This window comes from Macrotis lagotis, chromosome 8 (genome assembly GCF_037893015.1).
Source record: "Macrotis lagotis isolate mMagLag1 chromosome 8, bilby.v1.9.chrom.fasta, whole genome shotgun sequence".
Taxonomy (NCBI): domain Eukaryota; kingdom Metazoa; phylum Chordata; class Mammalia; order Peramelemorphia; family Peramelidae; genus Macrotis; species Macrotis lagotis.
This window is the reverse complement of record NC_133665.1, coordinates 88,707,000-88,851,178: the sequence shown is the minus strand read 5'-3', so window position 1 is coordinate 88,851,178 and position 144,179 is coordinate 88,707,000. Positions and strand designations below refer to the sequence as shown.

Here is a 144,179-nt window from a genome sequence, read left to right as displayed (position 1 = left end):
ATGGAAGCAGTCCAAGATGGCAGCCATGCCCTGCCAACACTGGCAAAAGGTATCTGCTGTCACTAGTGAGGAGAGGAGGTGCCAAAGAATGAATGAAGCTGCTTTGGTTGGGTCCTTCTCCACCTCTTCCAGGTGATGGATGGAGTGAGGTCCATGGAACCTCATTGTTGTTGTTGATTTGTTTTTGTTGTTTGGAGGGAGTGGGAAAGAGAGCTACTGTGGGAGAGAAAGAGGGGGTGGCTTAGGGTGGGAGTGGAGGTGGGGGATTTGCAACTGAGAAGTTCCTGTAAGGGTAGGAGTCAAAATCAAAGGACAAAAGAGCCAAGATCAAGAGCCAGCAGGCAGATGAATCCTGGAGCTGAAAGGCATCAGAGGTAGGAGGTATTGTATGAAATGGAAATTGGGTGCAAACCAGGAATCAACACTAAGAGAGAGAAAGACTAGTGAGAAATGGAAGACTAGGTGGGAGTGGGATGGGTGGAGTAGGGGACAGGCTGTAGTAGTTCTATAGATACCAGACAAGCAGTATTTGACATGTTGGACTAGAATGATTACCAGCAATTTTAACACTCAAGGCAAGAATGAAGGGTATCATTAAAACATTTTTTTTTAATTTCAAACCAACTTTTTAAAATAAATTCAGTCAAGGAGTGGTGAAAAACCTGGAGAAAAATCCAATTTCAGAACTTTGAACCCAATATTCTGTGGGGAAGGAGGGGTGAATGCCAGCATCTGGCAAAGGTAGCTTTCATACAAGTCTCTGATTCATGCATACTTATGCATATCACATTTTAATACATTGTGATAATTCAAGGTGCCCTCACTCCTTCTTCTTCAAAGGTATGGTATAGGTCCTTAGATCCAACACAAAAAGTGTTGCTGGATATAAATTAGAAAATGTCCCCATAGGCAAATGATAATCCCCTAGAAGAAGTAGGGTGATGGATAGACACTCTGGTGCTAGGAGATATGGTGAGGCAAGAATACACAAATGGTAAGTGGGACAGTCTTAATGGTATATCACTGGAGCCCAGGAAAGGAGAAGGAAGGCAATGGAATCATCGGGAGTGGCAGCCTGCAGGCCTAGGTATAGTAGATGTGGGAAGAACTACTACCCAGAGGACCAATAGCTCACAATCATAACTAATTATCATCATCACTCTAATCACCCCACCTCACCTTATGGCCTTAAGCTATGCAAAGATATATCTTTACCTTACTAAATCATAAATTTCTTGAGGGCAGGGACCATGTCTTATCTAAACTTTACTTTCCTCCTAGTACTCAGTGGACAGTAGCTTTGGACACAGTCAATGCTCAATAAATATTTGTTAAATTTATTATATTTGTTGTTGTGCAATAATTTGCCATACTCACTATCTTTTCATGGTTATTCAGCTGCCTATAGGTTAGTCCTTCCCTTCAGTCACTTCTACAGTCCCAATATCTTCATAGGTCTTGTCCAACAGATTACATCACAGAGATTTAGAGCTTAAATATTCCTTAAGTTTCATCTAGTCCCATGAGGCAACTGAGGCCTAGAAAGTTCAAATGGCTTGTAGACAGTTATTGTATAAACTGTTACAAAAGGTAAGAAGCATGGAATTTCTCCAAATAGTTTTTGGGGAGAGCATGAAATAATTTGTGAATTGCTTAGCAAACTTCAGGACACTGTATGGACAACAATTACTGTTATTATTATCTAGAATTCATAAGGCAGAAAGATTCCTTTACCCCACATAGATTAACTTTATCTCCTTTTTATTATTATTATATTTATTTTATATAAAAATATATTATTATTATAATCATCAATATCTCCTTTAAGAAGTCTAAGACTCATGTCTCAGAGAAATTTCCACTGGCAGAAGAAGGTAAAAAGGATCTGTATCACAAAATATCTTAGTAAGTGTAACAATTCACAAAAGTAGCCCTCTGACAGAAGAAAAGAGAAAGTTGAATAATTCCCAGGGATTAAATGGAATATAGCCCCAGAGTCAATGGAGATTAGACAGAAAAGACAGATACTCAGAATAGAGAATAGACATATAGGAAGGTGGACACAAAAAGGGGAGAGGGGAATTATCCTTCTGAGGGGGTAACTCAAATCACTTCAGAAATAACTTCTGAGATAGCTTCCTTCCTCACCCAAGGGGGTATAATGTTCTCAAAAAAGGGAAAAAAAACTATGGCAGAGTCAAGTGAACCAATTTGCCTATTGAATAAATGAAATAATTCATACTCCAACATCACAGCTGACAGTCCCCAAATTCACAACCCTGGAAGAAGGTGACAGGTAGGAGGTACTTTGGGGTAGGCAGGTGTGGAAAGAAGGGACAAAGGGTGCTAGGAATCACAATTTTCCTACCATCTATAAATACTGATTTTAGCTATTGGTCCTCTAAATGTGAGATCCTTGTTCTGTTCAATAGACAATGAGTATACATGCTCATCAAGGAGGAAATGAATCATATCAGGCCCTTCATTCTCAATGTAAACAAAACCAGAAGAAATGAGGAAGTGAGAGCTAAATGGAAAAATGGATCAGAGGTTCTCTGAGCAAATAGAAGATATGGCAGCATTGTCTTTATTGTGTACCTCAAAGTAGCAAGAAGTATTTGCATTATATTGCATTTTGTAGGTGCTTAATAAATGCTGATTGATTGATTGATAAACAATTGGTCTAGTTCATTTCTCTTTAGCCTTTATACCCAGGGTGCTCTAATCTTCCATATTCATAGCACTTTCCATGTGATTTGAATTCCCCTAAAAAGAAAGAAAGAGTGAGTGAGAGAGAAAAAAAGATGAAAGAAAAGGAGGGAGGAAGGAAAAAGGGAAGAAAAGGAGGAAGAGAGGAAGGAAACAAGGTAGGAAGGGAGGGAGGAAAAGAGGGAAGAAAGAAGAAAGACAAAGACAAAGAAAGGAAGGAAAGAGAATGAGAAGGAAGGAAGGAAGAGAAAGAAAAATACAATAAAGAAAATAAAATAAAAGAGGAGAGGAGAGAAAAAAGGAAGGATAAAAGGAAGGAAAAGACGAAAGGAGGGAAGGAGGAAGAAAGGGAAGAAAGGAAAAAGAAAATAAAAAAGAAAACAGAACAATGGCCTAGTGACCTGCCAACATCCCATGTGAGATATAGTATCTGTTCATACCCACGTGAGGTATGAAAACTCATTCTCTCCATTGCCTCTAGATGAATTCTAGGTTGATACTGATAGCCCAGTCTCTAGGCAGTCCCTTTTCTTACTAGCAGGATGAAACTTGCAGAATAGAAAGTGGTAGTGCCTATGTCTCTCCCCTTACCTAATAATGTAGTGTCGGTTACATTGGGAGTGTGGACTACTATCCTGGCAGCTCAGAGGATTCATCACAAGGTTGCATAGGAAGACACAGACAAGGAAACTATTTCACAGTTTGTTGAGAAAAGCTACAGAAAGGTTAACAGTAAATCTGCAAAATTAAGACTCCGTGGATGACTGAAATTCAAGTTAGCCAACTCAGTCCTTTCCAGAAGGAATCTTAAAAAGAAACTTCTTCTTTCATTTAGGTGAAACAAAGGGAGATATTGGGGATGGTGGAAGCAACCTTTCAATTAGTGATCAATGATCCAACCCATATAGAATGCTTGAAGGGTCTTTCCCCTGCCAAACTTCTAAGAAGCTCTGGGTACTGAACAGTTCCAATCATTCCACTCTTGGTCTTTATTCAAGCAATAGAACAGGATTGGTTCTCATTCTCCCAGATCACTAATTTACACATTTCTCAAAAATAGCCTTCTTTTGTTAACATGAAGAATACAGAGAAGTGTGGAAAGTTTTATCAGAATAGCCTTCTTGAACTTTTTCATTGCTCCTCATTGCAATCATTTTTCCCAAATAAGGGAGAACAAATGTGCCTAACACAAGGCAAGGAAAAGACAACTCAAGTAGGGAATCCTGGTCTGGGAGGAATGAAGTCTGAGTTTCTGCTATTAACTACCTGTGGGGTCTTGGATATGTCGCTTTCTTCTGGATTTTAACTTCCTCAGCTGTAAATAGTCAATAAATCAATGTCTTCTAGGTTCTAGGGATACAAAGAGAAAAAAATGAAGTAGTCTTTGCCCTCAAGGAACTTACAATAATAAATTTATATAACCTTGTGTTTCTGAGTATTTTATTGTATTACGTCATTTGATCTTGTGAAGGTAGGTTTTTATTACCCCCATTTTACAGGAAATAGTCTTGGGGAGAGAAGTTAACTTTTTTCAGAATCAAACAGCAGTAAGAGTCTGAGAATAAATTGAAACAGGTCTTCCTGACTCATGTCCAGAATTCTATTCACTTCTCTATGCTGACTCTCACTCATTATTTTTTTTTAATTTTTAAAATTTTTTAAGTTTTTTTTTTTTGCAAGGCCAATGGGGTTAAGTGGCTTGCCCAAGGCCACACAGGAAGGTAATTACTAAGTGTCTGAGACCAGATTTGAACTCAGGTACTCCTGACTCCAGGGCCATTGCTCTATCCACTGGACCACCTAGCCACCCCACTCCTTGTTATTCTTATTTGGGGAATGGAGGGGAAAGAGAGGAGGGAGGCAATCAGTGTTGAGTGACTTACTCAGGGTCTCATAGCTAGCCAGTATCTGAGACCAGTTTTTAAGGTTTCTTCCAATTATGAAAAGTCTATGGTTATACTTATATGCTATTCAAAATTTATGTGTGTTTTACTATGCAAAAGTGACCAATTCCATCTTTCAGGTTGTCAATTGGTTAAAAAAACAAATGAGAACTTTTGGAATGACTAATTATTAATTAATAATCTCTTTTTCATTCATTTTTCTTCATATATATATATTTCTTATATATTTCTTCATATCTTATCTAAGATAAGAGGAGCATGGCATAGTGGATAGAAAGCCTGTAAGACCTGGACTCAAGTTCTATTTCTGACTCAATAATATTTGTGTGACCTTGGATGAGTCAGGGAGACTCTATGCCAGAAATTCCCACGTTCATTATATCACAGATCTGTATTAACAGCTCTGCTCACTCCCCTAATTAAATGCTCTTATTAATATACTGGAATACCTTTACTTGCCAGTGAAGTAAAAAAATAAAATTTCTATTTAAAATAATAATGTTTAATATAGTGATAGGAAGTAGTTCTCTGGCAAAACAATTTTTAATACTATTTTTTTTTCAACTTACAGATACCCACACACAAGCACATATTTTAACCACAATTTGGGAGGCTACGAGGCTGCTTTAGACAAATCCCTCATCATTCAGGACAGAGATAAGGAAACAATAAAATAAGGGAATATGTAGGCTGCAAATTTCCTACACACAGTGACAAAGGAAGGAACTCTGGAAGATGTCACAGCTGACTTCCATGTGGCAACATCTTGCATTAGGCCCTCCTCAAAGTTGGAGAAGAACAATAGCAAATGCGATGTAATAATGTCTGAGGCTATGACCTTCCAAGAGAAGTCCAGTCCCTATCCCCATTCACTAGAGAGGATTTAAATGAGATTAAGGTCCATTTACCAGAGATTGATATAGGGTTTATACCTATGATAGCCAAAAATGGGGTGGATGATTTTTAGAGTCTTTTCCATCATGATTCTCTTCCCCTGCTTCACTGTTAAAAAGGAAAGTCTATAAATTTTCCTCGTATCTGAGATGGATTAGCTCATCTTGAACTTTTAAGATTTCCATTTGAATATTTTTTCAATGATAAACACATTTTTATCTTTTTAAATGTAGGCATATGGTTTGGAAAGACACTGTACCTTATAATACAATGTGTTTGTGAGTGGTCTTTCTTAATCTTTTATTATTTTAGTTTAGTCAAGGAATTTCTAGGGAGTGGAAAGGGTGGAGGGGCTGAAGGAAATCACAAGCTGATAGAAGTAGCTAACATATTAGCTGAAAGTCAGTGTCCAAATGATTTTATTTGGCTAGAATGGTGAGCCAAGTCTAAGAAGATGAAATTTAATAAACATAAAAATAAAATTTTTCAGTTGAGTTTCCCCTCCCCACCAAAAAATAAATAAATTATATAAGTAAGCAAAGGATGAGTGTTGGAGATGTGATCTAAAGGCTTTGGCATGAAATGGTGAATCCATTGGGGCAACTGTGTGGCTAGAGTGCCAGACCTGGAATCAGAAAGACCTGAGTTCAAATGTGACCTCAAGCACGAAGAGGCTGTTTAACCCAGGGGAAAGTCATTTAATCTTGTCTACCTCAGTTTCCTCATTTGTAAAATGAGCTGAAGAAGGAAATGACAAACCATTCCAATATCTTTGCCAAGAAAAACCCCAAGGGGTCACAAAGAATCAGTTGAACAACAGCAACAAAAAGTGAATTCCACAAGAATCTGTAGTGTAATGTACAATCAAAAAAGCTAATTCGGACTTATGCAGGTATACATTTCTTTCAGGAGAAGGACCAATGCTTGTCCCAAGATGTGATCTTTACCCAGTCTATGCTCCATCCTTGGCTATGGTCTTTAATGATAGTCTTGCTGTTTTCTGGGCTGGTCAGGCCATATATGAAGTGATGTGCTAAGCTCTGATGCATTTAATGAAAGAAGTCAACCAACTGAAACATATCCATAGGAGACAAGGCAAGAAGAATTTATAAAATGTTGATGTGTTGTTGTTTAAAAAAAATTTCCTGAATTCAAGGAACTGATATTTTAAAAGAAGAAGATGGCATATAAAAAGGGAATTGAAAAGTAAAGGGAAGAATAATTGTGGCAAAGTCTGGAAAATGGTGGGAAAGTCTACAGAATCCAAAACACAGATGAAGTATTGCTGGTCTGGACCTTTGATCCTCAAAATTGAGGAAGAAAAGGAATTCACCAAAGGGATAAAGGGATTGGCAGAATAGAGAATATTGCAGGTGTTGATGCAGGTGAAAATGCTGAAGGTGTTGAGAGAAGTATGAAGATGAGAGGGCAATTTTGGGATGAGAGAGCAGCTGAATCATGGCAACAGTCTCTAGAGCTGGAAACATGGCAGACTTGGGCCTGTCAATCTCCAAAATGGAAGCCTCAAAGGAGCTTCCCAATGGGAGAAAGGGACTGGCAATCAAGGTAGGGATGAATACTTGGAAGAGAAGATTTAGGGAAGTAGGGGTATGATATTTGTTTTTAAGTATTTGAAAGGCTATCATATAGAAGAAAAATAAAATTTGCTCTGCTTGACTCCATAGAGTAGAGATAGAAGTAAAGAGTATAATTTGCAGTATGAAGAATTTTGACTTGAAGTAAGTAATAAGATCTTAACAATTAGAGCTGTTCAAAAGTAGAATGTGATGCCTTCTGATGTAGTGAGTTACTCATTACTGAAGGCTTTAAACTAACAGGTTAGATGACCACTTATTCATAATATAAAAGGGATTTCTTTAAAGGAATAGATTACACCTAATGACCTCAAGACTTTCTTTAAACTCTGAAAGTCTATCATGTCATTACAGTCTAATCATGCTCTACACCATGAATACTTTTACCCAAAGAAAATCAAATTAAACTGAGTATCCAGTCTTGAAAGGGGATGAGAAATAGCATCATAGGATCATAGCTCTGAAGAAAGAAGGGAACTCAGAAGCCACCTAATCCAACCTCTCATTTTACGAATGAGAAAAGTGAGGCATGTAAGGTAATTTGCCCAAGGCCACACTAGCAGTACACTCAAAGGGAGAATCTGAAACCAGACCCTTTTGACTTTAGAACCATCAAGTTGCTTCTCTTAAATGGATCCTACAAAAATCAAGGGTAGTGGTGGAAGAGAGATCAATATCAAAGTCAGTGGCAGAGGAGAGACCAAAATCAAGGGTGGTGGTGGAGGAGAGACTAAAATCAAGGGTGATGGTGGAGAAGAGACCAAAATCAAGGGTGGTGGTGGAGAAGAGACAAAAATCAAGAGTGGTGGTAGAGAAGAGACAAAAATCAAGAGTGGTGGTAGAGGAGAGACCAAAATCAAGGGTGATGGTGGAGAAGAGACCAAAATCAAGGGTGATGGTGGATGACAGACCAAAATCAAGGATGGTGGTGGAGAGACCAAAATCAAAGATAGTGCTGGAGGAGAGACCGAAATCAAGGCGGGTGGTGGAGGAGAGGCCAAAATCAAAGGTGGTGGTGGAAGAGAGGCAAAAATCAAGGGTAGTGGTGGAAGAGAGGCCATTTGTAATGTGATAGACAGGACCACCTCCTTTGCCTTGGTGACAGTGAATGAAGGGACAGATAGACAATTCTCTTTTCAGCATCTTTTCAACTCCAACCAACCATTTTTCTCTGGGGGTTTCTTCCGTGAGTCACTGTTCAACTTGTGGTTGACTAGTTCAGATAGCACCAGTGTCCCCCAAAGGGTCCGGGGCCAGCAAGGCTAGCAGTAGCTCTATCTCTGCCAGATTTTTACTTATCCTATATCTCATATCGAATTCCCTTTGCAAATGTGCAAAGTTATTCTTCACTTCACCACAAGGTGGCGCTTCTGTATATGGTAAGGCCCCTTAGAGGGAACTTTTCAGTCTGGTAACTTTTTATTCTAGATCCTCTTCCCTCACAGCTTCTGTTTCACTATTTGAGAATTTTTTATCCTCAGTCTATCACAACTATTCCACAGATAATTTTTAAGTTAATGATTATAAAAAGATACAACCATTTTCTACCATTCAGCCCTAAGTTTATTTGCTGAAAAAAATATATTGCATTATTAAATTTGATAATTCATCATTAAATGTGGATTGCTGCCTTCCCTGGGTCAAAGAAGACAACAATAAGTTTGCTTTAGTTTAGTTCACTGGCGCCCAAAGAAATCAAATTGACTAGAAATCCAAATTAAAGGGTGGTGCAGTGAAAAGTCAGAAGGACCTGAATTAAAATCCAGCCTCAGACATGAGCTTTGTGACCTTAGGCATTATCTCTCGCCAAAACTGAGACCAAAACCAAAACCAAAATTTAAGCTATCTAATTCATTCTGCACTTAATAAGTAATAATGCCTAACATTTAGGTAACATTTTGAGGTTTGCAAAATGCTTTTCAAATGACAACCCTAGTAAGTGGGTGCAATTATATTTTGCAATTCTGCAGTAGATACTAGAGATACAAAAACTAAAACAAAATCACTCCTTCCCATTAAAGAAATTACAGCTTGGTGGTGGAGAATAACATGGTCAATGGCTGCAAAATTTGGTATCTGGGTATGTAGACTTACAAACTGGGGATGAGGGAATGATGAACAAGAAAGGTTACGTGAAGAAGGTAGTACCTGAAATGAATGCTTGCTTCAGCAGCACATATACTAAAATTGGAATGATACAGAGAAAATTGGAACGGTAGTACCTGAGATGAGCCTGGAGAGAAGCAAGGAATTCTTATGTTTAAATAAATAAAAGGTTATCAATAGCTTTTGTTTTTCCATGTCTATGTTTCCCTTTCTATTCCTCTCTCTCCCCCTGTCTCAGAGAGATGTCCCTTAAAGAACAAGATTTTTTAAAAAAATGAAAATAAAAAAAAGTCAGCTAAATTGATCAATACGTAGAAAAAAGTCTAATATTAGGTGAAACAGCAGAAGATCCCTCCCCATCCCATTCCACTTGGCAAAACCTGGGGAGGGAGTCTTCTCATATCTCTGAGCCCTTAGAATTCTTTATAATTTTCCAGCTTCGCTTTTGATTGTTTTGAGGTTGCTGCTCTTTCTATTTACATTATTGTAGTCATTGTATATGATGCTGTCTTGGTTCTTATTTCATTCTGCATGAGCTCATGGAAGTCTTCTAATGCTTCTCTGTTTTTATCATATTTGTCATTTCTCAATCAATCAAATCAAAAAGCATTTATTAAATACTTAGTCTTTTCAGGCATTGGCAGCTGGGTGGTACAATGGATAGTGAAGCTGGGTCTGGAGTCAGGAAGACCTAAATGTGTGACACTGCACAGCTCACTTCACCCCTGTTTACCTCAGTTTCCTCATCTGTAAAATGAGCTTCAGAAGGAAATGGTGAACAACTCCATTATCTTTGCCAATGAAATCTCAAAGGGGCTTGCAAGGAGTGGGGCACGCCTGAACCAAATGAATGACAACATTAGGAATTTAATGAAAGAAAAAAATTGATCCCTGGCCACAAGAAGCTCACCTTCTAATGGATGAGACAACACGCAAAGAATTATGTAATACCATATGTTTATATATAATATATGTACATGTCTGAATACACATATATAGGTGTATATATATATGCACACATGCAAATATATACTTATATTTACACAGTGGGCAGGGGTCATGTAAATATGTGTGTAAATATATATGTGCACATATATAAAACATTCCATTTATTCTGTGAATATATGCATATATGTGTGTCTATACAAATAAATATATAGACACCTATACTGTATATGTGTTTGTCTATGTGCATATTGAATAAATTGAATGTAATATCAGAGGGAAGATACTCTGTCATTGAGGGAGACCAAGAAAGGTCTAGGAAAAAAAAAGTAGGATTTGAACTGAGATGAGTTTTACATCTCAGTAATATTATATTACATTCATAAACCAATAAAAGAGTATCTCTCATTTTTTTCTTATTGTTTGCTAAACACACACACACATACATTGACATTAATAGTTTGGTATGTTTGGAACTTTTTTTAATCAATGACCTTCTTTGGGGATATATATGCTTAACAGGTCAATCTCTGGGTCAAAGAACAGGGGCATTTCAGCCACTTTATTTGCATAATTCCAAATTAAAACTCTAGGGATTGTCAAAGGTGGAGGTGAGAAACAATTGTTTTCCAAGCATGAGAGACAGGTTGTACAAAATCATGGAGATAAGATATAAAAAGTTTTTTTCAGGGAATAGGAGGTAGGCAGATTTGGCTGGAATACACACCATTTATGAAATAACATGCAGTAAGCCAAAAGTAGGGGGGTTTAAACACCAAATATTGGAATTTTATTTCATCATGAAACAAACCATGAAAAAAATGGAGCCATTGTTGCTTTTTCAGCAGGGAATAAGATGGTCAGGTCTGTGTGTTCAAAATATCATTTTGATAGTAGTGTGGAGGAGGATTGTAAAGAGGAGAGACAGGAGGGAGATTAATCCTTCCTTATACTTAATCTATTGGATGTAACTGTTGGAGGATAACAGCCGTTCAAATTTAGTTCCCATAGATATGGGGCCCCTCAAAATACACAGTAAAAATATTTTTATAAGTTTGTGTGTATTCTTCATTTTTGTTAAGAATACATAAACAAATCAAAACCCCAAACAAATTTTATTCTCTGAATCAATATAGTACTTTGTACTGCTTTTTCAAATTCTATCTTGTATCCTAATGGATTAGAAGCATGCTAATCACTTTCCCATTTTGTTTTCAGTTTCTTCATCTGCAAAGTGAGGGAACTGGACTAGATGATCACAAAAATACATTCAAACTATAATTATTTCTCCCCCCATATTAAATATTTAATTTTTTCCAATTACATGTAAGAACAATTTTTAACATTCTTTTTTTAAATTTTGAGTTTCAAATTCTCTCCCTTCCTCCCTCTTTTCCTCCCTCCTTGAGAAGACTTGAAAATTGATATAGGTTATACATGTACAGTCATACAAAACATACTTTCATGTTAATCACATTCTGAAAGAAAACACAGACAAAAATACAGGAAAAACAAAATTTGAAAAGTATAAAGCTAAAATATTTCTAAGATTATTTTATGCCACCTAGAAGGATCATGTCTCTTTAGAGAACTCCCATAAGAGGAACCCACTGCCTTTACACTAAGATGCTAAATGTAACTGAATGATGTACAACACCTTTGGGTTTGCACTACAGGGAAGGCTATGTTGCCATAGTTTTCTACTGGTTATTTTATTGAGTCGAGTTCCTCAGTGAATGAGGACAGTGTGGTGCCCTTGGTCCCCATGGGCCCAATTAGCTCTTTATGGTGAGAAAAATTTTATGTTTCTATGTCTGCATGGTCTGTCAAATGTTTGAAAGATATTAATCAGAACTTCCCAGTGATTTCACTTTAGTCACATCATGAACCAGTGGTCCAACTGGGCTTAGAACTTACCCCTATATCTCCTAGTCCTCAAACACCTCTCCCTGCTATCAGTGATGTTAGTTTTTAGTTGCAGTGAGAATGGGGATGGTTGCCAGTAATATATGGAAAAAGATCATCCATAATTCATCAATATTAGCCTTGGACTAAGAGTCTTGCTAGCTCCAATCTCCTGCTGATATGCAGTGACCACTAAATTGTTTCCATCTCTCTAGAACTCTCTTTTTCCTTCTGTAAAATGTATTCTTCCCTGTTCCTGACCTGCTTCCTCAGGATTCTGAGAAATAATTATAATCGTGGACCTTGAGCTCAAGAGATATATACTCTTACCTGGTGGTCCCATTCTTCTGTCATATTTCAAAGGAACAACTTCTTTGATATTGGTGGTCTCTTCACTGAAGCATGTCAAAATTCCTCCCTGCCTTAGTAAATTTTGCTATGATCACAACCAACTTCAACACCCACACATAGGGCAGTGAGTGGATGATCCATAAAAACAAATAGAAAAGAAAAGATCATATAGATAGACAAAATATATCTTTCTCTTCTGCTTTAATTATTTAAGACTGCTTTTACATTTGCAATAATAATAACTGGCATTCACATAATATATCAAAGTTTGTGAAGCCCTTAACATTCATATGAACTTCAAAACAACTTGTGAAGTGAAGGCTATATGTATATATATATATATATATATATATATGATAACCCTTAAGAGGATAAGTGATTTGTCTGGTCATGCAGCTAACAAATCACAGAACTGGGACATGGACTTGGGTCTTATTGAGTTCTGCAAACATTATACCCCACTACTTCTGCCAAGATATGGCTCCTATCAATACATGTTTTAGTAATGGTATTTTGAACTGATGTTGTCTATGGAAAAATGGAACTCTAAGTTACAAATAGTTTGCCAATCTACTTCTGTAAAGAGAGTTTTAATATTGGAAGTTTGCCCCCATAAATGATTCTACCCTCAAATAAAATGGGATATATATATATATATATATATATTATATGTTCATATACACATAAATAGGCATATATGAGTGTGTATTATAGTATTATATAATTATTGTTTATGTACATATATAAAAAAGCATTTTATTTGGTTTTTCATATATTTATATATATATAGATATATATATATATAGAGAGAGAGAGAGAGAGAGAGACGAGACAGAGAGAGACAGAGATGGTTTTGTAGAGATGTAGATATAGGTAAGTAGGTAGACAGACAGACAGAAGACAGACAGAAGACAGACAGCAGACAGATAGAGACAGACAGACAGACAGATAGATAAAAGGATGGATGGATAGGTAGGTTTACCTGTACTTGTCATGTTTTATATGACAGAATGAAGAAATGGAATGATCAGCAACCAACTTCAATCAATCAACAAATATTTATTAAGCACAATTAGAATGTTCTGTGCAGGCACTATGTAGGTACTGGGATTACCAGGATAAAGGGGTATGCTGGAGCCAGATCAGATCTAGGGAGAGCCGATTGTTATTTCAGCTGATTATTATATTTTCAGGATGATAATTTACACCACAGATATCCTCAAACCCTAAAAATCAGGGTTTTGTTTATTTTTTTATTGATTATTGATTTATTGATTTTATTGACATAAAGAAGTGATGGAGAAAATGTTAAAAATATAGATTAAATTTAAATGTTTTTCATGAGTACATGCTCCCCACCCAGTTAACAAGCACTCCACTGAAACAATCCCTGTGAATCTTACAGAAGGACCAGTGACAAAAACTCAATGGTCCATAGCAAAGGATGTAAAAGACCCCTGGTTACTAGTACCTAAATAATCCTCGGCAAACAATTATTTGCTAAAACAAATTGTAAGAAACTATTGGTGAAAATAAGATCATGAGATTATAGGAAATTAATATTTGAACCTAGAAAGAACTTTAGAGGTCATTTGTCCAATCTCCTTATTTTTCATTTGTGAAAATTGAGACTTATAGAAATCCAGTTGTACCCAGTCACACAGCTTTGCAAATAGCAGAGTGGGAACTTGAATCCAAGGTCTCTGATTCTGAAATCACTACTCTTCCCTTTATATGACATTCTGTTCCCATTCTAATACTTTATCACATTACAGAATTAAGCAACTGCCAATAAAATGAAATACAATAATTATATGCACTAATATAGTATATAAATTATATTAAGAAACACTAATAGGCCTGGCAGCAATATTGAGGTTATATATTCTTAACAATTAGAGCCATTTATTTAAGTTCATAAATCATTCCTGTTTTATTGAATCCTAGGCTGATGATATAGATCAATAAATACCATAAATAGTGTTGAATTGCTTCCCTTTTTCTCAATGAAGTGGAATAAGATACAATAGTGATTAGTACTGGAAGAAATTAGCAGACTCCAGCAAAATTTTGGGAAATCATCTCTAGAAGCTGCTTAGGTAAAACATAAAATGTCAACACTGGAATGAACCTGTGAGGTCAACCTGAACAAGAGTATTCTCTAAAACATGCCCAACAAGGGATCATCCAGCTATTGTCTGAGGATTTTAAATAAGAGGGAAGTTCAGTAAAGCCCGTTAACCCATTCCAGTTTCAGATAACTTAAATTATAAGGAAACTTTTCTGTATATAAAATCTAAAGCTGCCTCTCTTTAACTTCTACTTACTGCTCCTAAAACCTTTCAGAAGCAGTTTTCCTTATGATGGCCCTTCCAAATATCTCATTTATATCTTATACATTCTCAGTTATTTTCTCCCACATTAGACTAGGTACCTGAGGATAGGAATTGTGTCTTTGCCTTTCTCTATATCCCAAGGGTACAAGCTATTTCCCATAAAATTTTAGCTTATCTTGTGCATTTTTAATGTTTTTATTATTTTATCAATTTCTACAAAAATATCCTTTTTTAATTTGATTGGTATAGAATAAAAATATAAATTAATTTTGACAATATTGTCATGTTGATTATATTGGCAGAGTCTAACAATGAGCAACAAATATTCTAAAGTTGTTCTTAATTTCTTTAAGGAGCATTTGTGGTTGAACAAATGAGCTTCATAACTGGTAAATAAATAATGAACTTAATATTAAAGTTTGAGGCCCATTATAAAAGCCATTATAAGAACTTATCTATCCCTATGTGATTTCTATAAAATATCAAATTTATTGATTCAGAATGGAATAAAGTAGGGATCCAAATGAATCATATCTCATAAGGTTTGAATTGAGAGGGAGAAAAATAACTTGTTGATATTTTGGACTTTTTGAATTTTCTATATTTGGCTTTAGTGGTTTCCAGGATGTCATTTTGCTCAGATAATCATTAAAGCCTTAGAGTTTAATTATACTGCTGACCTGCTTGGCCCTGTGGAAACAATAGTTTGACTTAGGAAACCAAGATAATAGAAGAACTTGGATAGAGAAAAGAACCCCTGACTTGTAATTAAAAAAAAAAAAACTGGGCTCAAGTCCCTCCTTTCAGATTTCCAAATGGTGAAATTTGGGAAAACTATTTAATTATTCTCATCCTCAATTTCCTCATTTCAAAATGTTAGTACTTTAAATGATATCAATGATACTTCTTATCTTCTTAATGGATGGAAGGGGGGAGAATCCACAAAAATTTTAAATGCTTGTTAAAAATAAATAATAATTTAAAATTTTTTTAAAGGAAAACAAATGACAATACTTGTACTACCTACTTCACAGAGTTTTTAGGAAAGTGTTTTGTAAATGGTAAAGCACTACATAAATATGATATCATCATCATCATAATTTTCTCCATTAATGACTGACTAAATCCCTTCACTTGTTATATTATACTGGAACTAATTCCTTGTATGTCAAATTCTTTGATGTCTCTTTGGCTAAGAATCAGTTACTCTATTAAACACAACATATATTTGAGTTGAATTGAATATGTTGCATTGAAAGCATGAAAGAAAAGGATTATTTTCACTCTTTTGGACTCTGGTTAGTACAATGAGGAGCAATGGATTGAAATTTGAAGATGGTAGAGATCAGCTCACTATAAAATAAAGTTTTCTAACAATTATAGCTGCCCCCCAAATAAAATAGGATACCATTCATGTGAAGGTCAAATAACCACTTTTTTTTGTTTACTTGTTTTTGTGGGGTAAAGGGGTTAAATGATTTTCCCAAGATCACACAATGAGCAAGTATCAAGTATCTGGATTCAGATTTGAACTCAGTTCCTTCTGACTTTAGAGTCAGTGCTCTCTCTATCCATTGTGCTACCTAACTGTCCTCACAGCCCAGGTAGAAATCACATGGAGGTGACATATGCAGTCTTTCCCAGACTTTTTTTTTGCAAGAATTAGCAAATGAGCTCAACTTGTCCGTGATTAGAAAGTTCCAGCAAGAGCTAAGTTGTAGCTCAATTCTTTCTTTTTTTCTTTTTTAGGTTTTTTACAAGGCAAATGGGGTTAAGTGACTTGCCCAAGGCCACACAGCTAGGTAATTATGAAGTGTCTGAGGCTGGATTTGAACTCAGGTACTTTTGACTCCAGGGCTGTTGCACCTGCACCACCTAGCCGCCCCCTCCCTTTCCCAGACTTTTAAAGCTTCTATGATTGCTAGTCAATAAAAGTAGGAAGTAAACATTTATTAAATTTCTATTCTATGCCAAGCAAAAGAGCTAGGGAAACAAGAAGAGGCAAAGGGGACTCTGCCCTAAGGAGTTTGCAGTCTCATGGAGGAGATCAGTAGAAATCACTGTGTCTTGGAAAAGAAATGAGATGGCCAGGACACTGCTAACAGTTTTACTACTGCTGCCCATCCTATACAGGTTCTTCAGAAGAGGAAGGCATATTTGGGAAAGAAAATGATCATTTAAGAATACAGTGTCTTTAAAATAGATTTGGCTTTTTGTACCACTGAACACACAATATTTAAGCCCTTGGTCACAGGGCATATTTAATAAGGGTTAGAAAAAAATTCCTTTACTTCCCCTGAAATCTTGACTTTAAAATGGAAGAGAGTGAGAGTAAATTACTTAGATGTGCATACTAAGATAGACACCACATATAGAGCAGCTAAAATATAAATTTCATAGAAATACCTAGAAACAATAAACTACAATAAAGGAGATAATAAAATTCATCCTTTCAGATGCCTATACTCCAAATTGAAATATGGGTGACAAATAAAATAGAGATTTTGATGCAAGGAGACAAATTTGAGCCCATAAACATGACTGAGACTGGATGGAATGATACCCATATTTTATTCAAAATGAACATGATAGGTGAAAAATGAAGAAGGGTAAAGGATGGCATATTAAGATGTATTCATATAAGGAAGTTCAGGAACTCACTATCTTTTACTTTTCTGAGTATCTCCCAAAATCAGTACATAGTAAGTGCTTAATAACTGTTTGTTGGCTGACTGACTGAAGTAAAGAAAAAAGAATTTGGGTGAACTACAGATCACCTGGACAAAAAGAAAAAATAGATGAAGAATTCAGGAAATGCCCCATGTGCCTGGCATGGACTTCACTTATTAATGACAAGGGACTTCACTTATTTATATATCCCCTAGAACTCTCTCTCTGATTGATAGGGAAAAAATGAAGAGCTAATTATTTCTTGAATTATTTTAGTGATAATTTCTTCATACAGAAGGTGAAAGAAGAAACTAGGGAAACCAGTATTCAGAATCTGAGTTTAATCAACAAGGAGGAGCTAGTTGATGGATAGAAATTCTGGGAAACATTTTTATCTCTCCTTTAATGGAGCTTAATAAGATGCTTTCAATAAAAATTTCTTTGGTTCATTTGAGGCCCTAGCTGGACACCCACCAATTTATAAAAGTTATTTCTTATTTTGTGCAGTTGACTATAACCTCCCTCTCAACTGCCTTTGAGCAAATGAAATATGTTTTTGAGTTAGCTGTAGTTTCATCTTCATATTGGATAGACAAATTGTATTGAAAAGAAATAAATTTAAGGAAATAGAAATAAACTTTAGAATGTATATAATAGAACTATATGCTTCCATCTATGGAAGAGAGAGAGAGAGAGAGAGAGAGAGAGAGAGAGAGAGAGAGAGAGAGAGAGAGAGAGAGAGAGAGAGAGTAGAGACAGAAGAGTCAATTCTGAATTTACAAATCTGGGGGCTGAAAATGATGTTAGTGTCTTCTAAAGAAAGAGGGAAGTTTAGGAGAGGTATATGAAAGATGAATTCTTTTTTGGAAATGTTGAATTTGAAAAACTGATAGGACATTCAGTTGAGCTGTTTCAGGAGCATTAGACCAAGAAAAATATTAAGACTGGATATATAGAATTGGGAGTCACCTAGCATAAAGATAATAATTGAACCCAAGAGAGTTGATGGTGTCACTTGGAGTATAAAGAAAGTGGCTAAAAGAGATCATGTAAAGGGTAAAAAAAAAAGCCACATGTACAAAAACTATTTCTAGTAGCTCTTTTTGTAGTGGCAAAGAATTGGAAATTGAGGGGATGCCCATCAATTAGGGAATGACTGAATAATTTATAGTATATGAATGTGATGGAATATATTATTCTCCAAGAAATCACGAACCATATGTTTTTTTGTTCCCTTTTGCTCTAGTTCATCTTTCACAACATGACTCATATGTCTAATACAGTGGTACATGTATAATCTACATCAGATTACTTGCTGTCTACAGAGGGGAGAAGGAAAAGAGGGAAGGAGAAAAATGTGGAACTCAAAATTTTACCAAAAAAATGAAGATTGAAAACTATCTTTGCAAATAGTTGGAATAATAAATAAATTAAAAATTTTAAAGAAAAAATTATGAGTGAGGGGACTTCAGAAAAAAGCCTGGAAAGACTTGCATGAACTGATACTGAGTGAAGTGAGCAGAACCAGGAGAACATTGTACACATTAACAGCAACATTGTGAGATGATCAACTATGAGAGTCTTAGTTCCTCTCAGCAGTTCAGTGATCAAGGAGAGTTCTAAAAGACTTGTGATGGAAAATGCCATTCATCCAGAGTAAAAAACTGTAGAGTCTGAATGCAGAACAAAGCATACTATTTTTACTTTTTAGAATTTATTTTTTTCTTTCTCACATTTTTTTCTCTTTAGTTCTTATTCTTCTTTCACAACATGACTAATATGGAAATATGTTAACTATGACTGTATATATTATACCTGCTGTGATGGGAAGGAAGGTAGAAAAATGTGGAAATCAAAAACATAAAAATATGAATGTTGAAAACTAGCTTTGCATGTAATTGGAAAAATACGGTAAAATAACATTTATTAAAATAACAACAACAAAAACAAGTAGAGTGGAAAGTCTATAACACAACCTAACAACATAACTACACTTAGTGGATCAAGAAAATAATAGACCAGCAAAGGAGATTAAGGAGTAACCACTCCTCAATTAACAGATAGGATCTGGGAAAAGAGGGGATCAGAGATGCCAAAGCATCTGGTCAATGCTGAGTGGTAGACCTTAGAGACAAGTAAGGAGCAAGAGTAGTTAAAACTGCATGATAACATCTGAAGTTAATGTTGATCCTATAATACCAGAAGGTATAAGATGCCTTTCCAAATGTTTTCCCCACGTGTATGGCCATCCAATGTCTATACTAGTTATTTATGTTGTTGTTCACTCATGGATACATTAGCCATACATGATCCTATATGTGTTCATTCTGTCTGCTGATTCTGCATATATTTGGGGCTCATGTACCCTAAATTTTGGGGTGAAATGTTTCTACTGCTATTTTTCACACTATTTCATTAAATGTTTTAAAGTGCAGTAGATAGAGTACTGGTCCTGGAGTCAGAAAAACAAGTTCAAATTCCACCTCAGATGCTTACTAGTTCTATGATCCTGGGCAAGTCACTCTCCTCAATTTCTCACACTCCTCACCCCTTCCCCAAAGTCTTCAATTTGAATTAGTCAGTCCCCTTGACTAATAAAAGAAATCCCATTAGTGGAGGGCTTATGAGCTATAGTTTTGAATGAATGAAGACTTACAGGTTGTTCTGAATGTTAGATAGTTTGGTCTAGGGGAAACACAATGTAAGTTAGGAGTATGTGTGTATGTACAGTACTTTGTAAACTTTAAAGGACATTGGAAATATCAGAAATTATTGCAATTATCATAATTTTTGGTTATGAGATCTAAAACAAGACTATCCCTCAGTTTGCATTTGAGATGGAGTGAAGATGTAGATAACAGGAGTTGAGGTAGATGATGGAAAGTCAGGGTATTTTGATCAATGTGTAGAACACTAGTTAGGAACAGAACGCCTTAAGAAAGGAGATAGAATGACTTAGAGGCTAGCTATACAATACAGATCTCAACAAGATGATATAGACAGACCAAAGGAGTTGAGTAGTTCTGGTGGCAGAAAGAGGCTGTGGAAATGGGAGTGAGGAGTAAGTGCTCTTCACACTCCTCACTGCCATCTTCATTCCCTTTTTTTTTGGTTTAGTCTCTTGGGAAGCAAGGAAGATACACACTTTACTGGATAAGTTGATCAAGGATGAAATGTCTTCTAATGAGAGCTGGGTTTATAGAAGATGAAAAGATTCCGAAATAAAGTGATGTAGGTTGAAGGGAAGTTTGGGATCAAGATAGAAGGGAAGGGTAGAGTTTAGTAGGGTAAAGCAGAATGAATGAGAAAACAGAATAAGCAATCAAAGCAAGGAAAAGGGGTTTTCACCTTCAGCAAATGATGACTAAATCGCATAAGGGGAGGAAGAGAGTTCTTTATTCTCTAGGATCTTGTGATGCTAGAGGATAGAATCAGTCTGAAACACCAAGAAAGAATTTAGGTTATCAAATGTTCAGGTGCCTAACTGACCTCACACACAATGCCTTATTCCAAGATGGCAGCATTTTCAGTTCAAATTCAATAAATATTGATTAAGAATCCAAGTGTGAGGTACTGTATTAGAAGAGTAAAAGCTGTTCCACAAGTGTTGGGAGGAGTTGTCTAAGAAGGCTTCTATGGATACAAAGGAAACTTGTATAACAAATTGAGTCATTAAAATATATTTTATATACAAATATTTATATATGTATATATATACAGATTAATTAAAGTGAGAGGTATGTAAAAATGAAGACAGAAATATAACATTTCTATGAATGAATAGTGTAAGAAGAGCTAAAGTTCAAAATAAGTTGTTAGTCAGTCGATCAGCACACATTACCAGGAACTATGCTAAACACCGTGGTTACAAAGAAAGGCAAGGGGCAGCTAGGTGGTACAGTGAATAGAGCACTGGCCCTGGAGTCAGGAGGACCTGAGTTCAAATTCAGGCTCAATCACTTAATAAGCACCTAATAATTATCTTGCAGAAAGAAAGGAAGAAAGAAAGAAAGGAAGGAAGAAAGAAAGAAAGAAAGAAAGAAAGAAAGAAAGAAAGAAAGAAAGAAAGGAAGGAAGGAAGGAAGGAAGGAAGGAAGAAAGGAAGGAAGGAAGAAAGAAAGAAAGAAAGAAAGCAGGCAAAAGAGCCCTGCCCTCAAGATGTTTGCAATCTAATGGCATTGTTCATTCTTCATTCTGAAAGAAGACCATGATATCAGGGAGATTATGCCATGACAAGCACATGAATTGGATTTTGAGTGAGGAGAGGCTGTGGGCTAAGTCACCAACCTCACTTTCTCCTCCAGAGCCATCTGTGTCCAGTGACTAGATAAGAATCAGGATAACTGGAGATGGTCCTGGATGTGAGACAATTAAGTTTAATTGACTTGCCCAAGGTCAATGTCTGAGGTTAAATTCGAACTCCCACCCTCATGACTCCAAAGTCATTGGGTTATGAGACTCTAGAAGAAGGCTAAGAAAAGCAAAAATATAGTTTATAGCTAGCTATACTAAAGAAAGAAGAGGTCACAGAAGGGAGCAACTTAGGAAGAAAAGGCAGAACTACTGCTCTATAATTTAGCTTCTGTTTTCTCTGTCATATAGTAAAACCTTTAGAGTGTGTGTGTGTGTGTGTGTGGGGGTGTTGCAATGGTTAACAGAGACTTTGATGAGTTCAATCTACCAGGTCCAGACAAACCACATTCCAGACTATCTGAAGAACTGATGAATGTGGTTGCTGAGCCACTGTTAATGATCATGGAGAATGGGAGGATACTGCCAGATATGAGAAGTCTACAACTGCAGGGATGCAAACTAAGCATCTCCCTCTACCCCTGACCCTTAACTATAAGTCTGGAAGATTGAACAGGTGCACAAGGAAAGTTAAGGGTTGACTACCTAGTAACCTCAAATAAAAAATACCTTTTGGGAGAGATCTCACACCTTAGGGTAGCACTACAAATAACAAAGGATTATATGGGTTCCTAAGGGAGGATGGTGCTTACTAGAAGAGGTCTCCCTATCAACCTCAAGTCCAGTGACTCCCAGGCCCTCTCAATTATAGGGCAGTACTATCAGTACCATATTAAAGATTGTACAGGTTCTTAAATGGAGGTAGACTCTACTAGAGAAAAGACAGTTGTCTTAACTGTTACATGCTCTTATGAGTCCTGCTTTTTATATTTTTTATATAAATGGATAAATACATGCGTGTGTGTGTGTGTGTGTGTGTGTGTGTGTGTGTGTAGTGTGCTTTAACACTTGAACAGGACCTACGGTCCTCACATAATTAGAAACTGAGACACAAGCTATATTTTGCAGTTAAGAGGGAAAACCCTCTACTGGGGCATAAACAAAAAAATGATTTGTGAAGATTAAATCTCAGTTATGTAAATCCAGAACTGTGTCTTGAGAATAAATACATCAACAGTGAGATAGTTTGATAAATCTGTGATTCAATGAATATTGGCATTTCTTTCAACAATGCAAATTATATGCCTTTTTATCAACTCTGTCCATGTCCTCCTGCAAATTTTCTACAGCAGATTCAACCAACAGAAACCTATCCTCTAGAATCTTTCAAGAAAGCTTATGTGATTTTAGCATATGCTTAGGGGGTCTACTGTTGGAAGACATTTGCCTTGAAGAGACATTTTGCTATACAAAGTCAATTCTTCTTTAAACAGTTAGTCAAAAAGCTCTTATATTTTGAGAACACCAGCCAACTGTGTGACTATAAAGATGTGGTCTACCATAGAATCTCATATGTGAGGGGGCATTCTGGGAAGATAGTGAAGTAGGTTAGAAATTTCCAGGTAATCCAGATTGCTGACTATTTTGCCATGAATTGGATGTAGAGAAAAAAAATAAAGGGGGTATACCAGTTGTCCTCCTAAGATAACTTTAGAGGACCTCAGAAAAGATGGCACCTCCAAGGGTTGATTTGGTTTGAATGAAGTGTAAACAGCTACAGGTGGACTCCATTGAATCAACAAATAACTGGCCCTGGAGCAACTCTGTCAGGAGGCAGAGAAGGCCTTGAGAGATTTTATCTCACCTTTCACCACACTCATGGCCTCAGAAAATCTTGCCTCACAAAGCAGATGTTTGGATGAAGTTTAGAGGACCCCCATTATTTTTGGAAGCCAGGTCTACTGGTGCCAACCAGATGTATCCCTGGGCTATGGTTGTGGATGAGGAAAAGTGAGCACACATCTGGTGAGTGTGGTATCACAGGGAGTAGGAACATTTTTCAGGACAGTATGACTAGGGACTGAAATCAAGGCTTATAGGAGGAGAGGAGTCCCTTATGTTGAGCTCATGGTCAGAATTCAAAACATAATTGTAAGAACAGACCAATGGCAACATTGCCCATAACATGGGATTAAAACCTGATAATAACTAAAAACTGCTAAAAGTAAAATACGACAAAATAAAAATAAAAAACGAGTAAACAAAGGAAAAAGAACCATGGATAGCTACTTTGATGTTAAAGAAGACCTATAATATTATATTTCCAGTAGCAAAAGAGCTGGGATTGTGTTCAAGAATAATTTATCCTGTATAATCCTGAATGAAGAAAAATGAATATTTGATAAACTGAATGACTTTCAGCATTTGTAACAAAAATACCTGAATTCAATGGAAAATTTGATGTAAAAGAGCCAGAAGAAATATAAAGAAAACATTAAAGACTAATCATGAGGCACTCATTAAAGTCAAACTGCTTACTTATTTTATATGTAAAAATGTTATCAGTGTTTTTAAAACTACCATCATTACTAAGATGGTTTGAAGCTGAGCTGCATATGATGGGGTAATTCTAAAAAACAAGATTGGATTGGAAAAGGTAAAAGAGGGCAATTATATTCTAAAACTTGGGTATGAAAGGAAGAACTAATATAAAGAAAGCAGGAAGTGGTGGAGGGAGGTAATATTGGAATCTTACCTTCACCTGGATTGAAAAGGAAATAATGTGTACATCTGGAAGGGGGTTGAAGTTTTCTTAACATGCAGTGAGGTGAGAAAACTGAGGAAGAGTGGAGGGGAGGGACTTTTGAGAGGTATGTGGATTGAGATTGGGGGAAGGGAAAGGGATAGGGGGACTCTTGGAGTGGTGATTGAAATAGAGGGTGGGGGGGTGGAAGGAGAAGATAAAGCAATAGGTAGGTTGAAAAGAGACAAAAAATAGTGAGTAAAATAAAATGGAGCGCAATTAACAAATAATAATAATAACTTTGAATGTGAATAGAATGTTTATAACAGTTCTTTTGTGGTGATAAGGAACTGGAAATTACAAGGATCTTCAGTTGAAAAAGTTGTGTTGCATGATTGTGAAGGAATACTGTGCTATAGGAAAAGGTGAGCTCAGTGATCTTAGAAAGGCATGGAAAGACTTGCAGGAAATGATGAAAAGTAAAGTGAGCAGTACCAAGAGAATATTGAATACCATAACAGAAATATTGCTTTAAGAACAATTTTGAGGATTAAGTTATTTTGACTATTGTAAATACACAAATCAAAAATAAAGGACATATAAAGGACACTATCTTCATCCAGAGAAAGAACTGATAAATGTATAGAAAAATTTTACATATGTGTACATGTACATATACATATGTACCCATTTGAATTTAATGCTAGCCATCTTTAGAGAAGAGGGGAAGGGAAGAAAAAGGGGGGGGAAAGAAATTTATATGATAATTTTGTGGTATATTTGGAGGGAACAACAAGTTGTATTAGTAGATTTTCAGTTTCATGTAATCATCTTTTTATTATTCTATTATGGAAATGCTTATTTTGTTCCATGAATTGAAAATAAAAATAAATTTATAATACAACAAAAAGAATGTCGTATCTGAAAGTTTGACTGTTCCCTTTTAATACTTGAATCAAAGATATTTTTTTAGTTGTTTTTTTTTGCAAGGCAATGGGGTTAAGTAGCTTGCCCAAGGCCACACAGCTAGGTAATTATTAAATGTCTGAGATCAGATTTGAACCCAGGTACTCCTGACTCCAGGGCAGGTGCTTTATCCACTGTGCCACCTAGCCACCCCCATCAAAGATATTTTTAATCAAAAATGTAGCTATTCTCATAAAGATTTTGAAGAGATCAAAGTTTCTGAACAGGCAGTTTTCAGATGAAGAAATTAAAGCTATCTATGTTCTAAATCATTATTGATGAAAGAAATGCAAATTAAAACAACTCTGAAGTATCACTTCACATCTATCAGATTGGCTAAAATGGCATCAAAGGAAAATGATCAATGTTGGAGAGGCTGTGGGAAAACTGGTACACTAAGGGTAGAGTTGTGAACTGATCCAACCTTTCTGGAGAGCAGTTTGGAATTATGCCCAAAGGGCAATAAAACTGTGCATATCCTTTGATCCAGCAAAATCTTTATTCCAGAGGCCTTTATCCCCAAAAGATCATAAAGAAAAGCAAAAAAGTCCCACATGTACAAAATATTCATAGCAAGTCTTTTTGTAGTGGCAAAGAATTGGAAATTGGGGGGATGCCCATCAATTGGGGAATGACTGAATAAGTTATGGTACATGAATATTATGGAATACTATTGCTCTATAAGAAATCGTGACTGATGGGAGTGACCAACCTTGATGGATTTGCTCATTCCATCAGTGCAACAATCAGGGACAATTTTGGGGTATCTGTGATGGAGAATACCATCTGTATCCCGAAAAAGAATCATGGAGTTTGAACAAAGACCAAAGACTATAACCTTTAATTTAGGGGGAAAAAAACCCCGTTATCTTATGTAATTCTGTTATCTCTTTCCATAAGGATATGATTTCTCTCTCATCACATTCAACTTAGATCAATGTATACCATGGAAACAATGTGACTGCTTTCTGTGTGTGGGGGGGGAGAAGGAAGATTAGGGGAAAAATTGTAAAACTCAAAATAAATAAAATCTTAAAACAAAAAAGAAAGAAATCATGGCTGGTTGAACTTTCCAGAAGCCTGGAAAGGATATGAACTGAGGCTGAGTAAAGGGAGTAGAACCAAGAGAACACATTAACAAAATTGTGAGATGATCAACTATGATGGATACGGCTCCTCTCGGTCATTCATAGAACAAGGACAATCCTGAGAGACCTGCTATGGACAATGTCATCCACTTCCAGAGGGGGAAAAACACAGAATTTAAATGCATACCACATTTGCCTCTTAAAAATTTTTTCCTATGTTTTTCTGTCCTATCTCATGGTTTTCTTCCTTTCCTCTTAGTTGTAATTCCTTTTGTTCAAAAAGACTAATATGTAAATATGTTAAACACAAATGTACATGTACAGCTTTTACCAGACTGTTGCTGCCATGGGGAAATGGAAGGGAAGGGAAGGTGGTAGAAAAATGGGTAACTCATAAATTTGCAAATGCTTGAATGTTGAAAAACTACCATAGTATGTAATTGGAAAAATAAAATAAAATGACAATAAAAAAAGAAATGATGAGCAGTTTGACTTCAGAAAATCATGAAAAGATTTGTATCAATGACTGCTGAGTGAGGTGAGCAGATCCAAGAAAATATTGTACACACCAACATTGAAAGATGATCAACTATGAGAATATTGTATACATTAATAGCTATTATGGACTCATCTCTTAGCAGTTCAATGATCAAGGACAATTCTAAAAGACTTGGTATGGAAAATGTCATTCATAGCCTCCAAAAAATCCCCAAACTATGGAATTTGGAAGACCAAAACATACAATATTCACTTTTTAAAACGTGTTTTATATTTTTTCTTTCTGTCTCATGGTTTTCTTTTCCCTTTAGTTCTGATTCTTCTTTTCACAACATGATTAATATGGAAATGTGGTAAACATGATTATACTTGTACAACCCATATTAGATTGCTCATTGTCATGGGGAGGAGGGAGGGAAGGGAGGGTGGTAGAAAAATGTGGAATCAAAGGGTTACAAAAAAGATGAATGTTGAAACCTATCTTTGCATATAATTGGAAGAAATTAAAATTATAAAAGAAAGATTTTGAAGACAAAGGAAAGCAATATATGGGTATCAGGATCTCCTTGCCAAGAACACCTTTATCTTTTTTACTCCTCTCTTTTTTTTTAAGATAAATTGTTCTCCAGAGCTAAAGTCCAGCAAGCAAGCTGTGCCCTGAGTTCAGCCTATCAACAATCCTTTGAGCTCATTCTTTTAATGAACACTAATGCAACTAAATCACAGAACTGATGGTCCCTGAGCTTGGGCAACCACCAAAAGGCCCATACATGAATCTCAATGATGGACACTAAGCAACTTTTCTGTTATATCTCACCACTGTTGTAACATCGCCCCATTTGATTCCTTATCTAGTCATAAATATATAAATCAAGGTTTAGCCCTACTGTCTTGGGTCTCCTACTAGAGGAGGCCCCAGCACATGTCTAATTTCCCTCCTCCAGTGGAATAAAAAAAAACAACCTTTTTTTGTTCTTTGGTATTTTTGAAGTTTACAATGATTGCCAAAATCTTTGTGATTCTTTAGTCATTTGTTGACATGGATCAGTACCTAGTGATATTTTTGATTATCTTTGTCTCATATTAATAATGGTCCTGATTTTTTCCAAGCCTTTTATATTTCCCCTCCTTCAAATATATTGTGACATGATTGTCCTCAAAACTTATTTCCTCTTTGATAAATTCCATAACTATACAATGGTTTACCAGGTCCTCTTGACTTTGTTTTCCTCAATATGTTCTCTATTTTGCTACATAGCATATTAGGGATTATAATATTTAAGTTCAAATATCATTTGAACCCAAATATAATAGCTCAAGGGAAAAAATTTGCTATGTTAATCTTGATAGATCTTTTCCATTATTTATTTGATGTCCTTCTTGGAGTTACACCCTTCAAAGCTTTTGGGTGAATCTGACTTAATTGGGTTTCCCTCCAAGCTTTCTAAAAGTTGTTTTTCTTTTACTTCTTCCTACAGTTTTACAAATGAATGACTTAAAATATATTTATGAAGTGTCTACAATGCACTTATATTAGGTTCTAGATATGGAAACACAAGTGTGTGAGATAGTGCTAGCCTGTGATAATTATAAACTTTATATAGTTAATATCATAGTTATTGTATGATATTGTGTTTATTCAGTTCAATTCAATAAATATTTTAAAAGTACTTACTATTGCCAGGCACTCTTCTAAGAGCTGGAAATACAGCTTTAAAAAAAAGTCCCTCTTCTCAAGGAGTTAATGTAATAAGGGAAGACAATATACAAAAGAAGATAATATACAAGAGGGCACTTGGTATAACATCATTTTCTTCTACAGAGTCGAAATGAGAGAGAGCAGCAGGTACAAAGCAGAATGAACTAAATCCAATTTCTTCCCTCAATAAAGGAAAGTTTTAGGAGGATTCTGGTGCTCTGCCTTTCAGTCTTCTAATCAGATGGAAGAATAAGGCTGAGAGAATTGGTGTCAAGGTACGGTGATGAAAAGAGAATTTATACTGGGAAAGGTATCTTATTGAAACCAGGAAGATGTTAATAGAAACATAGGACTTTGTATTTTTTTCACCATTAATTATATGTCAGGTGGATATGGTTTATATTTTTTGATTGGATGAACTCTACCCGCTGAAGGAGCTTTGAGTTATTCTCTTACTGTTTGTTTAATGATAGATCTTCCTAGCAATTTATAGTCTACTATTTATGGAAACTCCCCCTACTTGACTGAGACTCAGGTCTAATATTGATAAAAGACCTCAAGATCTTTTCCATCTGGGTTTGATTAGGAATGTTCTAATACATGTGACACTAATTATCTGTTCTCAACTAACCCATCCCTAGAGTATTAATCTTGCCAGCTGAGGTCCAACTTGAAGCATGTTCCCAGACCTAGTCTACACCCTTAGGTTGGAGTGAGTTTTTGATGTGTAGGGACATGTTTATATTATCTGTTTATATTGCTATAGTGTGAATATGCTTTGTTTGCCTGTTTGCTGTGGTACATAACAAATCTCATGACTGTATCATTTTCCTGATTACCAATTTTCTAGAAATTTAGATATTGCCGGATATCACCCAGCCTACGAGGTCAAAGAGGAGACCAGGGTGTAGATGGCATGACTCGAGATAGTCAGGAAGCAACAGTACTTTTTTTTTTTTGCAAGGCAATGGGGTTAAGTAGCTTGCCCAAGGCCACACAGCTAGGTAATTATTAAATGTCTGAGGCCAGATTTGAATCCAGGTACTCCTGACTCCAGGGCTGGTGCTTTATCCACTATGCCACTTCTAATGCACTTATCCATAAGATTTTATAAATTTACATTCTAAATTGATATCTCCCTTTCTTCCCATATCTCTGCTTGTTGAAGGAAATTAATCTGGCTAAGATGGTTTCCAAGAACTTCTTGTTGTGAAAATTTATTTATAATGATGTTGTTCTAATTCAATGCTTATTCTTTTAACCATTTCTCCTTGTGTTAATAGCTTGTTTAAATAGTTCAGGCTGGAGTTATTATAATCATATGTCACATCTTCTCTTTCAAAAATATTTTCTTCTAACTTAGTATTGATTTTTATTTTTGCCATAATAACTCATGGTCTAACTTTAATGTTGTCAGCCTGTCTTGTAGTACATTAGAAACTTGCCTGCTTGGTCATACTGTCTTGGGCAAGATAATAGATAGGAAAAACCTACCAATGAAGGGCTTATTTTTAAGACTTCTTAAGCTCAGCCATCCTTGGCAGTATCACAATTAACAACTGACATCTAGGTCACAGATAGGACTGAAGCACATTGCATAATAAATTGAACAGATGACTTTCTATCATGAATGGAGCAAAGTCCCTTGATCAAAAACTGTGATCTTTGAAGAGTCATTTGGTTGGTACTGAGGAGTCACGTTTGTGTTTGTATTAATGGAGTAGAGCTCTTTTACTTCAAAACTCATTCCTTTCTTGGAAAAGGGTCCAATCCTCCACTGATTTAATAGAACTTAGGGCAAGGGGAAATAAGATATTGTTTCAAGCTTCAGATTCAATGGAAGAGCAAAGGGGTAGACTTGAATTCTAGCTAATAGGAACATGATTTGAAAAGTGACCTCTCAACTCAACTTTGTGTGTGTGTGTGTGTGTGTGTGACAAATAGGGAGGACTTCAATATCAAGGTTTTTCAGTCCTTCTCTTGACTTTTTCTTTCTTTTTTTTTTTTTTTGATGAGCTGGCTGGTTTGTCTCTCTGTCTCTATCTCTCTCAGAACTTTTGCTATTTTAGTATCTTAATTATCTTAATAGTAGTCTGGAAAGATCACTAGTTTTATAGTCAGAAAACCTGGGCTTGAATCCTAGCTCTGATATTTATTGCAAAACAACCCTAGAAGGTAGTGTAGAACCAAAGAAATTTAGTCAGAAGGGACTTTGGTGGCCACCAAACTTTGCTCAAAAGTTCTCAATACAAAATACATAAGTGATCATTTAGGTTTTGCTTAAAACTCTCCAATGATGGGAAACTCACCTTCTCCTAAGACAACTGTTATATTTTTGAATTGCTCAAATTATTAGGAAGTTTTTGTTTTGTTTCTTTTTCCACCAAGGTAGAGAGAAAGAATATCATTAACTTATTTTACAGTTGAGAACAGCGAAGCTCTGACAATTTAAGTAACTTGTCCTTAATTCAATAGTAAAATTAGTCTCAAAAACTCAGATCTTTTGACCCCAGTTCCATCATTACTCACTATATTACACTGCCTTTTTGTTCCTACATCCTCCCTGACACATTTCTGGGGACACAGGAAGGTCTAATAATTGTTTATTTGACTTCACAGAGTTGTTCTGAAAGTAAAATCACTCATTCATCTTAGAACTGGAACCTACATAATTTTTTCCCCTTCAAATTGACTTTAACTTACTTTTCATTACAAATTCTCTGCCTTCCCCTTCTTCTTCTTCTGTACCCATTAAGAAAGTAAGAAAAACAAAGCAAAACATTGCGAATATTTATAGTCATATCTAAAAAAAAAAAGGAAAAGAATATTTGCTTCCATCTGAACTCTAGGTCTACCAGGTAGCATATTTCAAGTCCTCTGGAATAGAGGTTGTTCATTATGTTGATCAGAATTCCAAGTTTTTCACAGCTGATTGTCCTTAAAATACTACTTTTATCTTATAAATTGATCTCCTGGTCCTACTCTCTTTGTTCTGCATCAGTTTATACCTGATTTCCTAGGTTTCTCTGAAATCATCCCTTTCATTATGTCTTACCAGCACCAAGTGATGAGCATTCTCCTTGTTTCCAGTTCTTTGCCACCATGAAAAGAGCTTCTATAAATGTTTTTATACATATTATCATTTTCCTTTTCCTTTGCTCTCTTTGGGGTATATAGATCTAATAGCAGTATTACAGCTGGAATGCCCAGTTTAATAACTTTTGGGGGCATAGTTACAAGTTGTTTTTAAGAATTACTGGACTGGGGGCAGCTAGGTAGCACAGTGAATAGAGAACTGATCTTGGAGGAGGATCCTATTGGATTTATCCCATCATTCTAACCTACAGAATATATTTTTGAATGTTTACTTTGCCATCCAATATGGTAGCTATTCCTCCCGGTTCAGAATCATCCGCAAATTTGACAACTACACTGTCATATAAGCCATTGATAAAAAAAAAAAGCTGATACATGGGACTTATGACAGATCCCAAGATAGTCCTATGGAGATCCTATTCTAAGCTTACATCTTTTCAAAAAAACATTATTTTGTGTATCCAGTTATACAATCAGTTTTGAATCTACTTAATTGTATTACCATGTATCACAATCTCTAATATTTTGTTCACAAGGATACCATATGAAACCTTGTCCAATAGATTCATAACTAGAAGGCTCAAAAAAAGGTCAGAGTCCAACTCCCTTACAGATAAAGAAACTGAGACTAAGTGCCTTGCCAAGGTTAAATAGCTAGCAATTGTCAAGTCCAAGGAACTATCTCTACTGCACCACGCTGCTGGTGATTTGTGGAGATCTATCAATACCCAAGTGGGGGAGAAAAATGGTCAAAATAATTAATAACCAGAGAAAATGCAACATAAAGCAACCCTGAGGTATTTTTACTGCATACACATTAAATTAGCCAAGATGGCAAAAATCAATATTGTAGAACTCACAGGGAGATCAGCATGCTAATTCACTGCTGGTGGAGCTGTGAATTAGTCCACCTGGTCTGAATAACAACTTGGAATTATGCAAGAAATGTTACTAAATTTCATATCTTTCGATCCAGAGAACCTACTGCTGATTTTTTAGGAGATGAATGGCAGCAAGACAAGACTTGCATATAATAAAACTATTTATAGAAGTGCTATTTGTGATAATACAAAGCTAGAAACAAAATAGATGTAGGATGACTGTGGAGTGGCTGAACAAAATGTGGCACAAGAATTCAATGGAATATTACTAGGCTGTAAAGAATACAGATATGAACAGATATGAAGAATGCATAAAAACATGGAAGGAGTTGTATGAAATGATGGAGAATGTATAAAGCAGAGGTAGAAAAGAACCAACCCCCCAAATCAGGAAACATAAAGACATCAGAAGCCAGGTCAAGTGCAGTGAACAATGTTGGTGTTGGACTGTTAAAATTGAAGACACAGCCCTCTGTTTTGTGAACAACCAGTAAACTCAATGTCATTCAATCCAAAAAACATTTTCCAAGTGCCAGTTTTGTGCAATGGACTACTAGATGCTTAGCAATAGCTAGTAGTATTCCTAGATTCCAGGAAAAAAGTAAAAAAAAAATGAGGTAGTCTCTACACGTAATAAATTTACATTCTGAAGGGGGTGGGAATGGGGAACATAACATGTAAAAAATAAATGTCATTAGTACAAAGGAGAAAGCAATATAAACCAGAGAATTCAGGGAACACTTCAGAGAGAAAGCAATCATTTGACCTGAGGCTTAAAGGAAGAAGTAAAGATTTGTGAGACGCAGATACAAGGAGAGAGTACATTCCAAGACATGGGGAATGATTTGTGCATATGCAGAGAGGAAAGAAGTTTAGAGAAATTTAGAGAAGAGATCAGTTTGGCTGAAAACTCATATTGGGGAGTAGTATAAAATAAGGTTGGAAAGGCATATGAAGATCAAATGATGGAGACAAGTTAGAGAGTTTGTATTTTACCCTTGGACAATGGGGGGCCACTGAAGGTTTTCCCAAGACATGGCCACACTTATGGCTTAGGAAGATTATTAGTAAGATTGAAGAAGGGAAAAACTATTAAGTAAAGAAACCAATTAGAAGGTTATTAGAATAATCAGGTAATAGGTAATGAGGGCCTATTTGAATAATGGCAGTGGGTATTTGAATGAAAAGAAGGGGATGGATTTGAGAAAGATTTTGAAAGAAGGACTAACAAGACTTGAAAACTGACTGGATACAGAGAGTAAAGACTAGGGAAGAGTCAATAATTACTTCTTGATCCTAGGTGATAGGGAAGATGGTCATTCATTCAGCTAAAGCCAGATATGGGTACATTGCAAAAGGGAGTTGTCATTTTTGAAGGCGAACATTTATTTATTGAATACTTAATCATAAAGGGCATTTTTTACTTCAAAGTAAATTTTATTTTTAAAAAATAATTGGACTTTACTTAAAAACATAAAAATAGGGTGGCTAGGTGGCACAGTGGATAAAGCACCGGCCCTGGAGTCAGGAGTACCTGGGTTCAAATCCGGTCTCAGACACTTAATGATTACTTAGCTGTGTGGCCTTGGGCAAGCCACTTAACCCCATTTGCCTTGTAAAAAAAAAAACCTAAAAAAAATTTATACCTGGAAAAGGAAATGGATTGTGGTTATAGCAATGTGGGCAGCACAAAAACTATCCTGCCACTGATGAAATGTAAAAATGCCAGGAGACATTCAATATGATGGTAGATCCTTTTTGGAGAATTTACTGGAGGACAAGAAGGATTGGACAGGATGAGGAAGAATGTGGGGGTAGCTAGGTGGTACAGTGGATAGAACTGTGGACCTAGAATTAGGGAAAACCATGTTCAAATGAATGCCCTACTCTGCAGGGTCAGGGAAGAATTGAAGAAAATTGAATAGAGCTTGAATTCTTGGCTAATCCCTTTAGGAATCTTCAAGTTTTAGTTCCAAAGAATTCAGAAGAGGACTGGTGGAGATTCCAAGCTCTTTCTACCTCCTCTGTCCTTCAAACAAGGCAAGGTAATTATCTCCATCAATGAGGAGTTTGCTTTGTAGCCCCATTTGGAGTCTGCTTAGCAGTGGTTTGTCATTTCCTTCTCCAGTTCATTTTATAGATGAAAAAACTGAGGCAAACAGAAATAAATTACTTTCCCAGAAAGTGTCTGAGGTGGGGTTTGAATTCAGAAGAATGAATCTCCCTGATTCCAAGATCAGTACGTTATTCAGTTCATCACCTAGCTACTCCTTACATTCACTTACCCAATAAGAATCATCAGCTATGAGTAATGTCTCTTAAAGTACAACTTAAATACAACCTCCTCTATGAAGTCTTCTTGTTCCCCAGTCTGTAATGGCCAACATTACTCCAATACTTCATAATAGCACTTTGCCTTGCACGTCTCTTAGTACATTTATCATGTGTTCTGCATTCTAGTTATGTTTACCTAGGAGACTCTGAGATCATGAGTGCAGGGACTGGGTCTTGTTGGTAAACATTGTATTTTCAGGATTCTTTGCATAATAACTTTTAAAATGCACAATTAAGGCATAATTTGATTTATGCAAATTAAATGCATATTTTTTTCCAAGAGAAAAATGTATTTTTTTTCAAAGGAACCCAATAGTTCATAGTATCATAGATATAGAGAGGAAGGAAACTTCAGGGTCATCTAATGCAATTCCTTTATTTGGTAGATGAGGACATGGGTGACCCAAGAGATTGAATGACTTAATGTCACATAGGTAGGAAAAAGTAAAGGTTAAAATATGAACACAGGTTTATTTTGACTCATAATCAAGTGGGAGGGGAGAGGCAGCTTGGGGGCAGTTAGAGCAGGAAGACTTGAGTTCAAATACAGCCCCAGACACTTAATACTTAACTGTGTGAACTTGGGCAAGGCATTTAACCCCATTGTCTTGCAAAAACCAAAAAAGAAAAAAAAAGTAAAAAAATCAAGTCCTGTGGCCATTTGCCCTTCAACCTTGCCAGGCTAAAAGTCTCACATGGAGATAAGTATCTGATATCATAATACCTCATGTATTTATCCTATTCCATTAGGTTACATTTAGGTCACAGCCCAGATGGTGCTCTCCTCTGTTGCTAAATGAAGATAAGTTTTTGGAAAACATCAGGGGTCACACACACACACACACACACACACACGACAAATTGGTCTCATTCCTACACAATTCAAAATCCTATAATAAAACCCATGAGCAGAGGCGGATGCTTTAGTATCATGACTGCTTTGACACTAGTGTAGGTGTCAATTATCAATAGCCTTGCTTGTTGATCATATACTTATGTTTCATTCTCCAAAGCTGCCCTCACATCCACCTTACTGCTTTGGCCAGAAATAACCAACCAAAAAAAGTAAACAAACCAAAAAACACACTATAAAACATGATTAATAGGTTTTAGTCAATAGGACACCCACCTGACCTCCTCAAATGAAGATTACAACTGGGCCTTTTAGTTCCACAATAGCTATAAATGTAACAAAGTTCTATGAACATGTCAAATATCTCTGGCCTTGGGCTAAGCCCCATCAGTTTAGTTTGAAAGACTAAGTCATGGTAGGCACATTAAACGTAATAGAAATCATCATCTGACATCTAAAAGGCCAAGAATCCTAGTCTCAAGCAAAAAGTTTACAATTCCCAGCTAAAGATGAAAGTTTCCAGGTCATATGTCCATCCATTTATAAAATTAAATTCCATTTCAACTTGGCACTTCAGATGCTACTGTTGAATTAAATGTCTTCCCTAAATCTCTAATGGGATACTGATGGTTTTCAAGTTTATTTCTTCATCAACATGATGAAGAGATTGTCTTAAGTACTTTCTGGCTTTACTATTCTCAAGCCTATAGACCTCATAGGATTTTAGAGCTGGAAGGGACCAATCATCTTGCCCCAAACTCTATCTTTCCTCTTAAGCTCTCCCCTCCCCACCATCTTATCTTCCCAACCCCTCAAGCTCACAACCTAGGGATCATTCTGGACTTCTCATCACCTTTCATATGCCATATCCAAATTGTTGCCTGATTTCTAGATTTCACCTTTGCAATCTCTTTCAAATATATTCCTCTCTGATCTTGTCACCCCTCTGGTATAGACCCTCACAACCTCTCACCTGGTATACTGAAATAGCCAACTAGTGGGTCTGCATGCTTCAAATCTCATCCCACTCCAGTCCATCCTCCATACATCCACTAATGCAATTCTTCTTCCCAACTCCAATTGTATTTAGGATCAAATACAAAATTCTCTCTTTGATGCTCAAAACCCTTCATAATGTAGCCCTCTTCCCTTTCCACTATTTTTGCACCTTCCTGTCATATATTCTTAAATCCAAGAACAGTGGCTTCTATGTTCCTGGAACAAGATATTCTATCTTTACTTCAGGTGTTTTCTTTAGCTGTCTTCTCTGCCTGGAATGTTCTTTATTCATCTCTCCCTGCAGGCTTCCTTTAAGACTCACTTAAATTCCCACCTGACTGACAACCCTAGGAGGAAGTTGCTATCATTATACTCATTTGGCAGATGAAGAAACTGAGGTTGAGATATGTTAAGGGATTTACCCAGGGTCACACAGCTAGTAAGCCTTAAGTAGGATTTAAATTAAAACCTAATTCTGAAGTCCAGCTTTCTGTGCACTCAACCACCTGCAGTAACGACATCTATTTAAGGTTTATTAAGTGCTTTTACATACATTGCTTCATTTGATTCCCACATTTCCAAGAGAAATAGCTCAGTACATGTTATTTACTAGTCTCTAAGTCAGGATTCAAAATCAGGTCTTCCTGGGGTGCCATGATACAATAGAATACAGGGTTTGGAGTTGGTATAAATCCTAATCCTACCCTTTATGACCAAGATGCCCTTAGTCATTTTATCTTATCTCAGCTCCTTAATTTGTAAAATGAGGAATTGGAATCAGGTGACTTCTAAGATTGTTTTCAAGATCTAAATCTGTGAATTGTGATTTCAAATAAAGCAAAATCACCCTTCCAAAACTTGATGACCATCATCTCTAGAAGTCTTCGTCAGACTCAACATTCCCAGTCTTTTCAATCTTCATGTGACATCATTTGGGTCCACCCAAAGCTTGTTTTGGTTTCCCCAAATTAAACTGAGTTACCTGCTGACATATATCTCAAACTGCCCGAGGTTCAGTTGACTCTTTGCAACTCCAAGTGATGTTTTATTGGCAAAGATATTGGAATACTTTGCCATTTCCTTCTCCGGGTCATTTGAAAGATAAACTGGTTAAATTACTTGCCCAGTGTCACACAGTAAGTCTGAGACCAGAATTGAACTAATGTCCTCTTTCCAGATCTGGTGCTCTATTTTTTGGGTCACCTGGCTGTTCCTACCTACTACTGCCTTTGTGAAATATTCTTATGTCATTCTTTGAACTCTATATAACCTCACAAAGACTCATGGAGGGACTCACACCTTTTTTCCTAGTTCTCTCCCTACCAAATGACCTAATAATTTTTCTAAAACTATTTCAATTTTTGAGGATTGTTCTCATGACTAGAAGACACTGTTCAGCTTATCCACCCTTTTCTTAAAATGTATACAGAATTGTACACAATATAGATACCAGACCGAGAGAGTGCTCACTGGTCTCTATTAGCAAACTCTACAATGTCTTGGGCCTTAACGCAATCAACACAATGGTATCTATAAATGCAAGCATCTGAAACACTTCATGGTTTACAAGAAATACTTTCTCAACCTGGACTCTGCATTGGTTCTCCTCCATCACAGTTTTAAATGCTTTTGTTGAACATTAATATCCCTGTTTTAGGTCTAGGTTGATGATTATTATCAAAGGATTTTTGAACAGGGTTAGTTTTAGTGCTATACTTGCAAAGGAATCCTTAATATTCTTGACAAAAGAATAGAAGAAACCTTGTTTATGCAATCATAAAAACAAGGAGGAACTCTAAAGAGAATCAGGAACAAATAGTATCAAAGAACTGTATAAAATAAAAGAGAAGATTAACTCATCCCACAGCAAGATCAATGAGATGAAAATGGAGGGACAATGAATAGTTCATGTGTCCCACTGATAGTCTTGGGAGATTGGGAAAAAGAAAAGAAATCTCTATCATGTTGAACTTAAGGGGGAGGACATGAACAAAAGATACACAGGATGGGAAGAGAAAGATTGGGGTTTGATCTTAGTTATTTAAGAGTAAACTTTCAAATCTAAGCTCTATTTAAGAGTAGGAATAAATTACCTGTCCTATAGCTGATTCTAATTATACACTGAGTACTTCTTTACTTCCTCACGTTTGGGAAAATAGCCTTTAACTATGCCTAAGTTAAAAGTACATTTCAGGGCAGCTAGGTGACACAGCATTTAGAGCCTGGCCCTGGAGTCAGGTACAAATCTGGCCTCAGACACTTAATGATTGCCTAGCTGTGTGATCTTGGACAACCCTATTACCTTAAATAAATTTTAAAGTACATTTATGATGGGAATTAAGATGGGAATTTGATGAATTTCAGTGTGAGAACAAGAAGCCCATAGCTCCCTCCCCGTTTCCTTAAAGGTTAAGACCTCCAGACTACATTTATCCAGACCTTGTTTGGGGGACAGAATAGATAGAGATTAGTCTTGATAGCCTACACCCCATGAGCCTAATAGTGGTTCTCAGTGTTAGTATATTACATGATGAAGGACCTATTATAGTAGAGGTTAAGGCAGAGTATAAATACGGAGTGTAAAAACTGAGCAAATCATACTCTCAACAGATTTGGCTCAAAGAGAGAATGATACATTCCCAATTGAGTTTAGAAAAGTTATCCTATCCTACAAGGAAGTAGGTGAAGAGGAATTAGGGGAAAGGAGTAAGTTAAGGAAAGTACAAATGGGAGAAGATAGGAGGGAAAGAAAAAATTTTTGCACAAATAAAACCAATGCAACAAAGATAAGAAGGAATGCAGAAAATTGAGAAACAATTTTCAGAGCTAGTGTTTTCATAATAAATAATTAGCAGATTGACTTTGGAAAAACCTAGAAAGACTTGCGTAATATGCTGAGTGAAGTGAGTAAAACCAAGAGTATATTGTATGAAGTACAGCAACATTGTGAGATGATCACTATGATGGACTCAACTCCTCACAGAAGTTCAATGATCAAGGACAATTCTAAGACTTGTGATGGAAAATGCCATCCATGTCCAGACAAAAAAATTAGGGAGGTTGAATACAGAATAAAGCATACTATGTTCACCTTTTATGTTGTCTATATTTATACTTTTGTGTTTCTCTCTCATGATCTTTTTTCCCTTTAGTTCTAATCTTTCTTTCACAACAGGCCTAATAAGAAAATGCTAAATATGATTGTACATGTACTATCTATATCAGATTGTTTGCTACCATGGGGAGGGAGGAGGGAAGAAAGGGTGGTAGGAAATGTGGAACTCAAAAGCTTGCAAAAAGATGAATACTGAAAACTATCATTGCATGAAATAGGAAAAAAGTAAAAGTTTTGTTTAAAAAAAAAACTATTATATGAGACTGCATTAGAGAATGGATTTATCTAGTGTGAATAGTTAATGAACCTAAGAAAGCCAGACATTGGTCTAGGCCATGAGGGCCATAGCTGCATGTGGAGGTAGAAAAAATGATTAGATCATTTAGAGCAAAATCAAAAACTATTTTCATTTCTTATTAGCTCATGATGAAGAATCAAAAGAATAGAAAACTGAATCGTCTTTAATGTCACATGAATGCCAACCATATATTCAGAAATAATAATATAATAAACTTTGGAAGAGATACATAGTAATGCAAATGGCAAGCTGTCTTTCAGTGTCAATACTTACAGACACCCTGTTTTCTAGAGCTAAGGTCCAGCAAGCAGCTCTAACTTTAACTTGCCAACACAATAATCCTTTGGCTAACCCTCTGGATGATCTCAGTGAAATCCTGGATTTGGGATTTATGATTTCCCTATTTCCCAGGGGGATCCTGATCTGAGAGCTGGAGTAGCAGCTGACATGCTGCAGTAGAATGTGATCAAATCTCCTCATGCCAGGGCAATCCATGCACTTGTAATTATTGGATGGACCAAATTAGGTTCTGCACTCCTGTTTCTACCACACTAACTGTGGTCATGCATCCCCCACTGAACAATCCCTGCACTTGTAATTACTGACTGAACCAAACAAGTTATTACACTCCTATTTCCACCACACTAGTCAACTTTTCTAGTAACTTCAATATTGTTCCCACAGGACTTAAGAACACTTGTCATGTCCCCCAAATGCCTGTATGAATAGGCTTGCTGTGGGAACTTTATCCAAGACCCAAGAACGACTGCATTGGATCCTACCTATTTGTAGTCTAGCCTACATTGGTTGGTTTTAGCCACCCACGTCTAAGAGACAGGTTCCAATCTGGTTAACAAGAGTTAATTTGAATAAATGATTGAAAGAATTTGTGTGTATGTACATTTATTTCATTAATTTTGTTGTAGTTTTTTTAAAGGCAAGAGCAGTCAAGTTCTAAGCCTAAATTTCTAGTCAGGGGCCTCCTAATATCTGCCAAAAGTATTAGTAATTTTTACTAGGTGGCACAATGGATAGAGCACCAGTCCTAGGGTCAGGAAAATGCAAGTTCAAATCCTGACTCAGACACTTAATAGCAAGTCACTTAAACCCATTGCCTTGCAAAACCCCAAAACAACCAAAAATAATACAAAAAGCACTAGCAATTTTAAAATAATATTGCAAAGATTTGATCCACGGAGTCAGTTTGGAAAGGCATGTGTAGGCAATTACGTAACTCTTCTCTAAAAAGACATAACTTTGGGGAGGCTAGGTGGCACAGTGGATAGAGCACCAGCCATGGAGTCAGGAGTATCTGAGTTCAAATCTAGCCTCAGACACTTAATAATTACCTAGTTGTGTGGCCTTGGGCAAGCCACTTAACCCCACTGCCTTGCAAAAACTTAGTTATCACATTCCATCCTGTCTTTTCTAGCAGACTTTTCCTTTTATCATGCCTACTCTCACTATTCAGTTGCTTATCTCCTGGCTACTTCCCTACTGCCCAAATGCTTCTGTATTTCCTTTACTTGATTTTCATCCAGATCATACTTGCTAATTGTAGGGTTCCCCAAGCTTCTATCCTGAGGGAAGGCCCCAGTATTCTCCACTCATATGGTGATCTTAACTCCAAGGTTTCTTTGATAATTCTTAGGCAGATAACTCTCAGAAACCCATCTCCAACTTCCTAGCAACCATTTCAAATAGTCTCTCCTCTAGATACCTTAAACTCAATATGCCAAATTCATTTTTTACTTTTGTTAACTTATATACCTGCTATTTAGGTACAATCACCTTCCAGTCACTCAGGCTTCAAATCACTTTCACACATACCTCCATCCCCCAATTATCCATCAATTTCTCCCTTAATATCTTTTCTCAAATACACCTTCTCTCCTCTGACACTACTTACTACTGCTGTCAGAGATCTAATGCAAAGGCCTGACCTTGCTAGCCCCCCAGCTCCCAATTCAATAAACTCTAGAGGCTCCCTATTATATCCAGTATCAAATATAAAACCCTGTAACTTTTAATGTGTTTTATAATTTGGCCTCTTTCATTTTAAATGGAACCATTTTTATTTTTGCTTTTCTTTCCATTTACAGAGGAACTCGTACATAATAGGCACATAATAAAGGCATTGCAAACTTATGTAACACTACGTGAATATTAGCCATCACTGTGAGTGAGCCTTGAAGCAGAGTTGACCAACCCAAGAATGGAAATTGCCAATTTTAAAACAGTACTCACACATCTATGACTAGTCAAATCTCCAGGGCTCCTTAGTCATCAGGTGCATATGCCTTACCTCCTTTCCTCTACCAACTCAGGGACTGATAAAGCAAATCAATTTTATCAGAGAACTTATGGCCCCATCACAGGCATTTAAGTTGCTCCCTGACCACCAATCCCCATCCTCATGTCAGTCCCTAATTTCACTGTCTTGCTTAGTTTCCATTCTTTTATCCAAACTGACCTTCCTAATAGACATATACCTGACCTCTGAAAATTATTTTGTATACACTTTATTGTCCATGATTGCTACTTTTAGTGAATAAATGCCTTACCTTGCCAAGGCCAGCTTTTCTGTATGCACTGTGCCCTTGATCTCAAACTCTGCCATAGTTTCCAATACAGTCACATTTCTTAATTTTCACTTTCATTATCTACAAACATGTCCTTGATGGATGATGTCCTAACATAAAAAAAAAGAACTCACTAGATTCTACCAGACCCAGCTTTAGTGACATGATCTCTCCTTGGCTAAACTTGGAAAAAGTTATCTGTCTTCATTAGGTGCTGTTCCTTCCCCTTCTCTTTTATAAACCTTTTAAAAACCTAGCTTTAAACCTCATTCAACTGAAACTACCTTCCAAAATTACCACTGATGATCTAGGTGGCACAGTGGATACAATGATGGAGCTAGAGTTAAGCAGATTTAATTCAAATGTGACCTCAGATACTAGCTGTGTGACCCTGGGCAAGTCCCTTAATCCCACTAGCTCCATTTTCCTCACCTGTAGAATGAGCTGGAGAATTGTCAAGAAAATTCCAACCCAGTTCACTAACAGTGGACACAAATCAAATAACCCCAAAACAAAAATGTAAACAGCCAAATCTGTCTAATATCAATACTCATTTCGACCTCTCTGCAGCACTTAACAGTTCTGATCTTATGGATATTCCCCCTCTGAATTTTCATGACACTGTTTTTCCTGCTTCTCCTGTCTCATTAACTCCCCAGCATCCCTTGTGGGCACTTTATCCAGGTCATCCCCACTCTAACTATTCCAGTATTCATCTCTCTTCTAGGCAGTTTTAAATCATAAGTCCTGAAAAAGGAAATATAACCCAAAAGGCATCTCAAACTCAGTGTATGTCCAAAACAGAATTATCTTCCTAAACCACCCCCTTCAGAACTTTCCAAGTACTGCCTGATACCATGCTAATAGATATCCAGATTCCCAATTGATTTTCCACGCAACATATTCAACATTACCAAATCTTTTTCTCATGTCTTCATTTTACTGCTTTTATTTTTAAAAATACTCTACACATTTTTACATGGGCTCAACCCAGCAACATAAGAATACTTATTGGTCCTCACACAAACACATGACACTTCATCTCCTATACTGATCCCCAAACTTATAAGGCTCTCTCTCTTCACTTCACCTCATTTCCCTTTCTACAATTCCCTTGGAAAAGGTCACTTTCAGCCAGATATCCTCCTTTCTGAGATGACCTTATTTATTCTGTATGTATTTAATATCCATTTACATCTCTTCCATTAGAATTTAATCTCTCTGATAGTAGGGACAGGCTTCTTTCATTTGCATCATCAGTGCTTAACCTTGAGGAAGTAAGCATCAAAATGCTTTTCAATTCCTTCCAATAAAATGCAAGTTCACAGAAGGCAAAGAATGCGCTTTTGACTAGTACTTAGTTCCTGGCATCATCTTCACAGCATGAATGAAAAAGTAATTTAAATATTAATTATGTGACAAGGCATAAAACAGTTAAATGCTGGTCTCAGATCAGGAAGGCAAGGCTAGTGAGAAGCTGGTTGGAGAACTGGGAGGGTCATTTAAAAAATGCGTGTTGGATTAGACTATTAGTTAAAAACATGCATGTTCAATCTAACTTAAATTTGAAACCCATCTAAATGGCTTATGTCCTTCATTATAAAGTGAATTTAAAACAGCAGGAAGTATCTTTTCTATTATTGGAGTTTCAGAAAATGCTTTTTTTTATCCACTGAGATCAGCTATATCGTACAAAAGGGTTAATTTAAAAAAATGAAGTCAAAATATTTTCTGCTCCTAGTAGCTACCCATTCCACAACTTCAGGCATACGGTTTCTTTTTATTCATCCCAGAGTTCAGGGAATGTGTGTGGGGTCTACATTGATCTACCTTCTGTACCCACACACATTCCCCCTCTTCCATCTCAGTATCTATGTACAAGCTGCCCTACATACTCAGAAATGCACTTGTATCCATCCTCATTTCATCATTGTAGAATTAATGCCTCTACTTCAAAATTGAAGTTAAAGTGAACTTTGAAAATAAGAGTATACAAGGGTATACATGTCTTTGTGGTCTTCATTGACCCTCTGTCAGAAAACAGAAAAAGTATATGTGTATGTATGTGTGTGTGTGTGTGTATATATATATAAGTTAAGCGGGAAGACAAAATGCATTAAATAGTTTGGTGCTGTGCTTTTGATTTCATTGAGACCATTTCCAGCTTTTGCAGGCTGATGATTAAGCCTTTGTCAAATATTTCAACCTTTGGGAATAAGAGAAAAGGGATTTTAGAGAACTGACAAAAAGTAGTCTGGTTTGTTCTACTAGGAATTATAAACTTGCTTAATAATTCATTTTATTTTTTTGAGAAACTATGCATATAAGTCATAGAAATTTGAACACAGAAAGCTCAAGGAATAATAGATTTTTGGTTTGTTTTTAAATCAGAATAACAGAATTATTAAAGGATTTTAGAGGTGATTTAGTCTAGCTTTAAACTGAATACTATTCAACAAGTAGTCTCTAAAGTCTTTCCTGAAAATGGAATCTTCTGCTACAGGAAGCAGCCTCTATTATTTCACTTTGGCATAGGTGGGATCTCAAAGGCACTTCAAAGTTGATATTGATTCATTAATGAATACTCAGTTATTCAACCAGTTCTTAATCCATCTAATACTATAAATTTATCCCACCTCTCTCTACATTTCACAAGACTATCATAAGATATTTTATCAGTTAAGTACTTGTATGTGCATAGTTGTTAAAGCTCCTTTATCATTAACAATTAATTTGCTTGGAGAGAACTATTCGTTAATCATGACTATATCTAATGGAGTTTCCAAACTTAACTATTAGTAGTGATTATGAAGTTAAAAACCCATCTTAATTCTTTGAAGCTCTTAACTCAAGTAATTATAGAACATTAAAACTAAAGGAATTTTTCCATTTCAATTCCAATTCATAGCTTAAAATCATTTTCTATTATCTTTCTGATGTGGTTAACATTATGATGAAAAGAACAATACCGGGAATAAATAGAACAATGACGATTTGCTCCCATTCTATCCTTCTTCATCAGGTAATCTATTCCAAATATAGTTTTATTCACCTATGTAATAAAACACAAATTCTTAATGACAATGGACCTGAATTTCAGTTTTCTTCATTCTTTTAAACATATTAAGATGAGTATGGTTGGGATAGGATTAGACCAACTTTGATTAATACACTCGCCAGTTTGTTATACTAGGAAACCATCATGATAAATATTTACATTTTCAAATAGACATTTAAAAATTAAATTACATAGCATTGTGGGAAAAAAATCATAGTTCGTTTATTTTCATAGGAGACAGAAGGTAACGAGTGCATGACATAGAAGCTCAAAAAAGCATCATCATCAAGCTGTGCTAAGGATATTGCAAGAGATTACTTCAGGGAAAAATCTGTGCAAACTTCATCTTCCTACTCAGCATCACAGAGTCAAAATAAATTCAAAATTAGTTCTTTAAATAGTTAAGCTCATGTTAGGTCAAAATATCTTTGAGAAACAAGAGTGTAGATGCCTGCCCTCTCTTAGGATCAATTACCAAGATTTACAAAGGGAAACAAAAAAGTGTAAAACAAAACAAAAGAAAGCCAACACTGCTATCAAGATTTTTCTTTTAATATGCCATGAGTTACCTTGATTGTTTGTCTATTTTCCAAAGTTTTATATCTTACCAGCTTCCATTTTCCAACCCTCCCAATAGGTTTTGTCCTTTTTGTTCTAATGGAAGAAAAGTTGCTGGAGACAGTTCTATGCACTTTTGTTTTAAAAGAAAGCAATACAATGCCAGTGGCATGAATTGGCCATATAATCCCATATGAGAAGGGGGGGGGTGAGTATACAAGCATCAGAAAACTAGTTTTGAAATATTTCCTTCAATGTATATTGGATCAGCTTTTTAATCAGTAAAAAAAAAGGTAGTAGTTGGAACTCAAAACATTTCTGCTGAGGGGAGGGGAGAGAGAAGGGAGAGTGAATGCTACATTTCTCCATTGGCCCCAAAAGTGCTCAGTTCACAATGGGATACATCAAAAGCAAACATGCAATGGTTATTTTAAAACTTTTACTACAATATAACATTGAAGTAAACAGTAATTAGGTTCCTACCATTTTTTTCACCAAAAGAAAAAAAAAATCATCAACAGGAAAATAACTTTGCCTGTATGTGTACAGCTTCTTAAATCATGTTAGAAGGGGTCTCACATTCAATGATCAAGGAATTTTAAAATAGCAGTAATGATTTTCATCAGAAAGGATTTCTCCCTGCCCCCAGCAATTAACATGAAAGAATGGGCTTTCTTACACTAATTCCATACATATTTGAAGCAGCAAAAATAACCACCTATAATTTGGCATTTATGTTTACAGTTGCTCCAAAAAATCTTTTGAATTTCACAAAGCCATTATCCAGTGTTGCCATGAAATAGAGATTGTAGATTCTAGGTAGCAAAGGCTCTCTCCAAAACCAATGTTAAGTCAAAAGAAACAAGAAGCAGGGCATTACACTAAATTTCTGGATCTAGTACACTAAAAAGAGTGAAAACCTAGGAAAAGTTACCTACAGTTTTATAGAAGGAACTAAATACCTGCAAAAGCTGATTTTTGGTTGTATAGTATTTTACACTGTGTGGATTTTTTTTGCATCTGCCAATTTAAAGCAGACATGCACTGTATTTATTCCTGCCCTATTTCCTATATCCCCTCCCACCCCACCCCCAACCACCTACTACCTTATACCAAGTATTATGGATATGAGCCCAAATCATCCCAGACAATCCAGTGAACAAAGTTAGTGTAATGCACTGGTGTGAAGTATGAGATTAAAAAAAAAAAAGTTCCTTTCAATCTTCATCAAAGTTCTGCTGTAGAAGAAAATTGGCCGCCAAATTTTCATTCTTCTCACAAGCAAAATAAGCCTGTATCACAAGTCCTTCAGGGAATCCTAATGCCTTTAACTGGAAAGAGAAAAAATATACTTAGAAATGAAGCACATGAATAAAAGTATAAATTGCAATTGCACAAATTCAACTGCAATGGATCTTATCATTACCAAATCATCATCCATCAATAAATAATGTGCTTGACGAACAACACCTGAAACATTTTAAGCCTTAATAATTCAATACAATGATTAATCACCTGAACTAGAAGCTACCTACCCAGGGCAGCCCTAAGAACAGATATTGTGAATCAGGACACTGGGTGAAGTAAATAGGTGTGTGAATTAATCTCCACATCTCCACAACATTAACCAGGTTTGCAGTAAGCAACAAGTTTTAGGTACAGACCCAGAGCAGTTTGGTTTAACTTTTATCCCATTGATTTCAGACCCAGTTCAAGGAACTTTAGGCAAGAAGAGTATAACAATATGGAGCTCATGAGACCTGAGGGATATGTTTCATGATTGCTTTGTAACTTTCTTGCCAGTGGACAATATTCAGATCCCCCCCCAGGCCTATTTTTATTAAATCGTTTAGAGAACTGCTTATACCTGAGAGTAGTAGAATATAAAAATCACTGTTTGTATGAATATTAGTGCTGAGTTATCCATTATTTAAGACATGAATAGCAAAAATGGCAATAAATTACCTGGTTTTTTAATACTCCCTCAAAAACAAATAAGGGCAGAAGAACACACCTGTAACTTTTATGAATCTTTGAAAGAATCAGATTGCAGAAAACCAAATTAGGTCCTTTTTGTTGAACTGCTATCATGAGAACAATTTTGAACAAAGAATATTTTCCTCAAAAAAAAAGCTTGCAGCATGAATTAATCATTTTTAATGAAAATAAATCTTTCATGTTTCACAGCTGATGACATAAGCTTTACAAAATAGCCTGAAAAATATACCTTTAATACCAAAAATAGTTACAAAGTTATTAGATTCATCACTGACAATACAGAACTACAAACAAAGCTGGTATAGGATGGTATGGCAGAATGAACACTGATTTGAAATTAGAACATATGGGTTCACATCATAGTTCTACTAATGACTATCTGTGTGGTCTTGTCTTGGAAGCAATCAATTAGTCAGTTAGTGGATAAGAACTGAAGTGATATTTAAATGTTTATTTTGTGCCAGGCACTATGCTAATGAAGAGATACAAAGAAAGGAGGAAGCATAGTTCCTTCTCTCAAAGAGTTCAAATTCTAACCAGGGATATAATATACAAAGAACTATGCACACACAGGACACAGAAGTGGAAGGGAAGAGGTGGGGAATCACAGATTTGAAGCATTTAATGTATTGTCAGTCTAGGATGAAGTTATTTAAGACCAAAGCTTCAGAAATGGAAAGGAGCTCAGAGGTATTCAGTCCAACCCCTTGTTTTAAAGAGGAACAAGCAAATTCATTTGTTACGAGGACAGCTTGTTGGGGGGGGGTGGGGTAGAGATATACTCAGGAATGAAGTGAAATAAACATTAAAGCATATCAATAAAAACAAAATGTGTTAAACATCTCCCTTTGAATGTCTATGCCATTAATGTTTAGTAACCCCCCCCCTTTAAAATTCTGCATTATCCAAATAAAACTTTCAAATTAATTGGATCTATTTTCACACTAGGCAACTGCCTAATATAGGTGGCACAGTGGATTGGATAGACTGCTGGGACCAAAGTCAGGAAGACTCATCTTCTGAGTTCAAATCTGGCTTCAGACACCAGCTGTGTAACCCTGAGCAAATCAATTAACCCTTTTTGCCTCAGTTTCCTCATCTATAAAATGAACTAGAGAAGAAAATGGCAAACTATTCCAGTATCCCTGCAAAGAAAACCTCAAAAGGAATCATACGCAATTGAAACAATTAACATTTTTCATATTGCTTTAAACAATGAAAATAAAGCTGATTCCAATGTGAGTAAACATTTACAAAGGGTTCTTAAAGAAGCAAAAGTTGGTTAATCTTAAATATGAAGCAAATTTACTTTCATAGTATTTTGCATATTTTATCTACATATTGTTCTACTTTATAATAAAACAAAATCAAATATATTATTTACCAAACTAGGAAAGTTTGGAGTATTAGTATAACACTCAATGGGCAACTTACCCTTTCTATAGCTTCTTTTTCCTGAGGTGTTACTTGAATGTAGTTCATGTGACCACTTCCAGCTTCAGCTATTCCTCCACTGCCACCCCCACCTCCTCCTTGACCACCAGATTCTTGAACTGGTTCATTCAGCATTTGAATAAAATGCTCTTGATGTTGGCTGATTTGCTGTGGTGCATTGGAGGACAGAAGGAAACAATACACTGAAATAAAGCATTGTTGGTCTTTCTGATTGGTAGTTAAGAACTATAAATAGTAATAGGAAGAAATGTTGAATCATTAATTTTATTGGGCCTATTTTACATACTTCAGCAAATCTCTGGGTAGTTATGGTTTCTTCATCACTGCCTAAACACAGTGCTTAGCCCTATGTTTACATGTATTCATTATACTAAGAGCTCAAAGACAGAGAGAGACCCGGTCTTCTATTACTCAATATTGAATGCTTGTTAACTCATTAATGACAGTGTAAGAGTTTTAGCTTTCTGGGGGAGGGGAGAAATGGTTTCAGTTTCTGGGGAAAGTCTTCTGCAAAGCAGAGTAAATACCCTAAAGCTAATGAGGACTGAAAGCACTGCTTAAAAAGTCACCTGCAGTAACTGTGGATTTTCTCGTCCTATTTGCTGTAACAAGGCTGGCAGAAGGGAAGGATTCTGTTGAATAATTTGTCTCATCTGCTGAAACTGAGGCTGATTCCGTAAAAATTCAAGTGGATGTCCTGAAATTCACATAAAATTTTCCCATAAAAGAGAAGTCATAAATTAGAAAGACTGGTAACATAAGGTAAATAGATATCCAACAATAAAAACTGAAAGTAGAGACTTAACTTCTTAAATAAACTTAAAGGTAAAAATGAATTAAGTAGCTTTTAAGTCTACAAGTCCTAAAAAAGCTACAATTTTTTTTTATCAAATGGCTGCTATTCAAATAACATATCTCCCAATTAATTAAAATAATGGAATAAAGAATTTCTATTAGTTCATGATTCATGAGAACATGTTATTTAAGCCTCCCAATTACTAAAATGGTACATACAGCTAAATGCAATATAAATATCCTTCTGAATAATGCAGGACTTCAAAAAAAAGTTAAGATCATAAGTCTTAGGAAAACTTTTTTAATGAAAGCAGTATAAAGGGATGTTTAAAATTTCCTGAACAGAGAAATGCTGCAAAGATTTTTCCTCCCAATTTCTTGCTTTTCTTATTTTAGTTGCATTGAATTTGTATGCAAATTCAAAAAAATTTTTTTAATGAATCAAAATTTCCCATTTTATCTCCTTTGAGTCCTTCTATTTCTTATTTCATTAAGAATTCTATTCTCCATAGATCTGATTGGCAATTTCTTCTACATTTCACTAATTTACTTACAATGTCATCTTTTCTGTCAAATTCATATACCCATCTGAAGCAAATCTTGGTATAGAATGAGTTGTTGATCTATATCTAGTTTTTAACAAACCATTTCCCAGTTGTACCAACAGCTTTTATTGAATAGTGAGTTCTTACTCTAAGAGTTGGGATTTTGGATTCTCAAACACTAGGCTACTGTGCTTATTTGTTTCTGTAAATTGTGTATCTAGTGAACTCCATTAACCAACCTCTTTAATTCTTACAAAGAACCAAATTATTCTAACAGCTTATCATAGACTGAGATGGTACTGCTAGATCCTCTTCCTTCCCATTAAAAATTTTTTTTCCTTGATAATTCTCAACCCTTTTATTCTTCACCACATGAATGTTATTTTTTTCAGTTTTATAAAGAGCAATTCTTTTTTTAGCTTAGCTGTTAAGTATTGAATGAGTGAATTAATTTAGATAGTGTAGCAATGTTTATTATTTTGGCTTGGCTTACCCATGAACAAATTAATATTTCTCTAATTTAAGTCCATTTTTGTGAGAAGAGTGTTTTATAATTGTATTCATATAGTTCTATTTAAGTCTTGGAAGATAGAATCCCAAGTATTTTATACTCTCTATAGTTATTTTAAATGTAATTTCTATTTATCTCTTCCTTCTGGAATTTGTTGATAATATACAGATATTTTAATGACTTGTGTGGGTATATTTCATATTTTGGAACTTTTGTTCAAGTTAACTGCCTCTTTAGGGTTTCCCAAAACCAACATATCACTGGGGAATGATTATTTTTTTTTTTATTTATTCATGTTCCTTCAACTTCTTTTTCTTGTCTTACTGTTGAATCTAACATTTACAGTACATGGTAATGGCAATAACAGATACCCTTGCTTCACCTCTGATCTCACTGAAAAAAATATTTAGCGTATTGCCATTAAAGGTATGCTTTCTCTTGATTTTACAGATACTATATATTTTAAAGAAACCTTCATTTATTCTTGTGCTTTCTAGGGTTTTAACAGAAATGAGTGTTGTATTCTGTCTAAAGGTTTTTCTCTATCTATACAATTTTGTGGTTCTGATATTAATATGATCAATTATGCTTATCATGTTTTTATATTGAATCTTTGAAGTGTTTCTGACAAAGAACTAATTTCTAAGAAATATAGGGATCTAAGTAAAATATACAGGAAAGAATCATTCTCTGATTGATAAGTGGTCAAAGTATATGAATGTTGTTCATCCTTCATTTTCAAAGAGGACCAATGGACATTAGAAATGAATGATGTCTTGATCTGCCCAGGAATTAAATTTAAGTGCGGTGGAGTTAAGATATGAAAAGGCAGTTTTTAGAAGAAATCTAAGCTATCAAAGGCAATTAAAAAAATAAGCTCTAAATCATTAATAATTAATTACTCTGTGCCCTTTGGCAAGTCACTTAACCCCATTACCGCACAAAAACAAAAATCAAACAAACAAAAACAAAATGGTGAAAGGGAGTTTCACAAAAACCTAGAAAGACTTGAATGAACTGATACAAATTGAAGTGAGCAGAACCAGAATAATTTATAAAATAAATTTGCAAAAACAATTAATTTTGACTTAATAACTTATCAATAATACATCAATGAATTACAATTTCAAAGGATTCATGATGAAATTTTATCTATCTATATAAAGACCTGAGATCTCAACATTTGATGTTTTTTTCTTTCCCTCCTCTTCTTTCTTTGGTCTTGGTTGAAGCAGGGATTCTTTTTTGCATGTCTGTATTTATTTAAAATTATTTTTCTTTTTCTTGCTTTCTCAATGGATAAGAAGAGAGAAAAAAAAGAGTATTCAGAACAGAAAATAAAAGTGAATTGTAAAAAATATCAAGTTTTTGGGATAAAAAACTCTCTCTTCGATAAAAACTGTTGGAAAAATTGGAAGTTAATATGGGAAAAAGATTAGACCAACACCTCATACCCTATACCAAGATAAGATCAAAATGTATACAGGATTTAGACATAAAAAACATTATAAGCAAACCAGTTTATCTATCAGATCTATGGAAAGGGAAACAGTTTATGATCAAGGAAGAGATGGAGAACATCATTCAAAACACACTAGATAATTTTGACTACATTAAATTTAAAAGCAATTCTACACAAAACCACTGTAACCAAGATCAAAAGAAATGTAGTAAATTGGGAAACAATTTTTACAACTAGTATTTCTGACAAAGGACTCATTTCTAAAATATACATAGAACTGAGTCAAATTTTCAAAAAAAACCAAAGCATTCCCCAATTGACAAATGGTCAAAGGATATGCAAAGGCAATTTACAGCTGAGGAAATCAAAGCAATCCATAGTCATATGAAAAATTGCTCCAAATAATTACTTATTACAGAAATGCAAACTAAAGCATCTCTGACTGGCCACCTCTCAGTCTGGCCAATATGACCATAAAAGATCAATGCTGGAAGGGATACAGGATGTGGGACACTAATATGTTGTTGGTGGAGCTGTGAACTCATCCAATCTTTCTGGAGAGAAATTTGGGATTATGTCCATAAGGCAACAAAAATGTGCATACCCTTTGACCCAGCAATACCACTACTGGGTCTATACCCAGAAGAAAAACATCACTTGTACAAAAATATTCACAACAACCCTGTTTGTGGTGGCAAAAAAAGTGGAAATTAAGTGAATGTCCTTCAATTAGGGAATGGCTTAACAAACTGGTGTATTTCATGGAACACTATTTATTGTTCTATTAGAAACCAGAAAGGATGGAAATTCAGGGAAGCCTGAAAGATTTGCATGAACTGATGCTGAGTGACATGAGCAGAACCAGAAAATCACTGTACACCCTAAAAGCAACATGGGAGTGATGATCAATCTTGATGGGCTTGCTCATCCCTTCAGTGCAACAACCAGGGACAATTTTGGGCTATCTGCAATGGAGAATACCATCTATATCCAGAGAAAGAATTATGGACTTTGAAAAAAGACCAAAGACTATTACTGTCAAATGAAGGGGAAAAATGTTATATTAATATGAAATTTTACTAACTCATACTTTATTTTTCTTCTGATTTCTCTGTCATCACACTCAACTGAGATCAATGTATAACATGGAACCAATGTAAAGAATGCCTTCTGTGTGGGGTGGGAAGCAAGAATGGGGGGTGGGGGGGGGGATTGTAAAACTCAAAATCTTTCTTAAAATAAATTAGAATTATAAGATAGGTTTTTAATCACTGTAGCAAAATCTCTCTGTGTATGTATAAAAAAGACATTAAAGTCACTGAGATTAAAGTTAATTCAACAATACAAAATTTATAAATTAATACAACTTTTAAATATTGGAGGATGAGGAACTAAATTAGTTAAATCTAAATTTTAAAGCCCGTTCAAGAAAATATTCAGGCAAATTTGACAAAAGCAGATTACATTAATATTCATATTTCTCTATAACATTCCTCAAAGAAAAAATAAACTACTAAAACACAAGTATTGGTATGAAGTTCAAGTTATTTCAACACTTAAAACTCTATCACAAAATTAATAGGCTATGTTTCTTTCTTAGTAGAGTGAAATTCACCAAATTTCTTATTTCTATGAATGATTGCTCATTCAACAAACACTATGTAAATAATGATGAAATATTATATGTACACTCATCTGATAGGATTCTTTTAGGGCAGGGTTTGCAAGGCAATGGGGTTTAATGACTTGCTCAAAGTTACACAGCTAGAAAGCATCAAGTATTTGAGACTGCATTTGGTCCTCCTGACTCCAGGACTGTCCCTGATAGGAATTCTTGACAGCTTTAACATTTTGAGACAAAATGTATGAGGACTTTAAGTGCTTTCTGGAATGACTCTCCAAAATCTTTTCACTGAAGTAAAAAGAAATTCAATAGCATTCCCTCTCAACCCAAAGACTTTCATTTTACCTCCAGAAGTAGTAGTAGTAGTAGTTGTTGCTGTTGTTGTGGCTGCAGCTGCTGCCACTGCTGAAGACTGAGCAGCCCCTGTGCTGGCGGCTGGGGGGGGATCCACCACAGCCTGACTCTCTCTGTCTCCTGGGATACCCTAAAACACACAATGTCTAAATTTTAAAATGTCTTGACATTAAATTAGGCAATACTAAATAGAATGAAAAATTTTAGAGATAACTAGAATATTCACCAAATCGTTCTACCCCCCCCCTTAACAGGTTCAAAAAGTCAGTCCAAGTTCTGTATGTGAACTGTCACTTAAGATCACTATAATGAACTACAAAATCAAACAATGGAATGTACAAAACTGGAAAGCAGTCCTGGGAAATTACATTTATAGATGCTGGCAAAGGACCCTGCTTCTTAACATCCAAAATGCTCTCATTGTATAAGATAAAGGCATCTGTTCATTTTCTTTTTGTGAAAAAAAAAAAACAAAAAAAAAACACTGGACCTCATTAAATTCTAAACATATAAAAATGAGGCAAACTGCAGCTTCTCTATTAAATGTAACCCTGAAGTCAAGGGAGTCAATTCAAACAGTTCACAGTATATAAAACAATCATAGGGGAGAAAAGTGTCATAACTTGCAAATCTTTAACAAAATTGTCAAGTCAAATGAAGGGGGAAGGCACAGCTCTCAACTATTTAGGAAACTCTGGTGTGGAAATTTCCTCTATTCTTGCAGGTATAGCAATTCATTTATAAAATCATACTTTTGGTTATGGGGAACAGTGAGAGGGTTTTTTTTTTGCAAGGCAATGGGGTTAAGTGACTTGTCCAAGATCACACAGCTATGTAATTATTAAGTGTCAGGCCATATTTGAACTCTGGTTCTCCTGACTTCAGGACCTGTTCCCTAACCACTGTGCCACCTGGTTGCCTAGGACACACCTTTTAAGATAAATCTGAATTAGTACATTCACCACTAACTTAAGTCTAAATAGCCAATAAAATAATCAATCATGCCCTAATTTGTAATGTTTGCATTTCTGGCTAGCTTACAGTCATGAACTCTCAAAACATTCCTGAAGGAAAACCATTTCATATAACAAAGATTTTCTTTAGAAAAAAAAATGAGTACACTTAACAAACATTGGAAATCTGAAAACATTTGCAATGTTCCACCCTACTACCACCACCACAGCTTCCTCCTCCCTCTGCTTTTTTTTTGCAATTTTGTAACATCCAGTTTTGATTATTTTGTGGTGACTGTACTTTCTGTTTTCACTAATATAACCACTGTGTGTATTTTACTCTATCAGCTCATGTAAACCTTTCCTTTTTTTTCTGTAGTCATGTTTCTTAGAAGTCTATTATATTCATATGCACAATCTGTTTAGCCGCTCTGCAACTGGTAGACACTCATTTTTTCCTCTCTGTTCAGTGCAACCACAAAAATCAATACCATAAATATTCTGATACTTTTTAAAATCAATGACCTCCTTGAGGCATATGCCTAGTAGTGGACTCTAGTTAAAAGGCATGGACATCTTATCTTGGGCACTTTTTTTGCATAATTTCAAACCTGCATTTCAAAATAGTACTAATTCATGGTTCCACTAACAATGCACTAGAGGTATGGTACCTATCTACCAACACCAATTATTTCCATCTTTTGACATCACTGCCAATTTAAACATAGATTTTTTTTTTCAATGAGAATGCGGACCCTTTCCTTAAAAAAAAGTTCAACAAACATTTATATAGTAGAGGAAGGGAGGGAGAAAATGAAGACCAGTCTGAGTCTCAACAAAATGAAAGCTCCTGGAGGAATTCACTCATGAGAGAAGGGGGTGAGCTTTACAGAGAGATGTTTCAGGGCATGGAGGCCCTAGACAAGGAGGGCATGTTCTAGGATGACTATATACTACTTTAATTATGGTGGTCTCTTGTAAGTCTATACCTGAACCATTTCTTTCCAAAACATAAAGCCAGTTTCAAAGCATTTATTTTCCAACAGATCAAACTATTTATAACATTCATTGTATTTTTAAAATAAAAATTGTAATATCTTTAATATTTACATTTTTATTATTTTCATGTCTATTTATATTTTAAGGTTTTTTGCAAGGCAATGGGGTTAAGTGGCTTGCCCAAGGCCATGCAGTTAGGTAATCATTAAGTGTCTAAGGCGAGATTTGAACTCAGGTCTTCCTGACTCCAGGACCAATGCTCTCTATCCACTGCACCACCTAGCCAACCCCATTCACTGTATTTTTAAAAAGCTTTGGATCAGTAGTTAAAACCATCTGATGATTGGAAAACCAACAGTATTTTAGACCACATTGTCTAAGGCCCAAGTAAGTTGTCATACAATCTATAAAACTGACCTGGTACACAAAAGACTGAATGAAAAGACTGACAATTTTTAACAGATCCCAGTCAAAAGATTCTGAACATTTTTACAGGTTAAGGAATGACAAATCCATACGATTTGCTATTAAGGATGGGTGAATTTCATATATTGGGTAAATTAGCAAATATTAAGTTTTGCACATATCAGTTATTTATCTACTTAATTAGCAAATGGATATAGTGAAAAAGGCATTGGATAACTATCCAATTAAGTACACACACACACACAGACACACACAGACACACACACAAACAAAACACTAGTAATACAAGACAAATTTAAAAACCATTCTCATCCTCAGAAGTAATTTCTGGATTCTAGTCTCGGTTTTGTTACTTATTTGTCAAATTAGATTCTACCTTGGGAAAATCACCGAGTCAATATGATCTGATTTTTAAAATCACTTAATTGACTTCATAAAAGCACTTTCTCAATTACAAAACATTATGTGTGAGATTAATGGAAGACTCCCAAAAGCAAAACAGTCTCAAAACAAGAGAAGTGTAAAATTGTGGCAGCATATTTAAGAGAAGATTAGTTTCTACACAAATAACTATAATAATTCTAACCATAGTTAGTCTTACAATTTAAAAATAATATCCTAAATGTACAATCAATTTAAGTTAGTGCTATTTTAACAACTTTTGAAAGTTCATCTCATTTTGTACCAAAAAAATTATGCCTTCTCCTATAGATAGATATTTGCTACCATCAAGTACCAAGAGTCTGGTTAGCAGGTACAGAGAATCCAATAGTAATCAAAGAGGGTCAAATAAAAATAAAGAAAATTCTTCTATCCTTAGTAAAACACAATGCCCCAAAATGTCAGTCTCTAGCCCCCAACTCTTCAAAGTCCTGAGTCACTATAATTGTGGAATAGAACTGTTGGATTAAAAACAGAACACTTGTGAGAGGTGTGTCATTTTGTTAAAATATCTTAATAAAAACCATTTTAATCATTCTGGAAAAAAAACACTTAAATAAAGACCTTCACCAATTGGACATTGTTGTGCCAACAGTGTACATGTGCAGCTAATTGTTGAATTACAGTATTTATGCCACATGGATCACCTGGTCTCATTCTCTTTTCACAAGTGAGATAACTAACATGTAAGACATATTGTGCTTAAATATTTAGCAAATAATCATCATGCACAAGGCTGTGGAGTGAAGGAAGCAGAGCAGGAATCTGAACCCCAATTTTCTGATGTCAACATGATTTCTCATTCTAATAGTGAGGGAAGGCTAGAACACGCTTAGTCACATAATAAAAAAAATTCTCGTTCTTTTTTCATGCTTCACAATCTTTCAGAGATCACTGCCAGCAGCTTATCAAGCACATGAGCCAGTTTCTTCTGGTGAATTTAAACTCATCAAAAGGGCAGTTAGATTCTCTTTTATTATCCCTGCTTATCTTAGATTTTTAATTCCCTAAAAAAGCCAATTTTATTCAGTTCTTTCCAGTCCAAAATTTATCTTGACAACAACGTGTAACATATTTACCAAAACCAAGAATTTCATTTTTCTATGCTTGGTTTAAAAATATTTCTTCAAATTTTTTTTCATTCAGTCATCAAAGAAATTCACAATATATTCTCTTACAATGTCATTTTCTCTCTGAAGATTTTCCCTTTATAATTTCCCACTATACATCTTACTGTACAATACTACTTCAATTCTGCATATACCATACCCCCCTGCCATAACACTTTTAATAAGATATATTATCCCAGAGTCTTAATCTTATTTGGGGTCACAGATTCTCTCTCTATTTTGAACCATGGTTTTAGAAATTCAAATCTTAATTCTTAAATCTCATCTCTTAAACCAGGACAAATAAATGAGTCCACGCCCCTTTAAGCAAGGAGCTAGATGCACTACTATTTGTCTCTATTCTATAACCTTTAACTATCCAGCTAAATTTTTTTTCCTATGGATCTCTTTTTTTATTTTGTTAGGTTTTTTTTCTTTTGAGGGGGTAAGGCAATAAAGTTAAGTGACTTGCCTAAGGTCACATTAGATTTGAACTCAGGTCCTCCTGACTCCAGGGCTGATGCTCTCTAACCACTGTGCTACCCATTCTATGGAGTTCTATCATTTTGTGAAACTAAAATAATTGTTTCCCCCACAGAAGTCAGCTCCCTCTCCCATAGGAAGAATCACACAACTATCATTTAGCATTAAGTGCTGGGTCATCCTGTGCCCCCCTGTCTCATTTCTTGGTACATTTTTTCATACCCTCAACCTGACTCCCTGCAGTTATTCCAGAATCTTTCTTTAATTTGTTTCTACACTGTGTGGAAAGGTTTCTACACCTTTATCTTCCCTTCCATGAGATAGATCAATAAAGACAGCTATTACTTGGTTACTATTGCATATATGGTTGTAGTAATTGCAAAATTCTTCCTGTTCTCTACACATACCACATACAAGATGCTTAAATGACCTCTGCATTTTACAAATAATCAAACTGATCCTAGAGAGGTTAACAAGATTATGTGGTAGAGCCTAGGGGAATGAAGTATGTTTGTTTGGGATTGGGGACAAGATGGAATAGCAAGAGGAAAAACTAGCTTATTTCTAAACAAATGGAATCTTAGAAGTGATCTTAGGCATCATCTATTCCGACAGATATTGCAGTTCTTATACAACATTCCATACTTGATCATTCAGTAACAGGGAGCTTTCTATATTCACTGAGGCACTTTCCATTCTATTTGCAGACAACTTTCATTGTTAAAGGGTTTACAGACTGGCCTATCAAAATATTTCATCTAGATTCTCCTGTTTACCTGCCAAGGGATCTAAGACAATTCTCATTTTTGTTGGTTTGGAGGCAAAAGGGAATGTGATATTTTCCACTAAAAACATTAACTGGGAAGGTATGCAGTCCCAATGTCCTACAAAAGGAACTACAAGTCAATCCCGCCTACCTCCTCTGCCCAAGGTTTCAGCAAGTTCATTCAGAGAGAACCATTTAATTCCACACTGGCAGAGTGAATTGATTATTATTAACAAAGGACAAATATGCAATCAATCTACAGCTTTGTAACAGTGCTGTTCCCCAAAGAGACAATGGAAAGATTTTCTGCCTTTCTGTAAATCTAGGCTTGATAGCTATTTTAAGTATAGAAGCTATTTGAACAGTTCCAATCATTTGCATTAATGAGAAGAGTGGTTAACACAGGTAAACTAAACAACAATTTTTTTTATCTTTGAAAGGAATTGTTTTCAGCAAGCAACTATGATTTCCCAAAATATTCTATTCATAATTACTTTGAATGTGCATTCATTGAGTACTTGACTAATAAAAAGGTAGGTGATAGAAGCTTGATAGAAGGGAAAGTTGGTATAGTTTAATATTTACCAGAGATAATTAACAGAATAACTGATACAGAATTAAAGTTATCTGAATTAGCCAGCCTATTCCATCACAGGGATGAACTGAGAATAATCAAGGTAAATTTCTAGTTCAAAGATAACTAATCACTCACTGGAGATGTTTTTGTTTTTTTTTAGTATTTTAGTTTTTTTGCAAGGCAGTGGGGTTAAGTGGCTTGCCCAAGACCACACAGCTAGGTAATTGTTAAGTGTCTGAAGCTGGACTTGAACCCAGGTACTCCTGGCTCCAGGGCCGGTGCTTGATCCACCGTGCCATCTAGCCACCCCACCAGGGATGTTTTAAAGAGCATTCCTAAACTGCATTGAACTAAAGAAAGCTTGGACTCGGATGAAGTTAGTGACCTTCTCAAAACTACCTGGGTAACGACTGGCAGAGTGGGGCTGGAACCTAATCTGGGGTTTCCCCACTATACAGCAGATTTCCTCCAAAACGAACAATTTATGATTCTATTATTATCAAGTGCCTCTACATTCCTAGAGAAATGGCAAATCAGGAAAACAAAGTTCAATTCCTGATGACATTACAGAAGGCACCTGATACTTCAAACACTCATCATATCCCTTAACTTCAGGTTACAAAACATCATTTATGTCAGGAGGAGTCTATTCCTGACACTGTGGAGAGGTGGACAAAAAGCTTTGCCTTTCCACAAATTGGGTTTCTTCTACTTCTCACAGATTCCGATAAGACCCATTTATCTATAAATGAAGAAGTTAAGTCACAGTGAGACATTTGGAGAACTACTCAAGGGACACACAAGATGCTGAATGGAACCCAATTTACAGGTGAATAATTTGACACTAGACCAGATTTTGACTTCTATATGCTTAAAAAGCTTAGGAATGGTAATGCTATCATTACCTATACATCTAGATTTTTTTTGTAGAAAGATAATGGTGCTTATACAAGGCAAAGGAAGGGGAGGAGGAAAAAAAGAGATTAAAAAAAGTAAGATGAAACAAACAACTCACCATTAAAAGATATTCCACTGCTCTATCAGGGTTGTTGAAACTGGCTCTCAGAGCTGCAATTACTTGCTCTCGCTCATAGCCCATTGACATGATCTCAGTTACCATATTTTCATAGGATTGGCCCGTCACTGAAAATGGGAGAAAAAGAGGATGCATGAATATCACATTAAAGCACATAAGTCTTGTTGCAATAAATAATCCACTGAAAGAATAGTTTTGGCAATTCTTAATAAATTTTGTTTTCTAAGTTTGAAGAATTCTCATATTTATATTAAACTGCATAGTAACAGAACAAGTTAACTAAGTTTTCCCAGTTAAGGGGCTTATATTTCAACTCAAACTTTATTACATTTACTATGACCATGATGTAAGAAAACTAATATTTTGTACTTCAACCACTAAATTCATTTCTGATTTATTTGACTAGCTTTCTAAAGGATTAAAAGTTCATTGGGGGGGGGGGGGCGGCGGCTAGGTGGTGCAGTGGATAAAGCACTGGTCCTGAGTTCAAATCCAGCCTCAGGCACTTAATAATTACCTAGTTGTGTGGTCTTGGGGAAGCCACTTAACCCCATTGCCTTGCAAAAAATAAATTTAAGGGTTACAAAGTAAGTACAAACAGCTCTTTTTTGTACTGGCAAAGAACTGGAAATTGAGGGATATCAATTGGGAAATGGCAAAAAAAGTTCTATTGTTCTGTAAGAAATCAGAAGCAGTCAGACTGACTTGCACGAACTCATTTTTAGTGAAGGGAACAGAACCAAGAGAACATCATACACATTAACAACAGCATTGTGAGATGATCAACGATGATGGATGCAGCTCCTCTCCAGCAGTTCAGAGATCAAGGACGATCCTGAAAGAGCTACCATGAAAAATTCCATACACAGTTCAAAGGGAAAAACTGTGGAGTCTAGGTGCAGCTATGTTCACTTTTTAAAACTTCTCGTGTTTTTTCTTTCCCCTCTGTTCTAATTCCTCTTTCACAACACGACTGACAGAAATACATTAAACACAACTGTACATATAAAACTTTTATCAGACTGTCACTGGGGAAGAGGGGAGGAAAGAGAGGGTGGTAGAAAAATGTGGAACTCACAAATTTGCAAATGGTTGAATACTGAAAAACTATTTTTTGCATATAAACTGAAAAAATTCAACTGAAAATTAGTGCAGCTGGAGATGTACTACTAAAGGGATTTAAACAACCTAAAATAGTTTAAAGTTTTAACTGCTACCTTTTGGACTAAAAAAAAAAAATCAAACCATTGGGTTTGAAGATTTAGAAGAAGATAAGAAGATCTGGTAAGAAGATTTAGCTGAAAACAAAAAAAAAGATAAAAATTTAAGGGAACCCTAAGATTTTGAGGAGAACTAAAAGGAAAAGTACCTTTGCTTTTTTTTGTCACTAGTAGATTAAAAAAAAATAAACTTTGATCGTTTCACATAAATGGGAAAAAAAAGTGAATGTTTTTGAAGAGGGTAGATTTTATTCAAGTATCTAATCTATTTACTATTTAAACTGTTCAAAGAAAAAGACAGAAACATAAGACAAAGTTGCTAACATGTCAATAGATGAAAGGTGATTCTACTACTAGTCTCAGTGATGTACAATGGAGAAGGCGTGTGTTTGGTGTTACCTGCAGATCCTTCAGCTGTAGGAGAAAACTTCCAGTACATATGGGTCTAAATTGGGAAACTTATTTCAATTCTCTTTTGTTGCTCAAGGAAGTGTGGGGGTAGGGCAGGTGATGAGAGAAGAGAGTACAGTAACAGAAAAGCATAGTAAAATGCAGTTGGGGGAATCACGCTCTGGTTCAGCTGGATGGATTCTCACAAATCAAGTCTGGTTTCATTAAGAATTTGTGACATGTCTGCTTCTTTGCTAAGTGCAAGGGCTACAAAAAAGGACAAAAAGTCGGTGCCTTTTCAAATAGTTTATAATTCAATGATTAAATAAAAGCTGTATCTCAGTCACAACAAAATCCACAATATTTGTTCCTTTAAGTCCAATAGAACATAATCTCTTGCAGGAAAACTGTTTCCTTTTTGGTCTTTGTATTCCTAGGATAAAGCACAATTCTTGCTATATCTATTATCTATATCTAATAGATGTTTAAAAGATAAAGAACAGATTTATACATGAGTTACCTGAAAGAATTTTAGTGAACAGAGAGCAAAAAAATAAAGCACACTTGTTTTAAGGTTTATAGAGTAGTCATCCCATTTGTTTTGAGTTGGGTCCTACTGTTATCAACCCTGACAGATGAGGTCACATGATTTGCTCAGAATCACCACACAGCACAAATGTGCACATTATATCTAAGATAGGATTCCTAGTTCCAAGTCCAATGAGTTAACACTAAGTCAGACAGACTCACTTAATCTAAACCAATCTATTATTTTTTGTCTCAGAATTGCTTAGAATAAGAGGGGAAGTGACTTGTACAGGAGGTGGCACTAATCTGTAAGGTCTTCCTGAATTAGAGACCTAGCACTTTCTCTTTCTCTCTCCCTATAAGCCAGGTCACCTCTCAAGCATAATATTTAACAAAACATTATTTTACTCTGGGAGATAGAGAAGCAAGATGAATCAGGGAGTTAAGACAGTCAGGAAATGTTCCTTATTCCCTAACTTCAGGATCAAATATAAAAGTCTCTGGCATGACAACTCCTTCAAACCTACCTCCCTCACAAACACCCTGAGCTATATTTACACTTTCCCTGAAAGTCCCATCATCCAATGACACTGTCTTCTTTGTTGTTCCACAAACAAGAAACTCAATCACCTTATTCTATGCATTTTCCATGGCTGCCCTCCATGCCTCCTGGCCTTCTTCAAAGTCCAACTAAAAGCTCACTTTCTACAGAACTAGCCTTTCTAGATCCCTCTTTATTTTAAACTCTTTCCCTGATGATTATTTCTTTAAAATATTGCACATGGCGTGTTTGTAAATATTTGTTTCCAGGCTGTTTTCCCTTTACATTGTGAACTCCCTTTCTTTGTGTACTGGTGACACTGAAAGCATGTTTAATGACCAACTGATCCACTTGTTTCCTCAATAGTTCTAACACAATCATTGAAAGTACAGAAGTAGGGTGGCTAGGTGGCGTAGTGGATAAAGCACCGGAGTACCTGTGTTCAAATCCGGTCTCAGACACTTAATAATTACCTAATTACCTAGGTGTGTGGTCTTGGGCAAGCCACTTAACCCCATTTGCCTTGCAAAAATCTAAAAAAAAGTACAGAAGTAGAGTACAGTGCAGACTTCTTTCTGCTTAAGAAAAAGTTTGGGGGGGGGCAGCTAGGTGGCGCAGTGGATAAGACACTGGCCCTGGAGTCAGGAGTACCTGAGTTCAAATACGGCCTCAGACACCTAATAATTACCTAGCTGTGTGGCCTTGGGCAAGCCACTTAACACCATTGCCTTGCAAAAACTAAAAAAACAAAAAAGTCCAAGCTCTCCATTGTCTACATTCTGGGTTAATGCTCTATCTACATTCTCATCTTGCTTTTATTTTTGCTTCTTAAAAACTATTTACTGAAACCTCAAATTCTGAAAATTAGGGAAAAAAACTAATAGTATAGACCAAGGGGGTCAGAAACCTCAGGAAAGAGACACAAGGAAGAGGGGTCAACAAAGGACAGGGGTTAAAGGCTTTTAGTTCTAAGGTTTGAATTCAAAAGGGCTCTTTCTTCTCCACATCCCAATACTACTGTAGAGCACTGTCCAGCTCCCTGGTCTTAATCATCTCCTAGAATTCAAACCCTAAGCATTTCACATAGACCAGCCTCAATCTGTCTCCCCCTCCCCCCCATACTTGCCCACTTATCTTAAGGAACAAGAGCAAAAAAATATCATTTCTAGGGATAGTCCTCCCCTTAGCCTTCTATATGTGGAATTATACAGGTCACAATAATGAAACCCTGTCAAAGGCAAAGGCCACAAAAGACAGACAGCATAATCTTCACCCAGCTGCCACAACCCCAATTTCCCTTTCCCCTCAGAGAAAAGAGAACAAAGGATCTAAAAAGGATATACACATAATATATGCATGCATAAACATACAGTGACATACATACATATACACAACACACACATTGTAAAGGGAAGGTAGTCAAGAAAGGATCCACAGAAAATGGTATTAGAGTAGAGGTTGGAAGAAAGCCAGGGAAGTCATGAGGAAAAACATTTGAAGATCAGGGAACAGCTGATGAAAAGGCATGGAGTCAGGAAATGGGAGTTTCATATTTGAGCAACAGTAAACAAATCTATATAGCTAGACTAAAAAATGTGAAGGTGAATGAATGAAGCATAAGAAATCAGATAGGAAGGGATAAGGTTGTGAAGACTTTCAAAAGTCAACTAAAGAACTTTATATTTAATTCTAGAGATGAGTATGAAACAGTATGATCTGATGTGTTTAGAAAAATCACATTGGAGCAGAACAAAAGATAGATGGAAGAAGTAAGAGACTTGAGGGCATAGAGACCAGTCAGAAATTCTTTACATAGTCTAGGTGAGAAGTGATAAGAGTTTGAACTAGAGTGGCAGTTCTCTTCATAAGGAAAAGTATTGGGGAGATACTGACAACCAATCTTTAAGTAGTGGGGAATGTATCTCTATTTTATTAAGGTGCTCACCTTAGATAATTTTTAAGTTTTAAAATTTAGTATGGTATGTTTGAAGACATCTTTTTTGTGTAAATGCTACCTTTTATAAAATATTAGTCCTAAGTTCAAAAGTTCCACTAAGTAACCAATAGATTCATGGACTAGTTTTAGTTTAAAGGAGTAGTTATTTTTTAAACATCTGTGTACCTGAAAAGAAGTTCAAATACTCCATCACTTCATAAGTTCTTTAAGAACTACTCCCTAAATTTAAAAGTATTTTTTTCATAGGCATTAGATTTTATTAAAAACCAAATTCCATTTTTGTGGATATCTTTTTTTTGTCAGTCATTAGTTTTTAGGAAGCAACCTAAACCTCAATTTATAAGGAACTCTTTTGTCAAGAAAATGTTATACATAAAAACTTTCATTTACAAATACAATTCAGCAGAAGTTATTTGTTTAAAAGAAAGTATTCATGACTGTTTTCCTTTAAATGGCAAAGTCCTTTAGTAGTCAACATGATTTAATTATAAAAGTTTTTTATATTAAGTAAATAGGAGCAATATCTACATAAATACTGACTTATGGAACTCCCCCCTAAGAAGTTATCTATATTTTCTCATAATAAAAACAAAGGAAAGTATACAAAAACTCACCAAGAGCACTTGTTGCATCTTCAAAAAGGTTTGACCGAGAAGAGTCACCCAGGGTACTGTAACAAGAAAAAAAAAATTATACTTAAAAATGTATAAAACTAAAAATTTTAAAGCTATATTTAACAAATGGAAGAAAAAAATTCCATTTCAATCACATAAAAAATATTTTCTTTACAAATAAAATTAAGGAAGCATAAATTCTCCTACAAAGTCAAAATAACATCTATGTGGATTAACAGAAAAGTTTTATTTGCCTCATTCCCTTTGAGGGTTCTTTGAAAGCCTTCTAAGAAAGACATGTCCAATCTAAGAAGCTATCACTTTTTCACATGATCTAAGAATTTAACAAATACTTTCCAGGTACATAGGAGAAATTTATTAAATATTTGTTGAATTACTGTAAAGCCCTTGTAGAAATTATTATTCTTTTTTTCTACAAGGGCTTTACAATCTAGTTGGAAAAATAAGATTTTTTTTAAAAATTTACAAATCATCTGTAAATTTGTCTAAAGTTAAACCAAAAGAAGCCCAAATTTACAAGAAGTTTCCATAAAGGGGGCGGCGCCAAGATGGCGACAGCAGAGGACCATCTCTTAGTTGCTCTGGAGCAAAACTTATAAGGACCCTACATTTTCGAGAGACTGAACCCACGGGCAGATCCGGTGGGGGGGGGGAGTTACCTGACCTACACCCCAGGAAGCACCAGGCACAATTAGCGGGGGACCTCTGCCAGAGAAAGTGCCCAAAGCCCAGACCTCAGGGCACACAGCGAACAGTGGCCACTGAAGCCCAGATGCAGGCAACAGAAGCAGGCTGAGCCAGTAAACAGGAGCCCCCAGGGCATGAGCTCATTGAACCTAGGGAGGGAGTGGAGAGAGACTGCAGAGCTCTGTCCTCTGTCCCTGGAACAGGACTCTGGGGCTCTGAACACATTCAGATCCTGATCACAGTCTGGGCCCCCCCCCCAATAGAACAGCAGGGGCCACCTCTACCTCAGTCCCGTGGCAGAGGAGGGGCACATATGGTCACTCACAGACCAGGAGGGAGGACAGAGCCTCACACACTGAGACCCTTGTGGGGGTGTCCCAAAAGCTCAGGAAGCACCCCCAAAACCAGTCTAAGGCTGGGAAAATGAGCAAGCACAGAAACAAGAGGAACACCACTGAGAAATACTTTGCCTGTGATCCCAAAAAAGATCAAAACACTCAATCTGAAGATGAGAAAGCACAAGCTCCTGCATCTAAAGACTCCACGGAAAACAGAAATTGGGCTCAGGCTATGACAGAACTCAAAAAAAGACTATGAAAATCAAGTGAGGGAGGATAGAGGAAAAATTGGGAAAAGAAATGAGATGCAGAAAAAACATGAAAATGAAGTCAACAGCTTAAGTCAAGGAGATTCAAAAAAATGCTGAAGAAAATAGCATGCTAGGGGCGGCTAGGTGGCGCAGTAGATAGAGCACCAGCCCTGGAGTCAGAAGACCTGAGGTTCAAAGCCGGCCTCAGACACTTAATAATCACCTAGCTGTGTGGCCTTGGGCAAGCCACTTAACCCCACTGCCTTGCAAAAAAAAAAAATAGCATGCTAAAAACCAGCTTAGGTCAAATGGATAAAACAGTTCAAAAAGTTATTGAAAAGAATGCTTTAAAAGGCAGAATTGGACCTAAAAAAAAAAAAAAAAGCAGAATTGGCCAGATGGAAAAAGAGATAAGAAAGCTCTCTGAGGAAAACAAATCCTTCAGACAAAGAATAGAACTCAGGGAGATTGCTGGCTTTAATAGGAAATCAGGATTCAATACTTCAAAACTAAAAGAATAAAAATTAGAAGAAAATGTAAAACATCTCATTAAAAAAACAACAGACATGGAAAACAGATTTAGGAAAGATAATTTAAAAATTACTGGAATACCTGAAAGTCATGATCAAGAAAAAAATCTTAACATCATTTTCAAAGAATTATTACAAGAAAATTGCCCTGATATACTAGAAGCAGAGGGCAAAATAGAAATGGAGAGAATCCACTGATCCCCCAAGAAAGAGATCCAAAAAAAAATAATCCTCAGGAATATTATAGCCAAGTTCCAGAACTCCCAAGTCAAAGAGAAAATATTACAAGCAGCCAGAAGGACACAATTCAAGTATCATAGAGCTGCACTCAAGATCTCACAGGACTTAGCAGCAACTACACTGGAAGCTCATAGGGCTTGGAATATAATATTCCGGAAAGCAAGAGCTTAGAATGCAATCGAGATCAACTAACCAGCAAAATTGAATGTCCTCTTCCAGGGAAAAAGATGGACTTTGAATGAACCAGGGGAATTTCAAATGTTCCTGTTGGAATGGCCAGAACTGAACAGAAGGTTTGATTTTCAGATACAGAGCAGGTAGAAGGAGATTTTATAGATGAAGCACAGGAGGAAAGTGCATTTGAAGCTATATTGTGGTGTAAAAATGGAGTTAATAGATAAAAGGGAAATGTAATGGGAGAAAAAAGGAGAAGGGGAATAGGCCAAGATACTTCATATAATAAGATTTTTCTTTATTACAATGAGCTATTGCAATGATATGGAAGGGGAGAGGCAAGGGGGAATGAGGGAACCTTTGCTCTCATCAGAGGTGGCTAGGAGAGGAAACAGCAAATATACTCAATGGGGTATAGACATCTGGAGTAAGGAGTGGGGAGCAGGGGGAAGGGGTGGGGATGTGAATAAAGAAGGAGAGGATGGACCATGGGGGGAGAGTGGTCAGATATAACACATTTGCTTTTTTACTTCTTGTAAGGGGCTGGAATTGGATGGCCTGTCTGGGACCATAGGGCCAGGTAGATGCTGGGTAAGGGGTGATAGGGGGGCTCGGGGCCTCTTGGCCCCAGGGCCAGGGATCTGTCTGCTGAGCCACTCAGTAACCCTACAGCAGAGTCAGTGAAAGGAGAGAGAAAATATAAATACATGGTAGTGGAGAAATACGGAAGGAAGGAGTTGTGATCAGCAACGGCAACGGTGGAAAAATAAGGAAGTAACTTTTGTGATGAACTTATAAAGAATGTGATCCACCCACGACAGAGCTGGTGGTGGGTGAAGCACATTTTTTATTATTATTGTTTTCTGGGGGGGTGTTGCAGGACAAGTGGGACTGGGTGGCCTACATGGAGCTGCACAATTGGGTGATTGTTGGGTGTCTGGTGCTCCATCTGCTGTGCCACCTGGCCATACCTACTACTACTACTACTACTACTACTACTACTACTACTACTACTACTACTACTACTACTACTATTTTAATTTTTCTCTCCCCTTTACTTTATCACTTATGTGGGTCTATTTCCTTGGGGGGGGGGTATTATGTTTACTCTTAAACAAGAATATATTAGTAATGTATAAAAAAAATTATTTGTACAAAATAAGAATTTAAAAAGTTTCCATAAAATCTCTTCCCAGCAGAATATAGATGAGTGTGTGTGTCTGTGTGTGTATGTTTGTGTGTGTATAAGTATGTAAGTATATAAAAGGAGGAAGAAAACGTTTAATCTACAAGAATTAAGAAAGGTTTTCCACAAACTTAGCTGAACCTTGAATAAAGCTAAGGAATTCTAACAGTTGAATGACAATGTAGAAGATGGAATACTATATTTTGGGATAAAGCAAGAAGGCCAGGTGGTTGCAACATTATTCATGTAAAAAGGAACAACATAAAGTTGGAAAGTTAAGAGTGGAGCTGGGTTGTGAAGGATTTTAAATGATAAAGACTTTGTAAGAGCAAGAGCAAAAATCATTACAGATTGTAGAAAGCCTCAAAAAAGTGGGAAAGTACTCCCCTGGGCTTCTATATGTAGTATACAGGCAACAGGAGGTCATTAAGGATCCTTAAAGCCAGGAAGGATGGGGTGAGACTTGTGGAAGAGGAAGATAACTTTGAAAGTTATGTGGAGAATAGGTTACAGAGGCTTGAGGTTAAAAGATAGGAAGTCCAAATTAGGAGACTATCCCAATAGCCCAGGAAAGAGGTGATGAAGATTTGGACTAAGTTGATGGATGTATAACTGGAGAGGAAGGGATAAAGAAGAGGCGTTGTGGAGGTTGAAAAGGCTTGGCAATAGATTGGAAATGAGGTTGACTCTAATCAAGGTTGTGAAACCAGACACATAAAGGATGATAGTAATACCCTTAACAAAAGAAAGGAATTAAAAAGAATGGGAAGAAAAGAAAATGAACTGTTTTGGTTATGTTGGGTTTGAGATCACTCACAGAGCCTATATTTGGAAATAAACCAAAAGACAGTTGATAGAGGACTAGAAGAACTTAAGAAAGATGAGGGCTCAATATAATCTGAATTTTGCTCTCTTTTAGAATTGTTTCCCTTTATATTATTGTGCATATGGTTCATCTAATTCTATTAGTCATTTAAAAGTCTTCCCAAGTTGGTACAAATTCTTATATTTGTCATTTCTTAAGGCGTAACAGCATTCTATTACAATCATACCATAGCTTGTTCAGTCACCCTCAACCCCCTATCAATACAGTGCTGCCACCTATAACTACTATTTTTAAGCAATCTCTTCTTGAACAAATTGCAACATTATATATAACCAAGGCAGTTCTTTTACGTTAAAGTTTTAATTCATATCATCCCAAATGCATAGATGAAACCTTTCTCTTTTCACTGAAATCCATTTTTAATTGTGTAAATTGTTTATTAAGGGTCACCTCCAATAAAATCTCCTTCTGTTTGACCCACTTATTTCTTATAACTGGAATTCTAAAAGTTTATTTTTGTATATAATGTATGTAAACACACACACACACACACACACACACACATACACACACACTCTTATGTAGAGGCAGGGTGACATGTGAATAAAAAACTTGGGAGTCAGAAGACGTGTGGCCAAGTGCTTCTGCTACCAAACAATTCACTTAACTTTTTCAATGCCCTAAGCAGCCCTAGAAGACTAGAAGTTCCAGGTGACAATCTGCATAGATGGAGTTCTCACAGTGGAAGTTCTCTGCACACAATGTCTAGAACAAATCAAAAAAATTCTACCTTATTAGAATAAATAATAAACTCCTTTAGGGAATAAATTGGGGCAAAGGGCCTCATCTTGGCACTTTGACTATGAAATCAAGTCATTGAAGGAAAAAATCAAAATCATGTCAGAGTATTTATTAGGTTCACTAATACTGATGTTCAGATATTATAATAGGATATAAACACAATCCACTTAAGATGTTCATGTCAAATTCTTGAATATCAAAATGCTATTAGATGCTTTTATGTTAACCAAAATTAAAAAAAGATCTCACGTCAAAATCCCAAAGTTTAATTTTTAGATTTTTTGCAAGGCAAACAGGGTTAAAGTGGCTTGCCCAAGGCCACACAGCTAGGTAGTTATTAAGTGTCTGAAGTCACATTTGAACTCAGGTACTCCTGACTCCAGGGCCAGTGCTCTATCCACTGCGCCACCTAGCCAACCCTATTAATAAGTTCTTAAACTAAGGAAGAGAACAGCAAAACTCTCTTATTCTGGACAGGATGCCCCTATTATTGAATTCTAACTTTTGTATCAAACTGCTTAGTCACACTGAATTTACAGTCTGCTATATCCTCCAGCTCTCTTACATAAGAACAGTTCTAGTCAAGTCTTCTCTGTAATAGTACCTATGACTATACAAAGCATATCTGGCAAGATTCTCCCTGATTCCAGCAGCTGGCATACAGATGCATGCTCACCCACAAAATGTGCTATGTGTTAATTTGTTAAGTGTAACATTTATGTTTTCAAATAGGAGACAGACAAAAATTTCAAGCTACAGGGAGCCAAAGTAAAATCTATGGGAACCTACACTTAAAACATCCCTCCAACCCAACATTTATTACTTACTACTACTCCAGTGATTCACTAATTCCAAATCTATTGAGTGTAGAACTATACCGTAGCTGTACTATTATGTAGTTCAGTTCTCTATTTTGTTGAAAGTTCTAATATGACAGATTCAAATGACTTGTCAAAAATCATAACTATTTTTATCACAATTCTCTGATCTTCCAGTCTCACAACCATGTTAAACAAAGAAATGCATCATTCAATTATGACTGATTCTTGATGAAGAATGCTTATCTTTTTGTAATAATCACTTTCATTTAATAATATTTACAGAAAATTGTCAAAAATGGAATGCCATGAACTGATGCTGAGTGAGATGAGTAGAACCAGAAAAACACTGCACACCCTAACAGCAACATAGGGGGCAATGATGGACCTTGATGGATACGCTCGTTCCATCAGTCCAACAATCAGAGACAATTTGGGGCTGTTTGTAATGAAGAATACCATCTGTATCCAGAGAAACAACTGTGAACAAAGACCAAGGACTACTATCTTAAATTTAGAAAAAACAAAACCCTGATATCTTATTATCTGATCTTGCTATCTCTAATACTTTATGTTTCTTCCTTAAGGATATGATTTCTCTAAAGTAAATGTCCTTCAATTGGGGAATGGCTTAGCAAACTGTGGTATATGTATGTCATGGAACACTATTGTTCTATTAGAAACAAGGAGGGACAGGAATTCAGGGAAGCCTGGAGGGATTTACATGAACTGATGCTGAATGAGATGAGCAGAACCAGAAAAACACTGTACACCCTATCAGCAACATGGGGCGATGTTCAACCTTGATGGACTTGCTTGTTCCATCAGTGCAACAAGGGAGAATACCAACTGTATCCAGATAAAGAGTTGTGGAGTTTGAACAAATTTCGAGGACTATTCCATTTAGAAAAAAAAGCAGTTATCTTATTGTCTGATCTTGTTATCTCTTATACTTTTTATTTCTTCCTTAAGGATGTGAATTCTCTCTCATCACACTCAATTTGGATCAATGTACAACATGGAAACAAAATAAAGACTGACAGATTGCTTTTGGTGGGGGGGGGAGTAAGATTGGGAGAAAAATTGTATAACTCAAAACTCAAATAAAATATTTAAAAATTAGAAAAAAAAGGATATAATTTCTCTCTCATTACACTCAATTTGGATCAATGTATACCATGGAAACTATGTAAAGACTGACAAATTACTTTCTGTGGAATGCCAACGTCAAGGTATATAATTAAAAATGAGCAAGGGAAGGGAACAAGCATTAATTAAACCTCTACCCTATGCTAGGTGTTCTGTTAAGCCCTTTTAAAAATATTTTTTTTGATCTTTTATAACAACTTTGGGAGATAATTGCTCTAACTATTTCTACTTCAGACCTGAGGAAGTCAGGCAGGTAGAGGTTAAAGTGACTTACACAGGGTCTCATGGATAGTAAATGTCTAAGTCTGAACTTGTGAACTCAGGTCTTCCTGAACAACCTCCCCACCTCACAATCTTCCAGGAAACTTCATTTATCCCCTTGACTTCAACTCCATGACCATCACACTGGATGAATTCATCATCTCAAACCGTATTATCCTGAATATTTTCTCAGTACCTTCTGAATGGAGAGCAACACCAATTCCTCCCAAGTCTCCCTTTGCAGAGAGGGTCTAGAACTTTCCAGTTATCTCTATAGCATTGTTTGATTTTGGTTTCCAGGATCAAAATGACCTTTACTGGGTACCCTGCCTTTCATGATCATAATTCTGCAAACGTGCCAATCAGGGCCAGTCACAATATATGCTGATACTTTTGCCCCTGCTTTTGCTTAAGATAAGCAGTTTATGATGGAGCTGTAACTCTTAAGCAGAGTTTGGCTAAAGGCTATAGTTGCTAAGGAAGAAAACCCCCACCCCCACCCAATCAACTAGGAAATGGGGCACTTTAATCATAGGTCCCTAAACTCTAAGATGTAAATTAAAATAAAATTGAAAAACCAAAAAAATTAAAAATTATTACCAAAATTCTATTCTGCACATAAAACTTATTGGTACAGTAAATAGTCAAAGTTTCATGTAAAAAAAGATGGCTCTGTTGAATATATATAATTCTTCTTTTTTGACCTTTTTTAAAATAAAAAGAAATATGAAGTGCTTAACTTAAAGATGGGCAACATAAAAATGTTATTCAGTAAATATTTCCCAATTTAATATTATCATCATAGAAATTAAAATTATAGAGCTGAAAGAGAATGAGAAAAAAGAAAAAGTCAAGGAATATCACGAACAAAAATAGGTTGTGAACGCCTGATATAAATCAAGTATTAGATTTCAAGAATTAGCTTAGGAAAAGTTTAGTCTTCAAACCAAAGTTATTAGGCTGGTAAATATTATTTTTCCCATATAATTGTATATAAACCCAATAGAGGATTAAATAATGTATTCTTAGTTTGGCTGTGGTAATCATACAATAATAAAATTGTGAAGCCTACTCAGAGTAGAGAAGAATCTGAGATTGCTGTTACAATATGTCAGTTGCTTCCTAAATCATCATATGTAAACAAAGTTAAATGAGATAAATGTACTTAGAAAATTTTCTCAATTTGCTCTGTCTCCATCCTAGGATAAAGGACTTCCTATCATTATTCAAACTGGCTGGCAATAGACAGGAAACATTTTCGATGAAACAATAATCACCAACTTTTCCAAACTCTATGATACATAAATTCACAAACTAGCAATACAGTATTTTGGAAATTTTTTTTATTATTATTCAATTTAACAGCTATTTAAATACAATTGCAGAAATACCTCTTCAAAAGGACTGAAAATATGCAGCATGTCTCCATTTTCCCCAAGTACATTTAACCCTTTTTTGGACTTAGGGTAAAAATGTTGCACATCAATTATTATTATTATTATAATACTGTACTGGGACTAAAGGAAGACTATCAGCACAATCACTGAGGTTTGTAGGAGTATATATCTTTAAACTAAATAGTAATGCATTTTTCTTTCAAATCTTCTGCCTGCTTTTTATATTATTTCTATTATACTTGGTTGTCACTTCTTGCTGTTTATCAATGTTCCTACCAAAATGAATTTCTTTATAACCAGGGTGAGTAAAACTATGTCCTAAATTAAATAAAAGATTTTGAATGAGAGTATGAGGAGTTTTCCAGAGTAAAGGACCTCATGACACCTATTTTGGTTGCTCAAAGGCCTATTTTCTTTTCTTTCTTTCTTTTTTTTTGCTTACTGCCAGGTTCTTGGTGTTGTTCCGGATAGTTGAGGTTGCCGCAATAGGCGGCCTCCGATTAAGTGAGTTATTACTGTATCCACATCAGCAAAGCAATGTTAGTATGGACTGTTGGTCAGGATGTGGAAATATCCTCATTACATAGAAGTGGACATCATAATGGTATTCATTAAACTGAGATTCTGTGTGCCCATAAAGTCTGAAAGATAGCAAAGACAAATAAATAAATAAATAAAATCCATTCAGAGAAAACAGAAGAGATGACCTATATTGAAAGTTCCCCCAATGAAAATAATTCTATTATAATAGAAGATGTCAATTCTGAAAACATTTAAAAAGTACCTATTTTTTAAATAAAAAGAAAATTCAAAGAATCAACTATAGAAATGTGAGACTCATTCCAGGATTGTCTCACAAACTGGAAAAGATAGTAAGTAAAAATAAATTGCCATCCAAAAAAAAAGCAATTTCTTCATTTAATAAGGTTTAATTTAATTGAAGAAATATTAAGTGCTATCTACATAGCACTAGATTTTTAGAGAACACAGGGTCCCTGCCGCAAATGCAGTTTATTTAGCAAGATAATAATAACTATGCAAAAATAAATATAATATAAATTAACAAGAGGAAAGGTACAAAACAAATTATTACACAATATGGAATATTGAAAGATCATTATTGGGGGAGGTAGAGAAGAATGAAGAATGATTCATGGACATGTTACCTGAATTGGACTTTAAAATAGGGAATCAAAAGGCTGAGGGGACCAGGGTAGAAGGACAAACTAAAGAATGATTAAAGGCACAAAGGCAGGAAGATTATGAGTTTGAAAGATGATTATGAAAACTAAAGTAGTTTTCTTAAGAGTACACCATATATGGTGTGGAACAAGATAAGAAAAGTCTACGAAGGAGGGTCACCAGATTGGGGGTTTAAGGGAACAAGCAGTTCGTATATGCCAGCCACTATACTAATCAACACTTTACAAATATAATCTCACTTAATCATCCCAACAGTCCTGATGAGTAATCAAATTGTGAAGCTGAACTTTAAGACACTGATAGATTTTAACACAGGTGAATAATAGAAGCAAGAATTAACAGTGTTCTAAAAGATGGATTGCAGTGGATATCTGAGGAGGCCCAAAAACCTTTTGGGAAGCCAATCCAATGTTTTCAGTTAAGAAATGATTAGTCTATACTAGGATGGCTAAAGTAGAAACAAAAAGAGGTACTGTAAAAACTGGAAGAACTAACCTTTGAAAATACTGTCAATATGAGTTGTGGGAAAAAGTCAAATACCAAACTCACTAATGTGGAAGAACTAGGTGAAGATCAGTACCTCTGACAGAAATAATGGGAGGAAGAAAAAACCCCCAATAGATTTTGGGAAAAAGATGAGACAGGAAAAGGTTTTGAGAAGGACAGTGAATATTTGAATCAAAGTAACTTTAGATAACAGCTCTCAGGTCAAATGATTTCATGATAAACTCAGTTTTAGACATATAGGACTGGAGTTGTTTGTAGACTTCCTAGGTAGAGTTCTATAAAAATTTGGCTAATTAGGTTTGAAGCTAAGAAGAAAGATCAAGGCAGGAGACAGAATAGATTTGGGAGTACCTGAATTGTGAGAATTTGGTCTTTCCAAAGAACAAAACGAAAACCCAGAAGCTTAACTCTCATAAAGATGTCTTAACCACTGATGTTTTTCAAAAGCATTGTTAAATATATTATAAAAATACTTCACTAAAGTTGACAATCTCAAATATTATCTTTTTTTATCCATCACCCAATTATAACATTTTTCTGGAAGTGATTGCCTATGTAACTTTTTCAATGACTGTGTTCACCACAGCAGAGTAGCTAGCTAGCACCTTTAAAAATAATCTTAGGAGAGGGCAGCTAGGTGGCGTAGTGGATAAGCACTGGCCCTGGAGTCAGGAGCACCTGGGTTCAAATCCAGTCTCAGACACTTAATAATTACCTGTGTTACCCTGGGCAAGCCACTTAACCCCATTTGCCTTGCAAAATCCTAAAAAAAAAAAATAAAAAAATAAAAAAAATAAAAAAACAATCTTAGGGGCGGCTAGGTGGCACAGTGGATCGAGCACCGGCCCTGGAGTCAGGAGTACCTGAGTTCAAATCCAGTCTCGGACACTTAATAATTACCTAGCTGTGTGGCCTTGGGCAAGCCACTGAACCCCACTGCCTCACAAAAAACAAAAATAAATAAATAAATAGATAAACAAATAAATAAATAAATGAGTGAATGAATGAATGAATGATTTTTGAAAGAAGCTCTACATAATTGCACTATGGATTCAAGTACTATCATCCTCTGTCCTAGCAAACTATATGGTAAATCCCCCAAAAGGACATAAACAAGTGACAAGCCTTGCATATAAGAAAAGATATTTTTCTAATAAAAAAATAGAAAAAATGGTTAGTAACCATATTAAAAAATTATGGTAGATTATTATTATTCCAAGCTAAGAAATGTCAAATGAGAAAATAAGCATAACTATACACACATTGACTATAATTCAGTAAATGAAAATAGCACTAAGTCAGAGCTAAAACTGGGATTCCCTACTCTCCCTAGAGATAAGAATATAGAACTTGGCTTAGGATAATCAAATAAGGTTCTCTTTCAGTGCGCTGTTTTGCTTTGATAGAAGGGAAGGTAGGGACATATATGGAAATATGTGAAACAGAAAATATATTTTATGGCTGTTAAACTGTCTCCAAGACTAAAATAATAGGTTTAGAGCTAAAAGCAATCCTAGACAATCATTTAATTTTATTCCCTCACTTTCCAGATAAGCTGATCTGAACTAGGCAGTGAGAGAAGTGATTTGCTCAATGTCACACAGATAATAAATGACAAAGCTAAGATCTGACTCCCAAGTCCTGACCCCAGAGCCAGTGCTCTTTTCAGGGAACCTTGTGATTACAAGCTATAGTATGGCAGAAGAAACTATTAGCTAAGTAGAGAAAGAAAACTTTAATAAAATTAATCCAAATGCTAAATTTAACAAAATCACTCTTCTTCTTATAATCATCAATTTCCTTCCTATGCTAATTTAAGGTTCAAGAAACTGGATCCTATTCAACTTATGTCAAAGTTTGGAGGTAATAAAACAATTTAAAAATAATAACAAAAATGCTCTCTCAAAACATGCAATCTGGCTGCAGGATGTTGATCACAAGCAAGAAATTTTAAACAGCACAAGTCACAAACTCACCTTCTACTATATATTAAAAAATTAAGATTAGAAAAAATTTAGTATTTAGAATAGTAAGAGGAAAAAACCCAATTACTGCAATTTTAAAAGCAAGAAGTGTTATTACCATCACTGTTATGTTTTTGGAAGGCAATGTGGGTTAACTGAGTCACCCAAGGTCACATACTTGGACAATTATGTGTCTGAAACTGGATTTGAACTCAGGTCATCCTGGCTCCAAGGGCCAGTTCTCTGTCTATTGTGCCACCTGGCTGGCCCTCAAGCATGATTTTTAAGGGGAAAAAAAATTATAATTCTCACTAATGCTCAATCTTTTTACTCTGTAATCTCATTCTTACAGAAATTTTTGATGTTTTTCAAGTCCCCTAACTCAAATCTCACTTCCTTCTAATTATAGCAAAATACCACTTAAAATTCTCCTTCCCCAAAGGAAATTAACTTTAACTTCTTCCTTCAAATTTCTAACATGACCATCACTCAACTCTCCTTTTGAGTCACAGAAAAAATATTCCTACACTTCCTTAAGATATCCCCCTCTTAAATTAGAGAAACTTGAGAAGACTGCTATTGAATCACAGAATTTCTGTGTTGGAAGAATCTCAGATCTACAATGATACTGGAAAAATATTCCTACTATAATATACCCAAACAAAACAAAACATTAAATATAGTTGGTTGTTCTAAGACTTACTGATTCTAAGCCTATCTCGTGATCTTCACTTCCCTTAACCATAACTCTGTAGAAGAACCAATGAGGACATACAGAAAAATCAATCCTTTTATTAGGATCAAAATATAATTTAGAGCTGGAAGTGACTTCAGAGACCATCCCTTCTCCTTCCCAGCACCCCTCCCCCACCTTATTTCATATATAAGGAAAATAATATAAGGAGATGAAATGACTTATCTCAAAGTAACAGAGATAGTAAGAAACGGAATCCAAAAAGCAGTATACTTTCCACTATATTAAGTTTCTTCCCATTATTAAAATTCATTAGCATCATTATTTTTACTGATTTAAATTCTACTAATTAGAATTATTTTTTCATAAGGGAGCATGTTTTCAAGTTAAGTGCCATGTCACTCTCCTGTTTTCTGGTCTAAAAGAACACAGAATTGAATAATCTTCTCAAGATGCTTTTTACTCTCCTAATTTCAATGTAAGGTGACTTACAGATTACAAAGAGAACAGTATTTGCTTTAAAAAAAAAAAGATTCCCTTCCATCAAGGAAATAATCATTTGAGATGAAGGAATTTTTAAAATTCTCAAATCATCAATTAACAGAAATCACAGACTGATATCCAAAAACAAAGATTGCCAAGATTAGCCAAAACAAAAAAAAAACTTTATGAACTGAGAAAACTAAAAATGACAATTAGAAGGAAAAACTTTCAGAAGCAGTTTCTGAATTATGAAGGTCTCTCATATACAAAGAACCAGAGGTTTTACTTCACTCCCTAAAGGAAGATGTTGTCCCTTTCTGGGTGTCTTATCTACTTTTTTTCATATGCTCAAAGTTGTATTCCAATTACTGAATGTAGTTGTGTTCTTAAGGGGAGAGGAAATAATGGATTTATAAGAAGACCAAATCCCTAATTCAAGCAAATGTTCACCTACAATATTCAATGAACAGAGGCAACTTTATGAACTTTAAAGTCCACAATACACAAAACAAGGTATAAAATATATGTAAACTTTGTTTACAAATAAGCCATTTCAAAGAGAGAATCCCAACAAGCAAAACTTTTAAGTTTTCAAAGAGAAAGTATCTTTTCTATATTAAGGCCTGAAGAAAAAAAAATGCTCAAGCAAATATAGGTTCTTTTGTTGATTAAATATCTAGGACAGTAACTGAAGAAACACAGAATCACAAAGTTGGAGGGACCCTCAGGGGCCACCTAGTCAAAATCTTATGTGATTAAATGGTTGTTCAACTAGTCTTATCTTGAAGATTTTCAATAAGGGGGGAATCCTTATGCAGTCCATTCTTTCCAGTGGCAGAAAACTTTTAACTATTAATAGGAAGTTTTCCCAGACAATAACTAAAACTGCTTTGCTTCAAATTCTAAAGTTTGCTCTTAGCCTTCCTTTTGGGGCCATGCATAAAGTCTAATTCCTCTTCCAGTTCCTTAAATAAATCCTCATACAGAATAGCTTCTAGTTTCCAAATAAGCAAGTATCCTAGTCTTCACAAGATCCTGACTATGCTCTTACAGAAATAGGATCTCAAGACTAGAAGTCAGTCTTCTAGCAGAAATCAGACCATTAACAGCTCTTTGGGCCCCATCATGCAGTCTGCACCTCCACAACTCATTCATAAACATAGCATGAAAAGCATTATAAAATTTCAACAGAACAAATTTGTACATGTTGACATACACAATGAAATAATGCTGACGCAGTGCCATTAAGAAATTAATTTTTAGTTTTTTATTCCTACAAGTGTGATAAATTTACAAGGGGGCATTTGTTTGGTGAGCCTTGTGATTAATAGCATTCAATTTTAAAACTCTGGAGTGAAGAGTATAATCTGCAGTCATGGAAAATAATATTCTGCACACAAATTTTTTTGAAAAAATAACTTCCATGCCCAACATTACGTTTCAACTTAATAATCCTATTGCTGAATCTCTTATTTTTCCTCAAGTAGTTAAGATCTAATGATCTATGACACTGCAGTTCACTGCTCTAGAAATTAGTGAAAAATAAAAGATCATGAGAATTCTGTTGTACAAGCAATATAAGGTGTTAATGGACTTGATTCTTAATTTTACAATCACTGCTAATAAAGAACAAAAACTAACGGTGGGTAATATAGAAACCAACTAAGCTGTTTAAAAATCTCTTGAGTGATTGCAGTGAAATCCCTAAATTGATGGATTTAGAATTATATAAAACTTACAATTCAAAAGTAAAAATAAAATTTTCATGGTAAGAAAGAAGATATGAGTTTATTAATGTACTGTCAGTTATAGTCACTAAGCCAGAGAGATCTGATTGAGGATGAGATTATTCAATGAAAATCCAAACACAGTTATATCAATTAAGGTCATCACTGTAGTGATTAAAGTATTTCATTCATTATGTCATAAATTTATTTTTCCATTCAACAGATCAATAAGAAATTCCCTAGAACATCTCATTAAATTATGAAATGATAAAGTCAGGAGGAAAAAAAACACCAAAATTATTTGAATAAGATAAATTTAAGATCTTTGCCTAATACAAGGAAAATCGGGGTTAAATGGCTTGCCCAAGGCCACACAGCTAGGTAATAAGCATCTGAGGCCAGATTTGAACTCAGGTACTCCTGACTCCAGGGCTTTATCCACTGAGTCAGCAGCCCCAAATACATGGTTTTTTTTTTTTTGTTTGTTTGTTTTTACTTTTTGCAAGGCAAATTGGGTTAAGTGGCTTGCCCAAGACCACACAGTTAGGTAATTATTAAGCATCTGAGGCTGGATTTGAACTCAAGTACTCCTGACTCCAGGGCTGGTGCTCTATCCACTGCACCACCTAGCTGCCCCCTTAAGACATACTTTTTAAATAGTATTTTACTATTCTACCTAAAAGTAGGTAGTATTTGCCACATTCAAATGTCGACTTCTCTTATTCTTTCCTTTCTTATTCCAACTCCTTATATTTGAAAAGTAACACAAATATTTTCCTGTATCAATAACATATTTAAAGTTAAGGAGATAAATTTAAATGTATTCTTTTTTATCAGGGCTATCCAAAATGAGGTCTGGGCCTCATGCAGCTCACAGGGCGATTTTATGCAGGCCACCCCACCACCTGTGGGTTTACTAAATTCCTGCAGAGCTCTCACTAAAATGGCAAATCAAAATATATTATTTATTGTTTCAATAAAAACTTTTAAAAGGCTGGAAAGCCCTGCTTTATATGAACTTGTATCCATTTTCTAAAATGGTTACTTTCTCCCCCCAAAATTTCTCCAATATTCACAAAGATAATTATCAAGATAACTAGTACTCACTAGTTTTGTGACCTTAGGTGAATCACAATCTCTGTAGACTCGTTTCCTCAACTGTAAAATTCAACAAATTTATTAAGTGCCTTTTATGTACAAGTCACTATATTTGAAATTGGGGATATATCAAGGACCTGTAATTTCTTTTATGTGGCAAATTAAAACATGAAAACTTTCTCTACCTAGACAGAAACTACTATCAAATTGAAGCCTGCCGAAAATTTAAGGTTTTGGAGAATTGCCTATGTCAGAACTGGTTAAGTTAATTTCCCATAGTTATACAATTAGCTAGAGGTTAGTTAGAATTTGAACCAGGTCTTCCTCACCCCAATTCCAACACTGCACTATGACAATCCTGCTTTCTTGGTACTGAAATGACACTCGGAGGAGTAGAGAAATAAAACAAGTCCTTGCCCTTTATTTTTGATATTCCCCTCTGAAAACAATTTTATTTTTTGGCAAGGCAATGGGCAATAGCCCAAGGTCCCACAGCTAGGTCTGAGGCTGAATTTGAACTCAGGTCCACCTGACTCCAGGGCTGGGGATCTACCCACTGTACCACCTAGCTGCCCCTCTGAAAAAAAATTCTTAGAAACATTTCAAACATCTCATGAATACTTCAAGAGTTTATTTTATGAAAAAAGTATGTAGAGGTCAGTAAAATAATCAGCAAAGAAGAATGCTTGAGAAAAATCTGTGCAAAGAATGGAGACAAGTCAAGGAATGCTTCAAAGATGGGCACGTGAGCTGTACTTCAAGGGAAGATAATAGTACTATCACAAAGGAGAGACCAGATTCCAGGTATAATCATACAAGGAATAAAAAACATTCCAGGAATGGCCTATGCAAATGCATGGAAACAAAAGATGGTTCAAAGAATAATGTGTGTGTGTGTGTGTGTGTGTGTGTGTGTGTGTGTGTGTGTGTGTGTAAAGTCCAGTTTGGCAGGAAGAATCTATGAAAAGTAATGTCTAAAGAGGTAGATGGGAGTCAAATATGAGATGGGTAGCTTAAATGCCTGGGCAAGGAGTTGGCATTTTAAACTAGAAGCAATTAAGAGTTATTGAAATTAAGGTTATTTTTTGGGTGTCCACCCCACCCCACACCGTTTCAAAGACAAAATTCTTAGCTTGACAGTTAATATCCGCTAAAATCATGTTCTCCTACAAAAACTTCACATAACACGAAAATGTACATAATGTATGGACCACAGTTCACAGGCTTATCCTTTGAATCTTGTGATCTTTGCTATGTTCTTGCCTTGCCACCAAGATTTGTGCAAAGTGCTAAAAAAATTTGAAATTTTATTGGTGTACATCTATCCTTCTTTCTATCTATCTATCTATCTATCTATCTATCTATCTATCTATCTATCTATCTATCTATCTTGCCCATGAAGATTCTTGAGTGACTATGGTCAAGAGTTTTATCATTTGATGGCCAATATTCCAATTACATTGTTTTTGAGTACTCAAGACCACCTAAGTGATATTAACAAAATAAAGAATCAAAGTAAAACTGAGTGGAACATGATTACAATAAAATATGTGAAATTGGTTCTTTATCTTTTTGGAAAAAGTCATCTAGAGATTGGGTAAAGATTTATATTGTTCATCCCTTTCCCATTTATAACTTAACTCAAAGTCTCCTAAACTTCTGTAGAAATTACCTATTCTATACCCCATATTGATACTTCCAGATTAAACTTTTCATCTAAACTTTAGATCTATATATTCAGCTCTCTATTGGTTAGTTTCATTTTCATTTCGTATGGCTTCAAATTTAAGATTTTCCATACTAAACATCTCTCTTCCCAAATGGCACCATCACTGAAATTATCTAGATTTCAGTTAAGAATTCCTAAATCAGTCTCTCAGACTTTATAATTATCCCAATTCATCCTTTATTCTGCTGCCAGACTAAAACTAAACTTTCTATAAGACTTCATTCCTCAGGTCAAAAATCTTCAATGTCTCTCTTTTTCCTAAACATGTGAAATTCAAATTTCTTTTAAGATCCTCCATCTCGATCAGCCAGATCAGTCTTCCAATAGTTTCATAAACTTGAATGAGACTTCTTTTAGCCTGAGTTTTCTCTTGCAGAATGGAGACTTCAACTCAGAACACAGAGAATGTGGAAGACACAGTACTATATACCACAAAGTGATAGTGTTGGGTTCAAAGGAGACAATGACTATAAAAAGTATATTAAAAGTGAAGTTGTTACATAAAATAGAAGCTATTACTATTTTATTAAAACATATGAAAGTTTTTCTAGTGAGTTCCAAATGTGCTGCATATTTTAAAATCTTAGTCAAAATATGATACTATTATCTCATAAATTTCCACATTTAACTCCTTCTGAAGTGAAATTAGCAATAACATGAAATGTATAGCAAGTAAGTCTTCTGAACAGTCTTTTCATTGAATAGTCTATATTTTTAAGTAGAAATAAATCAAATAGATTTTATCTAAACCACCGGATAAGGAAATGGATGATCAAAGATCACTACTAATTGTTTCATTTATAACAATAGCTGTATGCTCAACATTAAGTGTAATGTTTCCATAATATTATTTTTAGAAATCATTTCAGTGAAGACAACTAACAATATATGAACCTTATCACAGGTTTTTATTAATTATATTAAAATAAAAATAAAATCCATAATCGCCTTTATCTTGGTGGTAAGGATCTGAGCCCAGATCTTTTTTATGGAAACATCCACTCAATAATTTATCCAAATCTGCACATCCCTCGACCTTGCATAATGTCAAGCCCAGTAGTTAAGGATGTATACACACATTCACAGAATCTACTCATTTTCAACTTATCACAAAAAAGAAATATAGAAGGCCAAATTTAGAATGGACAGACTTCAGGTCAGAGGATGAATGTACCAAGCATATAGGTCTCTCTGCAGTTTACAACATTCTTTAATACATTTATTATCTTGCTAGATTCACTGGAAAAATTCTGTGAGATGCTAAATTTAAAGGCAAGGAATCTAGAATATATCTATGAGTTATTAGACAGATTTTTAAGGCACTTATTTGTTTTTTTGTTGGGGGGGGGTTGTAGGGGGAATTTGTGAGGCAATGTGGTTAAATAACTTGCCTATGGTCACACAGCTAGTTAGTATCTATGAAGTGTCAGAAACCAAATTTGAACTCAGAGCCCCTTGAATCCAGGGTTGGTATCTAACTTTGCTACTTAGTTTAAGGTACTTCTTATAGGAATTTTCTCACCATGCTTCAGTTTTTTGAGATTAAATGACTTATCAGGACCAATGCTGAAATTTTAACAATTTTTTGTTGTCAATTCTAGCACTTCACTATGTCATGCTGACTAAAATCTTTAGATATGACTCTAAGTTTACCTTCCAAATTATAAAATAGGAATAATAATAGTAAACCTGATGATGGTAGCTAAAATAACTTCATTTTGCACATACTATACAGAAGCAAGGGCCTCATTTCCAACTGCAAATATGCAGTGATGTAGCTTGGCAAATTCAGACCTGTTTTCTGCCCTCTCCTTAATAGATTTCCTGAAATTCTAGTGTAAGATTGAATGTTCTAAGTGGTTCTGGTGAAGATTTAATAAAAAAGAATATACATATTACTGATTTACTTCCTGAACTGTTATTACAGGTTATGTTTAAATCCTACCCGGGGTATCATCAGAAGTTCTAGCAAACTAATGTTTATTAGAACATATTAATAAATCAAAATTGAAATTAGATGTCAAAATAAGTTTCCTCAAATGGAAGAGTTCTGAACTACAATTTCACAGAGGATGATCATACCTGTCAGATGATGTTGGGCTAATACCAGTAGGAGCTTCTACTGGCTTCTCTGCTGGTTTCTCTTCCTTAGGAGCACTAGTAGGTATAGGTTCAGCTGCTGCAGCTGGTATTGGAGTGACATTTGTAGGTGTAGGGTTGGGAGCCAAGGCAGGGGAAGGAGTTGGGGTTTGAGCCACAGATGCTGCTGTAGATGAACTAACTGCTGTAGTAGTAGCAGAATTTGATTGTTGAGTTGTAGCTGGTGATGGTGTTGAAGTAGCTGCTGCTTTGGGCTAAATGAATAAAAACAAAATCAAGTATTAAGATAAAATTACTATACTCTTTGCTCTAAGAAGCACCAAGTTATTTAGAAAGCATCACACAATAAATAATTTTCAGTGTACTTCTTTAATTCTTAACTTTTACATTATTTTTAGTCCTCCAAGGAATGCTATTATGACATATACTTATGTCTTACTGGACAAAAATTTCAACTCTTCTGGTATCCCACTAATTTGGGTCAATGAAAATACAACCAACACCATCTAGATGAAGGCTCAAGCATTCTATTTATTTCAGTTTATATGAATAGTATATAGATTTACTAATCAAACTGATTTGCATTAAATTCTCCATGTCTATACAGTCTTCTTCAATGAGCCTTCATTTAAAAAAGTCATTTAGTTCTGATAGGCAAAAAAAATTAAATAAAACAAAAATAAATCAAGTTAATCAAGGCTTTAAGTTTCATAGTATTATGTTTCTAAAAATGAAACTTATTATTACTTAATTTGAAGATATTAAGATTGTATCAATTAAGTTTCTGTAGAGAAAAAAATTAATCTGAATTGGCTTTTATTTAAACCATATACAACCTTACAGACAAGGATTAAGCCTCCATGCCTGGCATTTTATTAGTAATATGAACCAAATGTTGTGGAAAACTTGCCTACCAGTCCACGTCTCAAACTCCACACAAAATGTAATCTTAGTAACTGCCAGTGTTTGCATGAGCATAATGAGGGTGCCATGCTCATATCACATAAGGCTACTTTAAGGTAGCCTTGAAATTGGGTCTTCCACAATACCATGCTGCTTTTTAAAAATCTAAAATAAAACGGGTGGCTAGGTGGTGCAGTGGATAGAGTACTGGCCCTGGAGCCAGCAGTACCTGAGTTCAAATCCGGCCTCAGACAATTAATAATTACCTAGCTGTGTGGCCTTGGGCAAGCCACTTATAACCCTATTTGCCTTGCAAAAAATCTAAAAAAAAAAAAGCTTTTAAACATACATGCTAACCATCCTACATGACCATTTCAAGGAGGAAAAACTACTAATATTTACTGCCAACTAACAAGTTTTGCAAATTCCTTTTGATGTGTGATATAGAATATGTTCAATTCAATACTTCAAGACCACATGATTACACTACTATCAGTGTTCTCTCTACCTGTCCTTGCCATCTCAACTTCTGGAATAACTTAGTGATCTTAACTAGTAGACTAGTCCTAACCTGAAGAGATTTGCCATAGCTACACATTATTCCACTGTCATAACCTTCAAAATAAAGAGTGATTCAGTATTATGAGGAATATAGGTGGTGATGGGCTTAATATAGCAAATTTGCCATTAAAAACAAATTTATAGTTGATTTATTAAAATAAAGAGCTCAAATAATCATGTTCATAATAAAAATCAGTTATTCCTCAACTAATTGGGATTTTTCTGAAGTAGAAATTAGCACTTGAAGCACATGAAGCCTGGGGAAAGGAATACAATAATGGCACTCAAGTTCTACCCTCAGGAAGGAGTCTTCAGGGTTCTTGAAGGCCAAAGGTAATCTAGATGTTTTGAGGCAGAAGCAATACTTTAAAAGCCATTAAAAGCCAAAGAGAAAGGATGACATCTTTGGTTTTTCATAACTTTTTCATCAAGGGGAAAACAAAGCTACTTTGACTCTTGTTTAATCCAGTTTGTAGACTGGAGTTTTTATTTGTACTAACTCTCATGTTCACCTGAGCAAATTGATGGGAAAATAACATTTATAAGATCTTCAATTTGATATCTCTATGTACAGACTGTCTTCCATGCTTAGAATATTTTCTCTCTTCAACTCCCTCTCATGACATCACTATTATCTTTCTCCAAAGCACAGTTCCCACTAAAAGTCTTTACCAGTATATTCTGTCTGTCTTCCCATATCCCTGCTTTCTCTAAATAACTTCAGATTTCTTTCTGCATGCTATGTATAGATTTAATTGTATGCATATTGTGGTGCAACTCTCAGCAGCAAAAACAAAAAAAGTAAATACCTTCAAAATAGACACAACTTTTTTGTCTTTGTATATCTAGAACAAATGGATATCAGATGTTCAAATGTTTATTGAATTCACTTCCCTAAAAAAAAGTTCTATTAATTTGAAAGGAGAAGGTGTTTATGGTTTCTGGACAAACAAAAACCATTCTTTGCTTCATGTCTTTTCTACCTCACCTAATCACTGAATGGATATTGCCTCAGTCAAACTATTAAAAGATCTTTTTTAAAAGGCTATATGGTTTCCCACTACATGCAGAGCCATCTCCCACTGTCTTGATCCATATCTGGTCATTAGACTCAGATGGCTCTGTAAGATAAAATGAGGCTGGTGACTTAGCACAGCACCCCATCACTTAGAAACAAGTTACTTGCTTTTCACAGCATCATCCTTCATGTTATGGTCCTCTTCGAGAACAGAAGGACCAGCAACAAACAACAAATAACTACCCAACTATTCAACAGTAATTTTGTACCCAATAAAATCTTTATAAATATAGTAAAATTTTGAATAAATCAAGAGTCCTTCTGGAGAGTTATTATTCTAGATAGCTGGGAGCATTTTCTTTGAAGCTCTATAGACTTCAGTCTTTAGCTATGCTGTATAGGTATCTTTCTAAAATTAATTTTATACATTATTAAACAATATACATAAACGAACTATATCTTGACAACTCAAATTTGTACTATGTACATTTTATCATATAATACAAAAAATTTTGCTCCTAAATCATATTTTCATCTAGACATTGAACCTTTTTTATATCAGTTCTTTCAAGTGTAATAGAGAAAAGACCACAAAATCAGATTTCTACTTGGGAGGAATCTTCGTTTACACAAAAATTTAAAATTCAAAGTGACCTCAGAGGCATCTAGTCCAATCCCCTTATTTTGTTATTTTTACAATTGATTACAAGTTCCCCAAATTTGTGTGTCATCCAAAGTCACAAGGTGGTAAAAGTGGGATATACACCTAGGTAGAAACACCTAAAGGTTATTCAAATGCCACTGATATATGCTAGCTATGTGACCAAGGGCAAGTTAATTCACTTTTTAATAAGCTACAGATAAAGTTGGCAACCTGTCTGAGTAGAGAAAGGTTTCCTTTTAAATCAAAGATCCAGATTTTCCTCACACTTCTAGAAAGTCCCCCTTTCCCCAACCCCATCTCTTTTCTTATGATGAAGCTTCAGCTCTACATTTCTCTACTGCTAGAAACTCCTTTCTTTTCCAACTGGATGTTTCAAAAATCATGACATAATTTTTATAAGTGAGTATAAACTTAAAAAGTATCTTTTCTCTTATGAGCAAACCAAGATTTAGGGAAGAGTTTTTGTTTTTATTTTGCAATGTATCTGTATATTAAATGGATTTTTTTTATTGGTTTGCTTCACAGATGACTTTAGTTGCAGACACATGAATAATGAACAGATGCCACAAAATGGCAGGGAAAATCCAAGGTGTTAAATTATAATGCCATGATGGTAGAGACTTATTTAAATTTTGTTGTCATTCAAAGTTGCCTACTAAAGCACTCTGCATAGCTGGCCTTTTAAAAAAAATCTTTATGTAAATAAATAATTTCAATCCTTATCCATTATGAAGTTAGGGCATGCCTATGAAAAATGTTACTCTTACCTAAGGAGTCTGGCACACCAACACATTCTCTTTTCTTCTTAAAAATTAATAGTATTTATTGGGCATTTACATGAACAAAACAAAATCAGTTTGTTAATACAGTACTGAATTAGATCCATAATTATGAACATTACATGAAAATGTTACACTGTAACTCAAAACTAATGCTACTTTAAGTATAAACATTCAATGACAAACTTTATTGCTTAAGCTCTGCTGTATAACCTGCAAAACAATTTTAAATTTTAACCTATATCCTGTCTAATGTATAATCACATTTCTTTTACACCCTCCATCAAGCATTTTTTTCCTTTTGTTAAAAGTGTTTGTCAGTGTTTTGGAGACCTATTTTTCTCAGAATAATTAATATAAACACTACTGCCACACAAGTCCCATTTTTGTTTTTGTTCATCCTGGGAAAGGAGAGATGTTGGAGGCCCTTTGTTTTATGGAAAGGGTTTTCTTTAAATGAATAGTTTTCCTTTTTATTAATTCCTTTAAAATCATAAATAATTTTCTCATTTAAGCATTTCTTTTGTCTACTATCTCTTTTTTAGTTCCCATTTCTGGTTGAATGATTTGTTGTTTATTCTCATTGACTAGAGCATATGAAGTCTTTTAGAATTAGTGGGACAATTAAATATGATTTAAACTGATTCTCTAATATGGCCTGCTAATTTCAAAAATAAAGCACATCTGCCCCAATTTTAATAAGCTTACCCTTTTCAATGGCTATACAGCAAATTCCTCTACTTCAGCAAAATCCGTGACCTCAGAAGACTTGCCAAGGCACTAACTGTAAATATGTAAAATCATTAACTGAATTATTACTCTGTTGTAAAGTTATAATCTGTGAGATATCTAAGGCTTTATTGTATTCACTTACACTGAATGAAGGATTAAGGTTAATTTTATACACATGTGGTATACTCACACACAAAATAGGTCAAAACTTACTTTTGTCACCATTACCACCACAAAGTTCTTCTCATCAATTTTGTATTCTTTGAGAGCAGTATCATCGTTGAGGATTTTGCCTAGTGGAGCAAAAGAAATTCGCTGAAGTAAATGAGTATTTTACCTTACTCAGAAACTTGTCTTATAAACTGACTAAGTAGATTAGCCCAAATGACTCAAGAGGCATATACAATGCAAGTACAATTGATTGAAAAGTCTTTAAAAATTTCCCTACAAGAATGATTCCTAAGAATCTCAAATGTTTAAATTTTAGGCTAGGATGGGGTGGGGAATTCAGAGAGAATCCAAAGAGCACTTGACACCTCATTTAAGAAAACATACAAGGCAATCAGCAACTATGTTTTACAAGGGAGGCTCCAGAGAATAAGCAACAGTTATTTATTCTCCAAAGATCCAAAAAGGCACTGAACACCATCACATGCCATCATCCAGTTTGGTCAAGTGTACCACATCATACCTCAACAGAACTAGAAAGAATGCATCGTTTTATGAGGCCCAGAGAAGTTAACTCATTAAGAGGCAGAGATGACTATGAGCCAGGCAGGCCCTGGGCTATGCACTTTTACAAACCTCATCTCATCCCAAAACAATCCTATAAGTGATTTGCCCAGGGACATCAATCATCTAAGTTTCTGCAGCTGGGTTTAAAGTCAGCTCTTCCTCACTCCAGGTTCGGTGATCTACCAACTATACCACTCACTGCCCCAAAGGGTTCTTAAAGTTTATGTTCTTTTTTCTACATTATATGTTCTCAACTTTTTCTATCGAAGACTAGACACAAAAGAATTTACTCAGTAATTTCTAACTCCTTATTGTGAACTGCAGCATACAAAGAAGGGGGGGAACTGTTCTACAAATTCTCCTGGGGACAGGCAAAAACCATAAATATGGCATTCAATAATACTGTAAGATTCATAACCTCCACAGAATGTATGCAAGCAAATTAGTTATGTTCACACAGACAAATGATATAAATGTCAACAAAATAAAGCTAATGATCCTGTAATGCCATTAAGCTGTTAACAGGGACAGACAAAATCCCAAACTCAAATATCTCATCAAAACGGTCCTGACTAAAACCAATGTATGGGCAATTTTCAACTTATTACATTTAAGATTTTGAGAAACAAAGTGGCCAGTTTTCTAGTCAACTGTCCCCTTTCCCTATAAAAAACATGTTCCAACTTTAATATTAAAATAAATCTCATTCTTCGTGTTTCAATTATTATCTGATGCAATTTCTCTCTGCAATGCAAAAACATAATTATTATGTTAGGTCAAATTAGTTCAGTTTGCTTCATGTAGCTGTATCCCTAACACTTTGTCACCCACATCCTAACTGTAGGTTCTTAATTTATACTCTTAATACCAGATCAGAAACTATGAACTATCAATACCCCTAAGGCATTCAGATCTGAATTGATCCAATATTCTTTCTTTCACATAGAGAGCACGGTTATTTTAAGCAAAACATTAAAAAGAGAGAGAGAGAGAGAGAGAGAGAGAGAGAGATATCAATCAAACCATTTTAATGAAAAGAAATGCTTACAACAAAGTTTGATCATTTGGGGGAATACCAATAGCAAAAAGAAAATGATATTTTCAAGTAAAGTTTAACATCTCAAAAAAAAAATACTTCATGAGAAACATTTCAGTATAGAGTGAAATTTGAAGTTGGAAGCCCGAGTCTGAATCCTAGCTTTGCCACTTAGTCACTTAAGTTCTCCTAGTCCAGAGTTTCCTTCTCTTTAACAGTAGACAAGATGAGTTCTGGGTCCTTCCATCTTCCATAACTACAACTGTATGACCACAACAAATGTATATCTATGAGGTCAAAGCACCAAGTCAAAAGATTTTTTTAAAGCAATTTTTAATTTAAATTAGTCTAAAATGCAAAGGTCAATTTAGAAACCAATTATATATTTCTGATTCAAATACATTCAAGGACCCAGTTATCAATGTAGGGGTTATAAAACTTCTAAAGAGGATCTAACCAACAATGGTAGAACCATAGGTTATTTTTTTGTTTTTAATTTTTAACATTTGATTGGGTAACAGAACAGGACCCAGTAATATATATAGTGTGCAGAGTACTGGATTTGGAATCAGAAAGAACTTAGCTATACCATTTCCTATGGTTAAAAACTTGAACTACTCACAACTACTCTGGATCTTAGTTTCCTTACCTAAAAAAAAGATGAAGTTCAAACTACAGAATCTCAGAGATGGAAGAGGACATAAAAGCAAATTGATTGGAACTTAATGTAACAATGTCCTTTTAATAATATGAATAAGATTTATGTACAAGAAGAACTAATTATTTTTAAGGACTCTTACAGCCTTAACATCCTGTAATTTCATAAACTAATTTTTATAATTATTTCCTACAATGCAATGGGGCATTTTAGCGGACACAAGTTGAAACAATGAAACCAAATTAAAGGCTCCTATGACAGATTAGCAGCAAACTAACATAATGATAAATTTTTTTTTTTAGCAAGGCAATGGTGGTTAAGTGACTTGCTCAAGGTCAGACAGCTAAGTAATTATCAAGTGTCTGAGACTGGATTTGAACCCAGGTCCTCCTGACTCCAAAGTCAGTACTTTATCTACTGTACCCAGTTGCTGGATAAAAATTCTTAAAGATAAAAATGTTGGTTTTTAGAAAAGAATTTCATAGCATAAAAACAGCATCTAATTTAAAAGCAGTACCACCTGGAATAATTGCCTTACTGTATGCTTTTAAGAAAGAAAATCCAGTTTTAAAAAAATATTTTATTATACTTGCTTCTTTTGGCTTATTCAGTGTAAAATTTGTTTTAAAAGAGCTACAAAATATTTGCCTCTATGAAAAGAGCTGCTTCAAATAGTTTTGCACATGTATGTTACTCTTTCTTATGATCTCTTGGGGCATATTTCCAAACAGCTCTTGAGAAAGAATGGATAAGTTCACAGACAATGCATTAATGTCCCAGTTTTCCCCATATCCTTTCCAACATTGATCATTTTCCTTTTTAGCTATATTGGCCAATTTGATATGTGTGATGTCATACCTCAGTTACTTTAATTTGCATTTAATTCTTTAATTTTTCTATTTTAACAATTTCAAAACATGAATAGATTTAATTTTAAAGAAAGACAGAAGAAGAATTCTTCACCAATAAAATGAAAATGTGAGCTAGAAGAACTTTAAGGTCCATTCCAGAAGAATCTATAATCTGGAAAATGATGGGGTAAGACTCTATTAGTTTACTACTAAGGTGTTTTCCTGATTTTAAGATTCTGGGTCTTTTTTCTTAATTATTTTATAATAGGAAATGCCTCAATATAGAAATGCATAAAAATCTTAAGGATCATTTAAATATTTTCTTTACCACTTTGATTTGGCATTTCTGTAAAAAAAAAGTTAAACATTTCAATTTTAGTCATACTGTTCTAGTAACAGAACACCAAAAGAAAAATTGCTAATATCTTCAAAATTAATTTATTTTTGTTCTCTCATTTACACAACAATGCAAATAAAAATGTGACAAACCATAGCTTCAGGCAAGTCAAATGAACTAGAGAAATTCAGAATTCTAAATATATACAACTTTTACTGAAAAACAACACTTTAAGTTGTCCAACACATGTACTTAAAACACATTAAGAAATTTTCTCAGTGCAATGATCAAAGGTTAACATGGATAGATTTCTTTTCTTCCCACCTAATCAGAAGCTAATGCTTTTCCTGAGAAAACTTAAGTTAAAACAAAAACCTCTCACTTCCCAAGAAAAAGCAATAGGTAGATGAATCTTTTCAAGTGGAAGAAGATTTCTCCTCAGAGGCATAATATAAAAGTCCCTATTCTACTACTCCCCTAATTATTAACTTTTTATTTATTGACTATGGGTATGATCCTAAACTTCCAAAGTGCACAATGAGATAAAGAAAAAATTTTGTTTTGAATATAATCACAGAAACTAAGAGTCTTCAAGAAGTCATCTAATCCAATCTTCACTCCAACAAGAATTTCCTTTTATAATATAACCAATAAACTGAGAGTAAATTGAAAGAATAGGGAATTATTTCAGAAGAAGGAAAGACTAAAAAGAGGGAAAGAGGATATAATAATTGCCCTTTTAAGGGCTTTCAGAAATGGGACTAAATTTATTCTGCTTGAGAGCAGTAGAAGAACTACTATGGAAAAAAAACACAAAAAGGGAAGATTTAACTTTAATTTATTTTTTTAGGTTTTTGCAAGGCAAATGGGGTTAAGTGGCTTGCCCAAGGCCACACAGCTAGGTAATTAGTAAGTATCTGAGATTGGATTTGACAGGTACTCCTGACTCCAGGGCCCATGCTCTATCCACTGTGCCACCTAGCAGCCCTACTTTAATTTAAAAGGAAAAAAAAAACCCACCTTCTGTTAATGTTTTCTTAAAATGAAGTGAAGCTGCCTTAATGTATCCTGCCCCACTGGAAGTTTTCAATAAGAGGTCTAGCAAATCATATTTTGAATGCCCTTCTTGTTTAGAAATTTGAATCCAATTGTCTTTTGAGGTCCCTAACAACCTTTGAAAGTAATTTAGTTTATATATATTTGCCTCAAGATCAAGGGGAAAAATAAAGGGACAAAAATTTTGTATTTTTTAAAGAGATCTATAAATGAAGTACAATTTCATATGGAAGCAGTAAAAAAGTTGATTTGTTTCAGAAAACTTCAGAACATGAGAGCAACATTTATAAAAAAAAAAAATCCAGAGGTCCTGATGGACTGAACTGTATGGTGCCAAAAATCTTGGGAGAACCCCCAAAAATCTTGGGAGAACCCAAGCAAATGAAATAACCTAAAACTTGGAAGAGTACCCTCAAAGTACATGTTTTTTTTTTTAAAATGACTTTATTACACTGAAAAGATACAGGCTAGAACTATTAACAGATTCATAAAAGAACAAGATCATAGCAAATTATTAGGAAAAACTAGGCATGTCTGGGGCATACCCTTTTAGGACTGTTTGGAATGGAAACATTCTTTAAAAAAGAAAAAGAATCTGTTTAACATTATATAATCATTTAAGGGATACCAAATGCCAGTTTACTTAATTTTTTAAAAATATTTAGGAAAAAAGTTTCATTTTAATTTTTTAAACATTCTTCAGATCTTCACTTGCTTCCATATTTTATTTTAAATGAACAAAGTTCTATTTTTTTTTCTGGACTTTGAAAGTTTTGCCTTCAATACTAGAAAGGTACAGATAGTATTATCACATGGACGCCAATGAATCCAAGATTCATTCAAAACCTATTACTATTTATTTCACATATATTAAAAAAGAAATCAATTTTAGTCATCCCATTGAAATGTGTGAAAATCATCAGTTTTAAAGAGACATTCTGAATACTCAATCTCACAATAGGAGAAGATCCATTAAGCCGAAAATTCAAATTATTGGAACTAAGTAAATGAGTTAAGTTCTAAAAATCAGTTGTTTGCAAAGAGGAAACCTGTCCTCAGAATGAAAAGACTGGATTTGAATTTATCACTGCAACTTTAAGAAATAAAGTACTTCAAAATGACTGCCACACTTAAAGCATAAGATCTTTCATTCCAATGACCTCAGGGCAGCTAGGTGGAGCAGGTCCTCCAGCCCTGGAGTCAAGAGGACTGGAATTCAACCAGACACTTAATAATTACCTTGCTGTGTGACCTTGGACAAGTTGCTTAGCCCCACTGCCTTGCAAAAAACCCAAAAAAACAAATAGATAGATAGATAGATAGATAGATAGATAGATAGATAGATAGATAGATAGATAGATAGATGGATAGATGGATAGGTGGATAGATGGAAAGATAGATAGATATAGATAGATAGATGATAGATAGATAAATGATAGATACAGATGATAAGAGAGATAGATAGATGCAATGACCTCAGAGCTCAGCAAGTGTTCAAAAGCCTAAGGAGATTGATGTAAGTAGTGTCCTTAGTCATTTAAAATGTAGAAAACCAGTGAGATAAAACTCAGAAGTACTCTTACCTCTCCCAAGTTAAATGGTATATGAGGTACTCATTATTATCAGCACAGATTTACTTATACTACTTATGTATAAAGACAGGAAAAAGCAGGATTAGAAGAATAATTGAAGGGACATCTATCAATTGGGGAATGGCCGGACAAATTGCAGTATATGTATGTTATGGAACACAATTGCTCTATTAGAAACTAGGAGGAATGGGATTTCAGAGAAATCTGGAAAAAGACTTGCATGAATGGATGCTGAGCGAGAACCAGAAGAACATATACACCCTAACAGCAATAGTGGCAATGATCAACCTTAATGAACTTGCTCATTCCAGTGCAATAATCAGAGACAATTTTAGGGTATCTGTGATGGAGAATACCATCTGTATTTAGAGAAAGAACTGTGGAGTTTAAACAAAGACCAAAAACTATTACTTTCAATTTTTTTTAAAAGTTGTCGTATGTACTACACAATTTTGCTATTTCTAGTGTTTTATTTTTTTCATCAAGGATATTTTTTTTTCTCCTAACACATTCAATTTTGATCAATGCACAGCACTGAAACAATGTAAAAGATTATCAGACTGCCTTCTGTGGGCAAAGGGGAGGGAAGTGAGGGTGGGGGGGAAGTATAAAATTCAAAACCTTACAAAAGCTAATAGGTAGAAACTATTATTGTATAGAATTGGAAAACAAATAAAATATTTATATAATAAAAATCATTCATACAGTGCTTTTAGATTTATACATTGATTTCTTCATAATCACTTTGTGATATACGTACTTTTAATTTTTCCATTTTATAGCTAGTAAAACTAAGATGTCTTGTTCATACCTCACACAAAATAATTGTTTTTAAGGTGAGCATCAAATCAAGTTCAAAATTGCTGCTGCCTCTCAGAACTGGCTGCTAGTTCCATATCTGCTGCTAGGTAGGCATGTGAGATGTGAGAAATTACTTAACTTTCTATGCCTCAGTTTTCTCCAGCTGTTTTAGGGATAAGATAGGGTAATATTTTTGAAAATTAATACCATTTGGTGGAAACAATGAGAAACATAAAATGCATGATATTACTGTGGTACTGTTAGGGAGGACTAGCCTCACGGTCAGTAGGAGTTAAGTTCAATTACCATCTCTGACATGCTGTGAGGCACAAGATTATGATGTGACCCAAATAATTCTCTAAGAGAAAGCTGTAGAGCAGTTGCCAGATATTGACTGGCCAAGGGGATTTCCTCACTGAGAGAAATTTCTTACTCTAATGAAAGGATGGTGTTTTTCTTAAAACAAACCTAAATACATGTTGTGCCTAAATATTGGCCACATCTCTATAATGTAAGCTTTGAAAGGAAAAATAAACATACAGGTTAAGGGAAATTATAGATATAACTTATTGAAAAGTATATTAAAAATGAAAAACAATCATTTTTTGGTTGATAGGATTGGTGTAGGGGCTACAAGCACATAAGAAGAGTCTTGTCTTAACAAAGGAAAGAAGGGAACTAGGCTTAATATCCCACTTACTTCTGAAGGCTAAAGGCAGAGTATACAAAATATATATTCAAGTATAATTAGAGTCTTCTCTTACTCTTCCCAATTAGAACTTGAGTTCACAGGATAAGCGGGTCAATCAAAAAAGGCAATCTGAATTAGGTGTGACATGGAAAGAATAAACAGACTGATGTTTTTTCTTGAATGTCCTGACCTCTCTGTTTATAAATAAGTTTTTAAAAAGAAATGCAAAAAATTTTCATTCTAAAAATTAATATTGAAATTTACCCCAAAAGTCACATTTGGTCATATGAAATATTTAGGAAATTAATAAGTGCTTTTTATAACCAGTCAGCAAAAATTTTATTTGGCTGCAGTATTGCTAGATGTTCAGGCCAATTTTAAAGTTAATACTTTTATTATTTTAAATCACATGATTCATTTACTGATTTTGTTTCTTTCACTGGTTCACTGTCCAGAAAGAAAATAAAACTCTAGATGGAGGTTCTCATGGCAAGGAACCATAGAGCTAAAAAAAAAAAGGGGGGGGGGTGGTGGAGATGCAAGCCTCCCTTATCATTGCCATTTCTCTCCTAGGGCTCATGTTACATGCCCTTAATAGATTCTGAGAAAAAGTCTTTGTTTTGTCCTTATTGGAGAATAGCAAACAAAAAATGCAAGTGGGAGGTTACCCTGGGGGAATTAAAAAATCTGGAAGAGTAGCTGCAGTTTATCTGAAGGGGTATTCAAATACTTTCAATTAAACCAAGTTCCAAAATTCTAAAGAGCAGGCCATCATAAGTGATAGACAGGGTGTCCCAGAAGATTTAATACAGTTTTAAACTATCAAAACTTTGGAGATGCTCTATATGCTTTGCCATTCTTAAAATATTAAATCAGTGTGCATATTTAACCTATATCAGATTATCTAAGGTAATCTAAAATAATCTGATATCTAAGGTCCTCTTAGGAAAAGGAAGGGTGCGAAGAAACTTTACAAAAATTATTGTCAAAAACCATCTTTACAAATAATTGGGAAAATAAATAATAAAAAAGTTAGCTGAATAGAAGAAAAAATAGATCAATATTTTACAAAGTATCAATCAGGTAAAAGGACAGACTATTGAAGTGGGAGAAAAAGTAGAAAGTAAAGAAACCCAGGAGACAAAAAGAAAAATCAAATTAAATTAAAGCTTTATTATGTCAGTAGTAAATAACAGGAAAAGGTGTTACAGGGAGTAAAGAAATCCTAAAAGGCATATCCAAAACTGTACAATAGCAGGTATTAGATGCTATATGAATGATATTTCATAATTTCTAGCTAAAATTTGCACATTAAATCCTGCTAGTGTGTGTGTATTTATATTTATATTTGTAAAAGCATTGCTTTTTGAAACTATTTCTAAAAACCAATTCTAATGTAGAGAATTATTTTAACAGTAAACATTTTCAAAGCAAACTTGTAGATTGATGTAATCATCAATTCATAGGATATAATTGATTACCTGCATAAATTAATTTTTGGCCTGCTACTGGAAAGGCATCCTTTCCCTTTTCAGATTCAATCTTCTCTTTCAGTGCCTTAACCTAGAGGAAAAACAAACAGTTAATTTCCTTGCATCTGAGAATAGAATTGAATAACATTGGATAAGATATAAGCATTTACTTAATTTCCTTTATCATAATGTAACAAAAGATAGAATTTTTGAAGTGCTTTTATGGAAAAGTCACATCATTTTCTAATTACACAGCATACTTAAAGGTAACTATTTCTGTGCCAACAGATGTACTGATTCCTACAACAGATCTAAAAGTGAGACATTTGGGATTTGATAGACATGATTCTTCAATTAGATCAAAACCTAAATCCTAATTAAAATATTAGCTTTTTGTTTTTCCCTATATATGTTCTGTTTTCTGTAGTGTTATGTGTTCTGGAATAAGAGGGGGAGAGAACAGGATCTTATATTTTCCAAACCCTTTAAAAACATCACTCACAAAGAAAACTAATGCATTAACAAGAATATCAGAGACAACCAATTTTGATCAATACAATGATCAACCACGGTTCCAAGGAGCACTTATATGCCAATATGAATTATTTTTTTTGCTTGACTATACATTATGAATAGGAGAAAACACTTCTGTAACCATTTTAGAGCTGAAGAGAAGGTGGATCTTCATTAAAAAAAGAAAAAACTCAAAAACGGTATCACTTCTAACAACTTGTGAGATATGATCATGGCATTCTGGAGATAAAGAAGCTGACTGGAGTTATACTATACATCTTTAGTAAAATCTAGACTTAGGTCCTTTGATTTGAGGCCATCACTTATTCTATGCCAGTGGAGTCAGGCTCAAATAGAACTAGAATCCTATACAGAAAAATCCCTTAAGATCCAAATACTGACAATTTTAAAATGTAATATTGTCTTATTCTATTGCATTATTTATTTTATTAGATACTTCCCAACTACATTTTAATCTGTTCAGGCAGCACTCAAGGTTATGTGATTTACATTTTTGACACCTGTGCTCTAAGGCAGAGATGAAGCAAAAAAAGAAAAAAAACCCCTAAGATATACCAAACATTCAATGCTTGGCACTTAAGCAAACATTTAACACAAAAATTTCCTGATGATCACCATCAATAGAATAAACGACTCTGATCCTTTATTCCATTTAACTAGCAAGATATTTGATAGCTTTTAAACACCCATTATATTAGGTTTAATATGAGTGTAAACATTTGGCCAAGTCATATTTAGTTCAATTAAACTGAGAAGCCTGACATGGAATAGGGCTGGGGATAAGTGATGCCATTTTGAAACACTGCTGCCTTCATCACAAATATTCCTTTGAGGTTTTCAAAATGTTTTTAAAAGTAGGGAGAGGATATATATACACATCATTTGGTGGTTTAAAAGATCAGTTAGAAGAGACTTTGGAAGTCACCCAGGAGACCGATGTCAAGCAGTTTATTAAGGGACTTAAGGTATCAAAATATCCACTTTTTTTTCAATAGTTCACCTACTGTCTCACATTTTGGGCGTGTGTGTGTGTGTGTGTCTGTGTCTGTGTGTGTGTGTGTGTGTGTGTGTGTGTGTGTCTGTGTGTGTGTGTGTGTGTGTGTGTGTGTGTATTTGAGTTCAATATTAACTTGCAAGATACCTGTGCAGCTTTTCATCTTGTGGTGAGTGTTGAGAGTGAATATTGGGGAACTGGAAGATACTATGGTTGTAGGGTAGTTCACTTTTGGTTCCTTATTTATAAAAAGGGGTACACGGAGGCATCAGATAATATACCTCATATTCTTTTATGTAACACGTAAATTTCCAAACTTTGGGTCTCTCCTACCTCTCTTGCTTCTCTTTTCAGACCCAGTTATCCTTTTATCTCCTAATCACTTGTAATTATCTGTAGATAAGTCACCCCTATATTAGACTGAAAGATGTCTGAAGGGTTTTTTCATCTTGGTAATTCCCATTGGCAGTCATAGTACTTTAGTAAAGCTTGATAATGTTCTCAAGTGCCTCTGAGCACCCTTTCTAATAAACCTTAAGTGAGTTGTGTTTGTTCAGTTCAGCTATGAAAAACTAGAATGGATCCAACCACAGTACTTTCTAATCTGTTTTGAGTCTTTTCCCCAATATTCACAGCTCACCACCCAGTGTATGAAGAAACATTTCTAATCTATATTATACCTTCTCCCCAATACTCACTCCCCATTTACTTTTTCCAGGAAGAAAATGCTGAGCTATAAGGTAGCAGAAATTCACAAAGGACTAGATTTAGAACTAGAAGTCAACTTTAAGGTCATCTAGTCCAATCCTCTCATATAGAGATAAACAGAACCAGAAGGGTTAACTGACTTGCCCCAAATCACATAGATATTAAGCAGCAGAGATGAGTTTTAAATTCAGATTCTCTAAATCTAAATCTAGCACTCTTTCTTCTGGACCATACTGCCTCTCCAGACATAAGAAAATGTTTTGAGTATTTACAATGCACCAAATGAGATCAGGAAATTAGCAGTTCAATTTAGCTAAAATGCAATATGTAAAAAAGGAGTAGTAATAAGAAATTAAGCTAGAAGCAATCCTTGTATAGTGAAACATTTTATTTTATCAAGTAGGCAACTAAAGAATAATAGTTTGAGCAAGAGAACGACATGATCATATTTTGACAGTGATATATGGTTAGATTAGCAAAATGGTGGTAAATAGATCAGTTAATGGGGTTTTATGATAATCCAGGTGACAGTAAGGGTCTGAAATAAGGCAGTATCAGGAGTAGAGAGATGAGGCAAGTGAGAGATATTATACATAGAGAATTAAGAAGATTCAGATAAGTGGTTAGATGTGAGAGGAAAGGAAGGAGTTAAAAGTAGACTACTGCTTTGAGTCTAGGGTACTGGGAGAATGGTTGATGAACAAATGAAAAAAGGTAAGGAGGAACAAATAAGGTACGTTAAGTAGGTTAAGGTCACCTTATCTTAGGCTATCCAAAGCCAAGTTAAAGTGTATGAACTTGATTCAAGAGGCAAAACTGCTGTGTCTGAAGATTATTCTGGCAGCAGTACAGAGAATGGATGCTGGGGGGAACCAATGCAAAGAAACCAGCTAAAAAAACAACTGAACAGTTTGGACAATGATAATGAAGACTTGAACTAGGATAGTGGCAGTAGTAACAAAAAACTGGGGATGGTTTCATTCATTGTGGAAGTAGAATTGACAGAAAGGACTTAATTATCCATTGCTTGTAGGATAATGGAGGGGAACAAGATTTAGACAAAGTTGGAGACTAATTGGTTTCATTACCTTTAAATATGAATTACCAATGGGAAATTTAGGTTAAAAAAAAATCAGTCGGTAACTAACATTAATGTAATTATTTAGAATGTGCTTTTCTATACAACAACTTTATCCGGGCTATTACAGTACTTTAAAAGATTTTTAAAAAAGTGAAGTTCAGTGTCATTAAGTGACTTGCCCATATAAATTAGCAGGTTTCTGAAGCCAGGATGCTACCTCAATTCTCTCCTGATTTCAAGACTATAGCCATTTCCACAAAACCATGCTCTCTTTCTCCAAATAACAAATGTCACTTACAAAGATATTGATGATTAACAATTATCTTCCCATTAATTTTGTGCTAAGCTCTGAGGATACAAGAAAGGCAAAAAAACAGGTGAAGAAAACTGTAAGCAAATTATGTAGAAACAAGACTTATAGAAAATAAATGGAAGGTGAAAAATCACAAGACAAGATATAGAAAAGTGAGAAGAGAAAACTTAGACTGCTAGAAAGACTGTTTTAGAAAACAGAAATTAGATGGCAAATGGAAAGTACTGACAAAATTATATTTAACACCTAAGGTCATAATTATTAGCAGCACTGTCTACAGGATTTTTTAGATGTGTCAAGTCATTTAAATTTAAAAAGAAAATAGTCATATATTAATTGTATAAAAAACCTAAATAACTGGAGTTGTATTCAAATTCTCTAGACTATAAAATGCATGCAGCAAAATTCTTTACTATATTTCTAAGAGTTATTTAAACATTTTTCACATGGTTTTTACAATGTTTCAGTTGACTGGTTTTTAGGTCACCTATATAATGAATCATATATAATAAACTAAATGCTTTCTTCTCTACAAAGGTGAAATTTTCTTTTTACTATCCTTCAGCTGACAAGTTTAAAGCTGTGGTGGAGGTTTTTACTGAGTGGAAATTGGAAGGGTAGGCATTGAGATGAGAACTGGTTAAGTACCCAAGAGAAATAAGAATGAGATATGGGGAAAGAATGAATTGTACAGGAAGTAGCAAAAGGAAGGGATATAAAGGAAACAGAAGAGATTACTAGTGCCCATTGGCTCAAACTATGGCATGAAACACCATGAAAACTAACTAATTTCAGAATATGCTTTGAAGTTTTTTTAATAGAAATCTGCTGCAAAAATACTAGGCTATCAAAGATATTATAAAAATGAACTAATAGTAGTGTTCTAATCATACTTTGTCAAGCATTGAGTAAAAATAAGTCTACCAAGTTTGGATAGGCTTTTTAAATCCTACCTGCCACAATAGTTTCAGACATGCTTTTTCTTCTTCTACAGAGAAAGGGATTAGTGATCAAGATGGAATATTTCAAATATAGGTGGAGTTTTAAGGCAGAGACTCAAAGTTTTTGAATTCATAGTTACTCAATGAAAACCAAATTGTTCATTGACCAAGAAAACAAACAATTTAAAAATTAAATAGATCCCTCTTTTAGTTTGTTTGGGCTTTAATGGACTAAAATATATTGAAAATACATTATAAGCTTAATTAACAGTAGAGGGGGAATGTGACTAAAGGAGAACATATTAATAAATCTGTCCTGAATCCACATGACCTGAATGTTTCTAAAACAGCTCTTCAGGATTTCAAGGTAAGGTCTATCACCAGAGGGGGGGAAAAGAGACAGAGAAAAAAAAATCTCAACATGCATGTTGGATCAAAGCATAGACTTAGGTTTCATCATATTTTTATAACATTGATGTAAGAAGACACCCAACAACTATTCAACAAACTTCAAAAGTACAGGCAAGAGATGTGGTTAGACAGTAGTTCATATAAATAAGACATAAGTTTTGATGACCAAATTCAAACAAAAAGTGGCATGCAATATAAAAGTATAAAAGCAAAATGATGGCATTTAGAGCTGGAAAGAACTCCTAAGTCTAGACCTCTCATTTACAGATGTGAAAACTGAGGCTCAAAGAGATAAATGAGTTAACACAAAAAGTAATTTTAGGTTAAATAGAACCACAGAAGCCAAGTAATCTCAGAAACCATTTATTTCAACACATATCTGAACAAGAATCATTTCTATAACTAACATCCCCAACAAGTTTCTAAGACCTCCAGTGAATGAAAACCCAATACATTTCCCCATTCCTTTTTTTCAATAAATAGGAAACTTTTTCCTTATAGTAATCATAAGACTCTTCCGTAACTTCTACCCATTTTGAAGGTAAGCAGAAAAAAGGCTATTCAATTTTCGACATGTCAGCCTTTCAAATACTTGAAGATGAACAATATCCCTCTCTTCCTATCCCTTTTTCTTTTTCAGACTAAATTATTCAGTGGATTCTCATATGATATTGCTTTCAGTCCTTGTACTATTCAGGTTACCCCCTTCAGGATGTGTTTAAGGTTCACTATGTCTTTTTCAAAACACAGCATCAAAATCTGGACATAGTACTCCATCTATGATCTGACCAGAATACATTACTTATCTTCTTTTTGGAATTTGCAAGTCCTTCAATGTATCCTCAATGTAAAGAGCAGTATTTGATTTTGTCAGCCATATTAATAGTGTTAGCTTACATAGACTTTTAGTATTAGCCCCTATAAATCCCTTCTTATATTCCAAAGATCTACGCTATAATCCCACCTAATATTTTGAAATGTAATTTTGAAAAGGATAGAAGTGGGCATTTTCTCCTTGAAGGTACTCCTTCAGAGAATTTCATCCATATTAACACAGTCCTGTTTAATAACTACTATTATTCCATTAACAATAATACCAGACCTGTACTTGTACCATATCTAAAAAAATAACCTATTCCATTTTGTCTCAAAAGATAAGCATGAAAAATTCTGTCAAATGCTCTACTGAAATTTTAAATATCTTCAGTAACCCTTTAATCTATTAGTCTGGTTACCTTGTCAAAAAAGAAAATAATGCTAGTATGGTTTTTAGTGATCACTACTTTCTTTTCTATGTGTTCACAAAACCCTGTTTATGTTCTAAAATTTTTTCTAAGAATGAAAAAAAATCAAACCCACTGGCAGATTCTACCAGAATTTATTTTTTCAAAAAACTGGTATAATATCTGTCTTTTCCAGTTCTACAGAACATCTCTGAAATTCCAAGCTCTTTATAGGATCACCAGGACTCAACAAATACTTTTGCCAATACTTTTGGAGGCCCAGACTTAAGTTCATCTGGACCTAGTGACTTGATTTCATTAAAGTTGCTCTCTGATCATCTCTCACTTATCTCAGGCTTCAACTACCTATTTAAGCATTTTTGATCTATCCTTCCCAGTTCAAAGATTATACATTGAAGAGAAACAGAAGCAAAAATAAAAAAGTTGAAAAGTTTAGGCTTCTTTCCTTCATTATCATCTCACCTACTCCAAGCAGGAGAGTTACCAATTTTTTGAATCCTCTTCTCATCCCTAGAACTTTTGCTTCCCCTAGTTTCTATTACAAATCTCAGAACATTTGGGGTTTATCAGTCTTGAAAGCATTCATTCTCATTCTCAAATTATTTTTGTTTCTACTTTTGATATATTACTATTTAAAGGTTGAATCAGAAATGAAGTTTCTTGTGCAGATCTCTTTACAGAATTCCATCAATCCTCCCCCCTTTCTTTCTCATTAAAAAATGAACATCTTTTTCTTGTATTTTCATAACTTCATACTGGAGAGTTTACCATCCCCTTCTTCACAGATTTTCTCTGCTGAATAGCCTATCTGGATTCCTACTTATCCTTTTTTATTTGGAACAGTTCTCTGAAAAAAAGTTTATTTCAGATTCTTGTTTACTTTTTCTTAAATTCTATTAAATACAAATTATGTAATCATATGCTCATCTCTCCCCAAGGTTCCCCTCATTTCTTCTTGAAAACCTGATCCCAAATAATTTCCCTTAGTTTTCTACTCCACTTTTTGAACAATGATTTCAGTGAGGGAGGTAACAAGTCCTTCTGCACATGATCTTTATAGCCTATATTTCATGAAGGAGCTTGTCAATATGACCTGCATTCACAAGAGCAGTCAAGATAATAATTGTGAGGAAGTCATTACATCCTAATATTGATGGAAAAAGCTAAGCATGTCAAAAAAAAAAAAAACTTTTAAGAAATTCAAGAATTGCCCTCTATAAGCCTTTTAAGGACTTTCTGATGGAAGAGGAAACTTCTTTTTAAAGCCCCAGATAAGGAAAAACTTCTTTAAAACTGAGTTCTCTACAAGTGGAATAGGCTAGTAAATGAGGTATAATTTGGCCTATCCCATTATGTTTCTAAGTGGAGCCTAGATGATCACTCGTCAGGTACAAGAGCTAACGCCTATTCAAATACAGACCAAACAAGTGTTGCACTCCAACTTCAAGATTCTTTATTTTTATATTTGTATTATGTCCTGATTAGTTTTTTCCTAGTAGTTTTTACTCACCTGTAAAATGGTAACTATCCTTTATCACAGATTTTGTGACTGAATAGGAAACCTGGATTCTGCATTATCTCAGCATTAATTTGAATATGTTCCACATAATGAGATAATGCATATCTCTAAAATTTTTAGAGTTCTGAACAACTTTAATCTTTCTCAGGACTTCTAATGACTCAAAATACCAGACTCAGAGTTGATGTCATTAAAATGAAAGCACCAGCCCTGGAGTCAGGAGTACCTGGGTTCAAATCCGGTCTCAGACACTTGATAATTACCTAGCTGTGTGACCTTGGGCAAGCCACTTAACCCCATTTGCTTTGCAAAAAACCTTAAAAAAATGATAGAAGTAAAGTACTAAATTTTTCACTACTGGAGCTATGATTTTAAACAGTGCAAGTCACAGAAAATAAAATAAATGTGCCAGTCATTTTAATAACATTAGTTTTGTAGATACCACTAAAGCACTAAGATTGTAATACTTCATTCTTAAACAGTTCATTTTTTCCAATCGTGTATTCGATCATTTCTTTTAGAAAAAAGTAGTCAAAAAGAGGGTTAATAACTACATTCAGAGATCACCCATTCAAATTTCAGAAAGTCCTTTTATTAAGAAATGTATCCTTTATAACAGCAACGTGGGGGTGACGATCAACCTTAACGTACTTGCTCATTCCATCAGTGCAATAATCAGACACAATTTTGGGATATCTGCGATGGAGAATACCATCTGTATCCAGAGAAAGAATTGTGGAGTTTGAACAAAGACCTTAGACTATTAGCTTTAATTTAAAAAAAAAAAAAAAACAAGCATTATCTTATTATGTTAATTTTGCTATCTCTTTATTTTTTTCCCTTAAGGATATGCTTTCTCTCTCATCACATTCAACTTAGATCAATGCCTACCATGGAAACAATGTAAAAGACTAATAGGCTGGGGCGGCTAGGTGGCATAGTGGATAAAGCACCGGCCTTGGAGTCAGGAGTACCTGGGTTCAAATCTGGTCTCAGACACTTAATAATTACCTAGCTGTGTGGTCTTGGGCAAGCCATTTAACCCCATTTGCCTTGCAAAAACCTTAAAAAAAAAAGACTAATAGCCTGCCTTCTGTGTGTGGGAGGGGGTGAGTGGGGGAGGGAAGCAAGATTAGGGGGGAAAATTGAAAAATTAAAAATAAATTTTTTCAAAAAAGATATGTATCCTTTTAGAACCTTTTATTCATTGCTCCAAATCTGTCCCTTGAATCCAAATGAACAACTCCAATTCACCTTCTACACAAGAGTTCTTTCAGCTATGATGTTCCTTTTAAGATGACCAAAATGAGGCTATGACATATTAAAAGATTTATAAGGAGTAAAATTTCTTAAGATGCTCCATTCAGTCACGTGGCCTACCTATGCCAGGCATGTTCCCACTATACCAATTTGATTCATCTGCCATTCAGATGCTTTCTGGAATCATGGTTTTCAATGATTCATTGCCTTATTGGATCACTAACAACATCGTTTAAAAATGAACAGAAGAAAACAAATAAAAAGTGACAGATTTGAAAGTATAATGAATTTATTATGTACCTTTTTTATATTCCTCTTTACATATGGAAAAACGATTTATAAGATAGGCTTTTGACAAACAGTTTAGAATCATTGCAAATATTGCATGATTTCTGAAAGGTGATCTAATCTAAGTTTTGTTTCTCCTCAATTCCAGGTCCAATTACTTATCTTTACCTGTCAAAACACATGTAGTAATCTGAAGAAATTTTTTGTTTTTTTAATATCTAAGCTGACTTCTTGGAATAACTACGAAATCCTAATTTCAATATAAAAAATTTTGCTGGCTCAACAATAAACATAAAACAACATGTTAAGTAGCTAGCTCTTTTAAATTGTATAAAGAATAGAGTCCATGATTTCAATGGAAAATTAATTTTTCTATTGGTGACTGTATTTGTATAACTTACAAGAAAATCTATTTCAGTTACTTCTTAAATTTCATTTCTAGACTTCCATGTTTCCTGAGTTTCTTAAGGATTTGAAAATAAGGAACCTATAGCCTGCCTGTCAATCTGAAAAAAAAGAAACGAACAATAAAACTTTGGTAAAATAATTAATTAGCAAAGAGAAATACCACAAACCTAAAATAGAAGTCTAAAGTATTCCATGGAATACTGTAATTATTTCTAACTTCTGGATAGATTTTTCTCTTGGCATAAAGAGCAATAACTCCAATGACTGATAATTTCTCACATCAACTTTTACATAAATGGCAGAGAAAATTTTTTAGCTAAAAGCAGAGGGTTTTTTTTTTGGAAAAAAAATATTTAAAGAGTAATTAGTTATTCTTCCACTAATTCAAGCTAGTTTATATATACTGCAATGTCATAGTAAGATTTAAGATGCATTTTTTTAAATATTAAAAATTAGAAAGTGATCATGAATTTATTCATACCTTATACATTTCTAACTTATTCTTAAAATTTTTGTTCTTTTATTAAGTGACTGGGTTATTTCTAGTGACAAAAATATATGTCTTTTTAAAAAAAAAGTCTTTTTAACCTGTGATGGAAAATACCATTCATATCCAGAGAAGGAACTGTGGAATTTAAATAAAAGACCAAAACTCACTATCCTCAATTTTTAAAATGTCTTATGCATTATATCTTTTCTCCCCCTCCCTTTTGGACTTGAGTCTTCTTTCACAATATGAATAATGTGGATCTATGTTTAGCATGGTTTTATGCATGTAAAGCCTATATTAGATTACTTTCTGTCAGGGGGAAGGGGAGGGAGGAGAAAACGCAAAACTCAAAACCTTGCAAAAATGATTGGTGAAAACTACTAGTACACGTTGCGGGAAAAAAATAAAATATTTAAACTAAAAAATAAAAATAAAAAGTTTTTAAAAAGAGTTGCTTAACTAGGATTAAGGAAACTCATGAAAAGGACTATACTAAAAAGCTTTTTTTGATAAGATGATGGAAACTAGTACAAGGAAGCAATAATTTATATATGGGGTGTCTTCCAAACCTTTTTTGTGTATCTCAAAGGACTTATCAAAGAATTATACCTAGAACTATTATAAATGGTAATTTGTTTCACAGTCCAGACCAAAGACGCTTATTTAAACCATAATGAACATAAGACAAAACTTCAGTTGAAGATAAATATTTTCCATATGTGAGATCTAATACCAGAATTCTACTGCAAACTGTGATGGAACAAAAAGCTTCCCCTCCCCCACTTTTGAGGTTCCTTTATAGCTTATTGAACATTCTTTCCTGAAATGGGCTTAAGATCTCTATTTGATTTTTATAAATTTGGGCTTTTTTTTGCTATTAATAATTCTAAATTTCTTTTTCAGTTTCTTCTATGTTCTGATTTAGTGAAGACAAGTTTATTTACCTTTTCCTCACCTTTAATCAAATTAAAGACTTATCAATTGTTGGCTTTTCCCCAAGTTTTATTAGTCTTATATTCTTTTATTTTGTAAGATAATTATTTTTCTTAAATTTTTCAAATTTCCTCTCATTTATTCTGGGTTAATTTGTTTTTAAATTTTTTTTAATTCCATATGAATGAAAGAAAGAGCATTTATTAAATACTTGCTTTTGTAACAAGCATTAATAAATTCTGGAGAAACAAATATTAAAATGAGGCAATCCTAGCTCTCAAGTTGTTCACATAACTGGGAGAAGCAATATATAAAATTTAGTTGTAATTCAACAGAGTCAAAAGGGTAGGATGACAAAAGTTCAAAGGTACTTAGGTTATATTATTAGATGAGATGACAATGCCCCTCAATTAGATGAGAGGAATGGAAAGTCACATAATATGTGGTGGTTTTCCATCTCATTCTCGAAACTGAGTCTATAAATTCTGTGAAGAACTTTACTAATACAAGTCTCATCTGGAAATTGATTAAAGTAAAGGCACCACGCTGTCCCTTGCTTCCATATTTATATTTTGCAAAATTTAAATTGACTGATGGCTTTCCTATGTAGACATCTCTGTCTCTCTGGACAATTCCTGTATTTCCTGATCACTGAAATGGTTTCTCTTTTGAGTCTTCATATTTTAATTCTAAATTTCTCTTTTGTCCTGGACTGATTTCTTTTTGCCTTATTTATTCAGAACAAGGTCTCCTTTTCATAGTCAGACTTCTAGCTCCAAACAAAGCTGTTTGTACTAAACATTCAATTCATTAACCTTTTCTCTTTTGTAAATGTATTTTATCTAGGATATAGAATTGTTTTATTTGCATCCCAAAAATTTTCTTATTTCTTCTACGTGGTTTTTTTCTGCTCTAACCACTATTCCAGATATCATTATTAAGTCTCCTTTCAGGTATATATCTTTTTCTTGTGGTTTCCTGTACTGATCACTAATTTTATTGCATTATGGTCTATAAAGGATGTTTAAATTTGATCTGTGCATGATAAAAATACTCAAGGAAATTTTCAGACTAGTCTGAGCAAAATAAAGTTTTTATTTGATGTTCTTGAGAGGACACTCATGATCAAGAGTTGTGCCCAAAGACAGCCAAGCAAGATTATACAGGTCCTAACAACCCCTCCCTAATCACTTTCTCCTTTAACCCATTGACTGAGTCTCCAGAGGCATGATCTTATTTGTGGAAAATCTATACCAGCAACAGACAGTGAAAAGAATGAAATGTTTTCATATTTTTCCCATCAAATGGTGAATGGGACCTTCATCACTATCTTAATGTCTATGGTTAGACTGTCCTCCCAATTTGCAAAAATAGTTTTATCATGAAGCAGGTAGAATATGAGCTTTTCTTTTGGAATGCAAGGTCTTTCTAGGAATAGTCCAATAATAATTTGTTTTTATTAAAATTTCTTTACCCTAAGAACTTCACTAGGAATACTTAATCCTGTGAGGGTTTTCCTGGAAATATTACACTCAATATAACTGCTCTTGTCTTGCACATAACCTTTTTTGGAAAATTTATTACTTCACTCTATATATCTAATAATGTCCTTCTTTAGAAGAAAGTTATATCTTTCAATTCTAAATTTTCTAGCAATTTGTTCTATTCAATATTTTCCCCTTTTCTTATTATTTTGTTACTACATCTGTAACCCTAGAATATTAGCTTCTTATTGTTATTATCTTTATCTTTTCACAATTCAATCACTTTTCTTTTACAAGCTATTTCATTTGATGCATATACATTTAGCATTGATTTACAAGCAATTTTCCTTTGTATGACTTATAAAGAAAATTTTGTATCCAGTTTCTCAAATAAGGATTTGGAATTCAAGACAGATCTAGGTATATCTACATTGAATATATAAACACATAATAACCAAGTCATTCCTCAAGAGAAGTGATTAAAGGCTATGAATACTTAAAAGAAATGCATACTATATATATATAACTATATGAAAGAATATTCCAAATCACAATAAAAGAAATGTAAGTCAAAAATATTGTCCTGGTTTACAAAATGACACAACATTATGAGGCTTTTCTCCGTGAAATTCATAATAGTGTAAAAATATCATGTCTAACCAACCCTGTTGGAAAGTGGAGGAAAAAATAAATACTGTTTTAGACAATTATATAGAATTGAAGGAAAAATTTATCTAGTTTGTTCATTGACAAAAGTTTTTGGGCACTAGAAATTAGGTCCAGATATGAGTGGGTCATTGCAGATCAAATATGTAAAAAATACTCAGACATAAAACTCCACTTCTAACCAATACTCTCCTACTGTTAGCAAAGTGTGAAACACCACTATCCTAGGATAATCCAATTGCTAAATTAGGAATCTTTTTCTTAAAGATTCACTTCAATATTCATTAAATAGTTTCTAGATGAACACCAATGAACTTGTGCTAAGGAACTCAAAGAATATATGCAATGCAGAAATACAAATACTTTAAGAATACTTAACCCTGGGGCATGATTGTGGAGCCTTCTGGGTATTTTCTACCCTGTTGCTATTGCTTCCTCCTTCCAAACCTGGACTTCTCCAACCATCCCTATTCTCTTTCTTGCTCTGAGAACAATATTCAAATAAACTCTACCATTTCTGCTCTGGTAAGGGAGTGTCAACAGATTTGCCCCACTATTTTATTTAGTAAATACAGTAATTTCTCAAACCCAAAATACTCTTCCCTGGACACCATTTTCCTTAGCATGTTTTTTTTCCCTTTATTACAATGTAAGCTTTTGTGTATTTACATCTCCAATATTTAGCACAGAGAATAGCTCTAGGATTTAATCCTCCCATTCTCCCTTACTTTCATAAGACTATTTTTTTAAAGGAAAAGTAGTGGATTCAAGTAATCTAGATTCACAGGAGAACATTATATACAATAATAGATACTTTGTGAGATGATCTGCAATTCAATGATTCAGGACAATCCTGAGAGACCTGTTATGCAAAATGTCATTCACATTCTGAGGAAAAAACTATGAAGTTTGAATGCAAAGCAAAACTTAATATGTTCACTTTTTTTTTAGAATTTTTTTTCAAGGTAATGGGGTTAAAGTGGCTTGCCCAAGGCCACTCGGCTAAGTAATTTAGTGTCTGAGGTCGGATTTGAACCCAGGTACTCCTGACTCCAAGGCTGGTGCTCTATCCACAGCGCCACCTAGCCGCCCCTATGTTCACTTTTGAAAACCTCTTATGTTAGTTCTTTCTCATATTTTTTTCCTCTTTAGTTGAAATTCCTTTTACAACATGACTAATATGGAAATAAGTCAAACACAAAAGTCCATGTTTAATCTATATCAGATTGTTCGTTGCCATGGAGAGGAGAGGGAAGAGGAAAGGAGAGTGGTAGGAAAAATGTGGAATTTAAAGGTTTGCAAATGGATCAATGTTGAAAACTATATTTGTATATGATTGGAAAAAATAATAAAAGGTAAAAAAAAAACAGGTCACAAATCAACAGAGTTAGAGAAGAAATACAGGTTCAAATTCTTCCTTCATGAAGTAGACTAGGTTAGGTTGTAACCTTTCAAGTCACCATTTTCCCACTTGGATAATGGAGGTAGTAATATAGGATCTGCTTTGGGAGTTGCCGTGAGGCACTGACAGATCATTAATTAGGGTTTCCATAGTAACAAGAGATTAGTAATAATTGTTAATGAGAAGTATTATTACCTGCTAACATTTATTTATTTGTGGGGGTTTTTTGGCTTAGAGGGCTAGAATGGGTACCTTAAAAATGAGGTTTCAATGATTATACACAGGAAAAATGTCAAATAGTTATGTTCTAGAAAACCTTGGTTTTAATAGACTTGTGATAGAAAATACCATCCACATCCAGAGAAGCAACTGTTGGGTTTAAATGAAGATCAAAGCTTATTATTATCTTCAATTTTTAAAGATGACACAACACTATGAAGCTTTTCTCTGTGAAATTCATAATTGTGTAAAAATATCATGCTTAATACCAACGCCGTTGGAAAGTGGAGGGAAAATGCATACTGTTTTGGACAATTATATGGAATTGAAAAATTTACCTAGTTTATTATTAGATAAATTTTATTTCTAATATTTTCTTTCTTCCTTTTGGATCTGATTCCTCTCTCCCAACACATTCAATATCAATCTATATTTTCAAATGATTACAAATGTAAAGCCTATATCAGAGTGTTTTCTATTGGGGGAGGGGAGGGGAGGGGAGGAAAAAAATTGTAAACTCAAAATCTTGCAAAAAGAAAAAGACTGGAAAACCTTGGGTTTATTAAAAAAAGTATAGTTCCTTCTCTTCTCTAGTATGCCCCTTTAGAGTAAAGAAAACTAAAGAATCAATATGCAGATTTAAAAAATTGCTAGAACTCTTTTCTTTTAAAAATTTATCCTCAGGTCAAATTCTAGTAAAATTTTCTTAAGTGTGAATTAAAATGACAGCCTATTAATAACAACTTTCTCACTTAAATGCTACCATGCAGTTGATATTTATTTTGTCTATTCTTTATTATTTTTGTAGCCATGTTATATATGTACCACAATCAATTACCTATAAGAAACATGTAAGATAATGTATTTAAAGCCACTATTACAAGTTTATAATGTATTTTTGTTTTATATGTGTGATATAACATTCAAAAAGAATTTTTTTTTCTTAACTGAAAAAAGATATAAAATGCAATTCCCATAGTCTTAGTAACTAAAAATTGACAATTGTTTTGCAGTACTTTATTATATTGAGACCCTTTTATAATGGGCTTGGGATTTTAGTTAGCTACTGAATGAATATATTAGACACATTCAGGCTTTAGTTGGGATTTTTACTTAGCTTGCATTTTAATCCTTTGGTTCTTTGCTATTTCTATTAACCCATAGCACTATTTTAATAAATGTTATAATACCAACCTACAAAAAAAAGTAGCCCAACTTCCTGAGGAAATCATTCATTCTTGCTTCCACACATATCAAATCTTAAAATTCAAACTAACATTTTCCCATTAATTCAAAAATGGATTTTCACTTAAAGTATTGATTTAAAAACATAGTGAAGAAACAGTGTTCCTGTTAAATGGAGTTGATAAAACACGATTGCCATTTCTATGACATAAATGTCAGTTATAACAATAAGGGGGGAAAGTTAAGAGTAGACATTGGTAAAAATAAGGTTAAAACCTATTTTCTGACTAGTCATTGTACAGTTAAGAGATTAGTAAGAAACATCAAAAAATTTAAATCAGAACAGCAGTTTCAGCATAGAACAAGGATGTGAGAAAATCTGAGAAGAATGAACATTTTTTTTTCAAGGCAATGGGCTTAAGTGGCTTGCCCAAGGCCACCCGGCTAGGTAATTATTAACTGTCTAAGGTCGGATTTGAACCCAGCTACTCTTGATCCAAGGCCGGTGCTCTATTCACTGCGCCACCTAGCCGCCCAAGAATGAACATTTCAATATATATCTTTTTTCTTAGAGGACCATGACAACAGGGATGTGATGCCATGATATGCAAATTAAATGAAGTGAGGGAAGGCTGAACAAAATCACCAGTCTCATTTTCTTTTTCTCCAGAGCTATCTGAATCTAGTGGCCAGAAATGGATCAGGACAACAGGAGATGGCCCTGGATGCAGTGGGAGACCTTGGCCTGAGGCAAAGTCCATTCAGTGATTAGATGGCTAGGTAAGAAAGAAATGAAACAAAGAATGAGTTCTATTTTTGGCCAGAAACTCAGGTGATCTACCCCTCCCAGACTGATTAAAAAATAATAATTAATTTACCACTACAAAAATCATTTAACAAAATTGAGGCCATAGGTATACATTATATTTCATAAAAATTAAGTTTGTACATAGCAAAATATAATGTTATCAAAAATAAAAATAAATTTGGGTTTCTAGGGTAATGAACTACTCTTTCTTATTTCCATGTATTCAAATGTTTATTCTTATTCACTAAGTTTAGGATGATTTTTTTAAAAGTTTGCTCCTTGGCTGACTTTAATATTGTATGCCTTTAACTCATTAATTATTCAAAAGAATTTAGTTGGGTATAAGATTTTTAATGGGCTACCTCAAAAAGCCATGATAAAGAAAAGGCCTAAATATCATATTTTAATAAATTATCAAGGAAAATGTCCAAATTTCCCAGAACCAGAAGGTAAACAGAAAGAATCTCTGAAAGAGATCCCAAAATGAAAATTCCCAGCAATATTATAGGCAAATTTCAGTTTCTCATGTGAGAGACTCCTACAAGCAGTTGGAATAAAAATCATTCAAATAAACTGGGAAACCATCAGTTACCACATTAAAAAGGGTGGGAGGGAGGGAGGACTGGAATGACACCTTAGAAGGCAAAGGAACTAATACAACCAAGAATAACCAGCAATTATATTCCTTCAGAAGATAAAAAATGAGCATTTAATGATAAAGAACTTTCCAGTAGTCCTGAAGAGAAGATCAAAGCTAATGAAAAAGAACTCTTTCAAACATTTCTGATGAAAAGTTGAGGGCTGAATAGAAAAATCTAACATTCAAACATAAGATTCAAGAGAGAAACATAAAATGGCAAAAGTGAAAGAGAAATCATAAGCATAAGAGGGTGGTGGTAAGAGAGTGTCAGGATGAAGACAGTGATCAGAAATAAAAGCCTTTTGAGGAAAGACAGTTTTTTTTAAAAAAAAGAGAAAGGATAAAGAAAATAAGATGGAGGCAATACATATTAATTGTAACCGTGAAAGTCAATGGGATGAATTCACCATAAAATGAAAGAGGATAAGAAAGTGGCCCAGAAACCAGAATCCAACATGTATTTTATGAGAAACACACTTGAAACAGAAGGGCAGAGTTAAAATAAGAGGCTAAAACAAAATTTCTTATGCTTCAACTGAAGTATATGAGGTAGGAATAGCATTCATGATCTCAGATTAAGCAAAAGTCAAAAATACATCTAATAAAAAGAGATAATTAAGGAAACTATATTTTACTAAAGAGTATCAAACAGGGGCGGCTAGGTGGTGCAGTGAATAGAGCACTGGCCTTGGAGTCAGGAGTACCTGGGTTCAAATCCCACCTCAAGACACTTAATTACCTAGCCGTGTGGCCTTGGGCAAGCCACTTAACCCCACTGCCTTGAAAAAAATCTTAAAAAAAGAGAGTATCAAACAAAAAATATTAAACACATATGTACTAAATGTCACAACATCCAAATTCTTTAAAAGAAAAGTGAAATAGGAAACTATAAAACTACTCTAGTAGGGGGACCTCAACTTACTCTTCTCAGAACTAGATAAATATAGTCATATAAAATAAATTAGAAAAAAATTAAAGAGATAAGATAGAATTCTAAAAAAATCAGCTATGACAGACCACTGAAGAAAACTAAAAGGAAAGAGAAAGAAATATACCTTTTACCTTTTTCTTAGCTGTAGACATCACCTTCACAAAAACCGACATACTGTGTGTGTGTGTGTGTGTGTGTGTCAGGACATTAAAATATTATCAATAAATGCAGAAAAATTAAATGCATCCTTTTGGAATATAATGCAATTTTTACTGCATTCAAGAGGGTCTTGGAAGCAGAGATTAAAAATTGATTAAAAACTAATTATAAATAAGTGGGTCAAAGAACAAGGAACAACCAATTTCATTAAAAAAATAATGACAACAGGGGCGGCTAGGTGGCGCAGTGGATAAAGCACAGGCCTTGGAGTCAGGAGTACCTGGGTTCAAATCTGGTCTCAGACACTTAATAATTACCTAGCTGTGTGGCCTTGGGCAAGCCACTTAACCCCGTTTGCCTTGCAAAAATCTAAAAAAAAAAAATAATGACAACATTGAGACAAAGAATTTGTGGAATTCATCACAGTAATTGGGGAAAATTCCTATCTCAAAATGCTTATATCAATAAAAGAAAAAAAAAGTAGATTGATGGATTTGGGCAAGTAACTACAATATTAAAATATTTAGCTGCCATGTCCAACATCACTTGCTAACTCTTTGATAATCTTAACATCACACAATTGAACTTAAGTTTTTAAAGCAAATGAACCAATCAATGCATGCAGCAAATATTTCATCATTATCCACTTCATTTCTACTGTCTTTCACTGCTTTAAACCAGTTTTTTTCCTTCTTAGCAAACTCAAAGAAGCAGATACAACTTTGCCTTTTTTCTTTTATTTCACCTATTTGTGTTTGATTGTCTTGCATCTAGGGTCATCTCTAGTTGGCCTCATTCATATCCGGCCACTGGACCCAGTTGGCTCTGGAGGAGGAAGTGAGGCTGGTGACTTAGCACAGAACCCCCTCATTCCAATGCAATTTACTTGTTCAGTCATGGCATCCCCTCCCTGATGTCATTGTCTTCTTCGAGAATGAAGGACAGCAGATTGAGGCTTTATGATATCTAATCCTATTTTAAAGCTATGACCACACTCATTCTGTTCAATTATATTAAATTGTCATTCAAACATAGTAAGTCTCGTCATTTCTGGGCTGGCAGGGTTTCTATCCAAAGATTGTATCCTTTTTAGTCCATTTTTCAAAATAATATTAAAAAAATATTGACAACTGTTGGCAATATGATACACAGCAGTACATCACATTCATATAAAATGATAGACAAGTGCAGCATGATAACATAATTGTGTTAAAATTCCCAATTAGGTCACATACTTGTCATCTTAAGTGAATTTTGATCTGCATTTTAAATGTGACCTAGTAACATTTTAAAAATCTGTGCTAAATCAAAATTCATATAAAATGTGACCTAGTTGTATTTCTGATTTGGTATTCACTAAGATGAAAAGAATATCATACCTGCTTTTACCCTTTTGGCTCTAGATTTTTAAAAGTCCTTGTCCCAGGAAAATGAAATGTCAATATGGGTCTTATTACTAATTTCCACATATATATTTCTAAAAAAAATGACAAGTATAACTACCAACTCTGTTCAATAACCAGTGATTATTAGTATCAAGTGAGGCATAAAATGTCGTAACTACATTGTTCACCTAAGATCATGACCATCAGAACTGACACAGATGGGATATCTTTAGAAGGCAAGGTTTTCCAAATGATCTTATTCTACAGTTAGTCATAAAACATCACACACTGCCTTAGTGAATCTTTAATAATATTTTAGTCGCCTACATTAGCAAAATTTTTGAAAAAAATACTGCCCAGATGATGACATATAGCCAGACAGATAGTATTGATGTATGCTTTACACATGTACACACACACACTCTTAGCTGTGTCAAGAAATAATAAAGGGTAAAGATTAGACTACAGAACATTTAATAGAAGACTTTCAGGAATGCTTAACTGTTTGTTTCAACAAAACCTCTTCTCTTTTACATCAATATTTATTTTTAATATCTATGAAATGGGAAGATCCATCCACGATCCTAGAACAAAATGTTACACATAACCAAAAAAAAAAAAAGATAATGAAAAATTCATGATGGGTGTTAAGGACTAGGAAAGAAAAATGAGCTTTTAAAAAAATAATTAGATCATTATTTTGCTGACTAGTAACTTAAGGTATTCATATGCTATTTATCTATTAGTCATCCCAAATTATGCAACAGGATAATTTTAATGTAAAACTAACAACAGAATTCACTATATCTGAATCAGAGTAATTTTTCACCAACATTCCTTAAATAACTCATTACAAATATACCAAATACAGTAGTTAAAACTTAACTAAAAAAAATAAAAACAGGAAACACTATGTTGCTAGTTACTTTGTGATGCTGAGAATTTATGAATAAAAAGCATTTATTGGATGCTTAGCATGTGCATGGCACCTTGCAAAGCAACAAGAATACAAGCAATGCAATCCTTGGCAACAAGTAACTTAAATTCTATAGAAAGTGATGACCAAGGCATGTTTTGAATAGGGAACTGGAGTCATAAGACAAATTTTCAGCATCTCCTTTCAAGGAATGGTAGCATAATTTGAATATTGTTCTTAGAGTTAAATTAGAAAGTATGTGCAAATTTCTCAGATGGACTTCATGATAAAGAATGCAATCCATCCCAGAGACAGAGTCAAAGGTATCTATCTGAACAGACTGAAGGAAGGAAAAGAATTACTTTCCCTCTCACTTCATTTCTCTTAAGGTTTCTGTATATTTTGGGAAGGTTGATATCTACTTTCACAAAAAGATTATTGCAGCAATGTGAAAATAAATAAACAAATAATTTGCCAAAAAAAGTGTGCGCAAGGAAAGCACAAAGATGGTAAAGATGGTAAAACTTGGTGTTTCTTAGACTAGGTAGATGCTTTCCTATCAGAAATCCAGTCACGGAGATAGAAGCATCAGTCCAGAAGATAGTGGAATCTAAATAGCAGGCAGCAAAGGATAGAAAAGAACCCAAGATTTAAAATGAGAATACATGTTGATGACATTATTATATTTGACTAGATTACAAACTAAGACATGAGACGTGATGAGGCAGTTAACTTTCAAATATGAGATATATGGAATGAACATCCATAAATGTTTTAGTCCAGAAATGTTGACTCCAGTTCTGCCAAAATATTTAACAAAACTGCAAGGTCTTTTGTACAATGTAGTCCCCAACTGGTCTTATCAGAAAGTTTCCCTTCATTTCCCCAACTCCATCATCTCTGTAACTCTACAGAAAATTCCTCTAATTTTTCAAAGTTCAACTTCTAAAGGTTTTCCTAGTATAATCCCATTCTCATATACTTTTTGAGGATCTTTCATTCAATTCAATATCCCAGTACTGATAGTCCTGTGCTCTCAATAAATATTTTCCTTCTATTCCAATTAAACTCTTATGGTCCACAAGTTATATTTATATAGTATTTAAACAGATCTGGCAATCAACTACATAGGAGGAAGTGGCAAAGTCACATGAAGACATAATGTAAAGTTTTAAATAATAAATAAAAAAGGCATGAATATAAACAAAGGAGAGGAAGAGGGAAGCAGATAACTTTTAACAGTTAAGGACAGAGAAAGAGTATCCTTTGCTGAAAGAGACAGGATCATAGTATATAAAACAGAAAAGTTTGATTACATTACATTAAGAAAAGTCTTACACAAATAAAATCAATACAGTTGTAATGTAATTATTTTTATCCTTCATTTTTTTTTTTAAGGTTTTTGCAAGGCAAATGGGGTTAAATGGCTTGCCCAAGGCCACACAGCTAGGTAATTATTAAGTGTCTGAGACCGGATTTGAACCCAGGTACTCCTGACTCCAGGGCTGGTGCTTTATCCACTACACCACCTAGCCGCCCCTATGCTTCATTTTCGAAGGCCACAATAAACATGCGGGGGGGGTGCTGTGCTAAGTCGCCAGTCTTATTTTCTCCTACAGAGCAATCCGGGTTCAGTGGAGAGATTTGAATCGGGTCTGGAAATGGGTCTGGTTGTGAGTCAATCACTTGCCCAAGGTCATCCAGCTAGAAAGAGTTCAGTACCTCAGGCTGCATTCAGAACTCCTGTCCTCCTGACTCCAAAGTCAGTGCTCTATCCACTGCAGGACCTCAGCCCTGTAGTTCAAATTAGAAAACAAATGGGTCATGGGGAATCTGAGGGAAAATTAACTGAAGCAAACATCTCAAAGGTTTCCTCAAAGACATATAGGAAATGTAAGCAAATATAAAAATTTTTCAACAGGTATAGATGGACAACGAATTCCATCAGGTAATCCTCAAAGAAAGAAAAGCAAGCTATCAGAAATACAAAGACTCCCAATCACTAAAAAATATATTAAAAAAAACCTAAAAAATATATATAAATCAAAACTCTAAAGTTCCAGCGCATATCAGCCAGACAGACAATAACAAAAAGGAAAATGCCATTTGGAGAATCGATGAGAAAACAGACTTGGGCAGTCATTCCAGAAAGTAAATTTGGAACTGTATCCTAAAAGTCACTAAACTATTCATACCATTTGACTCATGATACCCAAAGAGTTCAAAGACAGAGGGAAATGACCCAAATGCACACACACAAAAAAATTCTAGCAACTACCTATGTTATAGCAGACTGTCAGTTCAACAGTCAATAAACCTTTATTAAACATTTACTATATACCAGTCACTGAGACAAAGTACAAAAAAAAGCAAAAGGGAAAAAAAGAAGAGAAAGTAAAGGCAATTAAAAAAGGCTTCTTGTAAAAGATGGGGAAACAGCAGCAAAAAGGTATGGAGGGGGGAAATGGAGCATCACATCCAAGAAAAAAGCCAACTGGGGCTTGACAGTAGTGTTCATGGGAGGGAATAATAATATTTAAGGTAGAGGTAGAAAATGGTCACATTATGAAACATACTTTAGAAAAATCACCCTGGCAATGAAATGGAATGGAAAAACTTGACTTAGGGCAGGGAGACTAGTTAAGGGCTGTTGTGGTAGTCCAGTTGAGAGGTGATGGGAATATGAATGTGAATGGTGGCTATGTGAGTGAAAAGAACAAAATATGAGAGATATTGTGACAGTAGAAATGACAAAAATTGGCAAAAGATTGAATATGTGGTGTGAGTAAGGAGCTATGAATGATACTGAAATTTGAGCCCTATTCAAAGGAGTGATATTACAAACAGGAAGGACTATGTAAGTGATTGGATACCAGAGGTGAGATCTTGAGAAAGAGAATAACACCTGGGTTGTAAGTTTTGGGGGAATGATAATTAGGGTTTTTTGAACATGATGAGATAAATGAAGTGTATACAAAATATATTTGGGTATTTGGGACTATAGTTCAAGACAGAATATTTAGATCTCAGAAAAGTGAGTGCCCTTCAATTTTTGGGACTAGCTTAATAAATGTTATGTTTAATAAAAAAATTATGCAAAGGACAGATTTATAAAAACCTGAGGCTACTTAAATAAACTGATGTGGCTACAATATTGTAAAGGAAATTTATTTTGAAAGACTTGAGCTATGATCATATTCAAAGACCAACCATAACTCTAGATCAATGATGGAATCATATTTCCCATCTCTTAGACAAAGACACAGATATTTTGTTTTCTGTTAAAAAGTGAGGGTAGAAGGGCAGCTAGGTGACACAGTGGATAGGGTTCTGAATCTGGAGTCAGGAGGACCTGAATTCAAATGTGGCTCCAGACACTTAATAACTGCCTAGCTGTGTGACCTTGGTCAAATCACCTAACCCCATTGCCTTACAAAAAGCAAAAAAAAAAAAAAAAAAAAAAAAAGTGAGGGTAGAGGGGCAGCTAGGTGGCTAGTCACTTTAACCCCATTGCTGTGGAAAAACAAAACACAAAAAAAAGTTGAGGTAAGCAGAGGTAGTAGAATCATCGAACCTCCAGACCAAAAAAGAAAAAAAAGGAAAAAGCAACATTTTTCAAAATACCATCTTAATTTATCTTTAAAAAGACAAAACCACATGTAATAATTTTGCAGTTTCATATTTCCTCATAACATTTTTGAATTGTTTGTTGTCAAATTCTTTTTTTTTAGGATTTTTTTTTTAGCAAGGCAAATGGGGTTAAATGGCTTGCCCAAGGTCACACAGCTAGGTAATTATTAAGTGTCTGAGGTCGGATTTGAACTCAGGTACTCCTGACTCCAAGGCTGGTGCTCTTATCCACTAGGCTACCTAGCCGCCCCTGATGTCAAACTCTTAAGAAAATTTTAAGACTGAACTCTAGAATTATGTCAGGAATTAAAGATTAAGTGTTATAATATACAAATTATACCTTTTTGGGGGGTAAAAAATTAAATTGAGACATACTGTTTTGCCTCTTGCATGATCAACAATGCGTCAGCAATCACATCTACAAGAGTCTCTTTAGTACTCTAGGATACCTGCATATATTTCTTGCTATTTTCAACAAAGTGGCTGATTTCCAAGTTTCATGAACTTTGAGATTCCTTTATTTGATCATCATCTTTTAGCAATCCTTCTGCTGTTTGGCTCTTAACCTAATCTTCATCTGGGGCCAATGCAAATTTATTTTACATAATCTGAAATGGGCCCCTCTATTCAGCATGGCAATTGTTTTATACCTGCCTAATCTATGCACTAACCCAACTCATCACCAAGGCTATTTTATCCTTTCTCAAATCTTCTCAGGTGAGACCCTGATTCATATTTCACAGGAAAATATGAGGACAAGTGTTATGCTGTCTCCTTATCATCACAAATCACTCAAATACTTTTCCTTACTATTTCTACCTTCAACTCCTCACATGAAGTTCCCAAAGCAAACCACTCTATTATTAACCTTTGATCCCATTGCATCCTATTCAATTTTTTGTCTGCTGGCTGCTTCCCTGCTGCCTACAGTTACAGCCATATCTCCTCCAGCATACCTCCCCCAAAAGCAACAATATAAAGACTTCTCATTTTTTTCTAAATATCATCATTCAAATGAAACTGCTTAGTATCAACAATCTCCTTAATTGCCAAACTTAAGGGGGCCTAAGGATACCAGCTTAAGAAATTCTACAATAGTGAGTATAGCTCTGACTTTTAAGACTGTTCTCATTGGTAATAATTTCTAATTAATAATTCACCTAGCAACAGGGTAGGGTAAAGAAAGTTAATTTTGAAATTCCCCTAATAATAACTACTTATATTTGTTGTGTAAACATTTATAACTTTTCCTCTTAAAACAAAAACCTTTGTAAGGTAGACAGCACAATTACCCAGCTAATTTTAAAGACAAGGAAGCCAAACAAACAACAAACAAACCCAAAAATACATGGCAGCTAGGTAGGGGAGTTGATTGAGCAAAATGACCCTGGAGTCAAGAGGACCTGAATTCAAATCCTGCTACAGATACTTAATAGTTGTGTGATCTTGGGCAAGCCACTTAACCCCATTGCCTTGCAAAGAAACAAACAAAAAACAAATCAGAGATATAGAGCTGAATCCCTTACAAGAAAAACCAAAAAAAAGCAGAACCCAAATCTTTTACCCTTTTACTAAACTAATCAACATAATCACCTGCCCTACCTGAATCAAATCTTCATCATCAAACTTTCCATTTTCCTAAGTGCATCATCCTAATTTTGTTTTTACTTTTAATTCATCAACAAGTATTATCTACTCCCCTCATTTTATAAAGAAACTAAGACCTGGAAAGATTTATTGACTTGCCCAAGATCTCACAGATGCCCTCAAGGAACCTACTTCCTACAGGGGAAGGGGGGGGATTGGGAGGGGCAGAAACACAGGATATTACATCAAATCAACAAGCATTCATTAAATGCTTGCATGTACTGCTCTAAATGCTTAGAATACAAGGAAAAAGGAAAAAAGTTCTTAGTCTTCTAAATGAGAGAAGACAACACATAAAAGGAAACAAAAGGGAGCAGGGTGGGGGGAACACACCTGCAGCCATAAAGATACAAAAATATAAATATATGAAACATACATTAAGGGGGGGGGACCACACACTGAGACTAGGCAATGACAACTGGGATAATCACAAAAGGTCACAAAGAGCTTTGAAAGAAATGAAAGCAACATGAGAATAGGCTTAGGCAAAAGGCACAGTAAGAAAAGTTAAGTGGAGCCAAGAAGCCTAGTTTGAAGAATGTGTAGGAAAGTATTATATAATAAGCCCAAAAAGTAGGGATGTGAGAGATGAAAGGCAAAGAAATTTGTATTTGTTTCTAGCCATGGTGCTCTTAGACTTTACTGAACAGGAGCAATAATATATGAACCAGGACAATTTTGGTAGCCCTTTTGAAGGGTTCTTTGGAGAATGGAGAACTGAGGAACATAAGACAATTAGGGAGGCAACTAGGCAGTAGAGTGGGTAGACTTCTGGGCATGGAGTCAGGAGAACCTGAATTCAAATGTGACCTCAGTCACTTAATAGCTGTATGACCTAGGCAAGTCACTTAACTTTTGTCTCAGCCTTCACCTATAAATCGAGCTGGGGAAGAATACGGCAAACTACTCTAGTTACCTTTGCCAGAAAAATACCAAATGGGATCATGAAGAACTGAAAAAGAGACTGAAATAACAGGAGGTTATTACAAGAGATGAGGCAAACAATAAGGAAATTAGAACTGTGTCAATATAAGTGGAGAAAGGGGGAGAATAACTTGGAAACAGATGACTTATGGTAGAGTGTGCCTGAGATTGAGGACCTATAAGACTTGAAAGATGGTCTTAGTCAACAGAAAAGTCATTTATGTATTATGAGACTGGAATTCGGCAGAAAAATAAGTTTACTGGATCTGTTAATAAACTACATAGAAGACAAAGTGATGAGATTGCCAAAACAGACTATGGAGAGATAAAGAGAAAAGACTAGGAGAGGATCTTGGACACTCCCAGAATTAGAGAGAGAAACAAGGATGTAAATCCATCAAAGAGGCTGAATGATCAGAGTAGGAAGAAAGCCAAGATGTCACAAAATCTCCAAGAATCCAAAGTATACAGGAGAAAAGGTTGTCAAATGTTAAATGCTTCAGAGAAATAAAAAATGATAAGGACTAGGGCCACTAGAAGCAGAAAAATAAGAGATCTCAGGTAAAGGATGATATTTCAATTGAGTAATCTGATCAGAAGTCAGATCAGGAAGTGGATAAAGAATAATCTTTCCAGGAGACAGAATATGAAATGAAGGAAAGATACACCAGGATAGCTTGAGGGAATGGTATACAGTATAAATGAATGTATTTGCCACCCCTTCCTCAAAATTAGATTAGGTGTTTTGAACAGAGCAATCATCTTGCTTCAACCTCAACTAGTTGCAACTGACTGACTCTCCAGAGGTTAATTCTCCAACTTTTATTAGCTTGTGTAACACTGGACAAGTCACTGAACCCTGTTTGTCTTAGTTTTCTCATCTGTAAAATGAGCTGGAGAAGGAAATGGCAAATGACTCCAGTATTTTTGCCAAGATAATCTCATATGAGGTCACAGTCAAACATGATTGAATCAAAAAAAAAAAAAACTAAAAGATTTAAAAAGTGGCATTCTCAACTTATAAACCTGTTCTTTCCCATTTTATCACTAAAAGTAAAGGATATGCATTTTTTCATAAGTACTCTGAATGCAATGTAAATACTAAATGTATCAACAAACTTTCTTTGGAAAATGCAACACATGCACAAACTGTATAAAAATCACTCTTGTTCAAAAAGTCAATTTGTCACTCTTTTGTACCAAAAATTTTTGTGATAAGAATGCATATTATTAACTTAATGAAAAACACTGCTAACAAATAAATGATCGTGATCATACATGTTTACAGTCCTTTAGAAACTAATGCCACAGCCTCATCTTAAAGATGAAATTAGGCTCAAAACAGTTAAATAACTTGCACAAGGTCACATCAGCATTTAATGGTGAGATTCACAGTTAGAAGTTATACTTCCATAATGTTAAGGTTTAACAGAGATGAAAAAAATCTTCATTTCTCATCCTAGATTAATAAATTAAATATCACCAAAAGCTTATAAGCAACCTTTTGCAATATTTAGATGAACTGACAAGAAATATTTCATTTGTCCCTTTTAATTTTTAAAAAAAACTGAACTGGGGCTAGGAGGTGTAGTGGATAAAGCACCGAGCCTGGAGTCAGGAGTACCTGGGTTCAAATTCGGTCTCAGACACTTAATAATTACCTAGCTGTGTGGCCTTGGGCAAGCCACTTAACCCTGTTTGCCTTGTAAAAAAAAAAAAAACCCTAAAAAAAACTGAAGTATTTGTATAACTTTATATGAAGTATAATTTTTAAAGTACCTTTCTTACAAAAACCTAAGTCACTTAAAAGTATTTTCCCCCTTATACAGATGAAGAAATTAAAATTCAATGGTGAAGTGATTTTTCCCCCCAGGGTCATACAAGTAGTAAACTGCTAAGCTAATATTAAAAAATAAATCTCTCCTTAATTCCAACCCCAATGCTCTTTCCTTCAAGCTAAAAATGCTTCCAAGCAATACCTACTAATAAGTAGGTATTGAATAATCATTCTAAAACAGGCTTTAAATAATAAGTAGTAAGTAGGTAATGAATAATCAATCCAGGGTGAGGAAGCACTACATGTTTGAAACAAAGGTAAAGCACTGAGGATTAGAGACGTGGAACATATCTCATCCTTACTATATCCCTTTCTGATTTAAAAGCTAGAACTAAAGCAGTTTAAGAAATCTAAACGCTAAACACCAAATTTTTCTATTTAATGCCAAAAAGAGACAACAAATTTAGCCGATTAAAGTCAATATTAAATATCTAGAACTACCAACACAGTATATGTCAATCATTTAGCCTAAATAAAATGGATGAAAACATTTAAAGTTGACACAGATAAAGCAGGAAGAATCAAGAGATGTAAGCAAGTGATAGCAGTTGAATGTTTTAAGATAAATAATTTAACAAGTCAGGCTATTTTCAATTCTTGGAATGGCCCTCTTCAGCCATCCTCAACATTTGACAACATTGACATCCTTAACATTCCTCTCTCTCTAGCTATATATATATCCTTTATAGTCAAACTCAAAAAGAAACTGTTCATTACAAGATCAACATCCCTATTGACTATGTACTAACTTAAAAAAAAATCACATATTATATATGTTACATTTTAAGGCAGTTGGGATCTCTACTCCAGGTGTTGCAGGACTGAGGTTTGCATACTGTTATAAGGAGTATGAAAACAATTATAAAAGAAAGGGAAGTTGGGGGTAAATATATTACACTATGAAAATTAGCTTTTCTATTTGTTACATGGATATGCATGGTAAACTCTGAAACTGATTTCCTTTTATAAAGAATAGAAATTCAAAAATATAATAAAACAATGTTCATCTGTGGTTTTCTAAATCAATATGCAGTTGCAGGAATCCCTACCTATTGAGTTAACAGCACTGCTTTAAAACACCTATCAAATACTACATTCTCCATGAAACATTACCAACCTTTCATATTCAAAAAGCACATTGCACCTCTTAATTCCCTTAAATTTTCAAGTTACATTAACTTTTACCAAATTCCCTCTACAAACTCTTATGAGTACAAAAATGATATCTAAATTTTCTCAGTGCAAGTTCCTAACCTATACAGAAGGGACCTAATAAAATATTTGTCAACTTGATTGTTCTCACCAACACACAAAATAATTTTTTTAAAAAATGTGTTAGAAAACTAAGTCAAGAAACTTCAAGGAGATTTTTCTTAAATGATTCTCATCTCTCTAATGGTTTCAGTAATTATTCCAAGAGAAACAAGGAAAGTGAACAAAAGCATTTATTAAATGCTCAGCACTGTACTAATCACTTTACAAATATGAACTCACTGAACCTCACAACAACCCTAGGAGCTAACAGCTCCCCAACTCCCCCTTTCACAGTTGAGAAAACCAGCTGTCAGAGGTGTAGTGACTAGCCTGGCTCACACAACTACTATGTATGTCTGAGGTCAGATTTAAAGTCAGCTCCAGTGCTCTAACCACTGAATTTTAGCTACTAGAAAATACAAACATCTTTAACACAAATATGATGGCAACTTTTAAAAAATAAATTTGCTACTCAAAAATCATATTAAACCTTGGCACAATTCCACCTATCCACCTGGCAGTGGATAGATTGCCAGAACTGGCGTCAGAAAGACCAGCCTGAGTTCACATCTAGCCTGGAATGCCCTCAGTCACTTATCCCTATTTGCCTCAGTTTCCTCATCTGAAAAATTAGCCGGAGAAGGAAATGGCAAACTATGGTAGAATCTCTGCCAAGAAAATCCCACATAGGATCAAGAAGAGTCAGACAAGACAGAACAACATTTTTTTACCCTTATTTTAATATATATATGAAGCAAGACTAAATGCACTTACTCATGGATCAGGGCTGTCTAATAATAAAAAAAATATTACCAATTATTTTCATTAAGGAATTAGAAATTACTATCATTAACAGTGGGACTGAGGAGTAGCTAGTCGTTGAAGAGGATAAAGCACTAGCCCTGGAGTCAAACCTGACCTCAGACACCTAATAATCGCATAGCTGTGTGACCTTGGGCAAGTCACTAAACCCCACTGCCTTGCAAAAACCAAAAATAAAATAAAGTTCATCCAGTCATTTATAAAGCTTATGGTCTGCAGAAAGATAAAGAACCAAAAATAAAATAAAGTTCATCCAGTCATTTATAAAGCTTATGGTCTGCAGAAAGATAAAGAACCAAAAATAAAATAAAGTTCATCCAGTCATTTATAAAGCTTATGTTCTGCAGGAAGATAAAGAAGGGGCCATCTAGTTTCTGTCATCACATGTAACGCAGAAGCAATATAAACACTAACAGAATGCCCTCTGTGGGAGGGAAGCAAGAATGGAGGAAACAATTGTAAAACTCAAAATAAATAAAATCTTTCTTTAAAAAAACTAGGTGGCCCATCGGATACAGCACCGGCCCTGGAGTCAGGTATCCGGTCTCAGACACTTAGTAATCACCTAGCTGTGTGACCTTGGGCAAGCCACTTAATCCCATTGCCTCGCTAAAACCTTTTTAAAAAAAAGAGGCAATGTAGGAGATCAAGGAATTTACAATCAAGCGGAGGAAGGGGATGCACAAATACAAATTAGGACGTTAAGGACAAGAGTAAAAATTGCTGTGAGGTCGAAAAGGCGGAAGGCACCAGAATCTGGGCATATAGGAAGGTGGCCAATTCCAACCCGGGCTCGCAGGGCTCGCAGGGGCCTGGAGCGGCAGAGCAGGCGGCGGCCTCCCTTTGCATGCGTCCCGGGCCAGGCTGCGCCCGCGTGGCCGCCTCCGCCAGGCCGGACCCCGCGGCCCGCCGCCATCCGGGCCCTGAGTCACGGCCGCCCCCGCCCGGCCCGGGCCCGGCCCCGGCCCGCCGCTCCCTCCGGGGCTCCGGGCCGCGCAGCCGCAGTCTCCCCGCGCGGCCGCCCCTCCCGGATCCCTCGCGGGGCTCTCCCGCGCCGCCGGGGGGGGAGGGGCGCCGACCCCGCATCCCGGCCCCGCGGCCGCCCCTCCCCCCGCCGGCGCGGCGGCCCTCCCGTCCCTCCGTACCGTCTCCTCGGGGTCGATGTCGATCTTGAAGGTCTGCTGCTGGAGGGTCTTGAGGGTGATCTGCACGGTGTCGCCGCCGCCCCCGGACGCCATGGCCGCCGTGGGCTCGGTCGGACTCTCGGGCCCGCTGGCAGGGAGGTCGAGGTGGCTGGTGGGGCCGGTCACATCCACCCTGCGGGGCGGCCTCTCCCCCGGGCCCGGGCCGCCGCCGCCGCCGCCTTCCCCGGGCGTGATCGGCCGCGATCGGCTGCTCGCGAGGCGCGGGGCCGGCGGGGAGTCCGTCCTCGGAAGCCGCGGGCGGGTCGGGGAAGGCGGGGAGAGAATCCGCTAGTTCCTCAGGGCCTGGTCGCCACCATCATGACTCGCTTCGACATCCCCCCTCCCCCTCCCGGAGAAGTGGGGGGAGGGGTCGAGAGGGGGGTGCCGGGAAGCGCGCAGGCGCAGGAGAGGCGGGCGGCTCTGCGCACGCGCGCCCGGCGTCGCATCGCGCCGCGTCGCCCCAGTTCACGCAGCTTCCGAGCCCGGGGGCGGGGCGGGGGGGGGCGACTCCTGGAATTCCGGCTGCCGCGGCCGCTCCAGCTCCCCCCTCCCCCAGCCTGTCGGGATTGCCCCGGGGCCCCGGCTGGGCGGGAGCGCGCGGGCCGCCGGCGGCCCCACCGGGGGTCCCCTCGCCGCCGCCGCCGCGCCGGGACAGCCGTGTGGGGGCGCCGATGAGCGCCCGGAATGAGGGGCCTCCCGCTGTTAACCCGCTCTGTGCCACTCCCCGGCCCGGACGCTGGAGAGGGAAAGGCAAATGCCAGCGTTTAACCCCACAAACGTGCTGGGCGTTGCGCTAGACGCTTGAGGACATAAGGGAAAAAGGAACAACATTACTCTCAGGGACCTTGCGTTCTAATCAGGAAGACAAATATACGTCACAATAATTTTGGCCTAAATATAAAGTATGTGCAAAGTAGTTGAATTGATGCGGCATTACCTAATTAAGCATATGCAAACTAACTCGACGGACTATAAATACAAGTTGTTGAGGAAAGAAGAGCAGCGGCAAAGGGGAGGCTGGATTTGGAAGGCTTTGATTTGAATCTGGAAGGAAGATAAACTCCTTAGACGTGGGGGCCAGCCCGTACGGAGCTGTGGAGGGGAGAAAAGGAAGGCCTTACCTAAGGCACAATACAGTGCAAGAAGGGATTAAGAAAGATTGGTTGGCAAACGGGCAGCTAGGTGGCACAGGGAGTCAGGAGCACCTGGGTTCAAATTCGACCTCAAACACTTGATAATCACCTAGCTGTGTGGCCTTGGGCAAGCCACTTAAACCCCATTTGCCTTGCAAAAACCTAAAAAAAAAAAGCCAAACAGAGGACTTCTATTTGATCTTAGAGGCTATTGGCTCAAACTGAAGTTTGAGTAAGGTCAATCACTTTGGTGATTGGAAATCACTGGCAGGCAGATTGGAGTGGGAGAAACTTGATGAGGGAGACTAATTAGGAAGCTATTGCAATAGTCTAGGCCAGAAAAGATGAGGGCCTGATCTATGCCATCTGAGTAGAGACGTGTTGCAAAAGATGTTGTGGAATTACAATTAAGATTTGACAAGTAAATGAATATGTGGGGTGAAGGAAAGTGAACAAATCAAGGATAACACTGGGAATAGGAATCAAGAAGACTAGAAGAATGATGTTACCTTTAATAGACAGATGGAAGTTTTGGAAGAAGGATAATGTTTTTTAAGAAAGCAGATCATGGGGGGTAGCTATCCGGCCTCAGATACTTAATAATTACCTAGCTGTGTGGCCTGCGCAAGCCACTTAACCCCACTGCCTTGCAAAAAAAAAAAAAAAAAAAAGCAGATAATGTATTTTAGACATGTGGGAGTTTGCAATGTCTCCTGGACTTCCAGTTTGTAATTTCTTATAGTACATTGGTGATTTGGGATGGAAGCTCTGGAGAGATTGGGCCTGGACATAATAGTTTTGTGAGTTATCTGCATGAAGATAATTAAACTCATGCGAACTGAGTCAGGTCAACAAGAGAGAACAGAGAAAGAGAAAAAGAAATAAGCCCAGGAAGAGCCAGTAAAAGAATGTAATATGAATGAAGCATAGCAAAGAAGACTGAAGGAGTGCTCAGGTATGTAGGAGGAGAGGGGAATGTAGTTTCTTGAAACCCAGAGAGGAGAGAGTACACAGGAGAAAAGAGTAGTCATTCAGCATATGTATTAAAAAGGGTGAGACAGGTAAGAGATCATCAGACTTAGTAATTAAGAGGCTGTTAACACTTTATGAGAGAACAGTGTCTACCCGAGTGATGAGGTCAGAAGCCAGACTACAAAGGCTTAATAAAGAATTGTAAGACAAAAGGAAAGAGAGGAAATGAGTGCTGACATTTTCTAGGAATTTGTCTGCCCTAGGAAGGAGAGATTTAGGACAGTAACTTGAGAGAATCTGAGTATGGTGAAAGATTTTTTTTTAAAGATAGTAAAAATGACTATTTGAAGACAACGGTCAAGGAACTAATGGATAAAGAGAGAAAGGAGATGTTGAGAAGGAGTGGGTTGGTCAGTCTACTTATGAAGACGGTAGAAATGTTAACCTTGACAAAAAGACTCTCATTATCAGACTGGAGGAAAAGAGGAAAAATTGAAGGAGAAAGTCAAGAGAGAAGGGAATGCATTATGATTGGTCTTAATTTTCTCAGGAAAGAAAGATGAGGTTCTCAACTGAGAAGATGGGGGCAGTGGAAAGTAAATAAGGTATGAAAGCTAGAGGAGAGAAGAAAGTTTGGAATAGATCTGAAGGGAATAAGATCAGGGATTAATTAGGGGAAATAAAATGTTCACCAGGGTCCTTCTAGCTTTCCAATTCTCTTGCTCTCTAGGTTCTTTCAAAGAGTGATGTGCTCTATGAAGTATATTGTTGAGAACTCCAAAGATGAATGACAGTTTTGAGTAATGTTGAAGAAATGCTTAGTTTTATTCTTTTCTTGTGGTTTGATCAGGCCAAGAAGCAGAAACTGAAGTGATCTGTTTAAAATATTTGGTAACAAAACAGGTATTTCTATGAACAAAAGGCCTCTGTGCAAGAAACAAATTCATGTAAAATGAGTGGGTCAGGGCAGCCAGGTGGCCAATGGGTAGAGTACCAGCCCTGGAGCCAGGAGGACTTGAGTTCAAATGTGATCTCAGACACTTAATAATTACCTGGTGATCTTGGACAAATCACTTAACCCCATTGCCTTGCAAAAATTAAAACTAAAATAAAATAAAATGAGCGGGTCAGACCAGACCTTTGAGGCCGCTTACAACTGTAAATCCTATGAACTCACTAAAAAATTGGCAGCTATTTTTCTCTTCCTGCTAGAATTATACACCCCCCCCCCCCCCCACAGAAGATAAGCGAATCAATATACAAAGGTTACACAAACTGACTAATACTGGGATATCTAACTCTATGGCAATAGTAGCTAAAACATATCAAAGTGCTTTAACATTTACAAAATATTTGGGTGCATTATTTCACTGGAACTTTACAATAACCCTATGAAGTAAATATTAAAGATTGTATCATCCTATAAAGAATGAAAGTTTATAGAAGTTAAATGTCCGAGATAGGATTCAAAGCCAAGTCTTCCTGACTCTCCATTTCTTTAATTACACTGTTAAGTTTACCCTTCAAAACTTTTCAGGTTCTGAGATGGGCAGGGATTTAATCCCATAGCTTATTCATGTAAAATTTGTTCTCTCTTCTTGAACCATAATCTTTTCCCTAAAATTTTGAAGTTTATTATTGCATCAGTCATTCATGTGATTCTCAATTCTTGCAAAATTCTGGTATTTACAGACTTGTGCCAAGTCTCTATAAATGATATTTTTCTACTAAAATACATATTAGATCTTTTTATTCAAATGAATTGTCAATTCATTTAAAAAATATGTTGATTGGGACAGTTAGGTGGTGCAGTGGATAGAGCATTGGCCCTGGAGTCAGGAGGATCTGAGTTCAAATCCAGCCTTGGAGACTTAATTATCTAACTGTATGACCTTGGGCAAGATGCTTAACTCCATTGCCTTGCAATAAATAAGTAGATAGATAAGTAAACAAGTAAATAAATGAGTAAATAAATCTATGTTGATTGCCTCCTGTGCTCTGTGTTAACAGTACCTCTTAGTTAAGATGGAGTTGGTAGCATGACCTAATTAAAAGAGCATTGGCTTTGAAGTCAGAAAACTTAGATTTGATCCCAGATCTACTACTGATTTTGGGTGATTTGGGGCATGTCATATAACATCTCTGGGTCTTATTTCCTCACCTATAAAATTCAAGAATTGATTCTAAATTTGATGGTAAAAGTGCTCTTACCTGTAGTTAACCATCCTTTTTCTTCAACAAGGCCCCTTGAAGGGGCAATGCATCGTGAGACAGCCGAGTCAAACCATTTCTACCACCTTGACTACCTCCTCTTCTTCTCAGACCCTGGTGAAGATAGCCCAGGATCTAGAACCCCCAAATTCCAGGAATAACAGCATTTCTTACACTTAACAGCCTTGTTCCTGTAGCCACCATACAACAAAACATTCCATGAGAAGAAGGGTTCCAATATTCCTTCCATCAACTACACTACCACCACCAAGGAAGTAAGTCCAAGACACACAAGAATAAAAGCTCTCCTTTCCCCACTTCCCACATTCCCCCACCAAGAGCACATCTGAAGTTGTTGCCCAGGTATGCAAGCCTTATAGAGAATGAAACCTGGGCACCTCCCATCCTCAACAGATAAAGCTTAGCTTTTGTGGGAAAAATGTTCTTACCACCAAAGTCCTTAGTTTTGTCAAATATTTCAGCATCAGAAATTAAGATGATTTTATCAATGAAAATAACATTTAAAAAGATGCAATACCTTTTTTTCTATGCTCTAAGGACTATCTGATCTGCAACTGTGCCCTTCTCTGTATATTGTTTATCTTAATAGAATATGAACTCTCCTTCTTGTACTTGCCATTCAAATCAAACTGACTTGCTAGCTAATCCTTGCATGTGATTCATTTTTTCCATTTCTGTGGCTTTGTACTTAAAGTTGCCATGTTTGGGATGCAATCCCCCCCGCCCCCCCCCCCCCACACACACACACCTCTCCCTCAAAGAGTATGTTCAGGGACCATACTGCTTTTCTGTTCATGCTTTGAAAACAGCAAGCATTTATCAAGTACTTGCTATTTATTTGTTTAGCAATATATATTCATTCTCTAAAAATTCAGCCATAAAACAATGTGGTTTTAGATAGTCTAGTCCTCATTCTCTTCTCAGTTAGGCTTTACCACATTTTATACATATTTAGAATAACTTTTCTATGATTTGAATCAGGTACTAGTTTTAAAAAGACTATCAAGAAGATGGATTTTTTTTATTCTAGTTTATAGAGGATTTTCTTTACAATAGCCTCATAACAATCCTAATCCCAAAAACAATTTATAATTCAAATGTTTTGTTAAAAGGAAACATTTGTCTGATCCTCTCCATTGCACTTCTCACATTCTTCTTTGTGTCCTAATAATGTGTGCATATAGCCTTTCTACCACAAAACTTGTCAGCTCCCATAGAGCAGTTTACACACCAAGTGTTTAGCATAGTTTCTTGCTCATAGTTCATACATAATTTTTTCATTAAATGTGAATAATATGCAAGGTTCTTTGTTGGGCTCTAGAGATTCAAAGACCTGGCCTTCAAAGAGTTTGCATTCTGTTAGAAGAAAAAATTATGTAGACAAGTGAATGCAAAGGGTTCTGTAGCAGTTTTTAGAGAGCTAAGAGGTCAGGAGGAAAAATCAGAAGAGGTCTTATCTTGAAGATAACACTTGAGTAATGCTATGAAAGTTGCTAGGGAGTTTTTGAGGGAGAGATGTAGGGAGGATTTCATCCCAAACATGGGAGCTTAAAGTGCAAAGCCACAGAATGGAGAAATGGATCACATGCAAGGATTAACTAGCAAGTCAGTTTGAGTTGAATGGTGAGTACAGAAAGGAGAGTGATATGAAATGATGATGATGATGTTTGTCCTTCATTCTCAAAGAATTACATCACAGTGGGGAGGTTAGGTGGTTCGGTGGATAGAGCACCAGCCCTGGAGTCAGGAGTACCTGAGTTCAAATCTGACCTCAGACACTTAATAATCTAGCTGTGTGGCCTTGGGCGAGTCACTTAACCCTTGCTAAAACCTTAAAAAAAAAAGAATTATATCAGGGAGGTGATACCATGAAAAGCACATGAACTGTAGTCGAGTGAGGGAGAGCTGTGCTAAGTCACCAACCTCATGTTTCTCCTCTGGAGCCATCTGAGTCCAGTGGCCAGCTAGGAATCGGGATGACTGGAGATGGTCCTGGATGCGAGGTATCAGAGTTCAATGACTTGCCCAAGATCACATGGCTGGTAAGGGTCAAGAGATTGGATTCGAACTCCTATTGTCCTGATTCCAAGGTTAGTTCTCTATCCACTGCACCATCCAGCTGCCCTGGAGAGGTGGGTAGGAGGCATGCAGAACCTTGAATGACAAATTGTAGAGTTTCTACTTTATCTTAAAGGGGAGTGTGACAGCGGCAGATCTGAGGAGTATGGAGTTGGCAGCTAGAAAAGGTTAGTTTGAGGATGAAAAAGACTAGAAGCAAAGTGACCAATTAGGAAACTATTACAACAATTCCATCTGGCCTGAGCTGAGATGGAATAGAGAGAGAAGACCTACAACAGATGATGGGGAGTTAGAATTTGTAGAACTTGTCACCTGACTGGATATGGGGGCAGACAGGGTGAGTAAATAGTGATAACTGACATTTATATAGCACTTTTAAAGTTTTCTAAGCATTTTTTTACTATACTTCACAAAATCCTTGTGACATAAATACTACAAGTACTATTATCCCTGTTATACAAATGAGAAAAACCAAACATCAACAGTTGAGTGATCTATGGTTATGTAGAAAGTATGTATCTAAAGTAGAATTTGAACTTAGTTCTTCTCACCTACAAATTTTCACTGTGTGAATTCTCCTATGTTTCCCCTTGACTCCAAGGTTATAAATCAGTTGGTTGGAAGAATGGAATGGAAAATTTTTGAGTGAGAATGTGCTAAGACTTTATTTTGACAGCTCTAGGTGGGGGATGAATTCAGAAAGGGATGGAATAGAGTCAGGGGTGATAAATGAGGAGACTGCTGGAACTAGGCAGGAGGCTGAGTGAGTGGAGAGAGGATGTCATGGTAAGTTTGACATAACGGAGCAACTGATTAGATGTGGGGGGGTAAAGGAGGAGAAGGGGAAATCAAGAGGACTCCAAAGCTACAAAGGGTACCTACCCTCAGGAGAAATAGGAATATTTCTAGAAGAGAGAAATAGGTGTTCTGTTGTGGACCCTTTGAGTTTGAGATGCCTGTGGTATGATACAGGTAGAGATGTCCAGCTAGTAGTTGGTAATGCAATTAATAAATTCAGAGTTCTAATTTGAATCATTTATTATTAAATATTAAGCTGAAATTCATAGATTTGTTTTAACTTGAATATAAGTAATATCACTTCATATACTGTGGCTATTTACAGTTTGGGATAGAGTTACTTTTGCCATTCTGAGAGGCAGTGCTAAACTGGGAGTTTGAAAAAGCTGGATTTAAATCCCCACCTCACTTAATTTCTCTAGGCCTAAATTTTCTTCTCTAAAATGCAACATGGAGTAGATTTTGGCTTCTTGAGGATAATGCTAATGGGATGAAAGCTCTGGAAGATTCTAGGAAGCTAGAAAGGCTTTGATACTGTCACCAGAGGAGGACCCTCACTAGTTTCACAAATATTAATTACCAGAATATTGGAGACCAGAGAAGGAATTTTTGTTATTGTTTATTTATGTTTCATTTTTACTTTTATTGTTAGGGTTTCTGACCATAGATTGGTATATAAAATTTGGGCAAAAAATGCAAAGGAAATCAGAAATCTTTACTTCTCCCTCCCTCCTGGACACACTTTTTCCCTTTATCTTCCATAATACTTTCTCTCTTAGTTCTCTTCCTAATTTTAAAAATTTTCTTTTCAATCTCCTTTGCTAAATAACTCCCAAGGGTGTGCTAGTAAATGTTGAACAACTGGCTGAAGGACAAACTCTCATCTGCATCATTATCACTATCTTCATCACAATCAATAAAACAATAAATCAGATCCTGATTTGATTTGTAGCATTTATAGATTTCTGAAGTATAAATGCTTATGCTGAGTTTAGAACTAGTGCAGCTTTGACCTGGCTTTAGAATATCCTGGATCATTCTTTTGCCACTCACTAAGTGTGAGAATCTCTAAAAAGTTCTGCTCTGGGCCCTTCTCTCTCTCTCTCTCTCTCTCTCTCTCTCTCTCTCTCTCTCTCTCTCTCTCCATACACATAGATAGATGATATATTCTGACTTCTTTGATTTTGAATTCAGCTCCTCTGAGTTCTCTTATCACACAATTTCAGGAAGACTCTTTCCAAATACCTATATCCAGCCTATCAGTCTTAAACTCCATTCCCCCATTAACTCCCTATTGGGTAGCTTTACCTGATGTCCCATAAGCATCTCAAACTATCTCTAACTGTCATTCCTGCTCCAAATTTGTTCCTACTCCAAATGTTGCTATTTCTATTGAGATTGCTCTATCTTTCTAGTTACCCCCATTCTGTAATATTGAGTTGCTCTTGACATTTCCCTCTCCTACACTTCCCATATTCAATCAGTTGCTTGTTAGGTCTGATAGGGCCTATTACCACAGTATCTCTTGAATCTGTACCCCATTTCCATTCACACAGTCTAACAAGTTCAGGCCTTTATCACCTTTTGCCTGTACTATTGCTGGAGGCTCATGACTGATTTCACTATATCCCAGTCTTGATCCTTACCAATTCATTCTCTATCCAACTGACAAATTAATATTTCTAAAACATACTTCTTACCAAATGAGCTCATTCTCTAACTCTCTCTATACCCAACAATTTTCAATGACTCTTTGTCTCTAGGATAAAATACAAATTTTTTATTCTGTTATTTAAAGACCTTTACAGACTAGCTTCCACTTATTCTAGTCCTCCTTCATATCACTTCTATACTTTCTCTTCTGGTCAACTTGGCTTGCTAAACTAATCCTCATATATGTTATTCTATCTCCTGCCTCTGTACATTTGTCTACATGGCCCTCCCCATCTTCAGTATATTCTTCTCTCTTTATTGTAGAATTCCTAACTTTTTTCAAAGCACACTTTGCAAAGGTTAAATGATTTGCTTAGAGCCATACATATAGTTAAATTTCTGAGATAGGATTCAAGCTCAGGTCTTCCTGATTTCTATCCTTGGGACCCCTAAGCTGCATCTAATATCTGTATGACTGAACTAGTCAAAAGTCAGTCTCATTTTCTCATTTGTAAAATGATGATGATGATGATAACAACAAGATATAATACATGTAAATTGTTTCACAAGCCTTAAAGCCCTAGATAAAGAAGTGCATTTTATTTTAAATGATAAATTTTGTTTTTAATTAGTAACTTTATGGGGTGTGGCATTCACTATTAGCAGAGTATACTGATTCTCTTTCATTTGAATTGTCATAAATGATAATAGATGCCATCAGCAGCTATAGTTCTTTGTTTAAAATCAGAGCTTGTCTTCAATATTGACTGACCAAAGTTTTATATAATTCAGTTTAGATTTTTGTGTGTATATTTACATTATATATTGGTATGACTGCCCATCAGAATAATGAGAAAGTCTTTCAGAGGATTTCTTGTAGCCTATGTGTCCCTGAAAGACAGTCATATAGTATAATAATAATAGATCATTAATGTATTAATAAGTAGCTTTTGATAGCCCTTAAATAATACTTGGATAATGTACATGGAATTTCAGGTACACAGTACTTGAATTATCTCCATTTTTTGGTGAAAAAATTAAGGCTTGGGTGGTGAGATCATTTGCCCAGCTCTAGTGCATCTTGGCTGCCTGAGGCTAAATCCAGTTTTCTTCCCCCTGTTGTAATACCCTCTCTCTACACTGGATAAGATCATATCAAAAAGATTCTAAAATAAAGACATTCTAGAGTTGTCAGTACTGGAGCATTAACAATACATGAAAAGTTAGGTTGATTGGGTTTTTTTGATTGGAGGGTAGGAAAGTAGGGACCTGTGTTTTCATTGTTATAGGAAATGCATTTTAATCTCCCCTTATATTTCTTTTTCTTTAAATTGGCAAAAAACTGCAGAAAAGCATTGAATGTTTTCAAGGAGATAGAATTTGGTTTTTTTTTCCAAAACCTGGTTTAATTGGGTGCCTGTCTGAGGTACTGTAAGTAGTTGGATTAGAAAAGAGGGTAGTCACTATGAAAATTTCTGATTACCAGAAAGCGGGGCTTCATCAGTACAATAAAATGTTTATGTTTCATTTTCTATCGTATTCTCAAGTATATGATCTATAACTTTGTCTTTGTATGACATATACTGATACTTTCTCTACTTTTTCCCAAATCAGCCCCAGACCTCCTAAACTCTATGCCAGTACTAAAGTTCTGGCACCACTAGGCTAAAGACAAGGAGATCCCCGAGAAAAGAAATGGGAGTTGTAGTCAGGGAGGGAAAACAATCCATTTATTACTGCAGGATCAAGTAGGGAAGGTGAAACACAGGACTACTCCTGAAATTTTAATGAGGGCTCAGGCCTAGCACCCCATCACAGGATTACTTCTCATCTGTGATATATTGCCAGCTATTCATAATATGACAAC

General features: G+C 35.4%; 1 protein-coding gene across 2 annotated transcripts; it reads right to left on the bottom strand.

Annotated features, from left to right (window-relative positions):
- Positions 1 to 28,953: 28,953 nt before the first annotated feature.
- On the bottom strand, positions 28,954 to 133,823 carry LOC141495827 (UV excision repair protein RAD23 homolog B-like). 2 transcript variants are annotated; one of them, XM_074197600.1, is made up of 10 exons: positions 133,407 to 133,823; positions 101,238 to 101,319; positions 92,213 to 92,292; positions 87,325 to 87,596; positions 67,159 to 67,214; positions 61,888 to 62,015; positions 55,110 to 55,248; positions 50,398 to 50,524; positions 49,807 to 49,993; positions 28,954 to 47,705 (listed from the first exon to the last, which is right to left on the bottom strand). In XM_074197600.1, exons 1-10 carry the CDS (start codon positions 133,497 to 133,499, stop codon positions 47,592 to 47,594), a joined length of 1,278 nt encoding a protein of 425 aa, XP_074053701.1. In that variant the 5' UTR covers positions 133,500 to 133,823; the 3' UTR covers positions 28,954 to 47,591. The 2 variants fall into 2 exon arrangements, with proteins under 2 accessions (XP_074053701.1, XP_074053702.1); XM_074197601.1 differs by having other exon boundaries at positions 49,807 to 49,974; positions 50,397 to 50,524; positions 133,407 to 133,822.
- Positions 133,824 to 144,179: the final 10,356 nt, after the last annotated feature.

Bases quoted from the DNA above. Each gene is read 5' to 3' on its own strand.
- LOC141495827 (XM_074197600.1), bottom strand. From the start codon at position 133,499: ATGGCGTCCGGGGGCGGCGGCGACACCGTGCAGATCACCCTCAAGACC. The intron at 55,249-61,887 runs GTGAGTTGTTTG...TGTGTGTTTTAG, and splicing joins CAGTGGAATATCTTTTAATG to GGTATCCCAGGAGACAGAGA. The intron at 47,706-49,806 runs GTAAGTTGCCCA...TTCTCTTTCCAG, and splicing joins AAAAAGAAGCTATAGAAAGG to TTAAAGGCATTAGGATTCCC.